The 144179-nt window shown below is 42.7% G+C and overlaps 1 protein-coding gene, 1 non-coding gene and 1 pseudogene across 6 annotated transcripts; 2 read left to right on the forward strand and 1 right to left on the reverse strand.

The window, feature by feature from the left end:
- Positions 1-12693: 12693 nt before the first annotated feature.
- Positions 12694-111288, reverse strand: CDK20 (cyclin dependent kinase 20). 5 transcript variants are annotated; one of them, XM_045193722.3, is made up of 8 exons: positions 109833-111256; positions 109258-109371; positions 107295-107483; positions 106949-107070; positions 106699-106761; positions 105525-105648; positions 104925-105080; positions 12694-12780 (listed from the first exon to the last, which is right to left on the reverse strand). In XM_045193722.3, the coding sequence occupies exons 1-8, from the start codon at positions 109905-109907 to the stop codon at positions 12772-12774; spliced, it is 852 nt and encodes a 283-aa protein (XP_045049657.1). In that variant the 5' UTR covers positions 109908-111256; the 3' UTR covers positions 12694-12771. The 5 variants fall into 5 exon arrangements, with proteins under 5 accessions (XP_045049657.1, XP_071077771.1, XP_024414110.1 ...); XM_071221670.1 differs by lacking the exon at positions 12694-12780 and adding an exon at positions 98062-98743 and having other exon boundaries at positions 109833-111288; XM_024558342.4 differs by lacking the exon at positions 12694-12780 and adding an exon at positions 98857-103761 and having other exon boundaries at positions 109833-111245.
- On the forward strand, positions 69460-69675 carry LOC112302922 (small nucleolar RNA U3). The gene has a single exon (XR_002974595.1). It is a non-coding gene; the product is annotated as a small nucleolar RNA U3 (small nucleolar RNA).
- On the forward strand, positions 86706-93320 carry LOC112302761 (F-box/WD repeat-containing protein 12-like; annotated as a pseudogene).
- Positions 111289-144179: the final 32891 nt, after the last annotated feature.

The following is a 144179-nucleotide window of genomic DNA, read 5'->3' on the forward strand; positions in this document are numbered from 1 at the left end:
AGAGCAGAAATTATTGCTTTCTGATCTGGGTGCCATGTGGGATAAGCAGCTAAAAGTCCTGTAGCTGTGTCCACACAGGTAACAGTATACTTATATTCCTCTGAACTAAGTAGGGGTCCAATAACATCCACCTGCCACTGGGTCAGTGGTACCCATCTCCACACCACCTGTCCAATAGTTCCCACAGGCCTTTGGGGATTCTCTCGCAAACAGATAATACAGTTCTTGCAAGTTTCTTATACCTGTGCTAAGGTGACAGGTAACCCCTAGTTTTGATAGTAGACCACATGGTCTTCTGTCCAGTATGTAAGAGGTGATGGTATAGCCACTGAACTACTTCCCTTACTGATGGGCTAGTAGGTACTGTTTCTAGCCACTGCACTTTGGCTAGTGTATTAGCCTCATCATTCCAAGGGAGGCTAGGGGTATATGCCTGGTCACATGATACACAGCGATTTGTTTCTGGTGGCCTACTTCCCAGAGATCTTGCCACGGCGCTTGTCCCCACAATGGTCTATACATAACTATCTATTTATGTGCATGCCATGTATAAATCCATAATGTTAGCCCCTAGTACACTGCCCAACTATGTGCAAATAGTCATGGGTGGTGCCTCATTAGCAGCCAAGAGCCTCATGGCATGCAGTTATGCCCATGGGACTACTCTGACCCATGCCAGTGTCATACCAGTCTGTGTCTGACTCTGGTTGGAGTAATACAGCCATCCATGTGGCAGGCTGGCCCCTGCTGGACCCATCAGTCTACCATGCATCTGAGGGAATAGGTGCCTACCCTTTGTGGAAGGGGCTAGCTTCCATTTCTTCTATAGGGACAGGAGCAGTAGATTTCTCATCAACATAAGAAACAGGATCTAGCACTTCCTATAACTTAGCCCACAAGGGGCTAGTGGACAGAATACTCCTTTGTTGCAGATAAGCTCCCCACTTAGCCAATGTGGGCGTCTGAGATGTCCCACTATGAGGCTTGGCCATCCAGTCCTGGACACACCCTGCAATGGGATATGTGGTCCTGTCACAGGGGCAGTTCCTGTTATAGCTTCTGTGGCCAACAGGGCAGCATATACTGCAGCCAATTGCTTTTCAATCAAGGAGTACCACACCTGTGCTCCCTTCCATAGTTGGGACCAGAAACCCAAGGGTTCATGTAGCCATTCCGATCACTGTCTCAAACCCCATCCAAAGCCTTCCTGTGTCACATGCACATCTAGCTCACAGGGTCCAGCAGCATCCAGAGCATGCAAGGCCTGGACATGCTTGATGATGCACTTTACTCCTTGCAGTGCTTGTTCCGAGGGTGAGGTCCAGTCCCAGTTTGCTCTTTTTTTTCAACAAAGAATACAAGGGACAAATGATTTGAGCCAGATGAGGCATAAATTCTTTCCAATACCCTAACAGGCCCCAAAATGTCTGGAGCTGTTTCATGGTGGTAGGGGTCAGATGCGCCTGAATTTTATGTCACTGCATCAGGGATGACTTTTGTCTTACCCCTGAGGGATGACCAGACAACCCCCAGGGATTTTACAGACAATATTCCAGCCCTTGTAGCTTCACTTTGTTGACTGCCCAGCCACATGACTTCAGGTGAGGTAGCATTTGTGTCACTGCTTTTTCTAACTCTGCAAGAGAATCACTGGTTAGCAAAATGTCATCAATGTAGTAGAACAGGCACACTTTTGGAGGCTGTGGACAATTAGCCAGGTCTTTTGCCACAATCCATGACAGATAGTCAGCCTGTGCAAGTATCCTTGAGGGTGCACTCTAAAGGTCCACTGTTGGCCTTCCCATGTGAAGGAAAACTGATCTTGACTCTCTGGAGCAATGTCAATGGAGAAAAAGGCATTTGTTAAATTGGCTACAAAGTGGTAAGTTCCCAGCTCATTAGTAAACTGGTCCATTAAGTCCATCATATAAGGGACCACTGCATGTATGGGCAGAATGACCTTATGAGCTCTCAGTAATCAACTGGCATTTTCTATGTACCATCTGGCTTTTTCACTGGCCACACAAGACAGTTGAAAGGACTGTGGCCAGCCTTAATTATCCCTACCTTCTCTAACTCTCTTATAGTTGCTGCAATTTCCTTATGTTTTCTGGGAAACCGGTATTGTTTCACCACCTTACCTATCGTGGGTGTGGCAATTGCACAGGGGGGTAGTCAGCATGTCCCCACAGAATGGCTTTTACAACTTACACCCACAGGTGAAACTCTCCTGTGGTCATGTGTAGCCACAGACCCTGGAGTACATTAATACCCAGGATATACTCAGGAATGAGAGATACATAAACAGGGTACTTATGGGGAGAGGCAAACAACTGATACCCAAAGAGAGCTGTACAGCTTTTATCCTCACACTCTGTCCCTCATAACCATCAACAGAGACCTCAGGCCCCAGAAACTTCTCAGGGCTTCTATATAAGAAGGTACATTTGGCTCCCGTATCTACAAGAGCTAAAACCCACTGGACATTTGCAGGGGACCAATTAATAGACAATTCAACATGGGGCTTCCGGTCCCCGTCTGCCCCTGTAGATAGGTTCCTTGGCCTCCCTCCTAGTCAAAAGTCCAAAGGATATTTCCTCCCTCATCTGTGTCAGGATATTTCCTTACACAGCCAGGTGGTCTTCCAGCCAGACTGGACGGGCTTCTCAGGGTAACCCCCTGGATTTCCCCATCAGTTTCTTCTTCTTCTGGGACCGCAGGAAGCGTTGGTTGGCTCACAGCTGCTTCCAGAGCTCTAATAGATACAGGTTTGGCTTTCTGTCAATCTTAGTGAGATGACTCCAGCCCCTACAAGATCTGACCACATCTGTGTTCTGATCATCCACACGGGGGCACTGTTTGACCAAGGAACAGAGGAACTCTGATAGACTTCAGGAACAGCTTTTTGCTGGCAGTGAGACTCTGCCTCTGCCAGACTGCCCACCGTTGTCGTGAAGCCATTTATGAGATAGTGGACGTACAGCACTAAAATGGCCATTAACGACCCAAAGGAGGCTGGGGAGCATGCTGGAGTATGAGATCCCACATTCCAGGTGTAAGACATTCATTATCAGGGCCCCATGTATTGGGATTGAAGATAGCCTGGCACATGCCGAACTCCCTCAGAATTTGCACTAAGTCTGTAAAGGACTGACACTTGCTCACCATTTCTGGCACATCACTTGCATTTGCCCAGACAGTATGAATAGCCGTCATTACCCACTCCATCAAAGAATGTGAGCTCTGCCCCTCACCATGCCTCAGGCTATTCTGCAGCTGGTGTAGGGAGGGGTGTGTCAAGATGGATGCTAACTTTTCCATCTCATTGTCAGTTCACATGAGGCTATCCACCCCTAAATCCCACAGGTGCAAAAGCCACACTCCTAAAGGCTCTCCAGGTTATGGGTGAAACTGGTTTGTGAGACCAGTCAGCCTGGGTATAGGGTTTATAGGTGGTATATTCTACCATCTGAACCAGACTCGCAGGGTTCCCCCTGGGTGACATAGGTTGTTGGGATTTGATTTTCTGTAACACTGCAGGGCAGGCCTTCTGGGAGTATGGTTCCACATAGACATCATCTTCCTCACACTCTGACTTGACCTCTGCAGCCAGGGAGGGAGATTGGTGTGGCTTCACCACTCGCAGCTCTACTTCCAGGGCACGGATTCTGGCTCCCAGGGCTTCTTCTCTTCCTTGGAGCTCATGTACTTTTGCTGTGTCACGAAGCACCATCTCAGTCTCAGCTTGCAAAGCTGAAGGAAACACCCAGCCCATGGCCCCCACAGCCGCACGGGCACTGGGTCGCTCCAGAGTCTCTCCAACCTCCTGCAGTGCTTCCTCTATTGCAGGGGTGTCAAACTCATTTTCACTGGGGGCCACATCAGCCTCGCAGTTGCCTTCAAAGAGATGGATGTAATTTTAGGGCTGTATAAATATAACTACTCCTTAACAGTTAAGTGAGAGCTCAGCGCTGCCGCAGGGTAGAAAATAGGTGCCGGTGGGATAAAACAAGGTAGAGGGCTGGATTTGGCCCACAGGCCTTGTGTTTGCCACCTGTGCTCTATTGTGTCAGGTGGGCCACTCCCTGGATGGAGCCCACAATGCCAGGAGGCTGGCGACCCACTACCACATCCTGGTATCATGCCACCCATCCTGGCTCTCCTCTAGGGATCCCGGAGGCTCCTCCTTTTCCACACCGTGTGAATACTGCCATCATTGTCAATTGTCTTGCAACCTGTCAAGGCCTGGCAGGTTCACTCTGGATTCTGGCAGGTGGACAAAAATGCATGGAGCTGTGGGGATGCTTGACAAGCCTTTATTAAAAGGCTTGTCACCATTACTGTCTTTTTCACCCCCTTGTTCCAGCCTCACTACCTCCAACTCCCTCCACTTTCAATCATCCCACTGAGACTAGAGGATGATTCTCTTGCAATGAGACACAGAGAAAGGCAGCCTGTTCTCTGAGGCCAAGAGAAACCCTAGAAAAGCTGAGAATTGCTCAGCCCTGTTGTCTCATTGCTTTGGTAGGCCCCTCACCCAGTCTGGCCTTGGGAGTAAAAGTGATGAGAGGGGTCCATGAGAATTACAGAGCTGTGTGCTCCCAGGAGCAGTCAGAAGGAGTCCCTGTCAAGCTAGAAAAAGGGCCTAAATTGTCACCTGTGGATTCATAGTACCTGTGACCTCCCATATCCTTTTTTCTCTCAGGTCCTCTCTCCAAGGAGCAGTGCAGACCCAAGTATGGGGACAACAGTTTCCAGAACATTTTCAAACAAAACCATTTTTATTCATGATTGACAGTCAATGCTCCAGAGGGGCTGCTCCTTCAAACCCCTACTGAGACCCACCCCATGCTAATGGTCTCGCCCTACCTCCCTGTCTCCCATCCTCCCATGTCAGTAGAACAGCTAGGATCAGCCCTGGTATAAGGAGGAGCCCTTGGCTCTTCTAGAGGATAGCCAGGTCACATCTTCTGGCCCCACCTATGGGGTTGGCAGCAGAAGGAATACCCCATTGCTCCCTACTGGCTGCAGTGGCACTTCCTCCAACTCCCTGGGACAGACTGGTCACTTTCTCTTTTGAGGCTGTGAGGAGCAAACTGGCCCCAGAGCCAAGGCTGGCTTCCCAGAGACTTTGAGGTCGGCTCTGGAGAGAGGGAGTCTTCTCAGCATGGGCTAGGCCCCTACCCAGAGCTGCTTCCCAGACTTGGAGCCTGCCGGGGCAGCTTGGCTGAGGACTAATCTCTGAAAGAACAGTTCTCCAGGGTCCCTGACCTACAGGGCAGGCACGGTACGAGGCAGGGACGGGATTCAGAGAGAGCCCAGAGGGCAGCAGGCTTTCAGGAGAGGCCCAGAGGAAGGCCAGGCTGGGGAGGTCCTCCTCATTCACTCTGGACCTGTCCACTGGCCTGTGAGTCTCCCTAATAGGAATGGTCTCTCTGGGAATGGAGGCATCCTGGGTCCCAGGCCACAGTGAGTGCTCCCATGACCCTGGGGAGGAGAGGTCAGGCATCAGGCCTGGAGTGGTGGGTACTCCTGATGTCCCAGAGAGACAGCAAAGGCTTTGGGCCTGGACAGGTGGGCATCTGCTCAACTGTGCTTTTGATATTCCTTGAAGTCAGTCTCTGGTGGGGAGGCTTTGTCACTGATCCCCAGCTGGGGGCTATGGACACGGCTCTAGACATCTTAGCTGGCAGCAGACTCAGAAGGACTTGAGTCCAATAGGAGTACAAGGTGACTCGGGAGGCCTGCACACCCTCCTCATCCTTCAAGGCCAGGAGTCACTTCTCCACTTCCAGCTGTGAGGAAGAGCGGGACAGTGACTGGCTCTGTATATGTGAATAAAAGGAGGGGGGAGCATGGGTGATGGGACAATGCCATTGGGTGGAAGAACACAGGGGGTGACACTGTCACTCAAATCAAAACATACATGTGGGTCTCTTGCCATCCTCCTGTGCCATATTTCTAGCTTTGTGTCCTTCCTTCCCCTTCTGGGCTCCCATCCTCTCCTTCCTGTCACCGTCTTCTTCCTATAGTCCTCCCCATCTTGTCGTCCTGCTCCACACCCAGACCATAGCTGGCCCCTTGGCATGCCATGCACACAGGCAGGAGTGGGCTGGCCAGAGTCATGTTCACCCTTATTCTGGGTTGCTCCCCACCCTAGTTTATTTGGGTGTTTCCTCACATGGATCACCTGGGGTTCCCCAGCCCTGATCCTTGGAGTCCCTCCCTCCCTGAGTCACCTAGGATTGGTCCCTCCTCTAACTCACCTGGGGTCCATCCCTCTCATGGCTCACCTGGGGTCTCCGTCCCATCTTCCTAACTTTCCTCCCTCCCCTGGCTCACCTGTGCAGGAGGCAGTCATTCCTCCAGCTCCAGCATCTCCTCAGCTCAGGCCAAGAGATCCAGTTGTTTCTGAGAAAATCAATTGGGTCATGAATTGGGGTGGGGGTGGTGAATGACCCCTACCACCTGAAACAGAAGGAAAAGACTGTGAGCACCCTTGATAGGGAGTAACCTGTGAGTCAGCAGGACCTGGAGGAAAAGTGGAAAAGCAAAGACCCACCCCGCTCTCTTGCACAAGGTGGGTGTTTTACACTGTCATGGTCATCAGCTACATATGCACACAGAGCAACACATAAACACATAAACACAAGGGCACACACACACTTGCGTGCACACAAGCACACACCTAGCTCAGGAACAAAGAATAGACCTTAATCCCATCAGCCTGGACAGAACCCAGGTCTGGGTACTACAGTGCCACCCTCTGGAATCCTGTAGACCCTGGAGCTACGAGCCAGCCCGCCTTGGTGACGAAGTCTTCCTGGGAGCAAAGCTCCTCAATGTAGCTCAGGAGATCCCAGTCTGGGTAGGTCTCATCCTCTTCCTGCTATAACTTTCTGTCCTCTTCTTGTTCTCCCCTTGGCTGCCCTTGGCAGAATGCACCATGGGCCAGTATCAGCAGTTCATCCATGATGTCCATGTACTCTTTCATGGCCTCAGGGGGATCTCATTGGGTGCCTCAGTCTCCAGGTCCACTGGTGTCTGTGAGCCTGCTGGACCCTGGGTATGTCCTTCCTGGAAATGGGCACTTGGGCAGAGATGAAAGAGGGGAAAGTGTAGGGAGCTAAAACTTCTACATCCCAAGCATGCAGTGGTGAGGGCAGTGTTTAGGGGTCATTAAAATGGATGTGGCCAGGTCAGGACACCCTGAAGCCCTGTGACTGTGTGAGGGGAGAGAGGAGGGGAGAATCCAAGAGTCATGTTTGAGGACATGTGGAGCCACTGATTCTCCAAGCCCCTCCCTTTTATTCCAGCCTGCTTCTGAGCAGACTTTATGTTGGGTCTTTTGATGGGGAGGTGGGATAGGGGTTATGAAAGTTGACCAGGTTCAGACCCCATAGTGACAAAGAGCACCTGAGTCCCTGGCTCTCAAGTCTGTTCTGGTTGAAAGACCAAAGCCCCTTTGAAGGAAAAGGACCAATGTGGGGACAGTGGCCTGCCCTAGGCCCCTGTTGCCTTTAGCTAAGGGCTCATTTGGGGCCCCCAAGAATCAGGTCTTGGTGGGGCTAGAAGAGGCATGCCCTGCATCCCCTTAATTAACAGCAACTTCTGAATATGCATCTCCTCCTCTGCCTCAAACACCATGAACTTGGAGGGTGAGGGAAGCACAGGCTGTGTTGAGAAGGAGGCCTCCCAGAGCCCAGCAAAGGCAGCAGCTGATGGAGGGATGGGGAACAAGGGCCTTACTGCTGTCAGGGGCCCAGGCCACTGAGGAGGCAGGAGGCTGGCTGGTGGAGCACATTCCCTGCACAGCCCCTCTGGCTGGAGTCTGACCCCACTTATTGGGCACATTCATCCCACCCTGTCCTGAGTCTTCATGTGAAGCTAAGGATGGACCGAGGTCAGAGGAGGGTGGAGCTCTGGGGGGAGATAGGACAGAAGAATCCATGCTCTGAAGGTGAGGGAGAGGCTTCCAGAGGGGAGAAGGACCTCTGGCCTCCAGGGTCCATGTGCTGACCAACAACATCCTCTCTGATGAGCAGTGGCACAGCTGGACCCTGCCCTGCAGTCAGCACACACCCCCACAGGAGTGAAGACCCAGAGCCCTGACTCACTTTTCTGCCATCTCATAATAGCTCATGTGGTCATAGTTGCTTTTGTGCTGCCATTCCTGCATGGCCTACCCTCTTCCCTCCTCCAACCTCGTGGTGGGCTTCAGGTGGAATAGGGACTGGAGCACTGGGCTGTAATACTTCAGGATCAGTCATGGTCTACAGCTTGGCCTCCACCCACCTGACCCACCCAGCTTTGTGCAGCACATATTCCCGCCACTCACCCAACATAACTGAATGCCGGCCAGTGAGGCAGGAGGCATCTGTGTGTGCAAAGACAAGCCTTCCCAAGCTACCATTGTTACTGCCACACATTCACACCAGCCCATGAACCTGGACTTGTTGCTGACCATCCACTCACACTCCATAGCTGGGACACCACCCTCAGACCTTCCTTCCAGTACCCAGGATAGGCCAGCCTGCACATCCAGCCCATGTTCCTCCATTATCTGAAAGCTCCAGGTGAGCCCCCTGTGCCCCTGCCCAGAGCACTCATATGAGAAAGCAGGAAAGAGCTTTGGCATCAGGACTTGAAAAGGTGCCTCCAGGCCAGGGCCTTGAAGTGTTGCCAATGTCAGAAGTTCTTGTGCACACTGTTGGGGCTACAGGGGTCATCAGCAAGGCGTTGGACTGGTCGATGGCCACACTAACCTTGCAGAAAGCCCCACATGTCCGTGGCCCAGGGTTCACTTGGAGGACTATAGGGGCCAGCTGGGCAGCTGATTGTAGAGCTTGAGAAGAAAGGTCAGGACACCAATGTCCTTGGCTGGCCTGGGTGCCCCCCAAAGCTGACATGGGCATAATCATCTCCACTGCTGAGGCTTCCAAGCATAGGGGTGCAGGACACACAAAACCTCCAGAGAGGGTGCCTGTAGCACTCCTGTTGAAAGGGTCCTGAGTCGGCAAAATGGTATGAGTCTGGGGGGGCCTGTGGTTGCCATGCTTCTGACCTGACTTGGCCCATGGTATTGCAAGCCCCAGTCCCAACGGAGCCATGACCAACATTTCCTGACACCAGATATGTCCTAGGCGAAGCTGGCAGCATCAGGAGGTGGCCAGGAGGGAATTATGGGATCATGAGGGGCAGTAGGTGCTGCTCCCAAGGTGGCTGGTGTGCACAGCCAGTTATGGACAAGGGAGAGTGCAATGCTGTAAAAAGAGTCATGGAGGCACCAGGATTCATAGTCACATCCACTCTTAGCAACTCAGATGCTGTTGAGACAAAGGAAAGGGGTGAATGGAGTAGGAGAATCAACAAATAGGACTGGGCCACTCTGGGTCCTCTTTAGCTAGTGGGGTATCAGAGCTGTGAGTCTCAACAGGTGAGGGCCATTTGGATGGGGCTAACTATAGAGTTTGCAAATATCCTCAAGTTACTGTCATGCTCTGACCTCCAGTTGAGAATTACTGCACTGAAGAACTTACTCCCCCTTCAACAAGGCTCCCTGACCACTGTCTGCCACGAAGAAACAGCCCCAACCAGCGCTGACTCAGAGAGCCTCCCTAAGGATGCCCTGGCACCTGACTCTGCCAGCCTCTGAGGCTGTCCCCAAAAACATAGTACTGGGTAGAAATCTGCTCTGTGGGAAACAACCCTAGGCAGACATACTAGTGGTATCCACCTTCTTCAAGGTAAGTTCTAGACACCCTAAGGGTTTTGCAAACAGGCCCCATCTCCTCTTCACTCTTTTCATAAATATAAATCACTGTCTTTCTTTCCTTGACTTGCACAACAATACAAAAACACTTGAGTAATATTTGTCCACAAGAAGGTACCAGGAACCCTGATATTACCCCTTCACACAACAGCCCAGCATGTACATCCTTGTCAGAATCGACAATAGCAAACAGTTAACATGAGCCAGGTTCTGCTAGTCTGGCCCCAGCACTCAGACTAATGACCACCCTCAGGACCTCTGTTCCCAGGAGAGGGGTCTGTGAAGTAGGCATTGTGTCCCTCAGATTTTCAGAAAGTTCCATTGCTGCTGTCATGTTAGATGATTGTGGGACTGCAATATGGTCCTTCCCCTTCCAACTCCCAACAATGGAAAGCGAAGACACAGTAGGAACCAGGCATGAGCCAGGTGTCAGTGCGAGAACGTTGTCTGGAACACATCCCTGTTCAGAGGAATTCGTGCAGACCCTAGTAGAACAAGCTACACACCACGTGCCTCTAATTACTCAGAACAGGTGTGCTTGGATGTTTATTAATGATACAGAAGATCATCTATCTTCCCACTTCTGTGCTACTCTCCTTGCCCCCTTTAAAATGGAAACCACCTTCACAGGTGTTCCTCAGGAAAACCAACCATGTTCTGTGGAATGAAACTCCAACCAGCAGAATCCTCCCATCCACTGTGGATGGTAAATAAGTTGTCCCGGACACAATCTTGCTGTTCTGGTGGAAAAGGGGGTGGCAATTCCCTCTAGTGGAAAATGCCCTGAACCCTTCTCCCAAATGGCTTTTATTGGGAATGGTATGTGTAGGTGTATACATCATACATGGGTAGCTCATCAATCAATGTCAAAAGGCCATAGTAATACAAAACAGGTATTATCTATAGATAACAATTGAAGGAACACAGATTTGTCATAGGTCAGGATCTGTTAGTCATGCTGATGCCAGAGGGTCTTTGAGACATATTTCATGAGATAAGGAGTTTACTCCTTAAGCCTTGAACTTAAACATCTGGTTTATATCACCAGGGCTATACAAAAAAAAGCAGAGCAAACTTCAAAGGATACAATGTACATTTCAGGCCTGATTCCCACAGGAACCCTCAGTTTTAGAGTCGGGTCATGTCTACCACCTGCATTACCTGGTTTTCCAGGGAGACTTACTAGCCCCTTTCAGGGCTTGCTTTCATGGGGCTATGGCTCTTGGAAACAGAGAGGTCCCCAACAATGCTCCATGTCATTATGGAATGACATGGACTATGAGCAAACCCCTCATCTCAAAGTCAAAAGGCAGGTCAGGGTACACCCTGAGTTACATGACTAGAAAACACAGTCTGAAGAACAGAGTTGCCACAGAGAGGGAACAATGCAGGACAAGTCAGGGAACCAAGCCCCATCTTTGTGGAAGTTACTTGGCTGCTCTGCCTGTGTGGAATCCAAGACAATAAGCAGTTCCCTGGATTGAGGAGAAGGAACTCTGGGTGGAAGGAGTGAAGAAGCTCTGGGCTGCGATGGTTTGAGTACCTTCCAGACTAGCCCTCAGGGAGAACATTACATTGTGGACTTGGCTACAGACAGCCCCACTGAACAATTTTCTGGCTAAGACCACCTCTTCTCACTGCCCCTGTCAGTTCCAATCCCTAAAGATATTGTGGAGCAAGCTGCAGGTGCTTGAAGAACAGGACTAGGCTTTCCTGTGACCCTCTGTGTGTCACCACCATGACACAACCCACTACTACTCCCTACACACACATGTCAAAGTGGCTTGTCTCCCCTCTAGAAAGAATCCATGTACCTGCTGCTGTCTTTTCTCCATACCCAGGCATTTCCTCTGATTCATCTTGATCTACCTCTTAGGAGCCAGTGCTGTCACAGGTTTCCATTGGCTCCTGCCTCCCTGGGGCACAAGTCCTTGGAGGTCCAGTGATTTCTTCTTCCTCTACTTGAGTCTAAATGATGTTTTCTCAGTGGAAGTGTCAGATTTTGATCCCAAATTTTGAAGGACAGCTCAGTCTCTAACACCCCCCCCCACCCCGATCTATAGGCTTACTCTTGCTGAAATCATCCCTGCAGGCTCAGGCACTGACCACTGCTGTGTAGTAGCCTCAACACAATGAGAAAATTCAAGTCCAGGACCCAAAGAGTGATCTGCTCCAACATATGCTCAGCATGCAAATGAAGGAGGGAAGAGTTTGAATTTAAACTATGGAATGTAGGACTCCAGACAATTCTGAAGTGGGGGAGGGACAGAGGGCAGGTGGGCCTGGGTGGGTGAGGGTGGGGAGAAAATCCATGGAGAGCTCTGGCAGGTACACAAAAGCCAATTCAAATTTTAGGGGCATTTTGTGGGGGCCTCTTTAGGCAATTTGTACATCAGGTTGTTTTAAATTCACAGCACAAAGGCTTTGCTTGATGTGTGCTTTATTTCAGTTCTGGATTGATCAACCTAGTTTTGGGTACCTCAACCAGCTTCCTATCTAGCTTTTGGCTTACTTCAACACAGGCTACACTTTTTGAACAAAATTCAGAACATATAGCCTGAAAAAAATAATGGCTACTTTTGGCCACACAGAACCCAGTGTTTTAAATTAGGATTGACTCAGCAGATCCAGCATGTCTGGTTACTGAGTGCACATCAGTCTTTAGAGTTCCTGAGGCCCCAAGTGCCATCCAGTGTTGGAACCTCTGCAGACTGCAGCTGGCCCAGCCTTACTGATGATTCTCTTTGCTCCAGTCCATCAGGGCAACGCCCTGTAGCCTACAAGGCCAAGACAAAAAAAAAATTACTATTTTTTTTCTTAGAGCATTATGTTGTTCAATGTTTAAGTTTTTACCTTTTGAATGACTTTGATGTAACATTTTAAAGAAGTATGTCTGCAGAGTTCACAGTCAAATTGTGCAATATGGAATAATGCAGTGATGAGTCTCTCTCCTGTCTCTTTCCTCTACTGCAAATGACCAGAAGGAGGATTGGATAATTTCAGTTTCTCTGGAAAGTATAACAAAGTCAAGTCAGTAAATTGATTTTGCTACTACATATATGTTTTATTGTCAAATGAAATTCTGCAATAGAATGCAAAAAATGAGGGGGGAGGGTAAAATTGTTCCCATGTTACTTGCTATGTCAATGGAAACTAGCCCAGACTGTCAAGTCTTGATCAATGTTATAACAACCACCTTGCAATAGAAACACCTGTGAATCAGCATTTATTGGAAAATCTCCCAATAAAAATAAATACACTAAGAAAAATATTCTAGCACAGTAAATGTGTTTGGAAAGCTCTAGGAATGCAGTCAGGTCAAAGTATCTTTTAGATTGTTTCAAAGGTCTAAATTTCTTTTCCAGAATTGTTTAATGGGACATCCAGACTTGTTAGGAGAAAGGACCTACTATTTTTATTTTTTTATTTTTTAATTATATCTTATTGATTATGCTATTAAAGTTTTCCCAGTTTTTCCCTTTTGCCTCCCTCCACCCAGCACTCTCCATTCCCTCAGGCAATCCCCTCACCATTGTTCATGTCCATGGGTCATGCCTATAAGTTCATTGGCTGCTCCATTTCCTGTACTGTAATTTGCATCCCCATGGCTATTCTGTAACTACCTATTTGTACTTTTTAATCCCCATTCCTCTATACAACCCTCCCATTTGGCAACCATCAAAATGCTCTCTTTATTCATCATTCTGCCTCTGTTCTTCTTGTTTCCTTAGTTTGTTCTTTTTAGACTCAATTGTTGATAGATTTGTATTTTTTGCCATTTTATTGTTCATAGTTTTGATCTTCTTTTCCTTAAGCAAGTCCCTTTAGCATTTCATATAATACTGGTTTGGTAACAATGAACTCCTTTAGTTTTTTCTTGTCTGGGAAGCTCTTTTTCTGCCCTTTGATTCTAAATGATCTCTTTGCTGGGTAGAGCAATCATGGCTGTAGGTACCTGCTTCTTATGACTTTAAATATTCCTTGCCAAACCCTTCTAGCCTGAAAACTTTCTTTTGGGAAGTCAGCTGACAGTCTTATGGGAACACCCCTGTAAGTAACTAACTGCTTTTCTCTTGCTGCTTTAAGATTCTCTCTTTATCTTTAACCTTTGGCATTTTGATTATGATGTGTCTTGGAGTGGGCCTTTTTGCATCCATATTGTTTGGGACTCTGTGCTTCCTGGGCTACCATGTCTTTTCCTTCACAATTTAGGAAAGTTTCTTTCATTATTTTTTCAAATAGATTTCCAATTTCTTGCTCTTTCTCTTCTCCTTCTAGCATCTCTATGATGCAAATGTTGAAACACTTAAAGTTGTCCCAGAAGCTGCTTTCATATATTTTGGATTCTTGTTTCTTCTTGTTGTTCTTTTTTTAAATTTTTTTTAATTTTTTATTTTTTAAATATATTTATTGATTATGCTATTACAGTTGTCCCATTCCCCCCCTCCACTCCATCCTGCCCACCCCCTCCCTCCCACATTCCCCCCCTATAGTTCATGTCCATGGGTCATACTTATAACTTCTTTGGCTTCTACATTTCCTACACTATTCTTACCCTCCCCCTGTCTATTTTCCACCTATCATCTATGCTACTTATTCTCTGTACCTCTCCCCTCCTCTCCCCCTCCCACTACCCTATTGACAACCCTCCATGTGATCTCCATCTCTATGGTTCTGTTCCTGTTCTAGTTGTTTGCCTAGTTTGCTCTCGTTTTTGTTTTAGGTGTGGTCATTAATAACTGTGAGTTTGCTGTCATTTTTACTATTCCTATTTTTGATCTTCTTTTTCTTAGGTAACTCCCTTTAACATTTCATATAATAAGGGCTTGGTGATGATGAACTTCTTTAACTTGACCTTATCTGAGAAGCACTTTATCTGCCCTTCCATTCTAAATTATAGCTTTGCTGGATACAGTAATCTTGGATGTAGGTCCTTGCATTTAATCTTGGGTAATGTAATTATGATGTGCCTTGGTGTGTTCCTCCTTGGGTCCAGCTTCTTTGGGACTCTCTGAGCTTCCTGGACTTCCTGGAAGTCTATTTCCTTTGCCAGATTAGGGAAGTTCTCCTTCATTATTTGTTCAAATAAGTTTTCAAGTTTTTGTTCTTCCTCTTCTCCTTCTGGCACCCCTATAATTCGGAACCAAGATGGCGGTGTAGGTGAACACACTGCGCCTCCTCGCACAACCAGAACTGACAGAGAATCGAACAGCAAGGGCATCTGACACCAAGGAAATAAAAAATAAACATTCATCCAGACCGGTAGGAAGGGTGGAGACAGGCACCGGGGTGGAGAGGATTCGCGTGGCTGTGGCGGGACCGAGACTGGCGGAGTGTGGGATGAATGGCACAGGCAGTCCGAGCACTAGCAGGCCCTGTGGCCCCACATTCCTGCACAGATAAACGGAGAGGGCCGGACTCAGAGTGGTGGAGAGCGGGGCAGGCAGAGCAGTGGGTAGCACCCCACGGCCCCATATTCGTGCATAGATAAACCGGATGAATGGCGGGAAGTGAAGCAGACCACGCAACCTAGGGCTCCAGCTCAGGGAAATAAAGCCTCAAACCTCTGATTGAAAAAGCCCGTGGGAGCCCTCCCCCACGTACAGCGTCACAGCACAGCAACCAGCGCAACCCCGCCCCAGTGAACACCTAAGGCTCCGACCCTTACAGTAAGAGACGCACCAAGACAAAAAAAAAAAAATGGCCCAAATGACAGAACACTTCAAAGCTCCAGAAAAAATACAACTAAGCGAGGAAGAGATAGCCAACCTATCGGATGCACAGTTCAAAGCACTGGTTATCAATATGCTCACAGACTTGGTTGAATCTATTCGAAAAACAGATGAAAAAATGAAGCCTATGCTAAGAGAAACAAAGGAAAATGTACAGGGAACCAATAGTGATGCGAAGGAAACTGGGACTCAAATCAACGGTGCGGACCAGAAGGAAGAAACAAACGTCCAACCAGAAAAGAATGAAGAAACAAGAACTTGGAAAAATAAGGAGAGGCTTAGGAACCTCCAAGACGCCTTGAAACGTTCCAACATCTGAATTATAGGGGTGCCAGAAGGAGAAGAGGAAGAACAAAAAATTGAAAACTTATTTGAACAAATAATGAAGGAGAACTTCCCTAATCTGGCAAAGGAAATAGACTTCCAGGAAGTCCAGGAAGCTCAGAGAGTCCCAAAGAAGCTGGACCCAAGGAGGAACACACCAAGGCACATCATAATTACATTACCCAAGATTAAACGCAAGGACCTACATCCAAGATTACTGTATCCAGCAAAGCTATCATTTAGAATGGAAGGGAAGATAAAGTGCTTCTCAGATAAGGTCAAGTTAAAGGAGTTCATCATCACCAAGCCCTTATTATATGAAATGTTAAAGGGAGTTACCTAAGAAAAAGAAGATCAAAAATAGCAACAGCAATGACAGCAAACTCACAGTTATTAACGGCCACACATAAAACAAAAACGAGAGCAAACTAGGCAAACAACTAGAACATGAGGGTTGTCATTAAGGGAGTGGGAGGGGGAGAGGGGGGGAAAGGCACAGAGAATAAGTAGCATAGATGATAGGTGGAAAATAGACAGGGGGAGGGTAAAAATAGTGTAGGAAATGTAGAAGCCAAAGAACTTATAAGTATGACCTATGGACATGAATTATAGGGGGGGAATGTGGGAGGGAGGGGTGTGGGCAGGTTGGAGTGGATTGGGGGGGGGAAATGGGACAACTGTAATAGCATAATCAATAAATATATTTAAAAAAAAAGAAAAAAAAAGAAAACGCCCGTGGGGGTTGGGGCGGCAGCAGGAGAGACTCCCAGCCTCACGGGAGAGGTCGTTGAAGAGACCCACAGGGGCCTAGAGTGTGCACAGGCCCACCCACTCGGGAGCAGCACCGGAGGGGCCCAGTTTGATTGTGGATATCCGAGTGAAAGATTGAAATCCGGAGGAGAGTGAAGCGGGCGCCATTGCTCCCTCTCAGCCCCTCCCCCACGTACAGTGTCACAGCACAGTGACCAGCGTTACCCCGCTGTTGGGGGGCTTTAACGCAGCCCCCCCCGCCCCGTTCTGCCAGGGATGAAGAAAAAGACTACCAAGACATGATCTGCTTGGGGAGGAAAGGTGGCCGTTTCTCTCAAGGGGAGAAGGGCCCAGACCCTTTCTCTCCAGGGGCTTTTATTAGGTTCATTCGCTTAGGAATACGGATAAAGCTCATCAATCATTATCAGCCAGTAAGGATTAAACAATACAAGATTTACAGAGAACTCTGAGGGCTTATTCTGAGTTACAGCCAATTAGTTAGAGGGCCATAAAACTTTAGGCGCCAGACTCATCTCTGGTGTGGACCCTTATCTCTTAAACTGAGGGTACAAATTAAGTAGGTTTCACAGGAATGTATGTATTTTTCTTAGGCCTGATTCCCCAGGGAATCCGCCCCTCCCAGCACAGGACTGCACTGCCCTCTGTTATTGCTTCAGGCTTAAATCAGGCAAGGGAAGTAAGGCAGCCAAGAGATTAGGAGACTTCTTGCAGACAGAATGAGGACTCAGGCTATTTCAAAGCCGAGGGGCGAGGGTCCATCACCCCCTTTTTCCACAGCCCCCCGAGTCCTTCCCTGCGGGCCTCTTCCGTGACCAGAGCCTGTCTTAGGTTGATCCTCCCTTGAGGAATCTTACCCGTCATTGGCTAACTGGCCAAGCTCAGGGACAAGCAGGGTGAAGTGGGCAGAGGTGGTACACCTGCCAGGGAGACAAGCTTTGTCTCCTTAGTGGCTTATGGTCCCAACTCTGACTCAGCCTTAACCATGAGGGGTTACAGCCTCTGAAACCAGGCAGGGCGGTTCCCAACACCCCGCCCCAGTGAACACCTAAGGCTCCGCCCCTTAAAGTAACAGACGCACCAAGACAAAAAAAAAAAAAGGCCCAAATGACAGAACACTTCAAAGCTCCAGAAAAAATACAACTAAGCGAGGAAGAGATAGCCAACCTATCGGATGCACAGATCAAAGCACTGGTTATCAATATGCTCACAGAATTGGTTGAATCTGTTTGAAAACCAGATGAAAAAATGAAGCCTATGCTAAGAGAAACAAAGGAAAATGTACAGGGAACCAATAGTGAGGCGAAGGAAACTGGGACTCAAATCAACGGTGTGGACCAGAAGGAAGAAAGAAACATGCAACCAGAAAAGAATGAAGAAATAAGAACTCGGAAAAATGAGGAGAGGCTTAGGAACCTCCAGGACATCTTGAAACATTCCAACATCTTCTTGTTGTTCTGATTGGCTTTTTTTCTTCCTTGTGTTCAAAATCATTGATTTTATACTTGGCTTCATCCACTCTGCTATTGTTTCCCTGTAAATTGTTCTTTATTTCCGTAAAGTGTATCCTTATTGCATCCTTAGTTTTTGACTGGATCTTTTCTATGCTGTTGAGGTCCTCACTAAGTTCCCTGAGTATCTGTATAACCAGTGTTTTGAACTGGGCATCTGATAGATTGCTTATCCCCATTTCATTTAGCTCTTCTTCTGGAGTTTTGACCTGTTCTTTCATTTGGGCCACATTTCTTTGTCTCTCATTTTGGCAGCCTCCCTGTGTTTGTTTCTATTAGGTAGAACTGCTTTGATTCCATGTCTTGGAAGTATAGCCTAATACAGTATGTGTCCTGTAAGGTCCAGTGGCACAGCCTCCCCTCTCACCCAAGCTGGGTACTCAAGTTGTGCCCTTCATGTTGGCTGAGTACACCCTCTTCTTCTAGTTGATGCCTGGTGGTTGTTGGCAGGTCAATGGGAGGGATTTACCCAGACCACTCAGCTGAAGTGTAGGGAACTCTTCCAAGAGTGGGAAATGTGGCTCAGCCCCCATGTGGAAAAGCAAGTGGGGAGCAAGGTTGGCGGGCAGGACCCACGTCCATGGATAGGTTCTCCAGTGGGAAATCAGGCCTGCATTGTATCTAGGCTGCTACGAGACTTGCTCTTGCTAAAACTCCCTCATCCTGAATTGAGGCAGCAAATGTTTACTGAGTATCTTTAACTTCCTCAAGTCTGTGCTAAACCACCTGAGTATAGAGTGTGACCAGTTTCCCCCTCCAGCTGTAACATCCTTCTCTTTGAAGTAATTAGCAGTGTTCTGTCCTTTGTTGTCCTTAAAAGGTAATCACCTGTGGTGAACCTGTGCATAGTAAATGAGGACTATTCTCTATGTAATGTGCCCAGAAAAACAATAAAAGCCTGTCCAGGTGGGGGTCGGCTCTCTCTCTTGGACTCTCTCTAGCCCTCTCGCCCTCTCTCACTTAGAGAGTGGTCATGCCATCCCTTTTTCTCCACAGGATTTCTGTAGTTCGTGTGTATTTGTATATTGCAGCCACAACACCACATCCTGTGGGCTGGGATCCGTGTCACTGAAGGACTGGCTGTGTCCACTGACCAACAACTCTCCATGGAGGATCAGCTGTGCAGGGGCATTGTGGCTGTCCTCCAACATGGTCTATAGCTGTCCACTGCATGTACAGGCCCTGAGTTTCCTGGGTGCTACAGGTCAATGTGAGCTCCCACCTGTGTTTTTCCCAGGGCCACCCTGTCTGAGCTATAAAACAATCTGAGATGGCTGCTACTTGTGCTGGGTTTTGAGATTCCCAGGTGAGGCAAAGCCAAGCTGTGAATCTCGGCTAGCCGCTGCTAGTGCTGGGCCTGGGGCCACATAGCAAGAGGTACAGGGCATAGGAGCTTACTGAGGTGGCTGTTGCCGGTTTGATAGGCTTTAGGAAGTTGTGAAGCATGAGCCAAAGTCAGCCAATCATATGGAAAGGTCACAGTTAACAGTGGCTATGCCTGAAAGTTGGGTTGGACAGAGTCTCAGGGGATCTCCAGGGTGGGGCAAAAAATGTTAGCAAGGTTGATGGAGTCTCAGATATGGCACCCACCTGCCAACTCTGTTGCTTTGTGGGGCAAGGGCTCAGAAAAGGGACCTTGGCCTCTGCCCGCCTTTCTGTCTGGGATAAAGGTATCCCAGAGCTCCTGCCTTGATGCCAGACAGTTCAGTTCCTCCCTGTATGCCACTGGTACCTTTCAAGCTGCTACACCAGTGCTGGAGCTCAGAGTGAATCCGAGTAAGTTCATGTGTAGGTTCTTTAAGAGGAAATGCTTGGGACTCCAGAAATTTCTTCCACTGACTCAATCCCCACTGATTTTTGCAGCCAGAAGTTATGTGGATTTATCTTGCTGGCACTGGAACCCTGGCCTGGGAGGCCTGGTATGAGGCTATGACTCCACTCCTGAGATAGCCCTCCCTAATTTTTCCCCACCACACACAGATGTGGGACTAGCCCATTCAGCATCTTTGCCCACCCCTCCTACCAGACTGGATGAATGTGGTTTCTTTAATTCCATAGTTGCCAGACTTCCATTCAACCTGATTTCTGAGTTATAGTTATTCTATAATTTAGTTGTCATTTTGATGTGGTTTTGCAAAGAGGCAATCTACATTTACTTACCTCACCACCTTGACTGGAAGTCAGGGCCCACTATTTTTAGAAACCACAGAAATGTGTTCCAAAAGGCTAAAGGCACTTGCCCCAGTTTGAGTATATGTGCTTTAGGAAGACCTCCCAAAAGTCTTTTACGAGGGTGTAGCTAAGTGCATGGATTGAATGTTTGTAATTTTAAAACCGTAAGTGCTCCTTTCACAGGGTGCTGTTTTGAAGTAGGGAGGGTCATTGTGTGGCAACCCTCCAACGCCAGGCAGGTAGGTTCATGGTATTTACACAGATGGAGTAATATTCATGGAGCAGTTGGGATGTCTGACATGCCTTTATTCATGGGTGAGCGAGCCACACACGCTGCAAGTTATGTGTACATCTGCATGTCTCTGCATAGCACATGTCATGGTCCTTGCTCCTCAGTGTTGCACCCATTGTGGCACCTGCCCCCTTGTGTGTCTCTCATCATCACCCCCAGCAGGGAGTCCCTACCTGTTTAAGTACTAGAGGGGAACAAAGCTGAAAAACAGCCAGAACATTACATAACATAACGTAATTCTGCACATATGAGCCCACTTCATATGGGGAACCGTTCCACGTGTGGGAAATGTGGCCCAGCCCCCACTCGGAAAAGCCAGTGGGGAGCAAGGTTGGCAGGCAGGACCCACGCCCACAGATAGGTTCCCCCATGGGAAATCAGGCCTGCATTGTACCTAGACTGCTATGAGACTTGCTTTTGCTAAAACACCCTCACCCTGAATTGAGACAGCAAATGTTTACTGAGTATCTTTAACTTCCTAAAATCTGAGCTAGACCTCCCAAGTATGGAGCATAACCGGTTTCAACCACTTTCCCCCTTGAGCTGTAACATCCTTCTCTTTGAAGTAATTAGCAGTATTCTGTCCTGTCCTTTGTTGTCTGTAAAGGGTAATCACCTGTGGTGAACCTGTGCCTAGTAAATGAGGACCATCCTCCATGTAATGTGCCCAGAAAAGCAATAAAAGCCTGTCCAGGCAGGGGTCAGCCTCTCTGGGGCTCTCTCTAGCCCTCTTACCCTCTCTCTGACTTAGAGAGCGGCCATGGCATCCCCTTTTCTGCACAGGATTTCTGTAGTCAGTGTGTATTTGTCTATTGCCACCACAACACAGGATCCTGCTGGCCAGGATCCGCATCAACTTCATGTTATGGGAACAGTTTATTGGACCCAGTCTCAAGGCTATGAGAACACTGGTTCTCAGGCCCCTCCAAGGCTATGGGAACACTGTTTCCCTTAGTTACCCAGACACCTGGGTGAGGAAGCAAGACTGCCTCCACTTACCCTATGTCATGGAGGTTCCTGAGGAGGACTTGCTTGAGAAGCTTCACAGGGAGACCCCACCCTCCATTTATTTCCTTTCCTGCAGGAACAGCCTGGGCCCATTCTCTGGGTGCCTCTTTGCAGGATGCATGAACACAATTGCCAAGGCAATTGTCCCGCAATGGCTCCCAGCATCCATGCCACAGTTTTTCTCTAATAGGCATGCATGTGCTAACTAGGAGGAGGGTCCACAAAGGCCACCCTGGCTGGGCACAGAGCATAGTATGGTGGCCTCCAGAGTCTTATGTAAACAAGGAAGTAAGTGACGTGCAGACTCTTCACCCAAGTGTCACCCTTATTCACTGTTCACACTGGGTTTTTTGTGCCCTGGCTCTGTGTTCATGGCCCCATGCACCTCAATTTTGGTGATGTTTACACTGGGAACCTGCTGCATGGGCAGTTCAGTGATTGATGGGTCTCATAATGGGCATATGCTGTACAACTCTGAGGGTCATTCTGTGTCTCCTGTAATTCTGAATAATACAAGTTCTAGGACACAGTGTGCAGATGATATTTTGTTTGTACTTTAAACCTGTATGGTTTTATGAACCAATGTACCTTCTCCCAGTAAATTCAATTTAAAAAAAGAACTGAGAATTCAAGATGGAGGCATAGGTAGACACACTGCGCCTCCTTGCACAACCAAAAGAAGGACAACAATTTAAACATAAAAATCAACCAGAACTGACAGAAAATCGAACCACATGGAAGTCTGACAACCAAGGAGATAAAGAAGAAACATTCGTCCAGACCGGTAGGAGGGGCAGAGACAGGCAGGCAGACCCGGAGACTGGAGGACTGTGGAACGAATGGGGCTGGCAGTGCCACTGCTAGCAGACCCCGCGGCCCCACATTCGCACATAGATAAACCAGGAGGGATGGCAGGGGCGCGAAACAGACCATGCAACCCAGGGCTCCAGCTCGGGGAAATAAAGCCTAAAACCTCTGATTGAAAACACCCGTGAGGGTTGAGGTGGCAGCAGGAGAAACTCCCAGCCTCACAGGAGAGGTTGTTGGAGAGGCCCATGGGGGCCTAGAGCATGCACAAACCCACCCACTCGGGAATCAGCACTAGAGGGGCCCAGTTTCATTGTGGGTAGCGGAGGGAGTGACTGAAATCCAGCAGAGTGGAGCAGGCGCCATTGCTCCCTCTCGGCCCCTCCCCCACGTACAGCATCACAGCACAGCAACCAGTGTTACCCCACCCCGGTGAACACCTAAGGCTCCACCCATTTACATAACAGGCATGATGAGACCCCCCCAAAAAATGGCCCAAATGAAAGAACAGATCAAAGCCCCAGAAATAATTCAACTAAGCAGCGAACAGATAGCCAACCTATCAGACGCACAGTACAAAACACTGGTAATTAGGATGCTCACAGAATTGGTTGAATTTGGTCACAAATTACATGAAAAAATGAAGGCTATGCTGAGAGAAACAAAGGAAAATGTACAGGGAACCAATAGTGATGCGAAGGAAACTGGGACTCAAATCAATGGTGTGGACCAGAAGGAAGGAAGAAACATCCAACCAGAAAAGAATGAAGAAACAAGAATTCGGAAAAATGAGGAGAGGCTTAGGAACCTCCAGGACATCGAAACGTTCCAACATCCGAATCATAGGGGTGCCAGAAGGAGAAGAGGAAGAACAAAAAATTGAGAACTTATTTGAACAAATAATGAAGGAGAACTTCCCTAATCTGGCAAAGGAAATAGACTTCCAGGAAGTCCAGGAAGCTCAGAGAGTCCCAAAGAAGCTGGACCCAAGGAGGAACACACCAAGGCACATCATAATTACATTACCCAAGATTAAGCAGAAGGAGAGAATCTTAGAAGCAGCAAGACATAAGGACACAGTTACCTACAAAGGATTTCCCATAAGACTGTCAGCTGATTTCTCAAAAGAGACTTTGCAGGCAAGAAGGGGCTGGAAAGAAGTATTCCAAGTCATGAAAGGCAAGGGCCTACATCCAAGATTACTGTATCCGGCAAAGCTATCATTTAGAATGGAAGGGAAGATAAAGTGCTTCTCAGATGAGGTCAAGTTGAAGGAGTTCATCATCACCTAGCCCTTATTATGGGAAATGTTAAAGGGACTTATCTAAGAAAAAAAGATAATAAATATGAACAGTAAAAATGACAGCAAACTCACAGTTATTAACAACCACACCTAAAACCAAAACAAAAGCAAACTAAGCAAACAACTAGAACAGGAACAGAACCACAGAAATGGAGATCACATGGAGGGTCATCAACAGGGGAGTGGGAGGGGGAGAGGGGGGGAAAGGTACAGAGAATAAGTAGCATAAATGGTAGGTAGAAAATAGACAGGGGGAGGGTAAGAATAGTATAGGAAATGTAGAAGCCAAAGAACTTATAAGTATGACCCATGGACATGAACTATAGGGGGGAATGTGGGAGGGAGGGGGTGGGCAGGATGGAGTGGAATGAAGGGGAGGAAATGGGACAACTGTAATAACATAATCAATAAATATATTTAAAAAATAAAAAATAAAAAAAGAAGAACTGGCAACTCTTTCTCTAAGATTCATCTGCCTTTGATATTTTCAGCAAATAATAAAAGTGGATGTTTTGCCAATGATTTTTTAAAGAAGCTAATTTTGTAATAGATATTTTCAGAGAAGTTAGGATGGCACCATAGAAGATCGACTTCTCTCATCCTCCCCTCATCCCTGCCAAAAATAAAAGAGCAAGGGGGCAGTTCTTCCAAATTTGCACATGTTCTCTGCTTCAGCAAGAAGTAGCTCAAGTCATTGAAAATGAGTTGAAATGAGCAAAGCTTGCATATACATCCTCATAGGTTCACTAATATCTTCCTTTTTAACATGAAAAATATCAACCAGAAATTATATTCGAACTTTACTGTTTTTGTTAGTGAGTTGAGTGACTTTGCTGAATCTGATAGAATCTGAAGTCAAGTCACTATGGAATTACAATCACATGTTGGTTACTGATGCAGGATTTCAGCAAAAATGAACAAAGCATCATCCCCAGTTACTTTAGAGTGACTTGATTTAAGTTTTTAAACCTTTGCCAACGTACCAGTGCAGGTACATTTTGGGCTGAAGGTGATTTATATTTGTATTATGGATACTGTGTGGGTGTATTTTTAGTGTGTTCTTGGTTAGGTTTTACTGTGCATATTTAAGGATGTTAAGAAGTTTTGTGCTTGTTTTTGGAGATGGAGAAGTTGTGGATGGTTGTGTGTATCTGGAAATGTGATGTTGCAATATGTGTTTGTGGATCTCTTTGCATTATAGGACTTCATGGGAAGTGGGTGGTTTTATGCATGTCATTATTTAAGAATCTGTTGCAAATGTGTTTACATGATCCTAGTTTGATATTTAATTTTGTATTTATAGAGTTTGGAATCTGATTAGTATATTTGTATATGTGGGTTAGTGATGTCTATGTAGATATTTAGGGTAAGTGGAAGTCACCAGTGTGTTTTTATGAGTGGCTGGGGTTGTGTTTATTTAGACTGAGATGTAATTCAGATATACTGAAGATGTTAAGGTTATGTATTTGTAATTTAGGACTTTAAGAATGTGTATGTGTTTTCTAAATGTTGGAAATTTGTGTGTCTAATGGTGGGTTTGGAAGATTTCATTGCATGTGCATATTGGCAATATTGGAAAAAGTGCTCGTGTGTATTATTTTTGATGTGGGGTCATGTTTCTACATATTTCAAAATGTTGAGGGGTCCTTTGTATGTGTTCAGGATGTGCTATATGATTACATGTGTTTTTTGGTGATTTTCAGGAAGTGGATGTATTTGAGTGTTCAAGAGAAGGTCTCACGACTATTTTATTGCATTAGTGGTATGTCATATATGTACAGATGATTGGTGTTGTGCAGTTTACGTGAATCTGTACTCCAGAAGATGTTAGGGTTATTTCAGTGTGGGATTATGTATTTGCAGCTAGTGTGAGGCTGTATGTGTATTTGCAGGTACAGGGTAGTATGTTTCCATATTTATAGTGACCTGAGTTATTGTGGGTATATTTGGGGCTTGTGGTGAGAAACATGTATATTGAGTTTATGTGTGTGCATATTTAAGAAGTATAGCAGATTGGACATCTATTTTCTAGGATATGTGTTTACATTTTTTCATTAGAGTGTTGGTACGTATCTGGGACTATTTTTGTACTAGTGTAGTAATGGGGTTATATGTTTATACCAGGCAGTGGGAGAGTTATATTTGTATGTACTGGAGGTATGTGATATGGTTCTGTATTTAGAGAGTGGTAGTTTAACATGCATCATTTTGGATTTGGAAGAGCTTTATGTGTATTTTTATATATGATGTGCTGGAGATGTTTCCTTATGTCTTAGGAGTGCATACTACTTGTGTACAACCATTAGTGCATGGGTGAATTACTTAAGTTTATTCATAGGGGCTGATGAACTTGGAGGGATTATGCATGTGTTTTCAATGTTGGTGGGGTAGTCTATGTATTTGTTAAATTGGGTTGTTTATGGCTGCATGTATATTTAGGCTATTGGGTTTATGGAGTATGTATTCTTAGAGGTGCAAGAGGCTGAGTGCATGTATTTGGAAACAGATCAGGTGTGTGGCCTGAGTGTTCAGGAATTGTAGAGTTATGTGTATATTAGGGATTATGTGTGGGGATTTTGGGGGATAGGCCTAATCTGTAGGGTATTCATTGTGAACATATATGTAGTGTGTTTGTTCTCATATGTTGGCATTCAAGCATGTAATTTGTGTGCATATATTGTTGTAGGTGTGACATGAGTATTTTGGATGAGCAGATTTTGTCTGGAAATATCTGTGTAGTATGGTGTGGTTTGTATGTGTATTCAGGTTGCAAGTAGCTGCTGTGTATATGTTTAGTGTATATGAAAGATTGTATGTTTTGAGATATGTTCTGGAGATATGCAGTATGGTTTTGTTTGTATATTTAGCATGAGAGTTGAAGGTGTTACTTGGGATGCAATTTGACTGTGTGCTCATATGAGAGGGGATGGGAGGTGCCAAGAGCTGTCAGTGCCTCCTTATGCACAATTTGCTGTGTGGTAAAATCAGGCAGACTGCTGTTTTGTTTTGATTTTTTCACATTTATTGGGAGATAATTGACATACAACATTGTGTATGTTTAAGCTCCGCTTTGTTACAATTTGATATATGTATATATTGCAAAATGATTACCAAAGAAAGGTTCATTAATACTTTCATTCCCTCATATATTTACACTTTTGTGTTTGTGGTTGGAGCATTTAAGATCTATTATTCTTTCAGCAGCTTTCAAGTATATAGTCCGGTATAGTTAACTTTAATCACAATGTTGTACATTAGATCCTCAGAACTTAAATTCATCTTATAACTGGAAGTTTGTACTGTTGATCAACATCTCCCCATTTCCCCTGGCCCCTGGTAGCCACCATTCTACTGTTTCTATGAGTTCAGCTTTTTAAACATTCCCTATAGAAGTGATATTGTATCATAAAATAATTTCTCTTTTTTTTTCTGAGTTCATTTAATGTAATGCTCTGAAGGTCCATTTTGTTGTGATGGAAAGCAGAATTCCCTTCCTCCTCAAGCCTAAATTTTTATATATGTATATATAGATATAAAATCTCATATCTTTTTTATCCATTCATCTGTTGGTGGCCACTAATGTTTCCATATCTATTGTGAATAATGCTGCAGTGAATATGGGAGTGCAGATATCTCTTCAAGATAGTGATTTCATTTCCTTTGAACGTATACCCAGAAGTGGGATTGCTGGGTCATATGTTAGTTCTCTTTTATATTTTTAAGCATACCATTTTCCATAATGGCTGTACCAATTTACATTTCCACCAACAGTGTATAAGGGGATCCCTTTTCTCAACTTAATTTTTTTTATGATAACCATTCTAACAGGAGTGAGGTTATATCTAATTGTGGTTTTGACGTGCATTTCACTGATGATTAGTGCTGTCGAGTATCTTTTCATATGCCTGTCAGCCACTTGTGCATGTCTATGGAAAACTGTGTATTTAGGCCCTCTGCCCATTTTTATTGGATTATTATGAAGGAGGGTTGCTATTAGGTTGTATGAATTTCTTATATATTTTGGATATTAATCCCTAATTAGATTGCTTACAAATATTTTCTCCCACTCTATAGGTTGCCTTTTGCTTTTCATTTTGTGGATTGTTTCTTTGCTGTACAATTTTCTTGTTTGACATAGTCCAACTTTGTAATATTTTCTTTATTACTTGTGCTGTTGGTGTCACATAAAAAAAACATTGCCAAGACCAATGTCAAGGAGCTGTTACCTTATGGTTTCTTCTCTGATCTCTGTTATTTCCTTCTCTTGGCTCACTTGGGGCATAGTTTCTTTGTCTTTCAACTTCTGGTTGCTGTCTGCATTCCTTGACTTTTGATGCTCACTCCATTCCTTGTCTGTGTCTTCACATGGTCTCTCTTCTTCTATGTCTGTGTTTTATCTTCTTAGAAAAAGATTTGTCATTAGATGTAGAACCCACCTGACTAATCCAGGATGATATCAAATCAATATTTTTGACTTAATTACACACACAAAAAGCTTCTAAACAATGTCACATTCACATGTTCCAGGGAATAAGATGTGGACATATCTTTTGAAGAGCCATCATTCAATTTATTTCACTCAACGTAAGGTGTCCTTTCAAGTAGCAGGGAAGAATTTGGGCTGCTTTTGCCACCCCATACATTGTGAACTTCCCTACAAGTGTCTACATTTTATTTTTAAACTCACCAAGTACCCAAATGGGTTTCTTTAATGCCAAAACATACAGGCAGGATACAAATTGAGCCCCAGGTTGCAGCTTTGCTTCATGTTAGCTTCATGTAGTGCCTTTTTTCTTTTTTTATTTTATGTAACAAAATTTACCACCTTGATTACTGGATAAAGAACATAAGGCATACACACACACACACATACACACATACATAATGAACTACTACTTAGCCATAAAAAATGAAACACTGTCATTTGTGAAAAATAGGATGAATTTTGAGAGTATCATGCTAATTGAAATAAGAAAGATAAAAGACAAAGATCATAGAGGAAGTCAATTATAGGGCAATGGAGGGAGACTAGACTTGAGGTGGTGAGCATACAATGGAGTATACAAAAGTATTATAAAGTTGGACACCTGAAATTTGTATAATGTTATTAACTAATGTTACTGAATATTTTTTTTTACTTTTCCTTATATTTAATTTGAAAAAATATATACTTTACACTTACAGGTTTTAGTTATGATGATAATTGTCAGGTTCCATAAAGTTTCAAGTACAAGCAAGGAAGGAAATACCTTAAAAAGGGCGGGAAATATTTTTCTAATCCAAAACAACTTTATTGGCTGAGTTTCAGAGAATTTTGTTTTAACTCTAGCTCACAAATGCTTTTACACTGTTAATATGAAGCAATGCAGACAGCTATTTTTATTAATTGGAATTTTTCATTATACTCATACCTTCTTTACTAGGTAAGCAAGGAGCATATAGTTGTTGTTTTTTTTTAATTACGTTATTGTTCAATTACAATTGTCTGCATTTTCCCCCCACCCCTCTATCCCACCCCAGCCAAACCCACCTCCAGCCAAACCCCACCTCCCTCCCCTGCTTCCACCCTCCCCCTTGATTTTGTCTATGTATCATTTATAGTAGGTCCTGTAAACCCTTCTCCCCACTATAACCTCCCCACTCCCCCCTGGCTGTTGTTAGATTGTTCTTAAATTCAATGCCTCTAGTTATATTTTATTTGCTTTTTTCTTTTGTTGATTATGTTCCAATTAAAGGTCAGATCATATGGTATTTGTCCTTCACTGCCTGGCTTATTTCACTTAGCATAATGCTCTCCAGTTCCAACCATGCTGTAGCAAAGGGTATAAGCTCCTTCTTCCTCTCTGCTGCATAGAATTCCATTGTGTAAATGTACCATAGTTTTTGGATCAACTCGTTTGCTGATGGGCACTTAGGTTGCTTCCAGTACTTGGCTATTGTAAATTGTGCTGCTATGAACATTGGGGTGCATAGGTTCTTTGGGACTAGTGTTTCAGGGCTTTTAGGGTGTAATACCAGCAGTGGAATTGCTGGGTCAAAGGGCAGTTCCATTTTGAGTTTTCTGAGGAAATTCCATACTGTTTTCCACAGTGGCCTCACCAGTCAGCATTCCCACCAAAGGTGCACTAGGGTTCCCTTTTCTCTGCATCCTCTCCAACATTTGTTTGTGGATTTGTTTATGTTGGCCACCTGACCAGTACGAGATGGTACCTTACTGTGGTTTTAATTTGCATCTCTCAGGTGGCTAGTGATGCTGAGTATCTTTTCATATATCTCTGGGCCCTCTGTATGTCTTCCTTGGAGAAGTGTCTGTTCAAGTCCTTTGCCCATTTTTTAATTGGGTTGTTTGTCTTCCTGGCGTGCAGTCATGTGAGTTCTTTATATATTTTGAAGATCAGGCCCTTGTCTGATGTATCATAGGCAAATATGTTTTCCCATACTGTTGGTTCTCTTTTCATTTTAATGCTGTTTTCTCTAGGCATACAGAAGCTTTTTATTTTGATGAGGTCCCATTTGTTTATTCTTTCCTTTTTGTCCTTTGCTTTAGGGGACATGTCTGTACGATGCTGCTGCGTGGAACGTCTGAGATTTTCCTGCCAATGTTTTCCTCGAGGACTTTTATGGTGTAATGACTTATATTTAAGTCTTTTATCCACCTAGAATTTATTTTTGTGTATGGCGTAAGTTGGTGATCGAGTTTCATTTTTTTGCACGTAGCTGTCCAGATATCCCAACACCATCTGTTGAAGAGGCTGGTTTTGCTCCATTTTATGTTCCTGCCTCCTTTGTCAAATATTAATTGACCGTAAAGACTTGAGTTTATTTCTGGGCACTCTATTCTGTTCCATTGGTCTATGTGCCTGTTTTTATGCCAGTACCAGGCTGTTTTGATGACAGTGGCCTTGTAATACAGTTTGATATCAGGTATTGTGATCCCTCCTGCTTTGTTCTTCTTTATCAAAATTGCTGCAGCTATTCAGGGTTGTTTATGATTCAGTATAACTTTCTGAACTGTTTGTTCTATATCTGTGAAATATGTCATTGGTACTTTAATAGAGATTGCATTGAATCTGTAAAGCACTTCGGGTAGTATGGACATTTTGATGATGTTAATTATCCAATACATTAGGATGGTACATGCTTCCATTTCTTTGTGTCTTCCTGATTTTCTTTCTTCAGTGTTGTGTAGTTTTCTGAATACAGTTTTCTTACCTCCTTCCTTAGGTTTATTCCTATGTACTTCATTTTTCTTCTTGCAATATCAAATGGGATTTCTTTCCTGATTTCTGTTTCTGATGTTTCATTGTTGGTGTACAAAAATGCCTTTGATTTCTTAGTATTGACTTTGTATCCCACTGTTTTGCAAAATTCATTTATTAGGTCGAGTAGTTTTTTGGTGGAGTCTATAGGATTTTCCATGTACACTATCATGTCATCTGCAAACAGTGACAGTTTCATTTCCTCCTTTCCAATTTGGATGCCTTTTATTTGTTTCTCTTGTCTGGTTGCTGTGGCTACACTTCCAATACTATGTTGAATGGGAGTGCTGAGAGAGGGCATCCTTATCTTGTTCCTGATCTTAGTAAGAAAGTTCTAAGATTTGTCCATTGAGTATGATGTTGGCTGTTGGTCTCTCATATATGGCCTTTATTATGTTGAGGAATGCTCCCTCTATTCCCACTTTGCTGAGTGTTTTTATCAGAAATGGGTGCTGTATCTTATCAAATGCTTTTTCCACATCTATTGATATGATCAAGTGGTTTTTCTCTTTGCTTTTGTTTACGTGATGTATTATGTTTATTGATTTACGAATATTGTACCATCCTTGCATCCCTGGGATGAATCCCACTTGGTAATGGTGGATGATCTTTTTAATGTATTGCTGGATGCGGTTTGCCAATATTTTGTTGAGAATTTTAGCGTCTATGTTCATCAGCGATATTGGCCTGAAGTTTCCTTTCTTCGTTGCGTCTTTATCTGGTTTTGGGATTAGGATGATGCTGGCTTCATAAAAAGAGTTTGGGAGTCTTCCATCAGTTTGGATTTTTTCGAATAGTCTGTGAAGGATAGGGGTTAGCTCTTCCTTAAATGCTTTGTAGAATTCCCCTGTGAAATCATCTGGTCCAGGGCTTTTGTGTGTTGGGAGCTTTTTGATGACTGCTACTACAATTTCGTCTGCTGTTATTGGTCTGTTCAGGTTTTCTGCTTCTTCTTCGTTCAGTTTTGGAAGATTATATTTTTCTAGAAATGTGTCCATTTCACCCAGGTTTTCAAATTTCTTGGCATATGGTGGTTTGTAGTAATTTCTTACAATCCTCTGTATTTCTGTGGTATAAGTTGTGATCTCTCCTCTTTCATTTCTAATTGTGTTTATTTGGGTCCTCTCTCTTGATGAGCCTTTTTTTCTTTTTTTCTTGATGAGCCTACTTTTTTTCTTGATGAGCCTACTTAAAGGCTTGTTGATTTTGTTTATCTTTTCAAAGAACCAGCTCCTGGATTCATTGATCCTTAGAATTGTGCTTTTAGTCTCTATGTCATTTAACTCTGCTCTGATCTTGGTTATGTCCTTCCTTCTGTTTGCTCTGGGCTGTCTTTGTTGTTGTTCCTCCTGTTCTTCTAGGCGTAGGGTTAGGTTGTTTGTTTTGAATGTTTCTATCTTTTTAAGGTAGGCCTTTATTGCTATGAACTTCCTTCTCAGCACTGCCTTTGTTGTGTCCCATAGGTTTTGGGTTGTTGTGAGTTCATTTTCATTTGTTTCCAGAAAGTTTTTGATTTCCTCCCTAATCTCATTCTTGACCCATTCATTGTTTAATAGCATGCTGTTCAGTCTGCATGCTTTTGAGTGTTTGGGTTTTTAACTTTGGGGTTGGATTTTAGTTTCAGTCCCTTGTGGTCAGAGAAAATACTTGATATGATTTCAATTTTCTTGAACTTGTTGAGGCTTGGTTTGTGTCCTATCATGTGGTCTATCTTTGAAAAAGTTCCATGGACACTTGAAAAGAATGTGTAATTTGCTTCTTTGCTTTGAAAAGCTCTCTATATATCAGTTAAGTCCATTTCCTCCAGGGTATTGTTAAGTGACACAATATCCTTGTTGATATTTTGTTTGGAAGATCTGTCCATTTTTGACAGTGGGGTGTTAAAGTCCCCTACTATGATTGTGTTGCTGTCAATATCTTTCTTGATGTCCTCCAAGATTTTCTTTATGTATTTGGGGGCTCCTATGTTGGGTGCATATATATTTACAATGTTTATGTCTTCTTGGTGGATACTTCCTTTGAGTATTATGAAGTGACCTTCTGGGTCTCTGTTTATGGCCCTTCTTTGGAAGTCTATTTTGTCTGATATGAGTATTGCTACCCCTGCTTTTTTTCCCTGTCCATTTGCTTGGAAAATTTGTTTCAAGCCCTTCACTTTCAGTCTCTGTAAGTCTTTTGTCCTGAGATGGGTCTCTTGTAGGCAGCATATGTGTGGGTCATGTTTTCTTATCCATTCAGCTATTCTATGTCTTTTGATTGGAGCATTTAATCCATTTACGTTTAAGGTTATTATCAATAGGTAGTTATTCATTGCCATTTTTTCCTACCTGTGTTCCTCTCTGTTTCTCTTTTCCTTCCTTTCCTTAAAGCAGTCCCTTTAGCATCTCTTGCAGAGCTGGTTTGGTGGAAGTGTATTCTTTTAGACTTCTTTTGTCTGGGAAACTCTTTATTTGGCCTTCTATCTTGATTGAGAGCCTTGCTGGGTAAAGGAGTCTTGGCTGCAGGCCTCTGTTTCTCATTACTTGGAATATTTTTTGCCATTGTCTTCTGGCTTGGGGCATTTCCATTGAGAAGTCAGTTGCTAACCTTGTTGGGGCTCCCTTGTATGTTACTTCCTTTTTCTCCCTTGCTGCCTTTAAGATCCTCTCTTTGTCTTGGAAATTTGCCATTGTAATTATGATATGTCTTGCAGTGGGCCTCTTTGGGTTCCTCTTGCTTGGGACTCTCTGTGTTTCCTGGATTTGGGTGACTCTTTCTCTCCTCAGATTAGGGAAATTTTCCATCATTACTTTTTCAAACAGGTTTTCTATCCCTTGCTCTTCTTCTTCTCCTTCTGGTATTCCTATTATACGGATATCGTTACATTTCATATTGTCCTGCACTTCCCTTAATCCCTCTTCATTCTTTCTGAGCCTCTTTTCCTTTTCTTGCTCTTTCTGGGTGTTTTTTTCTACTTTGTCCTCCAGCTCGCTGATCCGATACTCTGCTTCATCAAGCCTGCTTTTCATTCCTTCTACTGTGTTCTTCAATTCAGAAATTGTATTCTTCATTTCCTCTTGGCCCCTGTTGATAGTTTCTATTTCCTTTTTCATGTTAATATAATTTGCTGTGAGTCCATTGTAGTTTCCCTGTAGTTTCTGGTAGTTGTCTGTGAGCTCAGTGAGCTTCCTGATAACCATTTCTTTGAACTCAGTATCTGATAGTTGAGTTGCCTCTTTTTCAGTTAGCATTGTTTCTGAGGCTTCCTCCTTTCCTTTCATTTGGGAATTGTTTCTTTGTCTTCCCATTGTTTGTGAGACTCTTCTTGTTGGACTCTGCTTCTTAAATTGCTCTATTCTGACTCCCTGGGTTTATGGTATGAACTTCTATGGTAGAATGCCAATGGGATTCAGTGGTGCTGTCTCCTTAATCTCCTGTGGTCACTGGTCTTCAGCTGACGTTTATGGGTGTACAAGGTCTAACTATGGTCTTTTCTGCACTCCAGGTTTTATTGTCTCACGTGTGGGAAAAATAGAAAAGGCGCGGAGAAGGGAGGCAGGGATAAAGGGAATAGAAAAGGAAAGGAAGGAAGAAAGGAGGAATAAAGAAAGATCGGAGGCAAGATACGAAGGAATTTTAACAAAAATTAAAACAAAAGAATAAATAAAAGAAGGCAGGAAGAAGGAATAAAAAGGTAAAGGATGGAAGGAAGAAGGAATAAAAAAAGAAAGAATGACAGAAAGGAAGAAGGAATTCAGGGGGAAAGGAGGAAAGAAAAAAAAAGTCTTCTGCTGGCTTTAAACTGGTCAGGTTAGTTCTGCTGGTCTTCCTGTCTGTGGAACGGGAGGGGGTGATTGGAAGGATTGGTTTCACTTTTCTCCCTTCCTGAGCCACAGTCTTCGCTGTTGTTCATCCTCCAGTCCAGTTCCTCAGGGTCCTTCTGCTCCCTACTAGGCCTTTAGTTCACCCGTTGTGCTGTCCTTGAGTTGCACCAATTAGGGGAACTCACACTCCCAGTTCTTGCTCTTTTCTGTCTTAGATGCTAGGGGCTCTCGGTGCTAGTCTGGGGTAGTTCAGCCCCCTACTCGGTCGAGTCTTTCCGGGGAATGCAGTCTCCCCTACCCCTGTAGATCCCCTCTACTGGGTTTTCTACCTTAGTTCTAGAGAGCCAGTAGGCACTGCAGGACTCTGTGTGCAGGGGCGAGGTAGGAGTTGTTCAGAACCGGTGCTTTTAGGTGTCGTCCCTCGCGGGCAGCCAGGCCGTTGATCAGCTGATCTGCTGCTTTGGGTCTGAGTCGCTCGTGGCCGGCTGGTTAGCGCTCTGGGCCTGAGTTGCTTGGGGCCGGCTGGTCCCCCACTTTGGGACTGAGTTGCACAACCCGCCAGTCTGCCGTCTTGGGCCTGTGCGTGGGGCAGCTAGCCTCTGCTCCCGGTGCGCACCCACCTGAGGTTTCAGGTGTATGAGCCCCACCGGGGTTTCAGGTATTGGCCCACAGTCCGCTTATCTGGGTATGCGCAACTGGGCTTCAGGTGAGCGCCGGGTCTGCTTATCCCGCGTTCACAGTCGAGTGGCTGAGGGGGGAGGGGCACCAGAGGCCAGGCTGCTGCAGAGAGTTCTCTAAATAGCAGTTGAGTGCCTCTATTTTCTTTTTCTTTTTGAGAAATTCTTCCTATTCAAGCCCCCCTGTCCAAACAGCATCTGGCTGCTCACACAGCCCAGCCTGGCTCTCTCCCAAGAATCCTACAGCAGACCCTGCACCCAGGCCAGTCCTTCAGCCCCCCTGGTCCCAGGGCATGTCCCAGGGACCTTATTGTCCTTAAGCCCTCTTCTTACCATGAGATCTTTCAATATCCTCTATATTTGGTCTCTGATCTTCATATATGCTGGAATACCATTGGCTGTTCGTTCTGCTCCTCAGATCAGCTAGGTGTTTCACTGGTGTTGAGGGGAAGTGGAATCCGCTGCCACCTATCTCTCTGCCATCTTCCCGACAAATATCTTTTCTTACTTTTTCCATTGAATTTTTATTCTTTATTTTTCCTTATTCCTTGTTATATTTTCATTTTTTTCTTCTCTTATTCTTTTTTCTTTTTCTTTTGTTATTCTTTTCTTCATCTTTATGTTGTTGCTGTTGTTTGGGGGCTTTTGTTTTGTTTTTTACCACTTGCACAGCAGCAGCTTGTCATGGATAGGGCTGAGCCTCACAGTCAGCCAGACTACAGGTCACTCATAACCATAAGAAGGCCGACAGTAATCAAGGCCTGATTATAACAAGAGGGCCCACATAATGCATGGAAGGGACATTCTTAGAGCACCCAGCTCAGGAGATCAAGGAAATGGTACCACTGGATCCCACAGGATAACTACCATGTAACGTAGCTTGTTCCTCCCACATAGACAGGGAGTCATAGCAGGTCTAATACATAGAAACAAACACAAAGAGACAGCCCAAATGTGGAGATAAAGAAACAAGACCCAAATGAAAGAATGGGAGGAATATCCAGAAAAAGAGCTAAATGAAATGAAGGCAAGCAATTTATCAGATATAGAGTTCAAAGTAATGTTTATAAGGATTCTCAACAGCATGAAAGAGGACATAACCATGAAAAAGTACCAGTAGGAAAAGAATAGCATACCTGAAATGAAGAACACAATGAAGGAATAAAAAGTAGGTTGGATGAAGCACAGGATCAAATCTTGGAAGACAAGGTAGAAAGAAACACCTAATTAGAGCAGCTAAAGGGAAAAAAAAGAATTTTAAAGAATGAGGATAGTGTAGGGGAAGTGTGGGATAACTTAAAATGTAACATCCTTCTGAGGAGTACCATAAGGAAAAAGATAGCAAGGAACTGGTAACCTATTTGAAGAAATTACTGAAAACTTGCTAATCTGTTGAAGGAAAATATGCATAAAAGTCCAGGAATCACAGTGAGTCCCAATCAAGGTGAACCCAAAGTGGCCCCACCAAGACACATCATAATAAATATGGCAGAGGTGAAATTAAAGAATCTGAAAAGCAGCAAGAGAAAAGCAGTTAATTACCTAAAAGAGACCTCCCATAAGACTGTCAGCTGATTTCTCAACAGGAACATTTCAGTCCAGAATGGATTGTCATGAAATATTGAAAGTTACGAAAAGCAAGGACCTACAAACAAGACTGTTTTACTCATTAAGGCTATCATTTAAAATTGAAGGAGAAGGCAATCTTGATCGGAGAACCAAGATGGAGGCATAGGTAGACACACTGCGCCTCCTCGCACAACCAGAACTGACAGAAAATCGAACAGCAAGGAAGTCCGACACCAAGTAGATAAAAAAGAACCATTCATCCAGTCCGGTAGGAGGGGTGGAGACGGGCAGCCGGGTTGGAGAGAACTCCCCTTGGGGGACCGAGACCGGCGGAGTGTGGGACACATGGGGCAGGCAGTCTGACCACTAGCAGACCCTGCGGCCCTACATTCACGCACAGATAAACCGAGAGGACCGGACTCAGAGTGGCAGAGAATGGGGCAGGCAGAGCGGCGGGTAGCACCCCGCAGCCCCACATTCGCTCATAGATAAACCTGGATGAATGGCAGGGAGCGAAGTAGATCTTGTAACCCAGGGCTCCAGCTCGGGGAAATAAAGCCTAAAACCTCTGACTGAAAACACCCGTGGGGGTTGGAGTGGCAGTGGGAGAAACTCCCAGCCTCACAGGAGAGATTCTTGGAGAGACCCACAGGGGCCTAGAGCATGCACAAGCCCACCCACTCGGGAATCAGCACCAGAGGGGCCCAATTTGATTGTGGGTAGTGAAGGCAGTGACTGAAATACGGCAGAGAGTGGAGCAGGCGCCATTGCTCCCCCTTGGCCCCTCCCCCACGTACAGAGTCACAGCACAGCAACCAGCAATGCCCCGCCCCGGGGAACACCTAAGGCTCTGCCACTTAAAGTAACAGATGTGCCAATACAAAAAAAATGGCGCAAATGAAAGAACAGATCAAAGCCCCAGAAATAATTCAACTAAGCAGCGAACAGATAGCCAACCTATCAGATGCACAGTTCAAAATGCTTGTGATAAGGGTGCTCACAGAATTGGTTGAATTTGGTCACAAATTACATGAAAAAATGAAAGCTATGCTAAGAGAGACAAAGGAAAATGTACAGGGAACCAATAGTGATGCGAAGGAAACTGGGACTCAAATCAACGGTGTGGACCAGAAGGAAGAAAGAAACATCCAACCAGAAAAGAATGAAGAAACAAGAATTCGGAAAAATGAGGAGAGGCTTAGGAACCTCCAGGACATCTTGAAACGTTCCAACATCCGAATCATAGGGGTGCCAGAAGGAGAAGAGAGAGACCAAGAAATTGAAAACTTATTTGAACAAATAATGAAGGAGAAATTCCCTAGTCTGGCAAAGGAAATAGACTTCCAGGAAGTCCAGGAAGCTCAGAGACTACCAAAGAAGCTGGACCCAAGGAGAAACACACCAAGGCACATCATAATTACATTACCTAAGATTACACAGAAGGAGAGAATCTTAGAAGCAGCAAGAGAAAAGGAGACAGTTACCTTCAAAGGAGTTCCCATAAGTCTGTCAGCTGATTTTTCAAAAGAGACCTTATAGGCAAGCAGGGACTGGCAAGAAGTATTCCAAGTCATGAAAGGCAAGGACCTACATCCAAGATTACTGTATCCGGCAAAGCTATCATTTAGAATGGGAAGGCAGATAAAGTGCTTCTCAGATAAGGTCAAGTTAAAGGAGTTCATCATCACCAAGACCTCATTATAGGAAATGTTAAAGGGACTTATCTAAGAAAAAGAAGATAAAAAATATGAACAGTAAAAATGACAGCAAACTCACAGTTATTAACAACCACACCTAAAACAAAAACAAAAGCAAACTAAGCAAACAACTAGAACAGGAAGAGAACCACAGAAATGGAGATCACATGGAGGGTTATCAATAGGGGATTGGGAGGGGGAGAGAGGGGGTAAGGTACAGAGAATAAGTAGCATAAATGATAGGTGGAAAATAGACAGGGGGAGGGTAAGAATAGTGTAGGAAATGTAGAAGCCAAAGATCTTATAAGTATGACCCATGGACATGAACTATAGGGGGGGAATGTGGGAGGGAGGGGGTGGGCAGGATGGAGTGGAGTGAGGGGGGGAAATGGGACAACTGTAATAGCATAATCAATAAATATATTAAAAAATAATAAAAATAAAATAAAATAAAATTGAAGGAGAAATAAAGAGCTTCCCAGACAAGAAAAAAATTAAAGGAGTTGGTTACCACCAAACCAGCATTGCAAAAACTGTTTTTCTTTTTTAATATAGAATCTGTATTTTTTTTACATTGCCATTTAATCCTCATTTATTCCCCTTGCCCAAGCAATCACCAGCCTGTTGTCCATATCCATGAGTCCTTCTTTTTTACTCAATCACCTCCACCTCTTAACTACCCTCTCACTAGTTGTCATCTGTTCTCCATCTATGAGTCTGTCTCTGTTTTGCTTTTTAGTTCAGTTTGTTCATTGGATTCCACAAAGCAGTGAAATAATATGGTGTTTGTCATTCTCTGGCTTGCTTATTTAAATTAGCATAATGTTCTCCAGGTCCATCCATACTCTTGCAAAGGGTAAAATTTTCTTCCTTTTTACAGTTAAATAGAATTGCATTGTATAAATATCCTCTAGTTGTTTTATCCACTCACCTATTCATGGATACTTGGTCTGGTTCTGTATCTTGGCTATTATAAATAATGCTGCAATGAACTTAGGAGTGCTTATTTCTTTTGAATTAGTATTTTGGGTTCCTTCAGGTGTACTCCCATCAGTGGGATTTCTGGGTCAAAGGCAGACCCGTTTTTAATTTTTCAAGGTATCTCTAATACTGCTTTCCACAGTGGCCATCCTAGTCTGCATTCCCACCAACAGTGCAAAGGCTCCCCTTTCTCCACATCCTCACCAAGACTTTTTTTTAATTTAATGATGACATCCATTCTGACAGGTGTGAGATGGTATCTCATTGTGGTTTTTATTTGCATTTCTCTGATGATTAGTAGTAACATTGAACATCTTTTCATATGTCTATTGGTCATCTGTATGTCCTCTTTGGAGAAGTGTCTATTCAGATCCTTTGCCTGCTTTTTAATTGGGTTGTTTGTTTTTTGGTGTCGATTTTTGTTAAATACTTTATAAATTTTGGATACTAACTCCTTATCATATGTATTGGTGAATACATTCTCCCATTCTGTGGGTTCTCTTTTTATTTTGTTTATGATTGTCTTCTCTGTGCCAAAACTTTTAATTTGATGAAGTCCCATTTATTTATTTTTACTTTGTTTCCCTTGCCTAGGGGGATATATCAGATAAAACGTTTCTATGAGCAATGTCCAAGATTTTGCTGCTTAAGTTTTCTTCTAGGATTTTTATGGTTTCGGGTCTAACATTTAAGTCTTTGATCCATTTTGAATTTATTCTTGTGTGTGTTATAAGATGGTGTTCTAGTTTCATTTTTCTGCACGTACCTGTCTAATTTTCCCTACACCATTTATTGAATAAACTGTCTTTAGCCCTTAGTATGTGCTTGCTTCCTCTGTTGAATATTAATGGACTATAAAGATGTGGGTTTATTTTTGGGCTCGCTATTCTGTTCCATTGTTCTATGTGTCTGTTTTTATGCCAGTACCATGCTGTTTTGCTTACTATGGACTTGTAGTAGAGTTTGATATTAGGTAGTGTGATTTCTCCAAATTTGTTCTTCTTTCTCAGGATTGCTGTTGCTATATGGGGCCTTCTGTGGTTCCACATAAATTTTTGAAATATTGCTTCATTGGAATCTTTTTTTAAATTTTATTTATTTTATTTTTAGACAAAGGGGAAGGGAGGGAGAAAGAGAGGAAGAGAAACATTAATGTGTCATTGCCTCTCACACACCCCCTACTGGGGACTTGGCCTGCAACCCAGGCACGTGCCCTGAGTGGGAATTGAACCCACAACCGTTTGGTTCACAGGCTGGCGCTCAATACACTGAGCCACACCAGCCAGGGCCAGTTCATTGGAATCTTGATAGGAATTGCATTGAATCTATAGATTGGTTTGGGTGGTATGGACATTTTAATGATGTTAAATCATCCTATCCATGAACATGGATATTCTACTTTTTTATATCTTCTTCAATTTCTTTCTTCAGTGTCTTATAATTTGCCAAGCACAGGCCTTTTGCACACTTGGTTAGGTTTAGTACTAGGTATTTTATTCTTTTTGAGGGATTATAAATGGGATTGTTTTCTTAATTTTCATTTCTGTTAGTTTGGTATTGGCATATAAAATTGCAACTGATTTCTGGATATTAATTTTGTATCCTACTACATTGCTAAATTTGTTTATCATTTCTAGTAGTTTCTTGGCTGAATCTTCAGAGTTCTCTATGTACTATATCATGTTATTTGCAAATAAAGATAGCTTTACTTCTTCCTTTCCAATCTGGATGCCTTTTATTTCTTCTCCTTGTCTGATTGCTGTGGCTATGACTTCCAGTACTATGTTGAATAAGAGAGGTGAATGCAGTCATCCCTGTCTTGTTCCCAATCTTAAGGGGACCACTTGTAGATTGTCCATTGAGTATGATGCTGGCAGTGACCTTATCTTATATGGTCTTTATTGTGTGGAGGTATGTTCCCTCTATTCCCACTTTGCTGAGAGGTTTTTTTTTTTTTATCATAAATAGGTGTTGGATTTTATCAAAAGCTTTTTCTCCATCTAATGATACAATCATGTGGTTTTTATCCTTCATTTTGTTTATGTGGTGAATCACATTTGTTGATTTGAGAATATACCATTCCTTGCATTCCTGGAATAAATCTCACTTGATCATTGTGTACTAATAGTTTATATTTTATTGTATTTTTTTCCATAACTATTTATTCCCCTTATACCCTCTTCTACCTCCACCTACACACTCCCCTCTGCAATCAACACACTGTTTGTTGTCCATGTCCGTGAGTCCTTTTACTTTTTTGTTTGATCCCCCCAATCCAAAACCCCCTTCCCCAGAGTTGTCAATATGCTCTCTATGAGTCTCTTTTTTTGTTTGCTTCTTAGTTCAGTTTGTTCATTAGATTCCACATATGAGTGAAATCATATGGACTTTGGCTTTCTCTTACTCATTTATTTCATTTAGCATAAAGTTCTCCAGATCCAGTCATGCTGTTGCAAAGATTTAAATTCTCTTTTTTATGGCCAAGTAATATTCCATTGTGTAAATGTACCATAGTTGTTTTATCCAGTCATCTACTGATGGACACTTGCCAATTGTAAATTATGTTGCAGTGAACATAGGGGTGCTTACATTCTTTCAAATTAGTGTTTCGGGGGGGGGGGTGTTGAGTGAATTCCTAGAATTGAAATTACTGGGTCATAAGGCAGTTCCATTTTTAATCTTTTGACGTTAACTCCATAATGCTTTCCACAGTGGCTGTATCCATTTGCATTAATTTTTCTGATATTTCTCCTCAACAAGGGAAACTAAAAAAAAAAAATAAACAAACAGGGCCACATCAAACTAAAAAGTTTTTACAGCAAAGGAAGCTATCAACAAATTTTTTAAAAATACCCTACTGAATGGGAGAGCATATTTGCTAATACATCCGATAAGGGGTTAATATCCAAAATTTATAAAGAACTTATAAAACTCAACACCAAAAAGGCAAACAATCCCATTAAAAATTGGGAAAGGACCTGATACATACTTCCCCAAATAGGACATACAGATGATCAATAGACATATGAAAATATACTCCACATCACTAATCATTAGAGAACTGAAAATTAAAACTACAATAGATATCATGTCAAACCTGTCAGAATGACTATCATCAGTAAATCAACAAACAACAAGTGCTAGACAAGAGGTGGACAATGGGGAACTCTTTCACAAGAAATGTTAAAGGACCTGCTTGAAGAAGGAGGAGGATAGAAGAGAAGGAGGGGGAGGAGTAGGAGGAGGAGGAGAAAGGGAGTAAACATACTTATCAAAAATCACTTTAAATGTAAATGGCCTAAGTGCTCCAATCAAAAGACTTAGGGTAGCTAAATGAATAAGAATTCAAGACCCATATAATATGCTGTCTACAAGAGATCCATCTCAGGAAGCAAGATACACACACACTAAAAGTAAAGGGACAGAGAAAGATATTTCATTAAAATGGAAAGAAAAAAAGCTGGGGTAGCAATACTCATATCTGACAAAATAGACTTTAAAACTAAGGCTATAGTAAGAGACAAAGAAGGACACTACTTAATGATAAAAGGAGTGATCCAACAAGAAGATATAACTCTGGTAAACATTTATGTGTCCACTGTAGGAGCACCTAAATATGTAAAGCAAATCTCGATGTCATAAAAAAAGAGATTGATGATAATACAGTCATAGGTATGGATTTTAACAACCCATTGACTTAATGGATATCTCTTCCAGACAGAACATCAACAATGAAATGGTGACAAATAACACACTAGATAAGATGGATTTGATCTCCTCAGAGTATTTCATCCTAGAGGAGCAGAATATACATTCTTTTCAAGTGCACATGGAACATTTTCTATGCTAGGGCACAAAACAAGTCTCAATAAATTTAAGAAAACTGAAATCATATCAAGCACCTTCTCTGACCATATGATATGAAATTAGAAATCAACCACAAGAAAGAAATTGAAAAATACACAGTCATGGATACTAAATATTATATTACTAAACAATAAATAGGTTAATGAGATTAGGGAAGAAATCAAAGGTTACCTTGAAACATATGAAAGTGAGAACACAACAACCCAAAATGTATGGGATACAGTGAAAACAGTCCTAAGAGGAAAATTCATAGCATTACAGACTTACCCGAGGAAACAATAAAAAAAAAAAACTCAGATAGACAATCTAACTTTACACTTAAAGGTACTGGTAAAAACAAACAAAGCCCAAAGTGAGTAGAAGGTAGGAAATGATAAAGATTAGAGCAGAAATAAATGAAATAGTCAGGAAAACAATACAAAAGATCGATTAAACAAAGATCTGGTTCTCGGAAAAGATAAACAAGATTGACAAACTTTTATCCTGACTCATCAAGAATAAAAGAAAGAGGACCCAAATAATTACAACCAGGAATGAAAGAGGATAAGTAACAGCTGACACCAAAGAAATAGAAGGAATTATAAGAAAACATTACAAAATACTATATGACAAAAATTGGACAATCTAAAAGAAATGGATAAATTCCTATAGAAAAATAATTTTCCAAAACTGAATCAAGAGTCATAGAGAACAAATAGGCTTCCGGCCAAGATGGAGGTGCAGGTAGACACACCTTGCTTCCTCACACAACCAAAAGAAGGACAACAACAATTGAAAAACAAAAAAAAACAGAACTGACAGAAAATCAAACTGAATGGAAGTCTGACAACCAAGGAAATAAAGAAGAAACATTCATCCAGACCGGTAGGAGGGGTGGAGACAGGTAGCCAGGTGGAGAGGACTCGAGGGAAGGCGACAGCTGGAGGACCCACCAAGGTGGCAGATTGTGGAGTGGGGTGGGGTGGGCAAAGCTGCGGCTGGCCAGCGAGGCAGCAGCTGGTGTACCAGGTGACAGACCATGCAACCAAGAGTTCCAGCGTGGGCAAATAAAGCCTCAAACCACTGATTGAAAACAGCTGTGGGGGTTGAAGCGGCAGTGGGAGAAACTCCTAGCCTCACAGGAGAGTAGGTTGCAGAGACCTGCAGGGGCCTAGAATGTACACAAACACACCCACTCGGGAAGCAGCGCCAGGAGGGCCCAGCTTGATTGTGGGTAGCGGAGGGAGTGACTGAAAACCGACAGAGAGTGGAGGAAACGCAGTTGCTCCCTATTGGACCCCTCCTCTACATACAGTGTCACAGTGCAATGACCAGAATTACCCTGCCCTGATGAACACGTAAGAGTCCGCCCCTTTATGTAACAGGCACACCAAGCCAAAAAAAAAAAAAAAAAAAAAGGCCAAAGTGAAAGAACAGATCAAAGCCCCAGAAAAAAATACAACTAAGCCACGAAGAGATAGCCAGCCTATCTCTTTACAAAATGTCTCTTACAAAATGTCAGATGCACAGTTCAAAACACTGGTAATCAGGAAGCTCACAGAATTGGTTGAATGTGGTCACAAATTAGATGAAAAAATGAAGGCTATGCTGAGAGAAACAAAGGAAAATGTACAGTGAACCAATAGTGATGGGAAGGAAACTGGAACTCAAATCAATGGCGTGGACCAGAAGGAAGAAAGAAACATTCCACCAGAACAGAATGAAGAAACAAGAATTCCAAAAAATGAGAAGAGGCTTAGGAACCTCCAGGACTTCTTTAAACGTTCCAACATCTGAATCATAGAGGTGCCAGAAGGAGAAGAGAGAGACCAAGAAATTGAAAACTTATTTGAACTAATAATGAAGGAGAACTTCCCCAATATGGCAGAGAAAATAGACTTTCAGGAAGTTGAGCAAGCTCAGAGAGTCCCAAAGAAGTTAGAGCCAAGAAGCAAACACCAAGGCACATCATAATTACATTAGCCAAGATGAAACAGAAGGAGAGAATCTTAAAAGCAGCAAGAGAAAAGGAGACAGTTATTTACAAAGGAGTTCCCATTAGACTATCAGCTGATTTCTCAAAAGAAACCTTACAGGCAAGAAGGGGCTGGAAAGAAGTATTCAAAGTCATGAAAGGCAAGGACCTACATCCAAGATTACTCTATCCAGCAAAGCTATCATTTAGAATGGAAGGGCAGATAAAGTGCTTCTCAGATAAGATCAAGTTAAAATTTATCATCACCCAGTCCTTATTATATGAGATGTTAAAGGGAGGGACTTATCTAAGAAAAAAAAGATAAAAAATATGAATAGTAAAAATGACAGCAAATTCACAGTTATTATCAACCACACCTAAAATAAAAACAAAAGCAAACTAAGCAAACAACTAGAACAGGAACAGAACCACAGAAATGGAGATCACATGGAGTGTTATCAACAGGGGAGTGGGAGGGAGAGAGAGGGGGGAAAGTTACAGAGAGTAAGTAGCATAAATGGTAGGTAGAAAATAGACAGGAGGTGGTTAAGAATAGTATAGGAAATGTAGAAGCCAAAGAACTTAAATGTATGACCCACAGACATGAACTATGGGGGGGGGGAATGTAGGAGGGAAGGGGTGGCCAGGATGGAGTGGAGTGAAGGGGGGAAAATGGGACAACTGTAATAGCATAATCAATAAAATATATATATTTTAAAAAGAGTCAGAGAATCTGAATACACAGATTACAAGTAGTGAAATTGAAGTAGTATTCAAAGACTCCCAACAAATTTGGTCCTGGGCCAAAATGCTTCAGAGGTGAATTTTACCAAACATTCAAAGAAGATGTAACACTTATCTTTTTTAAACTATTCTAAAAAAATGAAAAGAAGGGAAAACTCTGAAGTTCATTTTACGAGGCCAGCATTATCTTAATTCCAAAACCACAGAAAGACACCATAAAGAAAGAAAATTATAGGCCAATAGCTCTGATTAATATAGATGTTAAAATTCTCAACAAAATATTAGCAAAAATGATCCAGCAATACATTAAGAGGATTATATGCCATGATCAAATGGGATTCATTCCAGAGATTCATTCCAAGTTTTGTACATTATCAACAAATCAATAAACAGGATACACCACATAAACAAAATGAAGGATAAAAACCACGTGATCATATCAACAGATGCAGAAAAAGCATTTGATAAAATACGGCACCCATTTATGATAAAAAAAAAAACTCTAAGCAAAGTGGGAATAGAGGGAACATACCCCCATGCATGACAAACCCACTGGCAACATTATATTCAGTGAGCAAAAACTATAAGCATTTCCCTTAAGATTGTGAACAAGACAGGGATGACTGCTTTCACCAGTCTTATACAACATAGTACTGGAAATCCTAGCCACAACAATCGGACAAGAAGAAAAAATAAAAGGCATCCAAATTGCAAAGCAGGAAGTAAAACTGTCATTATTTGCAGATGACATGATATTGTACATAGAAACCCTAAAGACTCAACCAAAAAGCTACTAATGAATGAATTCAGCAAATTAGCAGATAAAAAATTAATATCCAGAAATTGATAGCATTTCTATACACCAACAATGAGCTATCAGAAAAAGAAATCATGGAAACAATCACATTTAATATTCCAAAAGAAATAAAGGTACCTAGAAATAAATTTAACCAAGGAGGTGAAAAACCTGTACTCAGAATACTATAAAATATTGAAGAAAGAAATTGAGGAAGATACAAAGAAGTGGAAGCATATACTGTGTTCATGGATTGGAAGAATTAACATCAAAATGTGCACACTTCCCAAAGCAATCTATTGATTGAGCACAATCCCTTTTTAAAAACATCAATGACATATTTTATAGATCTAGAAAAAAGATTCCAAACATTTATATGAAACCAAAAAAGACCCAGAATAGCCACAGAAATCTTGAGAAAGAAAAACAAAGTTGTAGGTATTACTATGCCGGATGTCAAACTAATATAAGGCTATTGTGATAAAAAAAAAACAAAACAAACAAACAAAAAAACCCAGCCTGGTACTGGCATAAGAAGAGACATATAGATCACTGGAACAGAATGGAGAGCCCAGAAATGAAACAATATGAACAACAATGAAAAATAAATAAATAATAAGTGGTGAGAAAATTGGAAAGGTGCATGCAGAAAACTGAAAGTAGACCACCAACTAATACCATACACAAGAGTAAACTCAAACTGAATAAAATACTTAAATGTACATCATGAAACTATAAAAATCTTAGAGGAAAACATGATCAGTAAAATCTCAGACATCTCTTGGAGCAATATTTTTGTCATTATGTCTCTTACACAATGGAAATAAGGGGAAAAAATAAACAAATGGGACTACATCAAACTAAAAAGCTTCTACACAGCAAAAGAAACTATCAACAAAATGTAAACGGAAATCACCATGTGGGAGAACATATCTGCCAATGATACATCTGATAGAGGGCTTAGTCTTCAAAATATGTAAATAATTTATAGAACCCAACACCGGAAGCCAAGCAATCCAGTTAAAAATGGACAAAGGATCTGAATAGACACTTCCCCAAAGAGGACATGCAGATTGCAAGAGACATATGAAAAAAATGCTCAATGCCACTAATCATCAGAGAAATGTAAATTAAAATTATAATGAGATATCACCTCTCACCCTCCAGAATGGCTACCATCAAAAAATCAACCTTTAACTGGAACATAATCAACAAAAGAAAAAAGCAAACAAAATATAACCAGAGACATTGAAATTAAGAACATTGTAACAATAGCCACAGGGGAGTGGGGAGGGGATAGTGGGGAGAGGGGTCTATACGAGCTACTATAAAGGACACAAGGACAAAATCAAGGGGGAGGGTAGAGGTGGAGGAGGGAGGTGGGACTGGCTGGAGTGGGGTGGAGGGAAGGGGAGAAAATGCAGACAATTGTAACTGAATAAAAATAAATAAATACATTTAAAGAAATCACTAACAACAATGTTAGCGAGGATGTGGAGAAAAGGGTACCCTAGTGAACTGTTGATATGAGAATGCATACTGGTGCAGCCACTGTGGAAAACATTATGGGGTTTCCTCAAATAATTAAAAATAGAACTGCCTTTTGAGTCAGTGATCCTACTTTTGGGAATATATCCTTAGGACCCTAAAGCACTGATTCAAAAGAACATATACATTCCTATGTTCATAGCAGCATTATTTACAATTGCCAAAGTATGGAAGAAGCCCAAGTGTCCATCAGTAGATGAGTGGATAAAACAACTATGAAACATTTACACAATGGAATACTGCTAGGCCATAAAAATGAAAATTTTACCCTTTGCGACAGTATAGATGCACCTAGAGAACACTATACTAAGTGAAATAAGCCAGTCAGTGAAAAACCAAATCTAGACTATCTTACTTATATGTGGAATCTAATGAACAAAATATACTGACAAATAAAATAGAATCAGAAGCATGGACCCATGCAACAGAATGGTAGCTGTCAGAGGGGAGGTGGGAGGTTTGGTTGTATCAAAGAAGGTAAAGGGATTAGCCAAAGAACATGTATGTATACCTGCTGACATAGACAACAGTGTAGTGATGGCTGGAAGGAAGGGGGAACTAGGGCTAGGAAGAGTGGGGCAAGGTTGGGGAAAATTGAAGCAGCTGCAGTAGCGTCAACAATAAAATAAAGAAAAATAAAACTGTTATAGACCATTCCAAAATTTTATGGCCAAGAATGAATGGGACTCAAACCATGTTTTAAAGAGTCTAAGTTCCAAATCTGTAAGGCATATTTGGAGACAGAGTTTCTTTTATCCTCTTTTTTAAAATTGTTGTTCAAGTACAATTGTCTCCATTTTCACCTCACCTCACCACAGCCACCCACCCACCCTATCCCCACCTCCCACCCTCGAACCTACCCCATTTGGCTTTGTCCATGTGTCCTTTATACATGTTCCTTGATAGACCTTCCCCTATTTCCCCCCATTATCCCTCTCCCCTCTGCCCTCTGGTTACTGTCAGTTTGTTCTTTATTTCAATGTTTCTGGTTATATTTTGCTTGCTTGTTTGTTTTGTTGATTAGGTTCCACTTATTGGTGAGATCAGAGGGTATTTGTCTGTCACCTCCTGGCTTATTTCACTTAGCATAGTGCTCTCCAGTTCCATCCATGCTTCTTTCTTTCTGCTGCATAGTATTCCATTGTGTAAATGTACCATAGTTTTTTGATCCACTCATTTAAGGGCGGGCATTTAGGTTGCTTCCAGCACTTGGATATTGTAAATTGTGCTGCTATGAACTTTGGGATGCATAGGTTCTTTTGAATTGGTGTTTCAGGGTTCTTAGAGTATAATCCCAGCAGTGGGACTGCTGGGTCAACATAAAGGAAAGAATAAACAAATGGGACCTCAACAAAATAAAAAGCTTCTGCATGGCTAAAAAGAACAGCAGTAAAGTGAAAAGGGAACAACCATAAGGGAAAATATATTTGCCAATGATTCCTCAGACAAGGATTTGATCTCCAAAATATATAAAGAACTCACACTACTCCACTTCAGGAAGACAAACAACCCAATTAAAAAATGGGCAAAGGACTTGAACAGACACTTCTCCAAGGAGGACATACAGAGGTCCCAGAGACATACAAAAGGATGCTCAGCATCACTAGCCATCAGAGAGACACAAATTAAAACCACAATGAGATATAACTTCACACCAGTCAGAGTGGCCAACATAAACAAATCAACAAACAAGTACTGGAGAGGTTGTGGAGAAAAATGAACCCTAGTACACTGTTGCTGGGAATGTAAACTGGTGCAGACACTGTGGAAAACAGTATGGAATTTCCTCAGCAAACTAAAAATGGAACTGCCTGGAGACAGAGTTTCTAGTGGGCCATTCTTCACAAGAATTTATACTGATTCATAGAACCATGAATTCATACTAATTTATAGAGTGGCAGATTCATACTGCTTTATAGAACCATGAATTCAAACTGGTTCATAGAACTATGGATTTATATTAATAGAACTACAAATTCACAATGATGTTTAGAATCATGAGTTCATCTGATTCAGAGAACCATAACTTTATACTGACATTTCCAATTCCAATCCAGCACCAAAGAGGACATTATAGCTTTCCTCATTTCTTTATTTATAGTTTTTTTTTTCCTCCAACAGGCAGAACCTGTCTCTCATTATCCACAATATATTTACTTCTTGTTCAATCCTAGAATACACATTAAAAAGTAGGGGTTTCCACCAATACTTTTGATTTTATTTTTGAGCAAATGAAAAAATACCATATTTCTAAATGTAGAAATTATTAAAAAGTATACTCAAAGAAGTATCTTTATTTTTATACCTTCTACCATATTTCATGTTCCCACCCTTTCCTGTTGTCCCTTTCCATCTCTCATCTCTTTTGATTTTTCTTTCTTTCCTGAAGAGTTTTTGGCACACATGACTAGATGCATGTGCATTTCTGTTTCTTGTCCTTTCTTGAATGAAAAACAGATACTTCATGAAGAAGTTCTTTAAGTCCAATCCAATACGTAGAGAAATGACAAAATCTCAATTCTTTAGAAACTCCAAGTGAATACATAAAAGATGAAGAACAGCATCTGAATTATTGAATCTACTTTCTATGTTCTCTATTCATAAACAATCTGGTCCTGATTATGAATACCTAAAGCACTTAACATTGAACTTATGTGTAAGCACAAAATGGCAACAGGCACTGTGATTGCCATTCTGATCTATCAAACTACTCAACTGTTTCTGATCTAAGAATGTACACAAGCTTAAAAACTAATCAGTTGATATGAGAGTTTGGACTAAATGAACTTCTGATGCCTGTCAGCTCCAAGATTCTGTGAGTCTCTGTTGCCATGGTGACATGGTTCTGATATTCCAAACACAGGAGAATCTGAGGCATTCTACTGAGGCATTTACAGGCAGCCTCAGACTCATGTCTTGAATCTCCTCTACCAAAGTTTGAACATGGGTGGAATGGGCTACACAATGAAGAAAGGCACCATGAAAACAGGAGACCCTGCATATCTGCGGAAGGCCCTTGTGAACAATCTGGGAGAGGAGAAGAGGACCAGGCTCCACATTCAAAAACTCCAGAAGGCACTAAATATCCGGTTTAGGGAGATTGATAAAGAAAAAGCAGCCCTGAGGAATTTTTTGGGAAAGCTTCACAAGACAAGTGGCTATTTTCCTCGACAGCCACTCTGGTGAGCAAAGCTCCTGAACATGAAAAGTTCATGAAAAAGGCTCAATACAAAACACATCTGCATCTCCTTCTGATATTTCTATGTAATCAGTATAAAAATCACTGGGACAGGTCAAACAAGAAAAAAGACTATACAATTAAAGATAAAAATGGAATGTATACAGGAGAATCAAAAGAAAAAATAAGGCACTATTTTTTTCCAGATGATCCCTTATCTTTACAACTTGAAGTAGTAATATGCAGTACATACACTGTTTCCATTCAAACTTCCCTTGAGAAAAGAAAAAAAGCTTTGCTATTGCACAGACATTTCTGATATTGATCATGAAATATATACATTTGTCTTAATCCTGCTTTTGTCTCATTGATATCATTTTCAATTATTTTTATAGTTTTAGTAGCATAGATAAAAATTGAGGCAAAAATTAGGATAAAAATAATAGTATGAAAGCATAGAATCTTGATTCTCAAAGGGAACTTGATTCAAATCCAGATTTTGTCATTCTGTATTACCTATGTGATCCTGGACCTATAAACTTTTATTTAAGATGGAGATAATAACACCTATATTAAAATATTGCTTTAAGAATTAAATAAGATAATTGCAGACACCCCCAAAATGATAGTAGCTAGTATTATAATGTATTTTGTTTTAATTATTATTTTTATTATTATGTAATAGAGCTCTTCTACCAACACTTTTGGTCTCTAGGCAAGTCTAGGCCTTGGTTTTTACTAAGCTATATGAGAAGTGGATTGGATTATCTCCAAGGCCCCTTCTAGCTTTAAGTTCTTTGATACTAAAACTTCATAGTTCTACTTTAAAATATGTCAGGACAGAAGAAAGATCCAACAATCAGGATTCATATCAAGGTGAGTTTAGGGGCTTGGGTATTTATTTCTATTTAGCTGTGACTGATCTGCCTATTTCATGTTTAATGATACATGTTACTCAAGTATGATATATTATTAGCAGCCTCTCCTGATATGTTTGCTGGGTGACCACAGAGCAAATTCAGCCTGTTTCTTGAAAGACCTTGGGATTAAGAGGCATGTCTTTATAACTAACTTAGGCTCTACACCCAAACAGGCATGTAATCTGTCAGATATTGCTGTTTGACACAACAGGCAAGTTAGTTAACATTTATATACCTTCATGTGTATCTTAATTTGCTTACATTTTTCAACAGTACAATAAGAATAATGGTACTAATTTCAGAAGACTGTTGTGATGTCTTCCTGTGGTAATCACATATAAATCTGTTAGCACATGCTGTTGCTATGGTTATTATTTTGGGGAATAGGCAACAACTGGAGTTTCTGAGCTAAGAAATGTCTTTAAGGTCAACACTCTTTGAGCTCAGATATGATGAGATGTTTAGCTAGATCTCAACCACCTGTAACAGAAGTAGAGATATGAGAAATAGAGAAATAAAGTATACAGATAAAGAGATATAATGAGGTAAGTTTGAGGATTTCAAGGCTAATCAAGGAAAAGACATGACCACAAGACAGCAGTAGCACACATGAGCTTTAGCTGGGTGGCACTTTGATGGGTTGCATGAGAGGGGAAGTCTCTCATAGCAGCAGACCTTCCAGAGACAGTGGCGTGGGACCATCACCCAGAGGGAAACAGGGAAAAGGAACTCCTGGAGGATAGGGGAATCAGAGAGGTGGCCCATGTGTCCAGGTGATGTTGCTCAGCAGCAAGATGGGGACTGTATTTGTTTGCTTGGGCTGCTATAACAAAGTACTACTAACTGGGCAACATGAACAATAAAGATTTATTCTCCCAGTTCTGGAGGCTGAAAGTCTGAAATCAAGGCATTGGCAGAGCTGGTTTCTCCTGAGGTCTCTCTCCTTGGCTTGCAGATGGCTGTCTTCTCCCCATGTAATCACATGATCTTCCCTCTGTGTGTGTCTGTGTCCTACTATCTTCTTATAAAGACACCAATCAGATTACATTAGGACCCACTCTAACAACCTCATTTTATCTTAATTACCTCTTTAAATAACTAATCTCCAAATACAGTCACATTCTGAGGTGCTGGGGATTGGGACTGCAACATATGAATTTTGGGAGTACATGACTCAGCCCATTATAGGGAGTTTCTGAATCAAAGACCTCTAATGAGCAGCAACAGCTCAAAGTCTTGTCTATGGCTAGCAGATGTTGCATGCAATTTCACAGGGTACGTGAAAGAGTCAGGTTTTAAATGACTAAAAATGTTCTTATTTGGGCTATATTTAAAGCAAGAAGATATGTAAAAATTTAAACTTAGTACCAACAGGCTTTGAACTAGAGGTCTCAGACTGATGTGAAGAAGGACACAGCATCATGGTTAGTACACTGGGGACTACAAAATACAGAGGCATCTTTGGCTTGCTTATACCCAGATCTATCCCAGGCTCCACATTGTTTTATAATCTCAGTTGTGTCTTGCTTCGTAATTCCTGAGTTTGGGGCCAGTGATAAAGCATTCTAAAGACACCAAACCCTACAGGGACACAAAGTAGAATTTAAAGTCCATTTTCAGCCAATTGGCCCACTTCCTGGGGGAAAGAATAGATCAGAAAAGGAGAAGATTTTGACTTGTTCAATCTGTTTAGTCAGTAGACATTGACATTATGGTTCCTTTGGTAACATGACTCTGGCTATCTGTAAGACTCGGTTTTACTGAGCCACATGCAATAATGTGTGAACAAGTGCATAAAACTGTCACCTTCCCCATTTCACAGCTAATAAATAACCTAGGGCTGTGCAGTTATCTAACACCATGGTGCCTAAAGTATATTGAGATTCACCCCAGTTCCAGCTCCTGGGCCATTTGTTTAATTGCTGTAGATAATTCCTTGGGTACAGTTATCTGTGTTTCTTTTTGTTGTTTTGAGGTGTCCCACACCTAGGCTGTTCCTACTCTCCCCAGAATAAGTGGTCCTAGAGGGGTTAGTACCAGCAGAAGATCTCATTTGTGGCATTGGAGAGCTGAAGCTAGCATGGTTTGTGGAAACAAGTAGGTTGAGTTAGAGGGTCCACTGTTAAGAAAAAGTCTACTAGAATTTTGAGCCAAATCCAGGTGCTGGAAATATGTTTCAGGGTTGGATGAGGGGAAAGCTTGTGATAGGAGAGGCAATTTTATTCTCTTTCAGGTCCACCAGGCTCCCTCTGTTGCCAGTATACTTTGTTCCTGGGAAAGGTAAGTTTGTGTGGCTTTGGTGAAGTTCCAAGTGGTTGGAATATAATGTTATAGTCAAACAGGCTTAGATGTTCATCTCACACTCAGTAACTGGGTCAGCTACATGGGTTATGCACTCAGCACACCATTGCCCACACACTTGTGTGACTAGCTTCACATAAATTCAATGGATTGTCAATTGCTCTTGTTGGATGTCAGTGGTGAAGGGAATAGGCCCATCTTGATGAGTGAGATTTATGGGAGAGTGTGGCCAGGAGAGAGGTTTAATGCTATGTGTACTAAAATCAGGTGATTGGAGTCAAGCCCAACATGGGGTTAGATCTGTATGGGTAGGTATTTCTTTGACTAAGGCTACATGCGGGTTCAGCTTGGTGGGCAATTGTATTTTCATTCTTAGTGATTGGGTTTCCCTCCCATTGTCAACAATAAGTAGTATTGGGTGTTCCCATGGGCATGGGATAAATTTCACAAGTATTCTAGTGGTTTGGGAAAAAGAAAGGTAATTTAGCAACACACCAAATTAGATCCTGAACTACAAGGCACTCACATACAGGATCCTCACACATGGCCAAGTTATTTCAAAAACAGACATCTGTTGGGAACCGCCCTGCCTGGTTTCAGAGGCTGTAACCCCCCATGGTTAAGGCTGAGTCAGAGTTGGGACCATAAGCCATGAAAGAGACAAAGCTTATCTCCCTGGCAGAAGTGCCACCTCTGCCCACTTCACCCTGCTTGGCCCTGAGCTTGGCCAGTTAGCCAATGACGGGTAAGAATCCTCAAGGGAGGATCAACCTAAGACAGGCTCTGATCACCAGGGATAAGCTCACAGGGAAGGACTCGGGGGGCTGTGGCAAAAGGGGGTGATGGACCCTCGCCCCTCGGCTTTGAAATAGCCTGAGTCCTCATTCTGTCTGTGAGAAGTCTCCTAATCTCTTGGCTGCTTTACTTCCCTGTCTGACTTGAGCCTAAAGTGATAACAGAGGGCGGTGCAGTCCTGTGCTGGGAGGGGCGGATTCCCTGGGGAATCATGCCTAAGGGAAATACTACATTCCTGTGAAGCCTACTTAATCTGTACCCTCAGCTTAAAAGATAAGGGTCCAGACTTGAGATGAGTCTGGTGCTTAAAGTTTTATGGCCCTCTAGCTGATTGGCTGTAGCTCAGACTAAGCCCTGGAAGTTCTCTGTAAATCCTATATTGTTTAATCCTTGCTGGCTGACAATGACTGATGAGCTTTATCTGCGTTCCTATGAGAATGAACCTAATAAAAGCCCATGGAGAAAAAGGATCAAGGCCCTTCTCCCTTGAGAGATTGGCCACCTTTCCTCCCCAAGCATATCATGTCTTGGTAGTCTTTTTCTTCATCCGTGGCGGAACCGGGGGGCTGCGTTAAAGCTTCCCGACAGACATCAATTGTAAATACTTTGTGTTTGACCCATTTCTGTCCTTGTTTATTACAATGATGCTGCTTCACTGTGGGACCATCTGCTCCGTTGTCTCCATACTAGGGGAAACTTTTCTAGGGGAAACATTTATACAGTTTTCAAAGCCTCAGGGATGGACCTTTGGGAGGTAGTGACTACACCAACAAATTTCCTCCCAAGTTAGCTTCTCTACTGGTCTTTTCATTATTGTTTCTATCTTCTGTGAGATATGTAGATTTTTTTTGAAATGAGGTATAATTGACATAACATTGTATTAGTTTTCGGTGCACAACATAATGATTTGAAACATGAATATACAGTTGACCCTTGAACAACAGGAGTTTGAACTACATGGTTGCATTTATATGTGGATTTTTAAAATCCCTAGTTTCTTAGAGATGCCAAGCCCAGGTAATAGTACGCTGTATACATTGCCTTTCTTGTATATATTGATTAGCATCCAGAGAGGAGGTCCATGGTAATGTGCCTTTGGCCACTTTGTTAACACACTCTCTGCCTCATACTAGAGAGGGAGAGAGATCATTGTAATAAATGGAAAGAGAGGCCAAGAGTTGTAAGAGCATACATTGTTGGCAAGAGTGATAGTTATCTTAGGGATTAGTAGGAGATGTGATTTAATCTCTGTAACCCTAAAAGGTTTGTTGGTATTGTCTTTGAATTAGAGTTTTTCACTTGACTACATCAGTAATGAGCATCCTGGTTCTAATACTGAGTATAAACTCACTGTCTCTGGATACTTCTTATATGAGACTTCATAGGCAGCACCCTATTGCTCTATTTATTTAATGGCACTATTTAACAATAGTGGATTTCATCTGATTTGAAGTAAAAGTTGGCCTACAGGGCTTAGAAGGAACATGTGACTCACAAGTGGTATGGTAAGAGTCTGGCTCACCCAGAAAGGGTGTTGCCAGCACTAGCAGAGATAGGAGTACTAGCTTCAGTGCTGATTGTCCAACCCAAAGAGCCAGTTATGTGGTTCCTGTCATCTCCAGTCTGACCTATGTTGTGCATCTTTCTGTGGTGTGGACATGGAGTGGGTGTGAGTAGAAACTTATTAGGTAAGGAAGTGGCACAGCAGCAGAGTAGGGGTTAAAGTCAGAGATAGCCCACAGTTAGGAGTTGGAGAGCTAATTGTCTCCTGAGCATCACCCAAATGCTGTTACCCAGTATGAGGGTGATTAGTTACACCTCCTGGATATCAGGAGTAGGTCCATGTTGGTTCCACAAAGTATGTGGGTGGCCTTTCCAGATGGTGGTAGATGGTTTGCATGGCTCACACTGACAATGAGCCAACTCAAGCAGAGGATGACCCCAGATCTGGTCTTCCACATCAGGTTCTTGTTAGGATCGAATGGGAAGTGATCAGGCTCTGGATTTTCTATAAAGTAAAATGAAATGGTCGAAGTACTGAGTGATGTTTATTTGTTGTTAGTTGCAAAGTCAGGGCTACCATGTCCACAAACAGTGGTTATTCTGTTGTGTCTAGTGTGGGTGTATACAACAAGCAGAGGTTGCAATATCTCTGTTGGTAGTCCCCTCAGTTGTTGTAAATTTAAATATGGTGTAGTTATGCCATAGGAAGGATGAGTTTAATGTAATCAGGGAGTGTGGATTTAATGTGATGTGATCAGAAAAATGGGAGCACTTTGATCACTTTGGGGACCATTTTTCTCCAGATTCTTTCAACAGACCTGTTTTAAATGCCCATTCCTATGATACCTGCCAATGTTATTTTGTATTTAATTTGTGATAAATTGAAAGCCTTGATCTTACTCTCAAGGGCTGTAAAAGCTGTTTTGTTTGCCCTTCAATGACAGTAGAGGTTGCCTCTCATGGGAAAGTCAATAGAAGGCCTGTGCATGTAACTGCCATTGTTAAGGCAAATTCAGTGACTCCTGCTGCTGCTAAGAGAGGCACAATGAAGTCAACTCACAGAATCTAATGTGGCCTTTCTTTGCAAATTTCTTCTCCCATACAGTAGGCCCAATATCTAGATTTCTGGCATGTGGTATAGTCCTTAATGGCTGTGTGCAAATGCTTTTCTTCTGGGTCAGCTCCTCTATTAACAATTTATTTTTGTCACTTCATTATGCACAAATGCCCTGACTTCTCATGTGCCCAATGTTGGAAATAACAAAGCCTTGGGACTTGTCCTCCTTCAGAAGGCTTACCTGTTTAGGTGGATTGGTTAGTTTTTCAGCTTTGGTGTTGTATATTATCTATTACATGGCTTGTCTTGTAGGAGCCAATGTATGTGGTGGACCCAGATGGATAGGATGGGAGCCAGTCTGGTTTGTTTTTCCCCATATCTCTTTATTCCACATGTTTCAGCCTTATATTTTCCAGCCCTGATTTTGCCAAAACCCCAATCAAGAAGTTAGCCCATTAGTCACCAACCAGGGACATATCTGTGAAAATAGTAACCTTAGGAAAATGTTTGCCAAGGGCATGGTCTATTGCTTGGAATAATGTATGTATGGAAATTAGAACATTTGAATAGGGGTAATAGGCTGAGACTGTTCATTGCCTGGCTCTCTTATACCCCCTGGTTACTTCACTGGTAAAGAAAGACCATTGGTTTTCTTGTTTTGAAAGTGGTAACCATCCTTCCCCCAACCCCCAATGGGCAAAGAGCAGAGGCATTTCTGGAAGTCTTGGCAAGTTAAATAGGGTGGCAGGGTTAAGTGGCTATTTCCTCATGGAGTGTGACACTCCAGTAGGGCTGAGTTTAACTCAAAGCTGTCGTTTCTGTTTTAACAAGGAGACCTCTGTTGCTGATCCAATTCTATAGGGAGCTTTACCATTACCCAGGTCATAATAGGAATCTTAATTCATAGGGTAATTAGCTTAGTGCCAGTAAGGATTTCAGTTTTGATAACTAAAAAAAGAAAAGTTACAGGTGAGTGATACAAAGGAGTCAGCAAATACTAGAGGAAGGAATGTGCTAGATTCCAAACATCCCACCAAATGTTGGTTGGATCCCTTTACTGATGTGGGAAGAAGTTGGAGTGATAAGAGGTTGTCTTTTACCAGATTGGGAATAGTTCACCCTTCTGAACTCCAAATGTACCCCAACATTTTAACTGATTGGAAGGGGCCTTGTATTGTAGGGGGCAATTGTCCATCTCCTCTAAGTGAGGTGTTCACTCATGGCTGTAGTGGCCTATGAAAGAGTGTTAGTCCAATGAGGAGAATGTTATCCATATAATGCAAAAGCTGAGTTTCTGGTGGAATTTTGGGGTAGTCCTCCAGGTCCTGGCTGAAAATCCTTTCTGTGATTACAAGGCCATTTAAGTACTTGATAGGCAATCAGGTAAAGGTGTACTGTTGACCCTTAAAGGTGAAGGCAAATTGTGGCTGACTCCTACAAAATCTTTACTGAATAGATGATGTTAGCCAAGTCTGTAGCTCCAAACCATTTACCTATGTTGTTATGAATGTCATCATTAAGGTAATATCTGGTAGCGGTGCTTTAATAAAGAGAACAGCCTAGTTTAACTTTTTATGTCTGTAATTAGCTTTCACTAGTAGTAGTTGCTTTAAGTACAGGCCACACGAGGAAATTAAACAGTGAGATGGTAAAATCAATACCCCTTCTTATCTAAATCATCTATGACAGGCCCTAATTCTTTAGTGCTTCACATTTACTGATAGGAAAAGGTTAATTTGTTCCCACCATGCTGTACTGACCGATAGCATAAAAGCCTTAGGTTTGTTCCCTGAGATTACCTTCTCACTGAGGAGGTGCATTCAACCATGGGAAAAGTCTCAGGGAAACACCAAGGACAAAAGTATCTTTTAGCAAAACTGGGCCAATTTAAATAGTTAAGTTGGTAATTACCCATTATCAGTACCCCCCAAGCCTGCCACCTCCTCGAGGGGTTCATTTAAAGGAAGAGTACTTTTTTGGATTAGGGAGATTTGTACATCCATATCTAACAGAGCCAGCCAGCATTGTTTATTTTTGGATCCCAAACCACAGTTAATGTTAAGAAGTGGCTGTTTGCAGGAATGGTCCTGTTCCTATGATGGCCAGACTGTTATTATAGTGGGTACCTGCCACTGGTGGACATCAGGGGCAGACGCAGAAGGTGAAGATGACCTTGAAAGCAACTCCTGCTGTGGACTGTAACCTAAACCTACTAAGTATTGTAATGCTTCATTGATTTCCCAGAGGTCATCCAACCTGACCCCCATCCCTTAGGTTCCACTATAACTTCTCTTGTTCATCCTGGGGTTTGCATTTATGCAGGGGCATGGTTGTATGTGTTTGTTTGGCCTGGAAAAAGGGGCTTGAAAGGCTAACTTTATTTTTTTTTTAAGATTTTATTTATTTATTCTTATACAGAAGAAGGAAGGGAGAAAGAGAGGGAGAGAAACATCAATGTGTGGTTGCCTCTAGCGTATCCCCTCCTGGGGACCTGGCCTGCAACCCAGGCATGTGCCCTGACTGGGAATCAAATTGGTGACCCTTTGGTTCACAAGCCAGCACTCAATCCACTGAGCCACACCAGCTGCGGCATAACTTTATTTGATCTTAGTCAGAGCTCAGCCAGTGTGAAAAGTCTTTTCCTTGAGGGTGTTTGTCAGAAACAATTACAGGAAATGGTTTAAATTTATAACTAATAGTTGAGGCAAACAATAGACTGACCCAATGGTATAAAAAGGAAAACTGGGGAATGAGATGTTCATGCAGGCTTTGAAAAGCTCCTAGAAATCCTGATGCCCACTAGTAGCTAAGAATTTAAAAAGCAAAAAACAAACAAACAAAAAACCCCAACACAAAAACACCTCTCCCAGTTTTTACAGATTGATTCTGTATTCGGATATCTCTTTGTTGGTTAGTCAGGTAATTTACAATTCTGCCTTCACCTTCACTTCCTGTTTGCCTTGAGCCTAGTGATCAGCCAGAGATGAAAGCTTAGGATCTTCTAGGTTTTTCTGTGTCATGGCCAGGTTATATACACGTCTTTCTAAATTACCCAATATACACAGGCACTTCTGAAACCCCGTTTCCCAAAGAAACTCCCTAGCTTTTCTTCCCAGGCTTTTGATATGTTTATTATTTGCCTCAACTGTAATCTTTTGCCCTAAGTTGTAGTAGTTTGTTCATTTTTCTTACAATATTTTTGAGGAATAGCCAATTCTCTGGCCTGAGAGAATTCCCAATTAGGTGAAACAGACAAGTAATTTTTGTTTAGCTCAAAATATATTAATTTTCCTTACTATTTTTTAGCCAAGTTTTTGTTGGATATAGAATACTTAGTTGACAGATTTTTTTCTCTTTCTCAGCACTTTGATTATGTCTTCCCACTGCTGTCTGGCCTCCATGGCTTCTGAGGAGAAATCAGCTATTAAACTTGAGGATCCTCAGGCTATGTTCTTTTTTCTTCATTATTTTTTCATTGAGTTTCTCAGACTGGATAATTTTAATTGACTTATCTTCAAATTTGCTGATTCTTCTGTGTGCTCAAGTTTACTATTGAACTTCCATATTGAATTTTTTCTTCCAGTTATATCTTTCAAATCTACAGCTAATATTTTGTGTTTTTTTCATAATTTCCTTTACTTTATTAATACTCTGTTTGTTGGGACATCATTCTCCTGGTTTCCTTAAGTTCTTTTTCTATGTTTCATGTTATAAGAGGACTGTTTAAGTAATAAATGAGTGCTCCAATCCAGAATCAATCTATGAAGTCTGGGGAAGTATTCTTTCCTTCCTCCCTCCCTCCATCCTTCCCTCCCTTCCTTTCCTGCTTTCTCATTTATTCATTCATTTGTGGATTCAAAGAAATATATTTTTAAAAATAGGGAACCATGAATTAAAGGAACAGAGACTTCTGAGACCACACCTAACAAAGAATAGAGACTTTACAAAAAGAGTTTATGAAAGTCACTAAACAAACTACTACATCCCACAGAAAGTAACAAAAATAATCCCTAAAAAAGTGGAAGATCTGATTTCCAGAGCAACCACATTATAGTATTTGAAATGTCTAGTTTTCAAGAAGAAATTACCAAGCATAAAAGGAACAAAAAAGTATGGTCCATTCACAGAAGAAATTAAGAGAAACTGTCTATGAGAAAGCTAGACAATGCCTTTATTTTTTAATAATTTATTTTTCTATTTTTCAATGACAGTTGATGAACAATATTATATTAGTTTCAGTTGTACAACCCAGTAATTAGACATTTATACAACTTACAAAGTGATCACCCCAATAAATCTAGTACCCATCTGACAGCATACATAGTTATTACATATTATTGACTATATTCCCTATGATGTAATTTATATCCCCATGACTGTTCTGTAACACCAATTTGTACTTCTTAATCACTTCACCTTTTTTACCCATCCCCCTAAACCACCTCCTCTCTGGCAAACCTCAAAATGTTCTATCTATGAACTTATTTCTGTTCTGCTTGCTTGTTTGTTTGTTTTTTACTTTTTTAGATTCCACACATAAGAGAAATCATATGGCATTTGTCTGTCTCTGTCTGAGTTATTTCTCTTAGTACATACCCTTTAGGTCCACCCATGTTGTTGCAGATGGCAAGATTTCATTCTCTTATGGCTGAGTCATATTCCATTGTCTATATGCATCATTTCTTCTTTATCCATTTGTCTATTGATGGACATTTAGGTTGCTTCCATATCTTAGCTACTGTAAATAATGCTGCAATGAACATATGGACATATATGTCTTTTTGATTTAGTGGTTTGGGTTTCTTTGGAAAAATACCCAAATGTGGAATTGCTGGGTCCTTCTTTGTTTTTTTATTATAGCTTTTGTTTTAAAGTCTATTTTGTCTGGTATAAGTATTGCTATTCCAGGTTTTCTTTGTTTCCATTTTCATGAAATATCTTCTTTCATCTCTTTATTTTCAGTCTGTCTGTGTCTTTCAACCTGAGGGTTTCTTATAGACAGGATATGTAAGGGTCTTGTTTTGTTATCCATTAAGCCACCCTGTGTCTTTTTGATTGGAGCATTTAATTCATTTGCATTTAAAGTAATTATTGATAGATATGTGTTCATGGCAATCTTATTATTTATATTTTTATCTTTTTTCCCTTCTTATCATTAAAGGAGTCTCTGTAACATTTCTCATAATACTCGTTTGATGGTGATGAACTCCATAACCTTTTTCTTGTCTCGAAGCTCTTTATCTGCCCTTCAATTCTAAATGATATCTTTACTGGGTAGAGTAATCTTGGTTGTAGGTCCTTGCTTTTCATCACTTTGAATATTTGGTGCCAATCCCTTCTGGCCTGCAAAGTTCTGTTAAGAAATAAGTTGACAGTTTTATGGGAGCTTTGCTGTAGGTAGCTAACTGCTTTTCTCTTCGTGAATTTCAGGTCCTCTCTTTCTCTTTAACCTTTGGCATTTTAATTATGATGCATCTTAGTATGGGACTCTTTGGGCTCATCTTATTTGGGACTCTTCTGCCCTTCCTGGATTTGTATTTATATTTCCTTCACCAGATCAGGGAAATTTTTCATCATTATTTTTTTCAAACAGGTTTTCAATTCCTTGCTCTCTTTCTCTTCCTTTTGGTGAATATTGGTTGACATGAAATTGTGAGGCTTCTTAAGCTATCCTAATTTTGGGGGATTCTTTTTTTATTTTTGCTGTTCTGATTGGATGTTTTCTGCTTTCCTATCTTTCAAACCATGATGTGATCCTCTGCTTCATCTATTCTACTGTTGATTCCCTGTAATGTACTCACCATTTCAGTTATTGTTTTCTTTATTTATGACTGGTTCTCTTTTATAGTTTGTATCTCCATTTTGTTTCCTCTTTGTTGAATTTATCACTAAATTCATCTACTTTTCCCCTAAGTTCATCCAGCATCCTTATAACCAGTGTTTTGAACTCTGCATCTAGTAGATTTCTTGTCTCCATTTTGTTTAGCTCTTTTTTCTGGAGTTTTATTTTCTTCTTTTATTTGGGACATGTTTCTTTGTCTCCTCATTTGGCTGCCTCCTTTTGATTGTTCGTTTCTATATATTACATAGAGTTGCTATTTCTCCTAGGCTTGGTAGAGTGACCTTATGTAGTAGGTGTCCTGTAGGGCTCAGTGGTGCATTCTCCCCAGTAATCCAAGCTGGATACTCTAGGGGTGCCCCCATATTGGCTGGGTGCACCCTCCGTTTGTAGTTGAGCCTTGATTTCTACCGGCACATCAATGGGATGGATTTAACCCTAGGCTAATCAATTGTGAGCACTGACTGTAGTCATAGTGGAGGGTGTACTGGCAAGAGCCAATCCCATGGGGCAGGATTCGTGTCTGTGTGCTCTGGTGCTCAATGAGCCTACTCCCTTGAGTGTACCACTCATGGATGTGGTTTGGTGGTGCTGTGGGATGGTCTGAAGCTGTCCACTGGTTGCTCTGGCTCTGGGGCCTCCTGGGAGATGTAGGCCAAGGTAAACTTCTACTTGTGCCCTACCCATGGCCACCTGGCATGAGTTACAAAGCGATCTGAAGATGACTGCTACTTGTGCTGGGCTTGGAGGTGCCTGGGACAGGCCAAGTTGCAAACCAAGACTGGCTGCCACTAGTGCTGGGCCTGGAGCCACTTAGGAAGATGTATGGGGCATGCCAAGGCCAGATGCAGCTTATTTGTGGTTTGTGAACCTTTGAAGAATTTTAGGAAAGTACACAGTACATTAAGAGCATTTGTTTGGAAAAGCCACTGGAAATGGCTTGAGTGGGCCTGAAAGTTGTGTGAGATGGGGTCTCAGGGAATCACCAGGGCTGGATAAACATTGTCAGACAGGAAGATAGACACTCAGATATGGCACTCACCTGCAGGCTCTGTAGGGAGACGGCTCAAGAAAATGCCTTAGCCAGCACTTCTATGTGGGAGAAAACTGCCCCTCCAGCCCTCGCTGAACAATTCAGTTCTTCTCTGAATGTTCCTGTTGCCTTATGAGCTGCTGCCTCAGTGCTGGAGCTCAGAGTGAGTGAGCCCAGAGTAAGTCTGGGCATAGGCCCTTTAAGAGGAATGCTTGGGAAGACCCAAGATGACGGAGGAGTAAGAGGAAGCTACACTAACCTCCTCTCAGGACCAAACAGGAATTACAACTAAATTATAGAAAAATCATCCTGAATAACCAACTGAACACTATCAGGAGAGAAGTCGTATACCCAAAGCCTTATAGAAGAACCACATCCCCACACAAGACGGGTAGGAAGTACAGAGGTGCAAGAGGGCTGACTGGGCTCCCACAGGTGGCAGTTGAAGCTCCAGAAGAACACTTTAGTGGCTGGAGGGGTTCCCCCTGTGAAAGGGGGGTCTAAAGGGGGGTCTCCAAGCTGGGCTCCCCAGCCTAGAGCACCAGAACTGGAAAAGGAACCCAAATAACATTGGCTGTGAAAAGCAGTGGGGTTTCTATCCACCAGGGAGAGATAGCTAGAGATGCAGAAAGCCTCTCAAAGGGCCAAATGCACAAAATTTTGTTTGCATCCACTTACCCTCAACTCTGTGAGAAGGAGAGCAGAGTAGACTAGAGACACATGAGGAGAGGTTGGGGTTGGTGACTCTGGAGAGCTTAAGGGTCAGCTGCCAAAATCCCTGTGCCAAGTCATTCCCCAAACTACAGAAGCCATGTTTCTTGTCAGAGCACTCCCCTCTATCCAGCATTATCCTGAGGGGAAGCAATAGCCCCACCCACAGGTATCCCTCTTCTCCCACCCTGTGGAGCTTAAGCTGGGCTGCTGAGGAGTACAACTGGAGGCTATTTCAGTGACAAAGCTTAACAGAAAGCTTGCAGGCCAAGGCAGATCTCTGGAAACTCTGAGACTTTAGCTGACCCTCCCCCAGAACTTGTGCTGGTAAAAGCCAGCTTTGATGTACAATCTGATCCTTTCTGCATGCACCTAGGTCCAGCAGAGGGAGCCATAAGCTGTAGAATGCTGATAACTCCAAACAGGTTGCCCAAAGCCAGTCACAGGCAGCATATGACATAGTCTGCACTAGAGTCCTTGCAGATCTACTGAATACTTAGAAACAAACACTTCTGGAAATTTGTCCGAAGAAACTGAAACAGTAATTCAAAAGAACATATGCACCCCTATTTTCATTGCAGTATTATTTACAATCACCAAGTTATGGAAGCCAACCCAAGTGTCATCAGTAGATGAATGGATAAAACAATTATGTGACATTTACACAATGAAATACTTTTGGTATGCACAGGTTCTTTTGGATTGGTGTTTCAGGGTTCTTAGGGTATAAACCCAGCAGCAGAATTGCTGGGTCAAAGGGCAGTTCCATTTTTAGTTTTCTGAGGAAATTCCATACTGTTTTCCACAGTGGCCTCACCAGTCTGCATTCCCACCAACAGTGCACTAGGGTTCCCTTTTCTCCGCATCCTCTCCAACATTTGTTTGTGGATTTGTTTATGTTGGCCACTCTGACTGGTGTGAGATGGTACCTCATTGTGGTTTTGATTTGCATCTCTCTGATGGCTAGTGATGCTGAGCATCTTTTCATATGTCTCTGGGCCCTCTGTATGTCTTCCTTGGAGAAGTGTCTGTTCAAGTCCTTTGCCCATTTTTTAATTGGGTTGTTTGTCTTTCTGGAGTGGAGTCAGTGCCCATCAGCAAAGGAGTGGATCCAAAAACTATGGTATATTTACACAATGGAATTCTACACAGCAGAGAGAAAGAAGGAGTTTATACCCTTTGCAACAGCATGGATGAAACTGGAGAGCATTATGCTAAGTGAAATAAGCCAGGCGGTGAGGGACAAATACTATATGATCTCACCTTTAACTGGAACATAATCAATAGAAGAAAAAAGCAAACAAAATATAACCAGGGACATTGAAGTTAAGAACAATCTAACAATAGCCGGGTCGGGGCGGGGGGGCAGTGGGAAGAGGGGATTACAGGAACTACTATAAAGGACACATGGACAAGACCAGGGGGGAGGGTGGAGGTGGGGGAGGGAGGTGGGTTCAGTTGGGGTGGGGTGGAGGGATGGGGAGAAAAGGCGTGCAACTGTAATTGAATAACAATAAAAATTAAAACAAAACAAAACAAAACAAAAAGAAATACTTTTGGGCCATGAAAAAACGAGGAAAAAAATTTTATATTTTGTGACAGCATGGATGGATCTGGAGAACATTAGGCTAAGTCAAATCAGCTAGTCAGGGAAGGACAAATCATATATACGCCTTCCCAATAACTACACAATTTATTTTTATTTACCTGTTGTTCAGGGTCAGCTCTCCAATAAAAATGTTAAAACAGTGTAAGTAAAGGTGGCTTGTTTTGCTCCTAATTATAAAGGGAAATATTTCAATATTGTACAAGTAAGAATGCTTTGTGGTAGCTTTTATACAGACACATTTCTCAAAATAGTAGGTCTCCTTTATTCATTGTTTGCTAAGATTTTTTATCAACATAAATGAATACTGAATTCTAGTAAATCTTTTATTTTATTTTATTGTGGCTATATTACAGTTGTCGCAATTTTCCCCAGTTGCTCTCCACTGTCCTACCCACCACCTGCTTCCTCAGTCAATCCCTACTCTACCTATGTCCATGGGTCACTTATACATGTTCCTTGACTAGACCTTTCCCTGTTTATGTCCCTCCTCCCTCCCCTTGGGTCACTGTCAGTCTGTTCCCTGTTTCCGTGCCTGTGGTTCTATTTTGCTTGTTTGTTTGTTGATTAGGTTCCTGTTATAGGTGAGATCACATGGTATTTGTCTTTTGCCGCCTGGTTTATTTCACTAAGCATAATACTCTCCAGTTCCATCCATGCTGTCACAAAAGGTATGAGTTACTTCTTTCTTTCTGCTGCAGTACAAAATTTTCTCAAAATACTAAAAATGGAATTGCCTTTTGATCCAAAGATTCCACTGCTGGGATTGTACCCTAAGAATCCTGAAACACCAATTCAAAAAATCCTATCCACCCCTATGTTCACAGTAGCATTATTTATAATAGCCAAGCACCAGAAACAGCCCAAGTGCCCACCTGTAAATGAGTGGATCAAAAAACTGTGGTACATTTATACAATGGAATACTACGTACCTCTTACCTGAGAGAAAGAAGGAGCTCCTACCTTTGGCAACAGCATGGATGGACCTGGAGAATATTATGCTAAGTGAAGTAAGCCAGACAGTAAAAGACAAACACCATATGATCTGACCTATAAGAGGAACCTAATGAATAAAACACACAAAAGAGCAAAATAGAACCACGGGCATGGAAACAAGGAACAAACTGACAGTGACCAGAGGGGAGAGGTGAAGGGGATAAGGGCAGAAAGAAGGTGAAGGGTCTAGTCAAAGAACATGTATGAATGACCCATAGACATGTACAACAGGGTGGGGATTGACTGCGGAGATAGGGGATGGAGCAGTTGAGAGCAAGGGGGAAAAATGGGACAACTGTAACAGAACAACAATAAAATGGTCAATAAAAATATATTTAAAAAACAGGAAAAAAAGCTGAACTGAGAATTATTGAACTGGATGTCTTCCACCTCAATGGAAAGTTAAGGTCTCACAACCAGTTCCCACCTCTAAATTTATAAATACAGAGCACATTGATTGACAGGAAGGTCAGTTCCCCTAGAGCAGACATTTCAACCTTTTTCATCTCATGACACACATAAACTAATTACTAAAATTCTATGGTGCACCAAAAAATCTATTTTTTGCAGACCTGACAAAAAATAGGTATAATTTTGATGCATTCACATCAGATGGCAATTGTTGTGTTGGCTGTCATATTTTTATTTGACAGTCTAAGGAAAAAGAGGTCAGTGCCCCTGACTAAATAGCCAGGTATTTCATGTTTTAAATTCTTGCAGCACACTGACTGAACATCGCTGACCTAGAGTAGTTCCTATGACTCCATCACAAATATATGCAGTAAATATTCCTCTAATCTCTCTCAAAAGAACCTATGTCCATTTTCCAGGGTACCTATGCATTGGGAAAGTTGAGGGAATGTCAGAACATTTCTTCTCAGGTGAAAGACAAAGTGTTGCACCGCCAATATCTCACCACTTAAAAAAGATTTGATGAAGACTATTCTTTCAGGAATCATTTCTATAGTTTGTTACTAGAGAAGTTTCTCGGAATGTGTAGAGCATCTGAAACCACAAGGAGGAGATGGAATGTTTTCTCCTGAGTGTGAAGTTGTCTCTTGGTGTTGCTTTGGTAACTGCCATTTGCCATTGATGATCATTCTTCTTTCTCTTCTGAGGAAGTAAGTAGAAGAGGACACCTGTCTGAGTGGTTAAAAAAAAAAAGGTTTTGGGGACTTCTGGACAAGATAGAGGCATAGATAGACACACTGGCCTCCTCACACAACCAAAAGAAGGACAACAACAATTTAAAGACAAAAAACAACCAGAACTGACAAAAAATCAAACTGTATGGAAGTCCAACAACCAAGGAGATAAAGAAGAAACATTCATCCAGACCAGTAGGAAGGGCGGAAATGGGCAGCTGGGGTGAGAGGACTCGCAGCAAGGCAGCGACTGGAGGACCAGGCAAGGCAGTGGCTGCTGGAGCAGGTAATCCAAAATTCGCCTGCAGATAAACTGGGAGGAACAACTGTGGAGTGAGACAGACCACACAACCCAGGGCTCCAGCCAGGGGAAATAAATCCTCAAACCTCTCATTGAAAACACTGGTGGGGGTTGAGGCAGCAGTGGGAGAAACTCCTAGCCTCATAGGAGAGTTCATTGGAGAGACCCACAGGGTCCTACAATGTACACAAATCCACCCACCTGGGAATCAGCAACAAAAGGGCCCAATTTGCTTATGGGTGATGGGAGAAGTGACTGACAACTGTCAGAGAGCAGAGAAAGCACCATTGTTCTCTCTCAGACCCCTCCTGCACATACAGCGTCACAACGCAGCAAGGTGGGTTGTCCCACCATGGTGAACACCTAAGGCTCTGCCCCTTGCTATGTAACAGGCGTGCTGAGATTAAAAAAAAAAAAAGGCCCAAATGAAAGAACAGATCAAAGCTCCAGAAAAAATACAACTAAGCATAAGCAACGAAGAGATAGCCAACCTATTGGATGCACAGTTCAAAACACTGGTTATCAAGACGCTCACAGAATTGGTTGAATTTGGTCACAAATTACATGAAAACATGAAGGCTATGCTAAGTGAAATAAAGGAAAATATACAGGGAACCAACAGTGATGGGAAGGAAAGTGGGACTCAAATCTATGGTTTGGACCAGAAGAAAGAAATAAACAGTCAACCAGAAAAGAATGAAGAAACAAGAATTCAAAAAAATGAGGAGAGGCTTAGGAACCTCCAGGACATCTTGAAACGTTCCAACATCCAAATTATAGGGGTATCAGAAGGAGAAGAGGAAGAGCAAGAAATTGAAATCTTAATTGAACAAATAATGAAGGAGAACTTCCCTAATCTGGCAAAGGAAATAGACTTTCAGGAGGTACAGGAAGCTCAGAGAGTCCCAAACAAGCTGGACCCAAGGAGGAACACACCAAGGCACATCATAATCACATTACCCAAGATTACACAGAAGGAGAGAATCTTAAAAGCAGCAAGAGAAAAGGTGACAGTTACCTACAAAGGAGTTCCCATAAGACTGTCAGCTGATCTCAAAGCAAACCTTGCAGGCAAGAAGGGGCTGGAAAGAACTATTCCAAGTCCTTTGCAAATTTTTTTTAATTGGGTTGTTTGTCTTCCTGGAGTGGAGTCATGTGACCTCTTTATATTTTTTGGAGATCAGGCCCTTGTCTGAGGTATCATTGGCAAATATGTTTTCCCAGACTGTTGATTCTGTTATCATTTTAATGCTGTTTTCTTTAGCCATGCAGAAGCTTTTTATTTTGATGAGGTCCCATTTGTTTATTCTTTCCTTTATGTCCTTTGCTTTAGGGTATGTGTCTGTGAGGATGTTTCTGCGCGGAATGTCTGAGATTTTCCTGCCAATGTTTTCCTCAAGGACTTCTATGGTGTTACGACTTATATTTAAGTCTTTTATCCATCTTGAATTTATTTTAGTGCATAGTGTAAGTTGCTGATTGAGTTTTGTTTTTTTGCACATAGGTGTCCAGATCTACCAACACCATTTGTTGAAGAGGCTATTTTTGCTCCATTTTAAGCTCCTGCCTGCACAGACACTTCTCCAAAAAAGACACACAGAGGGCCCAGAGACATATGAAAAGATGCTCAGCATCACTAGCCATCAGAGAGATGCAAATTAAAGCCACAATGAGGTACCATCTCACACCAGTCAGAATGGCCAACATAAACAAATCCACAAACAAATGTTGGAGAGGATGTGGAGAAAAGGGAACCCTAGTACATTGTTTGTGGGAATGCAGACTAGTGCAGCCACTGTGGAAAACAGTATGAAATTTCCTCAGAAAACTAAAAGTGGAATTGTCCTTTGACCCAGCAATTCCACTGCTGGGATTATACCCTAAGAGCCCTGAAACACCAAGAGAACCTATGCACCCCAATGTTCATAGCAGCACAATTTACATTAGCCAAGTACTGAAAGCAACCTAAGTGCCCATCAGCAAATGAGTGGATCCAAAAACTATGGTACATTTACACAATGGAATTCTATGCAGCAGAGAGAAAGAAGGAGTTTACACCCTTTGCAACAGCATGGATGGAACTGGAGAGCATTATGCTAAGTGAAATAAGCCAGGCAGTGAGGGACAAATACCATATGATCTCACCTTTAACTGGAACATAATCAACAGAAGAAAAAAGCAAACAAAATATAACCAGAGACACTGAAGTTAAGAACAATCTAACAATAGCCAGAGGGGAGGGGGGAAGGGATATTGCGGAGAAGGGTTTTCAGGAACTACTATAAACGAAACATGGACAAAACCAAGGGGGAGGGTGGAATCTGGGGAGGGAGGTGGGTTTGGCTGGGGTTGGGTAGAGGGGTGGAGAGAAAATTCAGACAATTGTAATTGAACTATAAAATAATTAATTAATTTTTAATAAAGTATTCCAAGTCATGAAATACAAGGACCTATATCCAAGATTATTCATTCCAGCAAAGCTTTCATTTAGAATGGAAGAGCAGATAAAGTGCTTCCCAGATAAGATCAAGTTAAAGGAGTTCATCATAACCAAGCCCTGTTGTTAAATGTTAAATTGGGGATGTTAAAGGGATTTATCTGAGAAAAACAAGATAAAAATTGTGAACAGTGAAATGACAACAAATTCAGTTATTAACAACCACACCTAAAACAAAACAAAAACAAACTAAGCAAACAACCAGAACAGGTACAGAATCACAGAAATGGAGATCACATGGAGGGTTATATCAGGGGAGTGGGAGGGGGAGAGAAGGGGAAAAGGTACAGGGAATAAGAAGCATAAATGGTAGGTAGAAAATAGACAGGGGGTGGTTAAGAAATGTAGAACCCAAAAAACCTATATGTATGACCATAAACATGAACTAAAGTGGGGGGGGGGGATGTGGGTAGAAGGGGGTGTGCAGGGCGGAAGGGATAAAAGGGGGGAATGGGACAACTGTAATAGCATAATCAATAAAATATATTAAAAATAAAAATTTTGATGGGTCTCTTTGAAATTTAAGTTTGGAGGAGACAAATACCAAACTTAAAAACACTGCTCTGATTCATTTATTGGATAACTTTGGGTTCTCAGAGACTACAGGTCCTAGGTCCTGGACACAGCAGTGGAGACAATTCTTTCAGGAGTCACAGCAATCTTCCTTTTATTTTAGGTGTGGTTGTTAATATCCGTGAGTTTACTGTCATTTTTTCTGTTCATATTTTTTATCTTTTTTTTTCTTAAATAAGTCCCTTTAACATTTCCTATAATAAGGGCTAGGTGATAATGAACTCCTTTAACTTGACCTTATCTGAGAAGCACTTTATCTGCCCTTCCATTCTAAATGATAGCTTTGCTGAATAGAGTAATCTTGGATGTAGGTCCTTGCCTTTCATGACTTGGAATATTTCTTTCCAGCCCCTTCTTGCCTGCAAAGTCTCTTTTGAGAAATCAGCTGACAGTCTTATGGGAACTCCTTTGTAGGTAACTGTGTCCTTATGTCTTGCTGCTTCTAAGATTCTCTCCTTCTGTGTAATCTTGGGTAATGTAATTATGATGTGCCTTGGTGTGTTCCTCCTTGGGTCCAGCTTGTTTGGGACTCTCTGAGCTTCCTGTACCTCCTGGAAGTCTATTTCCTTTGCCAGACTAGGGAATTTCTCCTTCATTATTTGTTCAAGTAAGATTTCAATTTTTTGTTCTTCCTCTTCTCCTTCTGGTACCCCTATAATTTGGATTTTGGAACGTTTCAAGATGTCCTGGAGGTTCCTAAGCCTCTCCTCATTTTTTTGAATTCTTGTTTCATCATTCTTTTCTGGTTGGATGTTTCTTTCTTCCTTCTGGTCCACACCATTGATTTGAGTCTCAGTTTCCTTCACATCACTATTGGTTCCCTGTACATTTTCCTTTGTTTCTCTTAGCATAGGCTTCATTTTTTCATCTGGTTTTCGCACAGATTCAACCAATTCTGTGAGCGTCTTGATAACCAGTGTTTTGAACTGTGCATCTGATAGGTTGGCTATCTCTTCCTTGCTTAGTTGAATTATTTCTGGAGCTTTGGAGTGTTCTGTCATTTGGCCCATTTTTTCTTTTCTTTTTTTTTTTTTTTTTGGTGTTGGCACATCTGTTACTTAAAGGGGTGGAGGCTTAGGTGTTCCCTGGGGCAGGGTAACACTGGTCGCTGTTCTGTGACGCTGTACGTGGGGGAGGGGCCGGAGGGAGCAATGGCTCCCGCTCCACTCTCCACAGGATCTCAGTCTTTCATTCCGCTACCCACAATCAAACTGGGCCCCTCTGGTGGTGATTCCCGAGTGGGTGGGCTTGTGCACACTCTAGGCCCCTGTGGGTCTCTCCAACGACCTCTCCTGTGAGGCTGGGAGTCTCTCCTGCTATCGCCCCAACCCCCACGGGCGTTTTCAATCAGAGGTTTGAGGCTTTATTTCCCCGCGCTGGAGCCCTGTGTTGCGCGGTCTGCCTAGCTCCCCGCTGTTCATCCCGGTTTATCTGTGCACGAATGTGGGGCCCCGGGGTGCTACCCACCGCTCTGCCTGCCCCATTCTCCGCCATCCTGAGTCCGGCCCTCTTGGTTTATCTGCGCAAATGTGGGGCCACAGGGTCTGCTAGTGGTCAGACTGCCTGCCCCGTTCATCCCACACTCCGCAAGTCTCAGTCCCGCCATGGCAACGCGAGTCCTCTCTGCCCCTCCTACTGGTCTGGATGAATGTTTATTTTTTAATTCCTTTGTGTCAGACTTCCTTGCCGTTCGATTTCCTGTCAGTTCTGGTTGTGCGAGGAGGTGCAGTGTGTCTACCTACGCCGCCATCTTGGTTCTCCCCCCTGCTTTTTTTACCTGTCTGTTTACTTGGAAAATTTGTTTCCAGCCCTTCACTTTCAGTCTGTGTAGGTCTTTTGTCCTGAGATGGGTCTCTTGTAGGCAGCATATGTGTGGGTCATGTTTTCTTATGCATTCAGCTATTCTATGTCTTTTGATTGGAGCATTTAATCCATTTACATTTAAGGTTCTTATTGATAGGTACTTATTCATTGCCATTTTTTTGTACTATGTTCCTTTCTCTCTCTCTTTTCCTTCCTTTCCTTAAAGCAGTCCCTTTAGCATCTCTTGCTGAGATGGTTTGGTGGAGGTATATTCTTTTAGACTTCTTTTGTCTGGGAAACTCCTTATTTGGCCTTCTATCTTGATTGAGAGCCTTGCTGGGTAAAGTAGCCTTGGTTGCAGGCCTCTGGTTCTCATTATTACTTGGAATGTTTTTTGCCATTCTCTTCTGGCTTGGAGCATTTCCATTGAGAAGTCAGTTGCTAGCCTTATCTGGACTCCCTTGTATGTTACTTCCTGTCTCTCCCTTGCTGCCTTTAAGATTCTCTCTTTGTCTTGGAATTTTGCCATTTTAATTATGATGTGTCTTGCAGTGGGCCTCTTTGGGTTCCTCTTGCTTGGGACTCTCTCTGTTTCCTGGATTTGCATCACTTTTTTTCTCATTTAATTAGGGATGTTTTCCATCATTAGTTTTTCAAACAGGTTTTCTATCCCTTGGTCTTGCTCTCTTCCTTTTGGTATCTCTATTATATGGATATTACCTTTCATGTTGTCTGCATTTCCCTTAACCCCTCTCCATTCTTTCTGAATCTTTTTTCCATTTCTTGCTCATTCTGGGTGTTTTTTTCTACCTTGTCATCTAGTTCGCTGTTCCAATCCTCTGCTTCATCTAGCCTGCTTTTGATTCCTTCTACTGTGTTCTTCATAAATTGTATTCTTCATTTCCTCTTGGCTTTTGTTGATTGTTTCTATTTCCTTTTTCACGCTGATAGAGTTTGCAGTACGTTCCTCATAGTTTCCCTGTAATTTTTGGTAATTCTCAGTGAGCTCATTGAGCTTCCTCATAACCAATTCTGTGAAGTCAATATCTGATAGTTGACTTGCCTCTTTTTCATTTAGCATTGTTTCTGAGACTTCCTCCTTTCCTTTTATTTCAGGTTGTTTCTTTGTCTTCCCATTGTTTGTGAGAGTCTTCCTGTCAGCCTCTGCTTCTTAAATTGCTCTCTTCTGACCCCCTGTGTTTGTCTTGTAAACTTCTGTGGTAGGATACCTGTGAGATTCAGTGGTACAGTCTCCTTCATCTCCCAATCTTACTGATCTTGGGCTGTGGTTTATGTTGGCTCTCTCTATGTCTTTGGTTTTGGTTCTTGTTGGGTCTTCTTTGGTGGGTCTTTCCCACCAGCTGGTTAACTGTGGGTCAGTCTGTCCCCCACCTCTTGTTTTCTGTTGTGCAGGTGTGGGCAGATTGTGTTGGAGCTGGTTCTTCTATGTGTACAAGGTTTTGAGGCTTTTCTCTTGCTCTTGTTCAGTTGTTTGTTCTGAGTAATTTCTTCACTATTTAGTTCTACTTCCAGATAGGTCCTTGGTTGAGTGTCCTTGGTTGAGTTAGTGTGACTTCCACTCCCTCCTTCACCTTCTTCTGTTCTTAGCTGTTGATGTTTCCTTTGTTGGTGGGTTTCCTCTTCCAGGAGGTATCCTGGTTTTCACAGCTTCTACCTACTCTTTTTTATGATAGGTTGTAGGGGGAAGGCAAAATGGTTTAACACAGCAGGAGTGTATTCTATGATATTTCAAGTAGCAGCCCTTAGAGAAGAGATAGGAGATCCTTTGAATTTATAGTGTTAACTGTGATAATTCACCCACCTAGGCCACTCTTTAGAAAGGGTGGAAAGAAGATAAGACTCATTGTGGGGGCAGGGGAGTAGGGGGAAGGATGGTGAGTTGGATCTAGAAAGCTGTGAGCTTGTGGGAAGTCAGGTTATGAGGTAAAGTGAGAGTAAAGGGTAGAAAATAGGTGTAACATGTGAGAGAATAGAGTTAACCACACCAGTAATAAAGTTCAGGAAACAGTGAAGTGGGCTGAGGTCTGGGAGGGGTTCTGTGTGGTATTTACAGATGTATGGAACAGCTATTATTTACAATAGTAATGGAGTAACAATCATATGACAGAATCTATGTGATCTGGATAACTAGAATAGGGAGTATAGTTCTAGAGTAGTGTGCTAATGACACACAAGTGAAGTGAAAGACAGTTAATTAACAATACACTGTAAAAGAGAGAACAAGGGGAAACAATGCAAATTAACCAGTCAAGGGAAGAAGACTAAACAGAAAGAAGAGAGATACAAAAATACTAATAAAATGAGTGATGTAAGAATAATGAAATTATAATACAAATATACAATAACTTACAAGTTCTCTGGAGTAGCAAAGTGAAATTTGCTTCACTGTCTCAGCTGTTGGTATGCCCCCTTTTTGGGTCCAACTTTGGTATTTTCATAGTTCCAGATTTTATTGTCTCACTCGTGGGGATTTTTAAAAAAATAAAAAGATGGAGGGAAGAAGGGATATAAAGGGAGAGAAGGAAGGGGTAGAACAAGAAAGAAGGAGAGAGAGGAAGAAGGTTTTAAAAGAAAGAAAAAATGATAAAAAATAATAATAAAGAGATACTTAAAAAGCAAACAAACAAACAAGCCTGCTGGCTTCAAACTGGCAAAGCCAGTTTTGCTAGTCTTTTTGGCTGCAGCCAACTCAGGGGGCCTAGCCCAGCTCTTCTCTGTCCCAAGCAGCACTGGGGCTGCCTCTGGCCCAGCTCTCCAGAGGCCCCTGGACCCACAGGTTCAGGCACTCACCCTCCTCCAGGCTATGGGTGTATGTGTGGGGGGCCTTCTGTTATTCGCACTCTCTCCAGTGCCTGTGGTCTCAGGTCCCTCTGAGTTGCGCACACTCTCCAGTTGATGCCTATTGTCTCAGGCTGCCCCCCCCCCAGGTGTGCTCTCTCCACCCTCTCCCCTCCCCACCCCACCCCGTGCTTCCGATTTGGGCTTGATATCCCCCACAGCCCTGCAGGAGCACCGGGTGGCCTGGTGGAGAGGAGAATGGAGCTGTTGCTGCAGGAGAATTCCCCAAAGTGCCCCTGAAGGTCTTTTCTTTTTGAGAAAATCCTCTTGCTCAATCCTGCCACTCCATACAAAGAAGGGCTTGTCCTCTCACATAGCCCACATCTCCAGCTAGACCTGGGGCTGTCTGGGTCAGGGAATGACAAGGACCAACTCTCAACTCTCCTCAACTGGCGCTCACAGTCTGCGTGGGTTTACCCCTTTGTCTTTATTACCCTCCCTGCGACTTCAAGCAACCAGGTCTCTCTCGGTGCTGCTCAAGCCTTGTTTAGCAGGGGAGGGAGCCGTTAACTCGGCTCTGTCCCAGGAGTCCTGCAGCAGGCCCAGCCAGCACAGGCCTGGGGCTACAGTCGCCCTGGTGCCTGCTGCTCCTGGGTAACTTTTTGTCCTGAAGCAATCCCCTTACTGTATGTTTTTTCCGTGTCCTCTATACTTTTTGGTCTCCTAGCTTCATAAACTCTGGGGTACTGTTGCTTGTTCACTTTGTTCCTGAGTAGAATGGGTAGGTGTTTCACCCATGTGCAGGGGAAGTGAACTCCGCTCCCACCTATCTTGCCACCATCTTTTCCTCACATCTTTGGAATCTTGATAGGAATTACCTTGAAAATACAGATTGCTTTGAGTAGTATGGACATTTTAATGATGTTAATTTTTCCTACCCATGAACATTGTATGTGCTTCCACTTTTTTATATCTTTTTCAATTTCTTTCTTCAGTGTCTTATAATTTTACAAGCACAGGTTTTTTACTTCCTTGGTTAGGTTTATTCTTAGGTATTTTATTCTTTTTGTAGTAATTATAAATGGAATTATTTTCTTAATTTTCCTTTCTGTTAGTTTGTTATTGGAATGTAGAATTACAACTATTTCTAGATATTAATTTTGTATCCTGCTACTTTGCTGAATTCATTTATCAGTTCTAGTAGTTTCTTGGCTGAATCTTTGGGGTTCTCTATGTACAGCATCATGTTATCTAGAAATAAAGACAATTTTACTTATTCCGTTCCAATATGGATGCCTTTTATTTCTTCTTCTTCTCCAATTGCTGTGGCTAGGACTTTCAGTATTATATTGAATAGGAGAGGTGAAAGCAGATATCCCTGTCTTGTTCCCAGTCTTAAGGGGATGCTTGTAGTTTTTGCCCATTGAGTATGATGCTGGCATTGGGTTTATCATATGAGAACTTTATTATGTTCAGGTATGTTCCGTCTAATCCCACTTTGTTGAGAGCTTTTACTCTCAACAAAGAGTTAAGAGTAAAATGTTGAGAGTAACAAAGAGTTGAGGTGCTGAATTTTATCAAATGACACTATTGATACAACCATGTTGTTTTTATCCTTCGTTTTGTTTATGTGGTGAATCACACTTAATGATTTGCGAATGTTGTACCAATCTTGCATTCCCCAAATAAATCCCACTTGATCATGGTATATGATCTTTTGGATATATTGCTGTATTTGTTTTGCTAACACTTTTTTGAGGATTTTAGTGTCTATGTTCATCAAGGATATTGGCCCATACTTTTCTTTCTTTGTAGTGTATTTATCTGGTTTTGGAATTAAGGTGATGCTGGTCTTGTAAAACGAGTTTGGGAGTCTTCCTTACTCTTGAATTTTATAAAATAGTTTGATAGGAGAGATGTCAATTCTTCTTAGAATATTTGGTAAAATTGACATGTGAAGCCATGTGGTCCAGGGCTCTTTTTTTGTTGGAAGTTTCCTAATTAAAAAAAACAACAACAACAAAAAACCCTGCTTCAATTTCACTAGGTATAATCTGTCTATTCAGATTCTCTGATTCTTTTAGATGTAGTTTTGGGAGATTGTATGCTTCTAGAAATCTATCCATTTCATCCAGGCTGTCCAGTTTGTTGGCATATAGTTGTCCATAATATTTTCTTACAATCCTTGAATTTCCTTGGTTTCAGTTGTTATTTCTCCTCTTCCATTTCTGATTTTATTTTTCAGACCTTTCTCTCTTTTTTTTTTTTGTAGGCTAACTTTTAAAATATATTTTATTCATTATGCTATTACAGTTGTCCCATTCCCCCTCTTTATTCCCTTCCATCCTGCACATCCCCTCCCACCCATATTCTCCCCTTTAGTTCATGTCCATGGGTTATACATATAAGTTCTTTGGCTTCTACATTTCCTATACTATTCTTACCCTCCCCCTGTCTATTTTCTACCTACCATTTATGCTACTTATTCTCTGTACCTTTCCCCCCTCTCTCCCCATCCCACTCCCTTATTGATAACCCTCCATGTGATCTCCATTTCTGTGGTTCTGTTCCTGTTCTAGTTGTTTGCTTAGTTTGCTTTTGTTTATGTTTTAGGTGTGGTGGGGTTAATAACTGTGAGTTTGCTGTCATTTTTACTGTTCATATTTTTCATCTTCTTTTTCTCTGATAAATCCCTTTAACATTTCCTATCATAAGGGCTAGGTGATGATGAACTCCTTTAACTTGACCTTATCTGAGAAGCACTTTATCTGCCCTTCCATTCTAAATGATAGCTTTGCCGGATACAGTAATCTTGGATGTAGGTCCTTGCCTTTCATGACTTGGAATACTTCTTTCCAGCCCCTTCTTTCCTGCAAGGTTTGCTTTGAGAAATCAGCTGACAGTCTTATGGGAACTCCTTTGTAGGTAACTGTCACCTTTTCTCTTGCTGCTTTTAAGATTCTATCCTTCTCTTTAATCTTGTGTAATGTAATTATGATGTGCCTTGTTGTGTTCCTCCTTGAGTCTAACTTGTTTGGGACTCTCTGAGCTTCCTGGACTTCCTGGAAGTCTATTTCCTTTGCCAGATTGGGGAAATTCTCCATTATTTGTTCAAATAAGTTTTTAATTTCTTGCTCTTCCTCTTCTCCTTCTGGTACCCCTATAGTTTGGATGTTGGAACCTTTAAAGATGTCCTGGAGGTTCTTAAGCCTCTCCTCATTTTTTTGAATTCTTGTTTCTTCATTCTTTTCTGGCTGAATGTTTATTTCTTCCTTCTGGTCCACACCATTGATTCGAGTCCCAGTTTTCTTCCCATACTGTTGGTTCCCTATACATTTTCCTTTGTTTCTCTCAGCACAGCCTTCATTTTTTCATCTAATTTGTGACCACATTCAACCAATTCTGTGAGCATCCTGATTACCAGTGTTTTAAACTGTGCATCTGATAGGTTGGCTTTTTCTTTGTTGCTTAGTTGTATTTCTTCTGGAGCTTAGATCTGTTCTTTCATTTGGGCCTTTTTTTTTTTTTTTTGTCACTGTGTGCCTGTTATGTAGTAAGGGGCGGAGCGTGGTAACCCACGTAGCTGCGTTTGACGCCATATGTGGGGGAGCGGTCTGAGAGGGAACAATGGCTCTTGCTCCACTCTTTGTCAGTTTTCAGTCTCTCCCTCCACTACCCACAATCAAATTGGGCCCTTCTGGTGCTGTTTCCTGGGTGGGTGGGCTTGTGCACGTTCTAGGACCTCGTGGGTCTCTCCAACGAACTCTCCTGTGAGGTTGGGAGTTTCTTCCACTGCTGCCTCAATCTCCAGGGTGTTTTCAATCAGAGATTTGAGGCTTTTTTTCCCCTCACTGGAGCCCTGGGTTGCGTGGTCTGTCTTCCTCCCCAGTTGTTCCTCCTGGTCTATCCGCATGAGAATGTGGGACTGCCAGCTCCATCAGCTGCCACCTTTCTGGGTCCACCAGCTGCCACTTTGCCCGCCCTGGTCCTCCAACCACTGCTTTGTCTCGAGTCCTCTCAACCCGGCTGCCCATCTCCACCCTTCCTACCTGTCTGGATGAATGTTTCTTTTTTAACTCCTTGGTTGTTAGACTTCCATACAGTTCAATTTTCTGTCAGTTCTGGTTGTTTTTTGTTTTTAAATTGTTGTCCTTCTTTTGGTTGTGCGAGGAGGCACAGTGTATCTACCTACACCTCCATCTTGGCTGGAAGTATCCTTTCTCTTTTTTTCTTGATGACTCTGGTTAAAGGTTTGTCAATCTTATTTACTTTTTCAAAGAACAAGTTCTTGGATTCATTCATTTTTTGTATCATATTTTTAGAGTCTATTTAATTTATTTCTGCTCTAATCTTTATTATTTCCTTCCTTCTACTTGCTTTGGGATTTGTTTGTTGTGTTTTTTCCAAGTTCCTTTCAGTGTAAAGTTAGATTGTTTATTTCAACTTTTTCTTGTTTTTTGAGATAGGCCTCTAATGCTATGTACTTCCCTCTTAGAATTGCTTTTCCAGTGTGCCACAGATTTTGGATTGTTGAGTCCTAATTTTCATTTTTCAAGGTATCTTTTGATTTCTTCCTTTATATCATTGTTGATCCATTCATTGTTTGATAACATGTTATTTAGCTTCCACCTCATTGTGTGTTTTTTCAGTGTTCTTGTAGTTGATTTCTAGTTTCATAGCATTCTGGTCAGAGAAGATGCTTAATATGATTTCAGTCTTCTTAAATTTATTGAGACTTATTTTGTGTCCTGTCATGTGGTCTATCCCAGAAAACGTTCCATGCGTACTTGAAAAGTATTTATATTCTGCTACTTTGGCTGAAATGCTCTTGAGATATCAATTAAATCCATTTGATATAATGTGTTGTTTAAGGCTGCTGTCTCCTTGTTGATTTTCTATCTGGAAGATCTATCCATTGAAGTCAACTGGGTGTTAAAATCCCCAACTATGACTGTATTTCTGTCGATATCTCCCTTTATGTCTATCAAGATTTACTTCACACATTGGGTTGTTCATATGTTGGTTGTTTAAATGTCTACTAGGGTTATATCCTGTTGTTGGACTCTTTCCTTTATTATTATGTAGTGTCCTTCTTTGTCTCTTATTATAACCTTGGTTTTAAAGTCTATTTTGTTAGATATAAGTACAGCTATCTCTGCTGTTTTTCCCTTTCCATTTGCATGAAATATCTTTTCCATCTCTTTACTTTTAGTCTGTGTGTATCTTTCAATCTGCGGTGGGTGTCTTGGAGGAAGCCATTTTATATATTCTTGTTTTCTTACCCATTCAGCTAAACTATGTCTGTTGGTTGGAGCATTTAACCCACTGATATTTAAGGTGATTATTAATGGATATGTATGTAGTGCCATTTCATTGTTAGACTATTTTCCTTTGATGTTTTTTTTCTCTTTTTAAATTTTTTTAAATTTTGTGCAAGTACAGTTGTCTCCATTTGCACCTCACCATACCCCCGGTGCTACCCATCGCTGCCTCCCACACTCGAGCCTACCCCCCTTTGGCTTTGTTCATGTATCTTTTATACATGTTCCTTGATGGCCCTTCCCGTGTTTTCCCCCATTATCCCTCTCCCACCTCCCCTCTGGTTACTGTCAGTTTGTTATTTATTTCTATGTCTCTGGTTATATTTTGCTTGCTTATTTGTTTTGTTGATGAGGTTCTGCTTATAGGTGAGATCATATGGTATTTGGCTTTCACTGCCTGGCTTATTTCAGTCAGAATAATGCTCTCAGGTTCCATCCTTGCTGTCGTGAAGGGTAGGAGCTCCTTCTTTCTTTTTGCTGCATAGTATTCCATTGTGTAAATGTACCATAGTGTTTTATACACTCATTTACTGGTGGGCACTTAGTTTGTTTCCCACACTTGGCTATTGTAAATTGTGCTTTCTCTTTTTCTTTTTCTTGTTCTTCTTAAAGCAAGCTCCTTAATATTTGTTAAAGTACTGGTTTGTTGTTAAAAAAAACTCCTTTAGCTTTTACTTGTCTCAGAACCTCCTTATTTTTCCTTCGATTTAAAATGATAGCCTTGTTGGGTAAGGTAGCCTTGGTTGTAGGTCCTTTCTTTTAACCACCTTGAATATTTTATGCCACTCCCCACTAGCCTGAAATGTTTCTGTTGAGTAATCAGATGCCAATCTAATTGGTGTTCCCTTGTAGGTAATTACCTGCTCTACTCTTGCAGCTTTTAGGATTCTCACCTTGTCTTTAATCCTTATAATTTTAATTACATCCTATCTTGTTGTGGGTCTCTTTGGGTCCAACTTGTTTTGGACTCTCTGAGCTCTCTGGATTTGTGTGTCATCTTACTTCACCAGATTAGGGAAGGTTTTGGTCATTATATCTTCAAATAGGTTCTCAATCCCATGCTTGCTCTCTTCTCCTTCTGGTATTCCCATGATGTGGATATCTTGTGCTTCATGTTGTCCAAAATGTTTCTAAGCTCTTCTCATCTTTAAAAATTCTTTTTTTCTTTTTGCTGCTCTGCCTGGATGTTTTTGTTTGTTTGTTTGTTTTTGTTTTTGTTTTTACCTTGTCTTCCAAATAACTGATTTGACCCTCTGCTTCATCCAACCTTCTGTTTATTCCTTCCAGTGTATTATTTACTTCAGACATTGCATTCTTTTTTCCTGACTGGTCATTTTTTATGGTTTGTATGTCTTTTTTCATACTGCTGAGTATCCGTATAATCATTATCCTAAATTCTCTAGCAGATAAATTGCTTGCCTCCATTTCATCAAGTTCTTCTTCTGGAGCATTGTGTTGTTATTTCACTTGGGGTCTGTTTCTTTGTCTTCCCATTTTGGCTGCCTCTTTGTATTTGTTTCTATGTATTAGGTAGATCTGCAAAGACTCTGGTGTAGGCCTTTTTCAGACTCTGCTTGTGACTGGCCCTCGTCAACCTGTTTGCAGCTATCAGCGATCTGCAGCATGTGGCTCCCTCAGCAGGGCCTGTTTTTGTGCAGAAAGAACCACGCTGTGCACCAAGGCCAGCTTTTATCAGCACTGGCCCTGGAGAGGGCCTGCTGTCATCTCATAGAGCTCCCAGAGATCTACTTTAGTTGTTAAACTTGATCAGTAATATAGCCTCAAGCTATAATCAGCAGTTTAAGCTCCATAGGTTGAGGCGGGTTATTCCTGTGGGTGGGGCTATTGCTTCCCCTCAGGCAGTTGCCACTTGGTGGGAGTGCTCTGCCTGAGAATGATGACTTCTGCAGTATGGGGGAATGACTCAGTACAGGGATCCTGGTGGCTGTTCCTGTAGTTCTCCCCAGAGCCAACAATCCCAGACTCTCCCAAGCACCTCTAGTCTACTCTGCCCTTCCTCTGCTGGATCCCAGGGTAAGTGCCTGCAAATGAAATTTTGCACATTGGCCCTTTAAGAGGCTGTCTGAGTCCCTAGCCATCTTTCCCTGGCAGACAGAAACTCTGCTGCTTTTCACAGCTGGATGTTATCTGGGTGCCTTTCTGGCTCTGGTGCTATATTTGGGGGAGTTGTCTTGGGGTTTAGACCCTAACTTCTCAGGTGGAACCCCCCAGCTCCTGACATATCCTTCCAGGACTTCAGCTGCCTCTTATGAGAGCTCAGCCAGCCCCCTCAGGTCACCTCTGCACTCCTTACCAGTCTTGTGGTGATGTGGTTCCTTCTCTCTGTCCTCGATAATAAGGCTTCTCTCCATCTAGAGTTCAGTTGATTATTCATGATGATTTCTCTACAATTTAGTTTTAATTCCAGATTGATCCTGGGAGGAGGTTAGCGTACCTTCCACTTACTCCATCATCTTGGATCTTCTCATTTGATGCTCATGGCAGCTGAGTAGACTGCTCAGTATTATTATCATCTTATTTTTTTATAAGTGTAGACTGAGCCTGGGAGGGTGAGGTGTCTCTGAGTCTGTTGTCCTTTGCAAATTCAGTGTGGAATTGAGGCCCCTGTCTGTTACTGGTCAGCATTTTTCTGTCCCATTCTGTTGGCTGCTGCTTTCTATTCTTAAATAGAAAAGGAAGTTTAACTGCTCCTCTGTTCACTTCATGACATTAACCAGTGGTAAATATTTTGTGTCCTCTGAAGCTCACCATCAGTCCATCAACAGTGCTGAATTCCATACTAATGATGGCATGTTAGCTGAGCAGCAGAAATCAACTGTTGATTTGTTGGCCTGGGGCCAGGGGGAAGAAAGAAGCTAATGGGAATATTGAGATATCATAAGTGGAAAGGGATAGAGGCCATGATAAAGAGGTGACATATGTAGAAAAAGGGTCATAATAACCTCAATTGGGAAGAAAACTTGTGTGTTAGCTCTGGCAGACTCAGGAACTATGGTTGGTGGATTGGTTCTCAGATGCCTTGTCTTAATGTATCATGGGCCCTCTGGCACCTGGGCTCTTGACCTCTCCAATCCAGTTCTCAGAATCCTGGGAAGAGACCACAGAACTGAGCCAGCTCAGGCCATTGGTTTTTCTCTGGGCATGAGCCTGAGCCTGGGCCAGGGCTCACCTATGGTGGTGCTGCTGGGTTCGTCATAGGGAAGAGGTGTTCTGATCAGGGCAGGTACAGGTATGCAACATAAACCATTCATATCCATAAGCCCAAATTAGCTCCTGTATGAAAATGGACTACCCAGCTCTGAGCGAGATGCTCTATTATGTGAAAGCCATGTGTGGCCAGGTCCTGAGCTGCATGGATAGTGATGGATCCTGCCTCCCTGCCCATCCTTCTCAGTTGAGCTGTAAGTCACCACTGGAAGTGCCTCAGAGATACTGAGCCAGTGTGTATGCAGAATCCCACTCTAGGTCCTTCTGGTGATGCCACCCAGCCAGCCATGCTCAGTCACTGCTGTCTTCTTCTAGGACACCCTGTCTCTACTGTGAAACGTCACTTCCATGGTGTTCCCTGCCATGCTGTTGGTCCTCTGAGGGTGGGGATGGGGCCATTTTTACCTGCATGTCCCCAGTGTGTTCTGGGTGAGGGCTGAATAAAAAGAATGTGTGTTTATAAAATAAATGGGTCCTATATTAATTCTTATATTAATTTTATTGTTGCACAGGACATGGAGATCTGGCCAGGCCCTCTACAGCCTGCCGCTCCGGTGAATTTGACTTACCCTTAGCTGCAGCTGGTTGTCACTGTGGACAAATGGGGACTAATTAAAGTGTGGAAAGCACAGAAAAAGGTGCTAGGCAGCCTTTTTCTGTTTACCTACACACTTGTCTGGAGGCCTGTGACCATCCAGAGGATCCCTTCCTGCTGGTGAGTGACCTGGCTCAGAGGAGCTTCTGTGGGTGCTTCTGTCTCCCAGCCAAGGGCACAAAAAAAAATGAGTTCAGGGACATGGAGGGTTGGAGCATTGGGTGGATTATCAAGTGTTGCAACCTAACAGTAAGGCTGGGCTGAAAGTAAACAGTCCTTGCACCTGCTGCAGCTCAATACTCCTGTCACCTGGTAGGAGTAAATGAAAATCCTTCCTGAAAAAGGATAATGTTACCCTAGGACTCACATTCTAATGAAAAAACTGAACTAACAAGCAAAATACAGACAGACTCATAGATAGAGAGCAGGCCTACAGCTCTGGGTGGAGGGTTTAGTGGGTGGAGGGATCAAGCAAAGAGGAAAAAGGACTTATGGACATGGAAAACAGTGTGGTGATTGAGGGGGCAGGGGGATAAAGAGGATAAAAGGTAATGGAAAAATACAGTTAAATAATAATAATAATAAAAAGAATTTAAAACTTTCTGTTTTCAAATGCAGCATTCAACACACCCTTCAAGCTAACAAGGCACATGAGGGGATAAGAATAATACCAGCTAAAACTGGGAGGATAAACAGTAGATGATGTTAAAAGAGCCACAGAGGCTTCAGACAGTACAGTTATGAGACACAGACATTAAGACATCAATGGTTGCTATGATCAGGGGCACAAATTTCAGCAAACTTAAAGCTGCAAAAAAATGACATAGACACAGAAAACAGTTTGGTGACTACAAGAGGAAAAAGAGGGTAGGAGGAGGTAGAAGAAGGTAAAAAGGGGACAGAAGGAGACTTGACCTTGGGTTATGAACACACAATAAAACATACAAATGATGCATTATATAATTGTACATTTGAAACTTATATAATTTTATTAACCAGTATCACCAAAATAAATTCAATAAAAATTTTTAAGGAGCTATAAAAAACGATATACTGGATTTAGAAATGAACCAATTAGAAATTCTAGAACAGGACTTCTGGCCAAGATGGAGGTGTAGGTAGACAAACTGTGGCTCCTTGCACAACCAAAAGAAGTACAAAAACAAATTTAAAAACAAAAAACAACCAGAGCTGACAAAAAATCAAACTGTATGGAAGTCTGACAACCAAGAAGTTAAAGAAGAAACATTCATCCATACAGGTAGCAGGGGTGGAGACAGGTAGCCAGGTGGAGAGGACTCCTGGCAAAGCAGTGACTGGAGGACAGGGGCAGGCAGGGTGGTGGCTGGTAGACCAGGTGAGTTGGTGGCTTGCGGACTGGGAAGTCCCACATTTGCATGCAGATAAACTGGGAGGAACAACTGGGGAGCAAGACAGACCATGAAACTGCAGGGTTCCTGCACAGGGAAATAAAGCCTCAAAGCCTCTGACTGAAAACACCTGTGGAGGTTGAGGTGGTGGGAGAAACTCCCAGCCTCACAGGAGTTTGTTGAAGAGAGACACAAGGTCCTAGAACTTACACAAGTTCACCCACCCAGGAATCAACACAAGAAGGGCCCAATTTGATCATGGGAAGTAGGGGGAGTAACTGAAAGCCAGCAGAGAGTGGAGCAAGTGGCACTGTTCCCTCACAGACCCCTCCCCCACATATAGCTTCACAACGCAGCCACATGGGTTGCACTGCCCTGGCAAATACCTAAGGCTCTGCTCCTTACTATGTTACAGGCACATCAAGACAAAAAAAAAAAAAAAAAAAAGGCCCAAATGAAAGAACATATCAAAGCTCCAGAAAAAATACAACTAATCAATGAAGAGATAGCCAGCCTATCAGATTCACAGTTCAAAACACTGGTAATCAGGATGCTCCAGGAACTCGCTGGGTACTTAAACAACATAAAAAAGACCCAGGTAGCAATGAAGGTTGCATTACGTGAAATAAAGAAAAATATACAGGGAACCAACACTGATGGGAAGGAAACCAGGACTCAAACCAGTGGTTTGGAGCAGAAGGAAGAAAGAAACATTCAACCAGAACAGAATGAAGAAACAAGAATTTTAAAAAATGAGGAGAGGCTTAGGAACCTCTAGGACTTCTTTAAACGTTCCAACATCCTAATCATAGGGGTGCCAGAAGGAGAAGAGGAAGACCAAGAACCTGAAAACTTATTTGAACAAATAATGAAGTAGAACTTCCCTAGTCTGGCAAAGGAAATAGACTTCCAGGAAGTCCAGGAAGCTCAGAGAGTTTCAAACAAATTGGACCCAAGGAGGAACACACCAAGGCACATCATAATTACATTACACAAGATTAAAGAGAAGGATAGAATCTTAAAAGCAGCAAGAGAAAAAGAGTTACCTACAAAAGAGTTCCCATTAGACTGTCAGCTGATTTCTCAAAAGAAACCTTGCAGGCAAGAAGGGGCTGGAAAGTATTCCAAATCATGAAAGTCAAGGACCTACATCCAAGATTACTCTATCCAGCAAAGCTATCAATTAGCATGGGAGGGCAGAGAAAGTGCTTCCCAGATAAGGTCAAGTTCAAGGAGTTCATCATCATCAAGCCCTTATTATATGAAATATTAAAAGGACTTATCTAAGAAAAAGAAGAATCTCAAAACTATGAACAGTAAAATGACAACAAACTCACAACTACCAACAACTGAGCCTAAAAAAACTCCCAAAAAACTAAGCAAACAATTAGAACAGGAACAGAATCACAGAAATGGAGATCACGTGGAGTGTTATCAGTGGGGGAGTAGAGGGAGAGAATATGGAAAAAGGTACAGGGAATAAGAAGCATAAATCATAGGTAAAAATAGACAGGGAGGGGTTAAGAATAGTATGGGAAATGGAGAAGCCAAAGAATTTATATGTATGACCCATGGATTTGAACTAAGGTGGGGGAATGCTCGTGGGAGGGGCAGTGCAGGGCAGAGGGGAATAAAGGGGTGGGGGGAATGGGACAAATGTAACAGCATAATCAATAAAATATATTTTTAAAAAGTTAGAATATAAAAGAGAATTAGTGAACTGAAAGATGAAAGAAATTATTTAGAATAGAACAGGGATATTAAGAGTGGTATGCAGGAGAGATGGTAAGAGACCTGGAACAGTGCTTCTGAGACATTAGTGGGACACCAATCACCTGTGGCTCTTGTATAACGGCAGATTCTGATTTGGTGGATCTCTGGGGATGCCTGAGATGCTGACTTTTAAACTAGCTTCTTGGGAAAATTGATGCTGCCAGTCCACAGACCACCCTTTGAGTAGAAGGGCCATAAAGAATCTATGAAAAATCTACTATTTGATATCCCAGGAATAGGTGAGGCACCACTTTTTAGACCACTTTTCTGTAGCCTTAATGCTGAAGGATGTCCTGGCTGGGCACCAAATCCCTGCTCACACTTCCCTTGAATTTTGTGAAAACATTATTTCACTGTTTATTTTCTGTTGAAAAGTCTACTGTACCCTGACTTTCCTTGTTAGACACTTGGATTTTTAAATCAAAGGCCTTAAAGATATTTTGAAATATTGGAAGTCTAGTAGTTTTATTTTGACATGTATGCAGTGATCATCCTGGGCCAGCTTTTCTGAGAACACATGAACCCTTTCATTATATAGATTCAGGCTTTCTTTTATTTCTAGAAAGTTTCACTGTAGATGAATTTTAAATATTAATCTGTTAATTAATTTTACATCTGTAGAAACTTCATTCATGTTTATTAGATCTCCTTTGCCTATCTTCTTGGATACTTTCTGATTCTTTTTAGCCTTTCATTCCACTTTTGTTCTTTTGTCTGTTTTCTTTCTCCTCTTTTAGTGCTTTTATTTGTTCAGCAGAATATTTTCTCTCTTAGGTTTATAGCTATCTTCATTTTTGAGATAACTTTTTAATCAGTATCATTCCTGAATTAATTTAACTCTTATTTCATATCTTGTTTTTTTGTCCATTTCCATTCTGAGTGTTGAATTTCTGATTCAGGATATCCCTTATATTCTTATTTTATGATATTTAACTCAGGTCAAAATGGCTACAGATCTCTGATTCCTGGTTGTCCTTTGGTGGGATAGTTTTACCAGCTAAAATGTGTTGCTTCTCACTTTTTGTTTTCATGACCTCGTTCGAATGTTGCCATTTTCTATGTGTTCTGAACTGTTTGTGTTTTTTGACAGTCAGAACACATGCTTTTACATAAGTTCAGCAGAAAGTCCAGGCTGTGTTCCATGTGCAAATATGTGGAAAAATCATCTTTTAAAACTGTAGGTAAAGGACAAGCTATTCAAGAAATGGAGCACCTGCCCATTAGGAGAGAGAAACTAAGCTGCTCCCACATCACTCCAGTTCTAGAAGCACATATTTAGAATAATTAAAAACTAAATGTAAAAGGCAGTAATAAAATTATCTGAGGAATATGTAAGTAGTTTTAAAAATCAATCTGGGATGTGCACAGCCTTGCTAGACAAGGCAAAACCTGGAACTGAATAAATACACAGATTTGATTTACCTAAAAATTAAAACCATCTGAACTATAGAGTATTATAAAATTGAGGCACATGAAAAATCAGGAGAAATCACTGTATCTTATTTAACAAAGCATTAATATCAGATTATTTGAAGCACAGAAATGTGGTAGAAAAATAGGTAAAGATATGAATAGTCAATTCATAAGAAAAGTACAAATAACCAATAATAGTAAAGGTATGAAACCCAGCTAGTAATCAAAGAGTGACATTACAATGAAGATTTTTACTCACTGGATGAGCAGACATTTCTTAAAACTGGTATTATAAATTAGATGAAACATTGGTATTTTTATACATGACAAATAAGAATATCAATTGATACCACTTAAAAAGGCTTGGTTTTTTCCTGTTAGAAGTTATAAATCTGATATTCTTTGACCTAATAATTCCAGTTCTATGGATCTCTCAGGAGGAAACACTGGACTTCCTGTACAAAGATTGTTCATGGTAATGAAATTTTTAAACAACCTAAATTTCCATCATAATGAGAGGAAGTAAGAAGTCATAGAAAAATGTCCTCTGATGTGGAAAGATTTCCAAACAGTATTTGGAAGCAGAAAAGGCAGTCTTCAGAATAGCATTTGAAAATGATGAATAGCAAGGGTACTGGTGGCCACACTCCTGCCTTCTGTGTGGAGGGAGAAGGTTTTCTCTGAAGACTTAATGTATTGTTTGAGTAAATTCATTTTTGACTTAAAAATGAGTGGAAGTTTTGTCCCAGCGAGGAAGGAGTTATGCAGTGGCCACCTGCTCCTTGGGCGAGGACAGGAGGACACAGGTGGTCAGTGTTTGCATTGCAGGTGACCTCTGTGGATGGAGCACTCTACACAATGATGGTGGCCCAGCTGCAGCTGCTGTTCAGGGTGAGTGTGCTCCTGAAGCAACTTGCCAGTCTGTTCTGCTCTCCTGACTGCCAGTGGGTGTTTGCATTAACCCAGAACTCAGACCTGGACCCCAAGGTCAGTGCTTAGCTGTGTCCCTTGCTCCAAGGTCTAGGCTTTGTGTGCACAGGTAGTGGGTTCTGGGTCTTGTCTTGCCAAATGCATCTGGGAGGGTGGCTCCTCATTCAGGACCATGTTTTTGGCCACTCAGGGTCACCAGCTGGGCATTGGTGGTGCTAGCCTCTCCCCAGAGCCTCTGCTCTTTCCAGGCTGCTGTGTTGCCCACAGGCCAAAAGGGGTTAGTTGCCTGGCTAGCAGGGCAACATCCCGGTGGAATGTCATAACACATTTGGTGGCTTGAGAACAGAGTTTCAGTGAGACTGAGGAGGAGAGAGTTTCCAGGTCAGGCATGAAGAGATGCTGACAGTATGAGACAGCATCATTACTGAGACAAGGTACAGCAGAAATAGCACATGGGCTGTGTGCATCCCTCACGGCCAGCCTCTGTGACTGGATACTGCTACAAGTGCTACCAGAGCCACCAGGAGGGGCTTTCAGAATGCTCCAGGGTTGGAGGAGTCCCTCTGTCATCGGTGATGAGACCATGCAGTGGTGTTCCCCAGGTGTTCCACATGCACTCCTTGCTGTGCCCATTGGAAGATGAGCCTCCTGTCTCTACCTCTCTCTAATCTGGATGACTTCAAGAGTCTGCTGGAACTCTGATGATACAGCCAGACCAGTGGAGATGCACAGAAATGACAGTGGCGTGCAGTTGGTTGTCACCATATACAAGCTAGGGGCTAAGAAGTCCAGGGATGGAATAAACATTCTGGGAAGGATCCCACATCAGGACCTGCAGGTCTGCATGTTACCACCACTGCATATGATGCCTGAAGCACAGATTCCTCCTGTGTTTACTTTGGGGCACCTTTTCTTTCCCTGCAGTGTATATAGTGACTGAACAAATGCGTAGCACTGAGTTTCAGACATTAACTCCTATCAACTTACAGTCTCACCTCTCCTATCTTCCTGCTTCCATTCATCCCTACTTCTCTTTCCACAACTGTATCAAAGGCACTGTTCTCAGCTCTGAGAGCACACAAAAATGAATAAAAGCCACAACTATCTTTTCATCAATGAGTTTCTAGTCCAGTAGGGAAATAAGACCCTCAGCCCTCTCCTTTCCTGTCTTTTATTTTTTTAATCTTTAAATTTTTTATTGATTTACTTATTTTTACAGAGGTAGTTTCTTTTTTTATTGTTGTGCAACTACAGTTGTCCCCATTTCCTCCCCATTACTCTCTCCTGCCCTACCCACACCCCACCTCCCATATTTGATCCTCCCCTCTCATTGTCTTTGTTCATGAGTCCTTTATACAAATTCCTTGAAGAGGAATTTGATGACCCTTCCCCTTCTTTGTCTCATTATTCTCCCCCCTCCTCCCCTCTGGTTACTGTCAGTTTGTTCTCTATTTCCATGTCTCTGGTTATATTTTGTTCAATTGTTTGTTTTGTTGTTTAGGTTCCACTTATAGGTGAGATTATATGGTATTTATCTTTCACTGCCTGGCATATTTCACTTAGCATAATGCTCTCCAGTTCCATCCATGTTGTTGAGAAGGGTAGTATTCCCTTGTGTACATGTAGCACAGGTTTTTGCTCCACTCATTTACTGCTGGGCACTTAGGCTGTGAACCCTTCCCTGTCTTTTAAACCCCGTATCACTCTTGATAGGCCTTCCCTATGGTCCTTAGCATTTTTTTCTTTAGTATTATGTTCACTTATGGTTTTCTTTTTTATTGCTATTCTATTACAGTTGTCCCAATTTTCCCCCTTTGCCCTACTCTACCCACCCCATCCCCTACTCCTATGGGCAATCCCCACACTGTTGTCCATGCCTAAAGGTCATTCATGCATGTTTTTGACGAGTCCCTTCCCCTTCTTCCCACCATTATTCTCCTCCCTCCACCTCTCTGGCTGCTATCATCATTTGACCATTAATTTTACTCTGAGCCTCCTGGCAGCTGAGGAAAAAGGGGAAACAATATGTGTAATATAATCCCTTGTCTGATAAAAGAAAGCCCATGGATTTTTCAAGAGAGGTAATTTTTTCTTCCTGGTGCTAAACTCCATTAGGAAGTGATCAAATTGATTTTTTTTTTAAACAAGGAATGCTACACAGTGTAAAATATTGTATCTTCAATAATAGCTTTTGTTAGATGCCATAAAAGTCATAGTTCTCACGTGACCATTTCTTACATCACCCTATCATAATAGGGAAGGGTAGAAGGAAGATTATTTATTCTCTTCATTCCCTAGATAGTACTGCTTACCAGATACTGTCACTTCCACATGCATAGTGTCCCCTGTAAGTAAGGCAGATTTAAGGAGTAAATACATGGGTCAGGATTGAAAGCTGGTATAACTGAAGCCATTACTCTTTTCAGTATATCCATCATCTTAGATCAGGCATGTCTGTTCCATACTCTAGCTACTATCAAGAGATGACAACATGTGTGTTTTTATTTCAAAAAGTACAACAGATTACAAATTTCGTCCTGCCAGATACCATGATACCTCCTCACCTCACAAAGGGCCAAGACTCCTAAGTGATCCTGCTGGTCCTTCGTAATACACAGTCTGTGGCTGGCAGCCTTCCAGGACTACCAGATAGTCATCATGTCCATGCAGGTGGTGAGTGTGGTACCCACCTTGGGAGCCCACATCCCTGCCTCACATAGCTTTTCATTTCAAGGACCAGAGCTGAGTCATCACCTCTTCCTTTGACCTATCCTTGTGAGTCCACATGTGAAATAAGGATAATAAGGTTCCTGTCCTTCAAGAGCTGTTATCACTTGTTCAGTAGCAGGGTGGAGTGGGAGAGGAGTGCTGTTCCACTGATGGGCCAAGTAATTGCATTTGATTCCTTTACTTTGCCTGTAAGACAGCCTCTTCTGGCCTACCACCAGTACCTTTTTAAGGATACCATTGGAAAGGATGTGCCTGGGACTTGGGATCTTAGCCCAGTCAGCTCCTCACTATTGGGGGACACAAGGAAAGTCACTGGTCAGAAGCTCTTTCTTCCTCTTGAAAAAAAAGATGCTATGTATCATCTACATGATCTCCTTTAAATGTGCAAAACTAACACCCACAGTTTACATCACACACATTGCCCAGATAAAATGGAGGTGCAAAGATGTGGATATTTTGTCCGAAGTCCCACAGGGGTGCCCAGCGATGCCTGGGGTGGGCCCATAAACAGCTTTGTAGCCCAGTTCTCAGCCTCCATTTATAACCCACACAATCCTGAATTCATTTACCAAACCCTGGTAGTGGTAGGAGTCAGTTGAGGCAAGATTGTAAAAGTCCAAAAGAATGCAATTTTTCATTGTTTTAAAATTAATGTTTTGGAATTGCTCGTGTTCTTCCTTGCCAGAGTAAGTTCTACCAAAGAGAACAGGGTTTACGGATTTTACATTCCATCTGGCTTACTTATGGTGAGATCACTTACCTCATAGTTCTCAGTTACTTGCCATGAGGTTTAGAGTAAATTCAACCTTCTGTGACAAACATCTTACAATCTTCAATGAAGAAATACAATGGAACAAGCCAAATATTTCAAAAATTACAGATTTATATAACAAAATTAACTAGTTTCTGAATTTTAAATCAGTAATTGTTTGAAGATAATTATTAAAGCAATGTCCTAATACAGAAAAATCTTAGTTCTTTTTAGTAAATAAACTCAACTTTCTTGTAAGATTAAGAATTAGTAGAGACTCAAACCACAATGACATACCATGTCACACTGGTCAGAATGGCCACCATAAACAAATCAAAAAACAAGTGCTGGTGAAGTTGTGGAGAAAAGGGAAACCTAGTAAACTGTTGGTGGGAATGCAGACAGGTGCAGCCACTGTGGAAAACAGTGTGGAATTTCCTCAAAAAACTAAAAATGGAGCTGCCTTTTCACCCAGCAATTCCACCACTGGGATTATACCTTAAGAATCCTGAAGCACCAGTTCAAAAGAACCTATGCACCCCATTGTTTGTAACAGCATTATTTATAATAGTCAAGTGCTGGAAGCAACCTAAGTGCCCATCAGTAAATGAGTCGGTCAAAAAACTATGGTTCATTTACATCATGGAATACTATATAGCAGAAAGAAAGAAGGAGCTCCTACCCTTCACTACAGCATGGATAGAACTGGAAAGCATTACGCTAAGTGAAATAAGCCAGGCAGTGAAAGACAAATACCATATGATTTCACCTTTAACTGGAACCAACTCAACAGAACAAACAAGCAAGCAAAATACAACCAGATACATAGAAATAAAGAACAAACTGACAGTAACCAGAGGGGAGGCGGGAGGGGATAACAGGAGAAAGAAGGGGAAGGGTTGTTCAGGAACATGTATAAAGGACCCATGGACAAAGACAACAGGGTGGAGGGCAGGATTGAATGTGGGAGGTAGGGTGTGGGTAGGGCAGGGAAAAATAATGGGGGGAGGGAATGGGGACAACTGTAACTGAACGACAATAAAAATATAAAGTAAAATTTGTCACTTTAAAGAAAGAAAGAAAGAAAGAGAGAAAAAGGAAGGAAGGAAGGAAGAAAGAAAGTTCCTTTGAATACATACACACACACAGGATTTAAAACACTTTAAAATAGGTGGATTAAGTAGAAATAAAATTTCAGAGAGTTCCGAAGATGGCGGTGAGATAGGTGGGAGCGGAGTCCACTTCCCTTCAGCACCAATGAAATGCCTAGCTGATCTGAGGAACAGCGAATAGCCAATGGTATTCCAGCATATATGAAGATCAGGGAACAAAGATTGTAGAGGACATTGAAAGATCAGATGGTAAGAAAAGTGCTTAAGGACAATAAAGTCCTTGGGAATTTACTCTAGAGATTTGTGGGGCCCAGTTCCACTGAGGGTCCTGTCCCAGAAATGTGGCTTTCCAGGCCGTGGCAGACAAAATGACCATCATCTGAGCCCAGCCTGCTATTTCCATAGACCTTGCTCACCTACATCAAAGTTTCTCAGCCTTTAAAAAGTCTTTTTGGGCCCTGGCCAGGTAGGTCAGGTGGTTGGAGAGTTGTCCCAAGGTTGCGGGCTTGATCCCCAGTCAGGGCACATACAAGAATCAACCAATGAAAACATATATAAGTGAAACAACAAATCGATGTTTCTCTCTCTCTTCCCTTCTCCCTTGTGGGGAACCGTTCCAAGCGTGGGAAATGTGGCTCAGCCCCCACTTGGAAAACCAGTGGGGAGCGAAGTAGGCGGGCAGGACCCACGTCCATGGATAAGTTCTCCAGTGGGAAATCAGGCCTGCATTGTACTTAGACTGCTATGAGACTTGCTCTTGCTAAAAACTCCCTCACCCTGAATTGAGGAAGCAAATGTTTACTGAGTATCTTTATCTTCCCAGAATCTGGGCTAGACCCTCCAGGTATGGGACAAAGCCTTTTCGACCATTTCTCCTTTTACATTGCAAATATCCCCCTTTGATGTACTCAGTGACTTCCTCTCCTGTGTCTGCAAAGATAACCACCCCAAACAAACCTATGAATAATCAATGAGGACCATCTTTGATGTAGGAGGCCTAGAAAAACAATAAAGCCTGTCCAGGCGGGGGTGAAGGGGTCTCTCTGTAACTTGGAGAGTGGCCACGTAGGCCCTTTTCCCCCACCGGATTTCTATAGTCCGTGTGTGTGTTTGAATACTGAAACCTCAACAGCAGATCTTGCGGGACGAGATCTGCGAAACTCCCTCCTCTCTAAAATCAATCAAACAAAATTTTAAAGTCTTTTTAGCTGTTAGGAATGTAATGTTTATATTTTGCAAAATTAAACCAGCCAAGAAAATTTATCCATTTCCCATCTCTATAGTTCCCAGTTCAAAACACAACTGAGATCTTATTTCCCACATATAGAATTATAACATGTAATATAACCTGCAAAATAGATCCTACCCACCTTTTAGGATCTCTCTGTTAGATCCTCACCTTTAACTATACACCCTGAGGCAGGGATTATTGAACTTATCTTACTTAAGGGGAAACCAGGACCTATAAAAAGGTATAAGGCATATCTCTTTCAAACTCTGCATCTGGGCTATCCCCTTGCTGCTGTGAAAGCAGCCCAGGGATCCAATTCCATCCAAGTGTGGGACTACACTGGGTGACCTTGGAGAATGCACTTGCTTAGATAGTTTTCCTAGTGTTAAAAATAGAGATGAAAACCCAGTATTTTACTTGACACATTTAAAATTGTAATTACAGAACTCAGGTAATGATCTGTTAAATCTTTTTGTTAAAAATAACATAATAGCTCTGGCTGGTGTACTCAGTAGGTTGAGCGCCAGCCTGTGAGCTGGGTTCGCTGGTTTGATTTCCGATCTCCGCGCATGCCTGGGTTGCTGACCGGTCCCGGATTGGAGGCAGCGGATCAGTGTTTCTCTTGCACATGGGTGTTTCTCTCCCTGTCTTTGAAAATAAATGGATAAATCTTTTAAAAAATAAGTATGTTTAAAAAATAATAATTGTTAGGTCGGAGTCGCTCAAGAAACCAGACAGACACAGCAAGCTAAGGAGCAGGGTTTATTAGTGGCAAATAAGAGGAAAAGTGGAGCCAACCAAGGGAGGTTGCGGAGCCAACCAAGGGAGGTTAGGACTCGTTAGGTTGTTCTTAGGGCAAGGTTTTTAAGCACAAAAACCTGCAAAGGGTAACTGGTTGGGGTGTCAGAGTCTGATTAGCTAGAGCTGATTTCTGCTGACCATTGTTCTTGATACAACTTGTCAGGCTCAAGTTAAAGCTGCATCTTGTTATGCCAGATAGGTTGATCCCAGACCCCAATCTTAGCCGGGCATCTGTTTGTTCTGGGCAGGGTCAGCAGGCATTTTCCTAGGCTACAGTTTCCCACAGTACAGTTTTCCCGCCTGGTGATTTTCCATTCCTCCTAGGCCTACCTAGGTCTGTCAATAATAAATTATTTTAAAAGATATTCTTTTACTCAACAAATTCTGACAGTACACTCACTGTATGTCAAGCCATAGAGCGGGGGCTAGAGACACACTGATGTAAAAGACAAAATCCCTGTTCTTAGGAATAAGTAACAAGGAAAAGCAGTCACTAAACAAATACGCCTTACAAACAAGTTATAGTTGTGCTGAGTCCCACAAAAGAAGAGCTGAGTGCACGTGTAAAAAGCCATGAAGCCGGGATGAGACTAACACATTCAATAGGAACTAAGCACAGCCAGGATGGTGCTGGCTGCTGCAAAGAACAGGAGGTCACCACCTAAGGGAAGAGCTAGGGGCCTGGCTTTCCAGGCCAACCCACCAAGGTAAAAACAGAAATAAGAGGAGAAAGAAAACTGATCCTTAAACTAATCTTAGGAGTGAACTCTCATGTGTGAATATTGTTGCAAGGGGGACTGGCGGGCGCTCTGGACGCCAAGGGGACAGGGTTTTCAGAGCTACCCTACCACAGGCCGCTGAAGTCACCACTTTGAAGGCCACAAGTGCCCTCTGCCGGTCACGGATTCAAGCCCGCCCAGATAGAAAACCCCATTCCAGATAGGACGGCAAACTTTGGATACTCAGCGACCACGTCCTCAGCCCTGCCTCCAGCTGGTGCGTGTTACCGAGCAGGGTGGTACAGAGCAGGTCTCGGGCTTCCAGGAAGAAGACAGGCGGTCCCTCAGCATACGCAGTTCCAGCTCAGCCACGCCTTTTCCGTGCTTTCACCTCGCTTTTACCCCGCTGGAAAAACCCGCCCAGCTTGTCGTGCTTCCGCCTGGTTAAGCCAATCCCCGCCCATTCGGCCGCATCTTCGACCCCATCCTATAACCCACTAGCCCCGCTTGTCTCAGGCCTTGGATTTTCCTTTGTCCTCACCCTGCTACGTAGCCTTTGCCCTTACCCTTATCCTGACACTCCCCAACGCCTTCGCCCATTCCTTTCTACTGGCGTTCGCACTCGCCCGACTGTCACCTTTGCACTATATTCACAGTGGACCTGAACCTGTATACCTCCACAGCCCTTGCCCCAGTGCTGGCCCTGCCCCTTGGCCTCACCCTTGCCTATGTGCCCCATCTTCCATCTAGACCTCAACCTTCCCCTTTAAACCTGGTCTTTGACTTGGACCTCTCACCGGGTTTATACATGGCCTTCCTTAACCTTTAACCTGGACCTGCCATTTGTCTTTATCCTGACCTAAATCTTCCTTAACCTTGGCCCGATCATCAACTTGGTCCTTACTAGCATGTCTTCCACCCCTACCCTTGTTCCTACCTTCACCTAACCCTGATCCTGACATTCACCCTCACCCTCCCTTTTACACTGGTGGCACTTGCCCAAGTCTTGGCCCTAACTAACCTGATGCCTTCCTCACCATGACCCCTAACCTGGTCTTCACCCTAACCTTGGGCCCTGAACCTGAACCTCACTCTGGACTTGGTCCTGGCCCTGGCCACTTTCAGATCATGATCAAGCTCAAGGCCAGAGTGTTACAGTTAGGATAAAAGTAAGGTCAGGGACAGAGTGATAAGGGTCAGAATCATTGTGAGTGTGAAAATTCTAGTTCAGGATAAAATCCTGTTTCAGGTTAAGGGTCTGGATGAGAGGTCAGTGTCATAGTGCCAAAATCGGGTTCAAGGTAAAAATCAGTGTAAGGGAAATTGTAGAACCAGGGTTACGTTCAAGATCAAGATCACTGTGAGTCAATCAAGGTCAGGATCAGGGTCAGGTTAAGGATCCATTAGAGAATCAGTGAGGTAAGATTGTCAGGTTGACAATGAATGTCTAATTCTGGGGCAAGGTCAGGGTGTGGTTGATGTTCAGGGTTGGGATCAGTGTAATGTTCGTGTCAGTTCAGGGTGTGCATGATGTTCACTTTCAAGGTCAAGTAAATCAAGCTAGAGTTCCTTTTCTATTGCTGCTGGAAATAGTTAACACCTCCCACCTTACACTGACTGGTATGGCTCAGTTGATTGGGTGTCATACAGCAAAGCAAAAGGTCACGGGTTCAATTCCCAGTCAGGGAATATGCCTAGACTGTGGGTTGGGTCCCCAGTTAGGGGCATGCAAGTGGCAATGGAATGATGTTTCTCACACTGATTTTTCTTTCTCCTTCCTTTCCTCCCTTTCTAAAAATAATCTAAAAAAAAAAAAACCAAACACCCCCCTCTACTTCTTTCTCTCATACATATACCCACTGGGATATCCAGGATACTCTTTCTATCTCAAGGTCTGTACCCTTAATCACATCTGCAAACTCCCTTTCACTATGTATGGCAACATATTCATAGAACGTGGACATGTTTGGGGGTGGGTATTATTACACTCACCAGAGAGGGTAGTTATAGTCAAGGTCAGGTTCAAGGTCAAGGGTGGGTCAAGATGTGGGCAATGAGTAAGGTTCAGGTTCAGAATGAGGGTCACCATAATGATGGTCAATGTCAGTTTAAGCTTGACTTCAGGATCCAGGTTCAAGATCATGATGAGATTAGGGTGAGTGAATGACAACAGCCAAGTGAGTCTAGGTTCTGCATGGTCAGATAGGATAAGGATCAAGGTCAGGGTGAAACTGAGGTACAGATCAAGGTCAGTTTCAGGGTGGTGGTAAGGTTGAGTGCAGACTAATTTCAACTTGGGTTGTGGTATGGTTCAAGGTCAAGCTCTAATCCAGGGTCCGGGTGGGTCAGTATGATAGACCTTGTTAAGGTGAGGGTTCAGTCTAGAGGTAGAGTTAAGATGAGGGTCAGAATCAGAACGAGGGTGGAGTCTCATTCATGACAGCATTCTGAGAATGACCAGTGTGACAAATTGTCATTATGAAGGGTAAGTGAAAGTCAGGATAAGTATGACAGCCATGTTAACAGTCAGCATAAGGATCATGGACTTGATGAAGATCAAAGTATGAATGTCAACTAAAGGGTCAGTGTTAAGGTGAAGGTGATGGCCAAGTTCATGGACAAGGTTAAATTCTAGGTTAAGTGGTAAGAGTTTGAGGGTCAGGGTTAATGATCAAGGGTATGGGTATAAGCTCCCATTTATGTGCAAGTGAGAGCCATCAGAAATTGAGCTTAGAGTCCATAGATATGTCTAGAGAACCGGTGGAGGCCAGATTCCAAAAACATCTTTAAAGATCTATGAGACAGCCCTGGCTGGTGTGGTTCAGTGGACTGAGTGCTGGCCTGTGAACCAAAGGGTCACCAGTTTGATTACCACTCAGGACATATGCCTGGGTTGTAGGCCTGGTACCCAGTTGGGGGCTCTCAAGAGGCAACCACACATTGATGTTTCTCTTTCTCTCTCCCTGTCCCTTCCTCTAGTCTGTCTTTATCTATCCTTGAACCAACATCACTGTCTCATTATAACAGCCTTATGACAAGTCTTAGTATCTGAAAGGTAAGTCCTTTCATCATTTTTCTTCTCTTCTGTTTCTGCCTCCTCTTCTCAACCCTTTCATTTCCACGTATTTTACAACTGTCCTATCAAACTATTAAATAAGAAAAACAAGAGCTAGATGGAATTGTATTGGTATTGGCATTTACTGAATTAACAAATAAATTTCAGGAATGTGTCTCTTTATTTATTTGATATCTCTTAGTAAGAAGATGGCACATCTGGTCCTAGCTCACCCTTCTCCAAATGGTGATGTCTGTAAACCAGATTAAGGTATTTGGTTCACAACCCGAGCCATCCCTGGCCTTGACTTCTGCCACCTCACGTCCAAGTGGGAGCTCCGTCATAGAAGGCCCCTAGGAAGCCCCTACGACTAGAGTAGACATGAATGGGACCACTTTCCCAGTGACCACAGAGAAGTGAGGACCAGGAGATAATGCCACCTCCGCCATTTCCCTTGAAAGGAATGGAGGAGGAACAGAACCCAGGCATAACTATGTGGGGTTTTTTAATCATAAATCTGAAAACTGAACTAGTGTTTAGTATCTCAGCACAAAAGCAAACCAAACCGGAATTCAGGACATCTTACTCTGTGTTCCATAGATGGCTCTCCCAGGACCATCCCTGATCACAAAGGCAGAGCCTGGAGAAGCAGCACCATGGTGGGCATGGTAGAGGGCTCACTGTCTCCTTTTGATGGGTAAGTCAACAGCACACAGAGGCCGAGAGCACAGCCACAGGTCTCCTTCTCTGCTGGGGCTAGACATCCTCTTCGCCTGGCTGGGGCAGGACCAGCTATGGAATGAGCTCAGTGTGGTCGTAGTGTGGCCATGGGAGGTGGAGGCAGGCTGGAGCATGGCCCTGGAACACAGGCCAGTGGGGCCTGGCCCCGCATCTCAACCCTCTGGGATGAAGGGCCGAATCAGTTCTGGGTTCAACAGCAACTCCTCAAGGGGGCAGTCCATGTGGAAGTTGTGGACGTTGGGAGGCCCCAGGTGGGCCTTGGGGGCCAGTCCCCCTGGGCGCTGGGGAATTGGCAGCTCCGAAGGGTGGGCAGGCAGGGGAGCTGTGAAGAAGTATTGGTGCAGGAGGGCCTGGGGGTAGCAAGAAACCAATCACTTTCCCATCCCAGCCTTAGCTCACTTCTCTGAGGGGGAACCAATCGCTGCCCTGCAGAGGCACATTCCTCCATCTGCTCATCCACTCAGCACACTTATATCTCTGAGTGCTGACTGAGCACTGCTGAGAGGCTGGGGGTGCAGCAGTGCACAGAACATTCCATGTAGCAGGGGGTGGAGAACAATAAACAAGATGAAGAAGAATCAGTGCATCTGCCGACTAGTGCTGGAAAGGCAGCAGGCCTGAGGTGGTGAAAGGAGGCCCCCTGGGAGGTGGCACTTGAGCAGAGACAAGAGAGGTGAGTGAATGAGGCACAGGGAACAGAAGTGCATTGACCCCAGAACATGGAGGGAGCCCTGTCACAGGAGGGGGGGGTGACTGATGGGGAGAGGAATAGGCAGGGTCACAGAGGTGACAGCTCTCTGCTAGGTGGGAGGAGACACTGAATAGGCAGGAAAAGCAGACTCTGGGAAGCAATGGGAGGGGGAAGGAAGTGTTGGGTTAGACTGGGGTCAGCAGCAGGAGGCTGAGAAGTGGTAAGCTGGTCTCAGTATGCTTTGAGGGCACCGAGGACATGGGCACTCACCAGGTGCATTAACGTATGCTGCTAGTGCCAAGGGTGGGGGAGAGTGGTGCCCCTGACACAGACCTTGAAGACATTGACCCATGGTCCTCTCCACTTTCCCTATATCCTTGCCACAGCCCATCCTCCTAGGTCCTCTTCCCAGGCCTCTGTTTGTCATCTCTTGGGGAAACACCTTTTGTGCCTAAACCAGTCCTCCTCCAGGAAGCCTCTCACTCCCACAACCTGGATGTCCTGTCTCACCTCAGGGTAGAGCCCCCATGGGGACAGGGCCATGACTGCTTTTCCACTCTGGGCCAGGGCCCAGGGCAGTGCCTCGCATATGCTGATGCTGAGTAAATATTTGCTGAAGGAATGAAGGGATGAAGGAGCACTAGTAACTGGGGATGTGCACTTCTGTGAGGTGCCCTTCTAATGGGCCACCCTTCCAGCCAGCAACCGCTCTGGAGTCTGCACAGTGGCTCAGAAACCCCCATCATATGTTCTAAGGGACCTTGACCTCCTGGGTCATGTGAGCATGAGTGAAAAGGATCAGGACAACGGGGGTCACCCTACCTGGGAGGCTGTGATGCGCTGGTATGGAGGATAGAGGAGGAACTGTCCCAGAAGGTCCAAGGCCTGGGGAGAGGCATCTGGCAGCACCTCCCCCAAGGGTACAGGTGCCTGCTCCTTGAAGGAGATCTTGTTGTAGTCAGGCAGCTCCGTGATTTCCTGAGGAGAAAAGGGTACCTCAGGGCTAGCACTGCCAGCAAGCTCCCCATCATTAGTCCTCGCTGCCTGTCACCTACCTGCTCAGATATACTGGATGCTGCCTCATCCATGTGCTCCGCTCTCACCCTATCACTCATGTCTTCACACACTCACTCAGTCTGTCAGTCCTTCATGCCTCCACCCTCTTAGACACCTGCTCCACCCCCAGCTTAATGAGAACTGCAGTGTGCTAGGGGCAGGCAGGAAGGGGCAGTGGACAGGACCTGGCCCTCCTGCCTTCAGCACAGCAGAGAGGGAGGAGCCCCCAAGCTGGGCCAGGACAGTGGTCTGGGATTTCAGGGGGGCATGGGACCACAATAAAGTACAGGAGAGGGGAGTCACCAACTTTTGGGGGAAATGGAACACCCCTCCCCCCACCCCTCCCCATCGAGGGCCCCTGCAAACCGGCCAGACTTGAGGGCTAGGGGTGCCCAAGATGCGAAGTACACAGCAGAGCTGTTCGATGTCGTTCTCCCCCGGGAAAAGTGGGGACCCATTCAACAGCTCCCCCAGGATGCAGCCTACGGCCCTGCAGATAGAGAAGGCAAACAGCTCACAGACTCATACCACAGACATAGATCTCCCCACAGTAGCTCCATCACCTCACACAAAGGACATGGATCTCCCCACACCAATTCCATCGCCTCATATCATAAACACAGGTCCACTCATACCAGCTCCCTCACTTCCCACCATGGACAGACCTCCTCACACCAGCGCCTACCCCTCACATGGGGGTCAATGCACCCACAAAGTAGCCTAGCAGGGGAGTACAATCTGCATCCTAGGATGGCTATAAATGTGGCCCAACACAAAATCATAAATTTACTTAAAACATTATGAGATTTTTTTGTGATTACGTGTTGCAATGTATTTAATGCATGTCCCAAGACAACTCCTTCCAGTGTAGCCCACAGGTGCCAAAAGGCTGGACACCCCTGGGCCCTAAAGGGTTCATAGCCAGGAATACAGATTCCCCCCCCCCCCCCAAACAATCAAAGACCTCAAGCCTAGAACAAAGCATATCCCCCTTTCCTAGCATGTTTCAGGTCTCAGGTCTGGAACATACAACAACCACTCAACAGTTGAGACTTCTCAGAACTTCACACTCTGGGACACACAGCTACCTCCTCACATTCTGAGGCAGACCTCCAAAACAGTCCCCAAATCTCAAATTCCTATGTATGTTCAAACCATCCTACCCCAAATAAGGGCCCAGAGCCCTCATATCCAAGCATCCAGGCCTCTGGATAGCTCAGGGATGTTGCATCCTGGGTTATAATCCCCTGAACAGTAGCTAAATGCTCCATACCTCAGACCACCTCCCCTACCCCAACCCAGAAGCTTCCCACTGGGACAACCACTCTGATCACACCCATCCCCAACCCAGTTCAAAAATGTCCTGGAGAACACTGATCCCAAACTCCTCAGGGATACCCTAACTGGGGAAGATACCCACGGCAACCTAGAGCTCAAGGCAGAAAAACACCCCTGAACAACTTAGAGATCCCAATGCCCAGGAGGAAAAGGTGGCTCCATGACCCACATTCCCCCCATGACCAGCCCACAGGAGTCTCACCACAGGTCGACCCCCTGGTCATACTGGCGTGCACCATACAGGAGCTCGGGGGCTCGATACCACCTGTGAAAGGAAAGCAGGTGGTCACAGCTAAGTAATCAATCTGATAGGAGGCTGCCCCAGAAGGTCACCCTGCCCCCATATCAGCCTCATGAGCAATGTCTGGAAAGGTCCAGAATTATCTTTTCCACAGCAGAGGGGTTGGGGCCCGTCCATTGCTAGGTCCTGCCTGGGAAGCAGCCCTCCCTACCTGGTGGCCACCTGGTGTGTGTAGAGGCGGCTGCCATCAGGGGAGAAGACCCGGGCCAAGCCAAAGTCCGCTATCTTCAGCTGGCCTGAGGAGCTGATGAGCAGGTTGGCCGGTTTCAGGTCCTGAGAGCACCAATGGAAGCATCAGCTCCTCCAGTGTCCCCAAAGGACCTTAGGGGCTCAGCCCAGACCCCCACCCCGGCAAGATCTCATGCCTGGCAGCTTACTTTAGGCCCCACCCTCTTCATTCCCCCCCATGGCCACATCTGGCCATGTCTTCTTCAAGGGCTGGCCCACTCCCAGCCCAGCTGGTCCTAGGTCCTACTCCAGCCCATGCTAGGACTGACCCGATGCACGATGTTGTTGGCATGACAGAAGGAGACACCTTTAAGCAGCATCTGCAGGTAGCTCTTGACCTGTGCCTGGGCAAGTGGCCTCTGGGTGTGGCGTACCACCTCAGCCAGATCTGACAGCATGAACTCAAAGGCCAGCACAAAGCCTGCCCCATGTGGGAATACGGCCTTCAGCTGCACCACCTGCAAGCAGGGCATCCTGTCAGCCCCCAGGCTCATATGGCCCAGACTTTCTCTGGGATCCCCATCCCTTGCCCGGGAAGAAGACAAGACAGAGGAGGTGACATGAGATCTGAGCCTGGAACCAAGGAGCAAATGATTGAACAAACCCACAGGGTATGTCCAGGTTCTAATGAGAACAGAAGACAAAGGATGGGGTGGGGGTGGTTATGGAGGAAGCTGGGGAGGAGCTCTGGGCAGGAGGACAGCAAACACAAAACCCAGGGCAAAAACAGTAAGGAGGCTGGAGGGAGGGTCATGTGCATGTGGGGTCATTTAGGGAAAGGCTGTCTGCTCTGTTCTGCACTCCCAGAGCCTAGACAGTGTTTGTCACTGTCATGGAAGAGACACTTAAATTGTACTGAATGAATGAAAAGGGAGGCTAGAGGTGGGCAGAAGCAAAAGGTAACAATGCTGTCAGTGGGAAAACAAGACACTGGGAATGAACAACTTCATCTACATTTCTTGACTATGGGACAGGGGTAGCAGTGGGGAGGCTGCTGTAGTTGCTCCGGTGAAAGGTGACAGTGGCCTGGGCCAGGGTAAAATCTGGAATGATTTGAAGACAGAACCTCAGGCCTGCAGATTCACAGGATGCAGTACCTCGTCAGCCTCCCTATGGGCCTCCACCTCTGCCACACACAAGCTGTCAGCAAGCCCTTTTACTTTCCTTAAAAAACAAGAATGGCCTTAATTGTTTTTCTGATTTTGAGGCTTATATGCAATCATTTTACAAATTGAAATGCACACATATATTCAGGTAATACACAAAATTTAAAAAAAATAAACAAACAAAAGAAAAATCCTACCACCTAGTCAACCTTAGAATGTATTCCCCCAGACTTTATAACAGATATGACATAGACACATGTTCACATATATGTTCACACATGTTCATACAAAACCAGGATGAAAAAAAACAGCTTTATAGCAGGCCTTTTTCACACAATATGTCATGGATATCTCCAGAGATTAAGGAACAAAATCAGAGAATCACCACCCAAGGTCGACCCATCTTTGTCACTCTCCACTCCTGACATGGACAAGAGAGAGCCATGAATAGGATAAGGCTGGGGTATAAGGTGTCCCTCTTTATGTGCCCACAGCTCCTCCCAGTTCTGTTACAGCACAAATCATTATACCAGCTGGCCCTATAGATTCTGTCAAACTCCCCTACATCAATTAAGTTCTCAAGAGCCAGATGAGGACCAGTTTTTCTCCATGTTGCCCAGTGCCCAGCACAGGGTAGGGCCTACAGGAGATCCCATGGTGAAAACATCCAGAGTCCTCCATCAGACCTGGGCCAAAGCCTCTACAGACAAGCTAAGCATCTGTTGGATGGTGGCCAAGCCTCTGCCCCTCACATGAGGGAAATCCTGACACCTCCCTTGCAGAGCAGCAGAGGAAACTCAGAAGCACAATGCAGGTAAAGCAGTAACCCAACCTACAGAACATAACAGGGGCTTAAGAGGTGGCAGTTATCCTTACCATTAGAAATCACTAAATGTTTTGACAAAAAGGCATAAGTTAGTCAACGAATGAGTACAAGGAAGAAATAAGTGGGTGGACAACAGAGTGAATGAGTGAGGAATGAAATAATTGGGTGAATAAGGAGACAAGAAAGGGAGTGAGGGGCTGGGAAGCATATGAGCCAGCAAAGTGGGTGTGGGCACCCAGATTGGGAGTGAGTGGAGGAGGGCAGGCCAAGGTGCCTCCTCAGAACCCCAGTCTCACTCACATACTGATTGTCCCCGATCTCCTGCAGAGCCTTGATCTCCCGCAAGGCCTGGTTAGGGATGCCATCCTCCAGCCGCCGCAGGGCCACCTTCTTGAGGGCAACAATCTCTCCAGTCTGTGCGGGAGAGAAGGCAGACACTGCTACCCCATCCTCTGCTGGGAAAGGTGAGCGAGGGAACCCAAAAAGTGCCCTCCGGGTGCGACGCAGAGGCCTGAGGCTCTCGTGAAGATGGAAAGCTCCCTCAATGCATCCTGGAGGGAAATCATGGCCAGTCTGGGACTCAGTAGTCGCAGGACTGGGCAAACAGCCCAGAAACATTCACTGCATGCTCCTAGTGGACACTCGTGGAATGACCACTGTAGCATCACTGGCAGTGGGCAGCTGGCCACAACCTGGACGTCCCTATCCCAACCCTTAAAGAGATTAAAGTGAAGAGCACACACCAAGAAGAGGAAAGAGGCCGAGAGGCCGACGCAAGGGTCCCAGCCCGGGTCCGAACACCAGGCACATCTCACAGAAAGAAATGAATGAAACCCAATAAGGAAGGCTCCCGCAGCCCCCGCGGTCAGGCTCACCTCCACATGCTTGGCCTTGAAGACAATGCCGTGTGCGCCCTCCCCGATCCGGCCCAGGATGCAGTACTGGTCCATCGCCTGCTGCGCCTCCTGCGCCCAGACACGGCTGCTTAGCAACTGGGTGGCCTCCAAGCGTCAGGGGCTGGCAGCCAAGTGCAGCTGGGGACAGCAAGCAGGCCTTGTGTGTACCCCTAGGCTTCCGTCACCAGGCCGCAGGACGCTTTATTTGGCGGAAGTCAGTCTAGAGCAGACAACGCCTGCCTCCGCAGCCGGGAGCAACTACTACAACTGCCCCTTCTCCGCCCCGCCCCGCGTCACGCGTCACGTCGGGGACGTGCTGGGGCATGCTGGGAAGGCGGGGCCCCGGGGCTAGGAAGGTGATTACCATGGAAACCAATGATGATGTGGGGAGAGGGCGGAGGGGTGGGGGTTGGAGCTGTGGAGGGACTGTTCTTGAGCTCAAACTCCGACTCAGGAAAGTGGATGTCTATCTCAGGCTGGGTGCTCAGTTGGTTAGAGCATTGTCCTAATAGCTAAGATTGCAGGTTCTATCCCGTCTGGGCACTAGAAGAATCAACCAATGAATGCATAAATACCAGGGGAACAACAAATGATCTTGCTGTCTCCTCACTCTGAAAAAAAAAAAATCAGTAAAGAAAGAAAGTCTATCTGATGGCTTCTCATGAGGAAACATTTGGAGGAATTTGCAGCTTGAATGACTTTTTAAAGTTAAGTTTAATTTGTTTATACTCACCAGAGGACATGCTTATTGATTCAGGGGGGTGGGGGAGAGAGAAAAACATTCATCTGTTGAGGGAATCTAAGTGAGACCTTTCCATTTAGGAGACGACCCTCCAACTGAGCTCACCCGCCAGGGTACAAATTGAGTGGTTTTAATAAATTCATACCATCAAAGGATATTGACAAAAAACAAAAGTAGTTATTAAACTTCTAAGAAGATTCTCAATCTCTCACACATGATAAATGCACAATTTCTCATCTATCAGATGGCCAAATATTCCAGCTCTAACAGCCTATTGGCCAGGCTAGGGGGAAACAGGAGCTTTCATATATTGCTAGTGGGAGTGTAACCCTCTTAGCCTCAGAAGCCCACTTATAGAAATCCCCCCACAGATATATAGCAACATGTGAAATGACATGCAAAATTATTAAATGAAGCATTGTTTGAATAGCAAAGTATTGGAAACACCACAAATGTTCATCATCAAATAAAATATTAAGCCCTGACCTGTGTGACTCAGTTGGTTAGAGCATCCTCCCATAAACCAAAGGTTGCTAGTCAAGGCACATGACTGCTTTGTGGGTTTGCTCCCCAGTCAGGGCATGTACAAGAGGCAACCCATCAATGCTTCTCTCCCCCTCTTTCTCCCTCCTTTCCCCTCTCTTTAAAAATAAATAAAATCTTTAAAAAAATGAATGAGCAAACTTTTTAAGTAAAGTAATGGAAGGACTTCAAAAACATTAAGTTATAAAGGCAAGATGCAAAACAGCATACAGAGTGTCAATAGCTATGTAAGAGAAATGGAAAAAATAATATAAATAAAGGATTATAAAAAATAAATGATATACCCTGGCTGGTGTGGATCAGTGGATTGAGCACCAGCCTGCAAACCAAAGGGTCTCAGGTTCAATTCCTAGTCAGGGTACATGCCTGGGTTTCGGGCCAGGTCCCCAGTAGAGGGCACTCAAGAGGCAACCACACATTGATGTTTTTCTCCCTCTTTTTCCTTCCCTTCCCCTCTCTGTGAAAATAAATAAATAAAATCTTAAAAAAATAAAATAAAATACAACTGATTGTTAATCTTTCAGTACCCCATCACAGCTGCTCAGTATTTTCTCAATACTGAAATTGAGAAAATTTCAGTATTGGCTTCTCACCACTCTTAGCATCCATCAAGCAATACACCAATAAACTGTGAGTGTTTATGCTGTGGCATCCTCACAACAGGGCCAATGACCAAGGCTCCAACCATAAAAGGCTTCAGTTGCTTTTGTTACATTCGTATGTAGAAGCTTAGAGTGGGGATAAAGAAAAACTATCTGCAGTGGGACTGTCAAACTACTTATCGCCATCTGGGGGCCATGAAAATTGGCAAATCTCCTCCTCTTCAGGTGGGCATATGACTAGAATGTACCTCAGAGGGCTTCTCCAGAGATCATCATGCTGCTGCCAGTCCATAATAAGTTCTTAAGTCTTTGATAAACATTCATCATTTTGAAGTCATTACAAGCACAGAGAGCTTTACCAGCAGTGATGTGAGAATTATACATGAAGATAGCTAGATTCAGAGGAGTTAAATAATAACATATATAAGGATTCAACATGCAGCATAATAACTGCTGGAGCATGGATTTGACTCTTAAATCTTGTAAATCTTTTAATACCAAATCTCATTTGTAGTTCTTTGTGCTACAAAATATCTCCATCTAGTACTGTGTTTTTCCTTAAACAGCACTAGCTCATGCCATGTGCCATGTGGTCATTTTTAATGAGTTAAGGAAGGAAGAGATTCTCTCTTTAGTCCAGAATTGATATGGCTAGAAACACTGGGAGGGCCACAGGATATCATCAATAATCCCTTGTTTGGTCGATTAGGTTCCACTTATAGGTGAGATCATACGGTATTTCTCTTTCACCGCCTGACATTTCACTTAGCATAATGCTCTCCAGCTGCATCCATGCTGCCGTGAAGGGTAGGAGCTCCAGTTTTCTTTCTGCTGCATAGCATTCCATTGTGTAAATGTACCACAGTTTTTTGATCCACTCATTTCAACAAACAAACAAGCAAGCAAAATACAACCAGAGACACTGAAATAAAGAACAAACTGACAGTAACTAGAGAAAAGCAGGGAGAGGAATAGTAGGGAGGGGCATCAAGGAAAATGTATAAAGGACACATGGATGAAGCCAAAGGGGGTAAGGTTTGAGGGTGGAAGGCGGGGAAGAGGTAAGAATAAGGTAGCTAATGTTCGTGAGCACTTAAGATGTGCCAGAACCTATGGGAAGCACGTTACATGTTAACCCAATGAGGCTGCAAAAATTATTATTGTTGTTCACATAAAAATAAGGTTTAGAGAATTTTTCTAAATCTTCCAATTTCAGGGAGCTAAAAAGGGAGGAGCTAGAATCACCACAAAATCCACCTGATCCCATTACCACACTCCATCCCTTGAAAGGAAAGGGAGAGAAGTGGGGGGAAGGGCGAAGGAGAGGGGGAGAGGGAACGGGTTTGGGGTTGGTAAGGGGAAAGAGAGGAAAAAAGGGTGGAGTTGAATTCATTTTAGTCAACTTCAGGAAGCATGGCCTTGAAATTCCTACATATACCCTTGGTGAAGATATGCTTGGATACAATGTTTTTGCATATCTGTCCATCAACTTTGAATCTTAGTCTCTGTCTCTCACACATTCTTTCTCTCTCTCTCCTATGTCTGTCTATTGCTCTGTCATGATTTTGGGAAATTTGCCATGATTCTTGAAATACTAATCTCAAATAATCAACAAATATTTACTGATTCACAACTGTTAGAAATTCTGTCATTTTTAATGGAAATAACTTATTAATTTATGAATAACTTATTTTATTTTTTTCATATTATTTGTAACCAATTATTCACTTATCATTGTTTATGTTTTTTCTACATGGAACGCCAATCTTCCTGACGAGATTTAATGTACAATAGATCCTCTATCACATAGTAAGTTATACTGATGCATGTTTTAATTGTAATATTATCTTTGAGTTAATTAATTGCTCTTGGTTTGTGTCATAACAAAATATTAAAAATTTATACACCAAATGCTCACCTTCTTGGAGGAAAAAAGGAAACACTTGGAAGGACTTTGTAAAACATTGTATTTTTCCTGTGTTAGGCGGTGGATCTCCCAATATTTTGAGATCTGAGAGGAAAGCTTGGTCTCCTGATGCTAATACTTTAAGTGGCATCATAATTTTTGCTTTTCTTTGCCCCAAATTTCCTCAGCTTCATCACTAGTAGAAGGAGAGAGAACAGACAGAAAACTTCTATCAGCTATAAAATTTATTCCCAATCAACTAGCCATTCTAAGTAATATATTTGTAGAGAATCCTTACCCTGATCACCCTACCAAAAAAAGAACTGGCTGATGTTCTAATAGTGATGATGGTGAAATGTATATGGGTTTCATGCTCCCTTAGAAAGGTCCCTGACACTTATAGTTGCAGTAGCCATGCATCACTAAGCGTCTATTCAGGAGATGGAAACTATACAGTTGTGGGGAACCGTTCCAAGCGTGGGAAATGTGGCTCAGCCCCCACATGGAAAACCAGTGGGGAGCGAGGTTGGTGGGCAGGACCCACGTCCATGGATAAGTTCTCCAGGGGGAAATCAGGCCTGCATTGTACCCAGACTGCTATGAGACTTGCTCTTGCTAAAAACTCCCTCACCCTGAATTGAGGAAGCAAATGTTTACTGAGTATCTTTATCTTCCCAGAATCTGGGCTAGACCCTCCAGGTATGGGACAAAGCCTTTTGTCCCAAACAAACCTATGAATAATAAATGAGGACCATCTTTGACATAGGAGGCCTAGAAAAACAATAAAGCCTGTCCAGGTGGGGGTGAAGAGGTCTCTCTGTAACTTGGAGAGTGGCCACGTAGGCCCTTTTCCCCCACCGGATTTCTATAGTACGTGTGTATGTGTTTGAATACTGAAACCTCAACAGCAGATCTTGCGGGAGGAGATCTGCATCAACTGGCACCCAGGAACAGGGACCCAGGGCTCCTAGCCGCAGTTGTGGTCAATACACCAACTTCGTGGGATTTGCGCGCAATAGCCCAGGTAAGGGCAGACGGCACCAAGCGCTTTTCGGTTATGCCGTAGGGTGTATTGGATTCAGGGGAAAAGGGGTTTCTTTCCAAGGTCGCCCTCTCTTGCGACCGCTTTACAACTACACTTTCTTCAGTAAGCAGTAGCCCTGCTCTTTCCCCCAACTAGGTCTAGGCGTGGGAGAAAGAGCAAAGACTTTTTCTTTAATCAGCTTTAAAAACAGCAACTAGTTACAGGGATATTTTAAACAAGCCGCCTCTTGCGGTCCTTCTGATTCTTGCCTTTTCAATCCGTCCACCTGCATAGGGAAAAGCGGATAGGAAATGAGTGTTTCGGTTTCGGCCGGACTCCGAAGATCGCTTTCCAGAAGAATTTAGTGTTAGTCACAGGTTTTGTATGAGAGCCTTTGGCATTCGCCAAGCTCTGAAGACAAAAGGCACTTCCTCCCCTCAGCCTGAGAAATCAGGTGTTCCCACGTGAGTTGGAACCTTGCGAGGGTGTCTGGGATCAATTCCCGAGACGTGCAGGGGCCTTACAGGGACCTCCAACATCACCTAATCTAACTTCTGGTTCATCCGGGAAACCCCTTCCTCGTGGTTCTAAACGCTTGGGGAGGACCCGAGACCCACAAGCAGGGTTAGGGCACTCGGAAAGTCTGGTGCCCCTCTCCCTGACGGTCTTTCACCAACCGCACATTTCGACCCACACTCTATCCCTTAACAGTTAACTAGTTAGGGTTAACTAACTAATAGGGTTAACCAGCATAAGTGACATAATCTGAAAGGACAAGAATTGAAAGTTAAAAGCCTTTTTAATAGCAAGAATGGGCTCTGGTTTATCTAAAGAGCAGGGGGTATACCTGCCAGTGTTACAGCAGCTTCTCCAGGGAGCGGGTTATAAGGTAAAGGAGCAGCATCTCATTCAGCTTTTACGAACTATAAAGGAATATTACCCTGCTTTTCCTGACAAAGGAACCTTAGATATGGAGGTTTGGGAAGAAGCAGGCGATAAGTTAAAATCTTTACAGGACAATGGTGTTTCTATTGGATCCCAAGACCTGGTAACTTGGGGCCTAGTCAAGACTGCCCTCATGCCCATGTGGGCTGAGGAACAGGAGCTAGTTACAGAGGAGGACAAGGAGTCTAGCTCAGAGGAGGAAGTTACGTACAATGTAGTAGAAGAATCAGCTATGAAAGTTCTGCCTACAGCCCCACCGGCGGAGTAAAAAGCAAGACTGAAACTGGTTTTATAAACGCCGCGTTTGCGGCGGGAGGAATTTCAGAAAAGATTTTTTAAATTGTTAAGGAATTTCTTTAAAAGTGGGAACAGGCTCTCTAAGGAACAAGAGCAATGTTTTAAGCTAATTCAGCAGCTTTTTAAGGCTGCTGCATGCCTCCCTAGTAAGGGATCTTTAAATTTATTTAGGAACAAGTTGGGCAGCAGTGGAAATAACAGGTGGTAAGATTCTAAGGCTAGTGTCTCACTCCCTCCTTTAGAGGATTTAATTTGAAAACACTGGTTTGCTTGAATTTTATCTTTGTTCTTGAATAGCTCAATCTCCCACATGGTCCAGTGGTTAGGATTTCTGGCCTTCACCCAGGTGCCCGGCTAGCTTGGTCGGTATAGCATGGGACTCTTAATCCCAGAGTCGTGGGGTTTGAGCCCCACGTTTTACTCTTTCAAAATAAAAATAAAAAAGGGGCAATTTTTCTGCCACCACTTGGAGCCCTCCAAGGAGGGTGAGAATCAGAGAATCAGACCTCTAGGATTAAACAGGAAAAGTGATAGGAAAAAGTTAAGGGACTGTTTCTTTATCATCCCCCTAGCAGAAAGGAACTGCAAGAGATTTGCCTTCTCAGTCCCAGCACTTAACAGTTGTCAACCATTAGAGAGGTTTCAGTGGAAAGCCCTACCAGCCGCTAACATTTTGTTCTTCAGCCTGTTTAGCCAGTACGGACTCAGTTTCCTCAAAGTGTAATTTATCATTGCATGGATGACACCGTAATTGCTACAGCCTCTCAAGAAGAGCTAAAGCAAGTTTACCTCTATGTCACCTCAGCCTCAGCGGGAGTAGTCGTAGCCCCCGGAAAGCATTATAGGCCTTGGCGCCAGCGCGCGCATGCTCCCAGCGCTTCGCGGACAGGTTTTTTCTGCCAAGGACGGGCGGGGGTGGAGGAGACAATGGTCCCCTTAGCCTCCTTTCCCCACCTCGCCCAGTGCCGACGTGATCAGGAACTGCTAGGGCGCCTTGGGGCTGCGGTTCCATGCAGCACCCAGCCTCCTCCGGCGCCTAGCAGCTGAGGCACAGTTTGCACGTCCCCAATGGGAAGGCCCAGTTACTCTATTAACTTGGGGAAGAGCGTATGCTTGTTTTTTCTCTCCAGAAAGACCTTTGGAGCTGCATTGAAGAGGGTGAAGCCATATCAGAAAGGCTTCCCTGCCAGCGACCCACTTCCACCGCATTGGACTCTTCTGATCCAGGATTCTCCAAGCTGTGCATCACCCACCCTGAAGTGCAGTTCCATCCAGTACTCCTAAAGTGATATTCAACATCACCTAGAAGGACTTTTTCTACCAATTTAAAAGGACAAATGGATAAATTGCAGCTAGAATTGTATCAGCAGCTGCAGGACATTCAATGCTTGACTAAGCAAGAGGCTTTCCAAACCCTCCATGACAATCTTGACTGGCTAAACCCAAAAAATTGGTTTGATGGACTTAATCTGAGAATGTGGGTCTTTGGAGCCACTGGTTGCTTACTGATTATAATAACACTCTGTGTACTGCGCTGCATTTACAAGCTATTTTCCCAGGGTCATGTGAGAGACCAGCAAGTAGCAAGCTTTGTGGGATCTATAGCGGTCCTAACTAAAAACAAGGGGGGAAATGTGGGGAACTGTTCCAAGCGTGGGAAATGTGGCTCAGCCCCCACTTGGAAAACCAGTGGGGAGCGAGGTTGGTGGGCAGGACCCACGTCCATGGATAGGTTCTCCAGTGGGAAATCAGGCCTGCATTGTACTTAGACTGCTATGAGACTTGCTCTTGCTAAAAACTCCCTCACCCTGAATTGAGGAAGCAAATGTTTACTGAGTATCTTTATCTTCCCAGAATCTGGGCTAGACCCTCCAGGTATGGGACAAAGCCTTTTCGACCATTTCTCCTTTTACATTGCAAATATCCCCCTTTGATGTACTCAGTGACTTCCTCTCCTGTGTCTGCAAAGATAACCACCCCAAACAAACCTATGAATAATAAACGAGGACCATCTTTGACATAGGAGGCCTAGAAAAACAATAAAGCCTGTCCAGGCGGGGGTGAAGGGGTCTCTCTCTAACCTGGAGAGTGGCCACGTAGCCCCTTTTCCCCCACCGGATTTCTATAGTCCGTGTGTATGTGTGTTTGAATACTGAAACCTCAACAGCAGATCTTGCGGGACTAGATCTGCATCATACAGTAATTTGAATAGGAAAAGTTCACTATAAAGAATTATTAACTATAATGGGGGATAAGAGTATTCAGAGATTGGCTAGGAAGTAGAGAAAACTCAAAAGAATGTAAGAATAGCAGATATAAGGAGCAGTCACTACCCTAGGGCTGAGATGGAGTGCCCAGGTGAAGATCCCCAGGGTCCCCCCAGTCCATGGTCCATTGAATGGCTGCCAGAATTCTTCCTTTTGGAATTTGCCATAAATCCCCTGCCTAACTATTAGAGGAGGCTGTTTATGAGAAGTATCTACCAGAGGGACTTTGCTACAAAACCACTGAAGGATGATACTGGAGGAAACTGCAGGCCACAGGATCCCTCTGGGTGCAGTGCACTGTGGGAGCCAGGTGCTGGAGAAGCCACTGCGCCAAATGAGCTGGACATTGAAGCTGCCTATGCTGCAGGGGCTGGAAGCTGCAGGAGCTGTGTTTGCTGGGGGAGGTAAGCCCTGAAGAGGTGTCAGCACTCCTAGGGCCTGGCAAGCAAGCACTGGGACCAGAAGGAAAAACCCCTCCTCTTTCAATGTCTCTCTAGCGCCCTCTACTGACAAATATTACTGCTATTATGCCAGCAGCCAAAGGAAAAACAAAGGGCCAGGTCCATTACCCATAGTGGGCAATGAGGTGACTTTAGAGCCAAGAGGCAACAAACTGATAACTAGTAGGTGTCATGTGGCTAAAGAAAAGGATGAAGTGGTTTGATTCCAAAGAAGACATAGTAAAAATCAGCAATCTTATCACCCACAGTGAAGTCTTATTCTTGTATGTTTGATCCTTTATAATGATTAGAAGTATGTATTTTATGTATATGCATAACACACTATATGAGATGTAATATAAGAGTTGGAAATTTTAAACAATTAGGATATTATTTACATATGGATACAGGATGTCATTTATATAATATTATTCAATAATATAACTCATTTTCTTTTCTAAATGATAGAAAATGAATTTCACAGCTATGAATTGATTTGCCTAGAGTCCTGCAGGTGGCTGGGAAATGGTAGTGATTAAAAGCCAGGTTTCCAGATTTTTTTCTTCTGACCTGATCATCATCCATCCACTTAGATGTAAGGGTGATGGCAGCCAGGGGCAGGGACTGACTAGAAAGAATTCAAGTATGAAGGTGATAGGATTGATTTGCACTTGATTGAGGGCCTTTCCCTGCCATAGGAATAGTTTGAGTCAGATTGAAGAGTCAAGGTGTGGGAGTGCAGGGTCCCAAGGTGGGCTGGGAGGTGAGGAGCACAAGTTCCAGAATAGGTGAGGAAGAAATGGAAGGAAACTGAGAAACTTGGGATGGGGCCAGGTCACTATGGCTGTGGCTTAGATGGAAGGAATGTGATTGCAGGGGAGGCAAAACCACCTCTACCCATCTGGGTTTTCAGGTAGGACCCTTTAACAAAGAGATTAAAAAGAGAAAAATAGTTTATTAACTCATGCAGCAACCATCACATGGAAGAAAAGAGGGAAAGGAATGCAAAGTGGTGGCTTAGAACTGTAGCTTACATAGCATCATCAACAAAAAACAAACTTTCAGAGAAATGACAGAACAAGAGAAGTTTTAGGCTTTCAAATGTGGCAAACTGGGGAAGGCAAATATATGGCACCAGAACTAAGGGAGAAGGCTTATTTGTAGATTCCTCTGGTGCCATATTTGGGAGACTAGTCTGTCTCTAATAAAAGGAGAATTTATTTACTGCCTTTGCCTGTGTTCATATCAGCATTATTCATGATAGCCAGAAGCTGGAAGCAATCCAAGTGTCCATCAACAGATGAATGAATAAATAAAATGTGGTGTACAAACAGTGGAATATCATTCAGCCTTAGGAAAAAAAGAATTTTTGGAAGGAGACTGGACTTGGGGTAGTGAACACACAATATAATTTACAGATAATGTATTATAGAATTACACACATGAAACCTATATAATTTTATTAACCAATGTCACCCCAATAAATTCAATAAAATTTTTTAATAAAATAAAATGAAAAAAATAAATTTGTAAAAGAAAAAAAAGAATAAGGGAATTTTGACTCATGCTACAAAACAAATTAACCTCGAAGACATTATGATCAGTGAAGGTCAAGAGTTTTGCTAAACTACTCTGTGGTATTGCTGCCTCAGCATCCATTTTGAGTGGCCAAGCAAAGTGAAGGGGACTTTAGTTGACACTGGGCCCTCCCTGGAGCCATGGTTAACAAGCCTGCAGAATCACAAATATGGTTAAGTTACTGACATTGTAACAGGGTACAGCCAAGAGGGGGGCCCAAATAGGGATTTGTAATGGGGTCCAGAACTCAAGGTATCCAGGAAATATTAGAAAAATATATATATAGGATGTCCTCACCCCCATAAGTCTGGACTGGGGGAGTGGGACACATGGAGCAGGTTCATTCAGAGCTGTTTTGTATGGCAACACCTGTGCAGCTAACCTCCGGCATGGTCATTTAACATATCTATAACCTTTAACTGGTTTCATGGATATGTTATATAGCTGTGGCTATGCTTTGAGCCAGGGGGATGGGAGTGACTTCCACCCAAGACATAACTGGGAGACAACTCCCCCTGGTTACAGCGCCTGCGAGAGAGCTTGGAGATGATTGGCTCCCTGCCATGGGGCCACACCTACCCAGACTTACTATGGCAGCCCAGTAAAGCTGGAAGAATAAGGAATGCTGGCAGGTGTAACTGATTTTAGGAGGAGTCGGAAATGGGGCTGCAGAGGAAGACTGGCACTGGCATTTAAACCCAGATGTAGCAGCCATGCCAGGAGAGGACTATGCAACTTTGGCAGAGTAGGTTGGTACCCCCGTGGTTTGGGTGAGAGTCAGAACCACATGGCTTTAGGGTGCTCCTTTTTGCCACGTGGCTTAGGAAGCAGGAGAAACTTTGCCAGGAAGAAGAGGGGTAAAAGGAGGGCCCCTCCCGCTGGTGGGCCATGAGAAGGTGCCACATGGCTCTGGATGAACTGGAGATTGCTGTGGTGACAAAATGGATGGTGCCGGCTGCCTGAACCATGGACTTCTGCTTCTTTTCCTGAGATAACGGTACCCTGGGCTGGGAAAAGGGAGAAGGAAGGACTGTGTGCATTTGTGGGTATTCTAAAGAACTTTAGTATTTTAATGAAGACATTAAGTCATTATTCTATGTCTGTATAACTTTTAAATAAATAATTCTTTTCCTTTTCACTAATCTCTGGAGTTGAGAGACGTCTTTCCTCTGGTGACAGGCAAAGTGAACCTAATAAATGGGGGGGACCCCCGGAGAAAAAATAGTATATCATTCACACACACACACACCCAGGTATGTTCTGTAACAACATGACTTCCCTAAAGTCACTAAGAGCAAGTCTCCTTCCTAGGGCCTTCCTTGTGTATACCCCTTAGGTAAGATACTGTGGAGCTTACCAAAACTGTGTTCTCTTTGGTTTGAATTGGCCAATCTGGCTCCAGGCTGGGAACTACAGAGCACTCTACCCATGGACCCTAATGAGGGCATGTGCCCCAGGTACCCCCTCTCTCTCTGCCTGCACCCTGCCTTTGACCTTCCCATGTGGCTGCTCTCTTCCTTCAGGAACTGTAAGTAGTAAACTTCTCTATAGTGTAGCAATACCTTTGTGGCCTTTTGTTGAACTGTGGCTCACCATTCCACACACTGGGACTCCACTTAAACAAAGATTAATTTAACAAATTCACAACAGTGAAATAAGCTAGTCACAAAAGATCAAATACTGTAGAATTCCGCTGATATGGTGTCCCTAGAGTAGACAAATCCATAAAAACAGAAAGTAGAATGGCGGGTGACAGTGTCTGGAAGAAGGGAGACTGGCAATTAGTGTTTAATGGGTATAGAGTCTCAGTTTTGCAAGATGTAAAATTCTGGAGATGGAGAGTGGTGATGGCTGCACAATAATGTGAATGTACTTTATGCTGCTGAACTGTACACTTAAAAATGGTTCAAATGATTTTTGAGATTTGCCATGAGATTTACCAATAACATGGTAAATCTCATGTTGTATTTTGCTACAATAAAATTCTTTGGCATGATAGTTGTGCCAGTCCCCAGTCATGAATAGAAGGCCACAATTTTACCCAGCCCTTGGATTTGTGGACAGCAAATGTCTGTTCCCATTATGGCTTGACTTTCCCTCTTTAATCTAGTTTTTTGATAAACAGAAATTCTTAACTTTAATGAAATCAAGTGTATTATTGTTCCCTTTATGGTGAATGATTTTTTATGTTTGTATAGGAGTTCTTTGCCTATCCCATGGTTTCTAAAAAGGCAACAGGAAAAGTTGGCAGCCCTAGGATGGAAGTGACTGTCAACAAACAACCAGGTGGTATTAAGGTTTGGCTGCGTCAGGGCTACTTGTTCTGCTCTGAAAACATTCCCATCCTCTAACAACTTAAGCTCTGAGGATTCTAATGTCATAATTTTGTGACCAAATAGCTAGACCCTTCTGCAACTTGGCCTCTGACCCCACGCAAGTGATTATGCTGGTTTCCAATTTAAACACTGACTCTGTCTACCTGACAAACTGTACTCCCTACATTGTCCATTTCACTACAGAACCAGGTTATTTTGCAGAATCTAAAGGAGACTGAGCCCTTGACCTATGCATTGTGACCCCCATTCCTTATGTTTTACAACTCCAAACATTGGCCATATCCCATGACCATGACTCAACTAGAACTAACCATTGTTCTAGTGACCATTGTTCAACCATTTTTCATTGTTTATTGTTCATTCACTGATCTCACAACCACTGGGCAAAATGCCCACTGAAAGTCAAGTTGCCCCCACCAATCAGAAAATGAATGATGTAGGTTTATAGTATTGTTTCTCTAGCAAGCTATTTCTTTGATCATCAGCTACTGGCAACTCTCACCTTTAAAACCCTTGTCTTTTCTCCACATCCTCTCCATTTGTTTGTTAATTTGTTTATGTTGGCCACTCTGGCTGGTGTGAGATGGTACCTCATTGTGGTTTTAATTTGCATCTCTCTGATGGCTAGTGATGCTGAGCATCTTTTCATATGTCTCTGGGCCCTCTGTATGTCTTCCTTGGAGAAGTGTCTGTTCAAGTCCTTTGCCCATTTTTTAATTGGGTTGTTTGTTGGTGGGAATGCAGACTGGTGCGGCCACCGTGGAAAACAGTATGGAATTTCCTCAGAAAACTAAAAATGGAACTGCCCTTTGACCCAGCAATTCCACTGCTGGGATTATACCCTAAGAACCCTGAAACACCAATCCAAAAGAACCTGTGCACCCCAATGTTCATAGCAGCACAATTTACAATAGCCAAGTACTGGAAGCAACCTAAGTGCCCATCAGCAAATGATTAAAAAACTATGGTACATTTACACAATGGAATTCTACGCAGCAGAGAGAAAGAAGGAGCTTATACCCTTTGCAACAGCATGGATGGAACTGGAGAGCATTATGCTAAGTGAAATAAGCCAGGAGATGAGGGACAAATACCATATGGTATCACCTTTAACAGGAACATAATCAACAAAAGAAAAAAGCAAACAAAATATAACCAGAGACATTGTAGTTAAGAACAGTCTAACAATAGCCAGGGGGGAGTGGGGAGAGGATAGTGGGGAGAGGGGCTTACCAGAACTACTATAAAGGACACATGGACAAAATCAAGGGGGAGGGTGGAGGCGGGGGAGGGAGGTGGGTTTGTCTGGGGTGGGGTGGAGGGGTGGGGAGAAAATGCAGACAACTGTAATTGAATAACAATAAAATTTTTTTTTAAAATCCCTTGTCTTTCTTATCCCAACTCAGAGTGTGTCTTCGGTTCATGTCAAAGGCTATATGCTCTGATTTGCAAACAATATCAGAATAAAACTCTTTTAGTTTCTCAGAAGAGTCCTGTGGAACTTTTATTTACAGTTCTTTCCAAGCTGAAATCCTTTCTCTGACAGGTTTGAACACAGGAAAGTTCCTTCCTGACTGCCGAGTGCTTGGTAGATGGGACTGCCAATCTGTCTTGGGGAATCTTCCCTAGAGGAAGCTTCCCCTGCAGACTTCTTGGTCAGCCAGTTTGTGTGTAATCATCCTACTCAGATGTGGCCAGCACCCTATTTCCCACAGCTTGCTGCTGAATCTTGCCAATAAAAATAAGTTCCTGCAAGGACATTCACTGTAGCTGCAAAATATTGGAAAGAAACATACATGACTATTAGTGGAGGCAGGGTGAGCTAAAACAGTAAATCCATACAACTGAATTTCTGCAGCCATTATGCTGCATCTGAGCTGATAGAAAGTGATGTCCAAGAGAAGGTAACACATTTTGCAGTCTAATAGATTTAGCATTTATATGATTTTGTAAAATAAATCTTATGTGTAGAAATACAAGAAAATTTGGAAGAACAATCTAAATGGTTACCCCTGAGTTTGCAATTGAAGGGACAGGTATTGTGGGGCTGTGGTAAAGGGGATGTTTCACTCTAACTTCATATCATTTTTAAAACTGTGTGGGATTATTGTTGGTTTTGACTTCATTTGTATGTATATTTCCCTCTGTAATTTTCATAATGAAAACAATAAAACAAAGTTATAATGGGAAGGAAAGATTTACTTCAGTCATTCATGTCCTTTCCTCCAGACCCCAGGTTTCTAAGGACATAAACAAAATGTTACATGTGTGCCAGAGCCAGATGACTGGAAATCATGACTCAGCATGTCCCTTGTCCAGAATGGTGCAAAGAAGCAGCCTGCACCCAGACTCTGAAGTTCCGGTTAAAACATTGGATCTGCCATTAATGGTGTGGTTCCCTTGAGGGAAGTGATTTCTCAATCTCCTCCGAGCCCTGTGGTAATTTTCTGATTCACAGGTTTATCGTTATAGGGAAAGAAATCTGGAGAAAAGGTACATAAAACCTTTGGAGGAGGTACAACCTGTATGGCTGGAGTCATTAAATACTTGGATGATGCTCAAACAAGGCCAGCACCATGTATTTACATTTCAAAGGCTTTCAGAAAGGATCTATTGTAGCCCCTTTCTTTCACTGTGCAGAAACTAAGTTCCAGAAAGCAACGTGTCCTACCAAAGCCACACACTTTATCCTTAGGCAAGTTCCCAGATAAGGCTGGGGTGAGAGCTGGCCTCTCTCACTAAGGAAATAGTTTACAATCTCCAAAATGCATCTCCCTTCAGGGAACTCTATCTATGCACCTGGGAAACTGTCAACTCTCCAGGTGTTCTGTGTCCTGGTGGCCTTTTCCTGAGAGGTGGGGAGTGGGCAGAGGATGAAGGTCAAAAGTTGTCAACCATTTCCAAGGGTAATTTGGGAAAAAAATGAAAGGAGGACTTAAATATTTTTCTATAAATGCAGAAGCCTTTGTGTCACTCTACATGTTGCCATGGAGACAAAGAGCACTATCCCAGGGCTTGAACTTTTATACCCCAGCTCTGCCACATGGCTTTAGTCTACCATTGGGGCTCCTATCTGAAGCTGTGCTGCCTGGTAGAAATACAATGCAAGCCACATACATAATTTTCAATTTTAAAGTAATCACATTAAAAAGGTAAAAAGAAACAAGTAATAGTATTTTAATATTGTGTTTTTATCCAATGTCAAAAATGTTATTTTGATGATAGATATGAAAATCACTGAGCTATTTCACATTAAGTTTTTACTTCTGAGTCTTCTTCAAAAGGCAGCATGCATCTTGTGTTCACAGCACATCTCAGTTTAGACTTGCCACATTCATGTGATCAGTGCATCCATATTGAATATAAACACTCTCACAGACCCTTTCAGAAAACAGGGCAGCAGTTCATGGCTAAGACTGGCTTGAAACCCAGGGCTGCATCTTCTGAAGGGTCTGGGCCTGACCTCTGCTCTTGAAAACATGGGGGATAAGGGTGGTGGTGAAGACCAAATAACACAAGATAGGTCTAGGGACAAGATTTGGCCCAGAGCAAATATCCAAATAGGCAAGGCCTTGAGCTCTGGACTTAGCCTTCCATGACCTTTCCTATCAGCCATCTGGTCTCTGCTTTGATCCATACTTTCCTACAACAGCGCTTGAGTTTCTCCCATTCTAAAAAGTTTCCCTTAAAACTCATGTCCACCCTTGTGTAGAGCTCCTTCTGTTCCCCTGTGAACTTCCACAGGGGTCATACTTGTTTTCCTCATTTCTGTACCTCCCTTCAATGCTTAACTCCCACCCATCCCCTGCAAGCACAGGAGGTCTTTTCAAACATGAGTTTAGTCCTAAATGTGACTCTGGGAGGTAAGAAGCAAAGGGAGAGATTTCAAATCTGAAAAAGGTGGTGGTGGTGGTCCTTGTGGTGATGTTGTTACCTAAAAATAAAAGGCCAAAAGTGAGAGGCAACAATCATTTATTTAGATCAAAAGAATACCTATTCAGGAAGCACTGATTCAGGTAAAAGCTCAAATAAAGTTCTGATTAGAAGACAAAGGCAAAGGGTATTTATGAGAAAGGGAAGGAGAATAATTACATCAATAGAAGGAAGGCATTTCTGTAAGTGCAGATAAGCTAATACAGTGATGCTAACTTTAAAGAATGTCTTTAATTTTCAGTCTGGTAGTCATTAGTCCAATAGTCATAATATCTGCTTTCTTGTTGTCCTTGCAAATGGCTTTTTGAAACATGATATTAATTTAGGACCAGTCCAAATATTTTTGTCCTGTTTTAACATTCTAAAGACCTGAGGTTCTTTAAACTGAAGTCATGCAAGACAGTTCTGGGATGGCAGCTCCAGCTCCCCTTTCAAGTGTCTCATTGGGTCATTGTGCTATTGTCTGGGGTCTTAGTGGGGTGGTTGTGGGTTCCTGTGGGGATTTAGGGGGCCTGTGGGATTATGTGGGGTAGGGTAGAGCACAGGGGTGATTTGGGGGTTCTATCGGGTCACACGAGGTCACACAGGGTCATTGTGGGGTGGTATAGTGTCATACTGATAGGGGACTTAAGATTTGGAAAATTTTAGTTTAAGGTAAATAGTTGTAAGCCTGGCAAGTAATGTATATGTTAAAGCTTTTGTTTCAGAAACTACAGATAAGGCCCATCCTGACTCCTGGGAAAACAGCCAACCTCCTGGGGCACTGCTAAAGATTACCACCTGGAAACAAGTGGAGGCATCCAGGCCATTGTGTTTCAGGGAGAGGCAAATGACCACCTGCCCCTGAGAACAGCTAAATGCCCAGGACAGGAATGTTGCAGTTTCTTCTACCTGACCCTCCCTGAATTTCAAGATCCCTCACCATACCTTGTTTCTTCCCTGCTATAAAAACTTTGGCCTGGAAAGATAAAGGGAAGATGGTCTGTTATAGTATGAACCCACCATCTTCTCACATCTCCAGCCATCTGAATAAAATGCCCATAAAGATTCAATTGCTGTTGTTGCTTATTGGGTTTGGTAGTGACAGGCAGCCCAAACACTGGTGTCTTTTCCGGTTTCAATATGGGGTGCTGTGAGGTTTCACGTGATCATTACAAAGTGGTTGTGGGGTTGTGCTGGGCCTTGTGGGGTTAAAGTAGTATTAAAAAGATACAACAGAGTCACTTTTGCTAAACTCTATCAAGACTTAGTACCTAACCTGACTGCACTTTCAGCCTCTCCCAGAAGTGGAATTTTAAAACATTCATTGGAATTTCCTGATCAACACTAGTGAGATAATCTGTCTGACAAGACCTCCAGCTTTCCCATAGGGAAAGGTGACCTCACCTGAAATGATTTTATTTTAACATTCTTGTTCCACCCCTTTTTGCCTATAAAGACCTTCCATTTTGTACAGCTCTTCAGAGGACCTTGCCATTTATTAGATTGGATGTTGTCAGATATATGAATTGTTCAATTACAACTTTAAATATATTTGATTGAATTTTTGTTCTTTAACACCTGAACTTAGGGTTAGTTCCAAACTGTGACTCTGGGAGGCAAGAAACAAAGTGAGGTTTCAAGGGTGGAAGAGATGGTACTGATCAGTCATTGGTGGTGGTATGGGTGGTGTGGAGTATGTTAGGTCACTTGGGGTCTTTGTGGGGTCACACAGGGCTGCATAGGGTCCTGTGTGGTCATACAGGCCTGAGTGAGGCCATGAAGGATTGGTGTATGGTTGTGTAGCTTCATGTAGGGTCATTTAGAGGTCATGTGGGTCTTGAGGGGTTATGTTGGGTCATGTAAGGCTGTATGGAGGTGGCTATGGGGTCAGGTGAACTGATGTGGTGATTGTGAGTTCTTATGGAATTGCATGAGGTCATTGTGTTACCAAACAGCAAATGGGGTCCTGCTGCCTACTGCCACCCTCGAGGCAAAATTTCAGAGGCAAAGCTTTGGTGATAAAGGCAAGCAGTCTTTATTCAAAAGCTTCACAATTTTGGAATAACAGCTTTCCACATGCAATAGTTACTTAAGCCTATCAGTTAAGGCTAAACTCTTTCAACACCATGGAGTTCTCCTATCATTTCCCCTGTTAGTTTTTGATTACGTTAATTCTATAGGGTTAGTTTACAAACTAAAACAACAGAAAGCACAAAAGTTACACAATTTTGGAAGAATGGCAGCCTTCTGCCCCACACCTTGTCCTCTCTAGAACACCCAATGAAGAATAATGCTGCCACCCTCTACCAGGCCTGATCCTAGGCTGTGCCCAGAGTTCCTTCCAATCAAAAATACCCACTGGGAAGGCAGGCAGCTGTAGCATGATCATCCAGGCATCCTCATGGAAGAAGAAAGAGCCTGCCCAAGAGTCCTTCTTTTATTTCAAATCTAGGCCATAATTCCATGTACTCTGGAGGCATTCAGCTTCTTAGCCAATCCTACCTCCTCCTATGGCCCCTCCATACTCCTCCCCAGTAATGTGGTCAGATCTCTCTGTTTCAATCCCCCCACCCCCACCCTTAACACTTCTGGAACTTTGTAATCTTACAAAGGCAAATGGGCAAAGCTCTCGTTCTTCCATAGCTACATTCTGCTGGCCATGGGCATAGTCCTATCTATCCTCTGGTCCAGAGATCCCTAACAGAAAGGGCCTGGAGTGGAGGGAGCCATTCACACTTGGGAGAAGGATCTTGGAAAGTCCAGGTCAGTTGGCTATCCCTGGGAAGTGGTGTGTGCTATGTCTAAAGGATAGCTGGGCAAGTTGGCATCCTTGCCGTACTCTGGAGGTGACAAATTTGGCAAAAGAGTTAGCACAATTGGAACCACTAAATGACAAAGGTAGGGACCAATTATACAATGTCTCTGATTAGGAAAATATGGCTTCCTCGGAGGAAGTTGTGCAAAGCATGTCCCACCTTCTCAAGCCCTTTTGCCCATTATACTTAACTCAGGGTGAGGGGTAATATTCTAGGATTCCCCCCTTTAATACTTCTAGGCCCTTATTGTCCAAGCTACTAGGGCAGAAAAGGAAACCAGTTTTACATTGAAGCCCACAGACCACCCCATACTTCACCAACTCAACCACTTAGTCCAGTCAAACCATTGAGTCTAAGGAGGCAACAATGCAGATGGAATTCTCAAGTGAGGCCTATCTTGTGTAAACAACCACCCAGGTAATGAGATCATAAGCATTCACCCTATGAAAACAGAAGTGAGAACACACAGGTTAATTCACACAACAAATCACAAACCAGTCTCTGAGTCCATGAGACTGTTTTTTGAGAAGACATCCAGTTGCAAGGCCTTTGCTGGAATGACATCCAACAATGACAATTTGACAAATCCTTCTTGCCTTTAAATTGAACATCTCTGATGATGTCAAAAACCCAGTTTAAATTCCAAGTGAAAACAAACTTTGAAGACAGCTGTATTGGAGTGTAATGTCTACCAATGAGCATTGTGATTTTCCTTGTTACATAATTTTTCTCCTTAAGATCACCCTCATTGTCCTCAAAGGGACCGCATTAAGTCCAGTTTTAAATTTTGCCTTTTCATTTTCATAAACACAACAAGAGAAACGATCACATAGGGTCCTTAAGTCTACTTTGGTGAACTTCACACAAGGAATCTTTGTATTGAGCCTTAGTCTGCCCTTCAGGGCACAGAGCCAAGCCATACTCCTGCCATCTGGCTTTTCCTGAAGTACCTATGTTCCTCAAGTCCTTAAGGTTCCTGTCATATTTTAAGGTTACTCCTTGTCATCTTTCAGGAAAGCAACCTTCATTCCTTCCCTGGAAAGACTGCCATAAACAACATGACTAGACATGGTACCAGGCCATTTCTACAGTGGGCTTTGATTAGCTTTGAAAGTCAATCTCAGTTCTTCAAGACCTTCTGGTAACAACCAGAGTCCAGGCATGCCTCCTTTGGCATGACAGTCCAGTCAAAGTTTACAAAACTACCATTGGAAACTGGTCTCACTGGTTTTATGCAAAGAAAATGTGTGCTATCTTTAGAATACCAAATTCTAGAGGGATCAGGTAAGGAGAAAAATACAAAGTGTGAAGGAAAATCTTTGTCTTTCCCATATGCACCAAGGTTTCATTTCCATGCCTTATACCTTTCATTATTTACATTCCACCTGATATGAACTTTTAACTCTTCCTGGGGAGGCACAATTTTCTTCCAGAACAGAAACAAAGCAAAATCCAAAGCAAAGACAGAATTCCAAAAGAAGAAGGGGGACTGGAACTAGCCTTAGAAACTTGTCTCATACCCACCAGTCATACTACCCAGCCACACAGATGACCTTTCTCAAGTCCCAAATGTCCCAAAGCCCTGATGGTAGAAGCACTCTTTCACATACCAGTGTGTCCACTGGTCTACTGGCAGAAACATGACCTCTTACCACCAGATCTCATGGCAGAGATATGCTCTCTTTCCTGAAGCCAGATTCCACCGGCACCAAATGACCCTTCCTAGGTCCCAAAAGACAAAGGCATTCTCTCCAATCAGCTTCACAGATGATCTCTCCTGGGTCTCAATGGCCAAAAAGCAGAGACAGAGGATTCCTGATATACCCAAAAAAGTAAAGTTCAAATCACATCCCCATAAGATCAGAAAACAAAGAAACCAAGTAAGCAAAGAATAACCGTATCCAGGAATGTTTCGTTTCCTCCAGGTTTAAAACTTACACCTTTCTATATATCTTTACTCTTTCAGATTAGGCATAACTCACATTCAATTCTTGTTCTTTTCCACACTGAGAATGGCCATAATCAAACTCAGTATCTGGCAGCTAAGAATCCCTAGGTTTACAAGCACATGAATAAAATAAAAGAAACATTGTCACCTTGTGTGGGGGGCACTGTCCTTTTTTGAAGAGGAATTTCAAATGTCTTTCCAGAATGTACGTCCAACTTTCCTTTTCAGCATTAACCACAGCAGCAGGGTCTGCATCCTCCTCAGGTGGTGCCCATTTTATCCTTCGGTGGTGGATCCAGGGCTCGATTTCTGTCAGCTTTAGGGAAGAATGTGTTGTCAACAGGACATCATAGGGACCAGTCCACTCTTCAGCTAGCTGTTTTTCAGGGCCTTGAGTCTTCCAGGTCTTTCATCTGTCTCTGGGTATGGTTAGTACAAATGGCACTAACTGGATTTCAACTTTCTATCTCCCTGAGTAAGGTGATTTAAACTACTTACCCTCTGGTTGGGAAGGAGATGTAAACCACTTAGTCTTAAGTGTCTTTGATTTAGGGAAGATAGAATTTTGCAATTTACTAGGTGGCTGTGAACAGCTTGGCAGTTTAATAATCTACTCAGTTTCCCTATTTCACTTACTGACTTACTGGCTGATTTCTCATTCATACAACTGAAACAATGACATGAATAAATCTCAAAAATATTTTTTCTGACCAGATAAGCCAGATACAAGAGAGTACATACTGTATGATTCCATCTATACAAAATTCTAGAAAATTCAGACCTAATCTATTCTTTCTGTTTTAGTTTTGGTCATTTCCCTCCCCAATGACCCTTCTCCTTGCAATAGGCACATTGATTGGCATTTAGGGGCTCTTTCCCCCTTCCTTTAGGGTCCTGCTTCCTCCTTTGGCCTTTCCAACCTGTTCTTAGAACATCATGGCCTGGTTTACCTTCCTTGCTTCCTGGGTGTTGTAAACTTTAAAGCGTATGTCTACCAGCTGAGAGGGATTCATTCCCAATGCTCCATCTAACTTCTGGATCTTCCTTCTAATATTGAGGGAACTTTGCCCAATAACAGTCATGTTCACCATCTGCACAGCCTCTGGTGCCTGTAGATCAGCATCAGTGTGCTTCCTATAGGCCTGATAGATCCTCTCTAAAATTTCAGAAGGGTCCCCATCTAGTCTTTGTTGAATAGCCAGTATCATATTTAGGCTCTTTTATTTGGACACCCCTTTCTTAACCCCTTCCAGTATGCACCTTCTGTAATGTTCCAGGAAGGCTAGGCCCCCACTATTTGGGTTCCAGTTAGGCTCTGTCGAGGGAATTGCCCCAGCTGGGTTGGGGAGTCCCATCAGGATTCTCTTGGTAGAGACATTGGGCCTCCTCATTAGCCCTATTCATAACCAGCTCTCTCATCTGCAGTTAACAGGGTATTTAGAAAAGCCTGTACCTCTGCCCAGTTTGGATGAAGAATGGCAAAAATGGAGGTGATAAAACCTGCCATTCTCTGAGGCTCATCTCTATATGAGGAGTTGGAATTCTTCCAATTCATTAAGTCTGAAGTGGAGAACAGAATATGGGCACAATAGTAGCCAGTAGGCTGGCCTTGCTGGTTTACTCCACCAATAGGCTATTGCCTCAAAGGAAACTACCTTGTTTTGGATAGGAATGCTCCCTAGCAAAATTGGGTGCCCTGACAAGTTTCTGAGGGGGATGCCCATCTCTTGTCATACAGGGGTGGAGCCGTTGGCTCCGTGGTCTCTATTTCCAGGGCAACTTGTGGAGGGGGTGGTGGCAAGGAAGCTTTTCCTGCCACCAACCCTGAGTCTCCTGGGTTCAAAACATTGATGAGGTTTATCTCTTTATTCTCCTTTTCTTCCAGTGTCTTACTATAAGGAAGAGGTTTTGAGGCTTCCTCCTTCTGTGTACCATCAAGCGATTCTCTATCCCTGGCAAAACCCTATCATACAATGACATATATGCATTGACATAATGGATTTCATTCGACCTGTCTAACTGTTGGCAATGTTGTTTCAACTGCATGATGGTACAATAACTTAGGGAGCCATGTATGGGCCACCTTTCTTCACAATCCAAAACATATGTAGACCAGACAGTATTACAGTTATAAATCAATACCTCCTTGGACACTTGATAATAGCAGTACATGCTCCAGTCTGCCAAAATCCTACCCAGTGAGCTCCCTGTAGCAGCCAGTACAAAACTGCCCTTATTGGCTCAGATGTACAGGCCAAAAGCTATAATCCGAAAAATCCAAGAAATCTGAGAACATAGAAACAACAGCAGTATCCATGAATCCATTATTCCAAAGAGTACCCACAAGCAAACCTTTTGCCAACCAGTCTCACAAACTGTGGTCCTCACCTGGACCTTATGATACAGAGAGATCTGATCAGATCACTGGGGAGAAGTAGGGAGGGGGCCATAGAAGGAGTTTGCTGAAACAATGATAAACAGTCTAGGATGCAATTGGCTGAGAAGCTGAATGCCTCCAGAGCCAACGGAAATAAAAAGCTGGCTGGCTCTCTGGCTCAGAGAGAGCTTTCTGGCTCCGAAGCAAGTTCTCTCTCAGGCTGTTCTTCCTTGAGGATGCCTGGATGATCATGCTGCAGCTGCCTGTCTTCCCAGTGGGTGGTATTTTTGATGGGAAGGAACTCTGGGCACAGCCTAGGATCAGGCCTGGTAGAGGGTGGCAGCATTATTCTTCATTGGGTGTTCTAGAGAGGACAAGGTGTGGGGCAGAAGGCTGCCATTCTTCCAAAATTGTGTAACTTTTGTGCTTTCTGTTGTTTTAGTTTGTAAACTAACCCTATAGAATTAACGTAATCAAAAACTAACAGGGGAAATGATAGGAGAACTCCATGGTGTTGAAAGAGTTTAGCCTTAACTGATAGGCTTAAGTAACTATTGCATGTGGAAAGCTGTTATTCCAAAATTGTGAAGCTTTTGAATAAAGACTGCTTGCCTTTATCACCAAAGCTTTGCCTCTGAAATTTTGCCTCGAGGGTGGCAGTAGGCAGCAGGACCCCATTTGCTGTTTGGTAACACAATGACCTCATGCAATTCCATAAGAACTCACAATCACCACATCAGTTCACCTGACCCCATAGCCACCTCCATACAGCCTTACATGACCCAACATAACCCCTCAAGACCCACATGACCTCTAAATGACCCTACATGAAGCTACACAACCATACACCAATCCTTCATGGCCTCACTCAGGCCTGTATGACCACACAGGACCCTATGCAGCCCTGTGTGACCCCACAAAGACCCCAAGTGACCTAACATACTCCACACCACCCATACCACCACCAATGACTGATCAGTACCATCTCTTCCACCCTTGAAACCTCACTTTGTTTCTTGCCTCCCAGAGTCACAGTTTGGACCTAACCTTAAGTTGGATAACACTCATTTCACGGCCTTTTCCGAGACTGGTTTCCTTTTCACCAAGTAGGTGTGTTTAGGCAACCAATGCCTTGAGTGGAAGTGCAGGAAAATTCCAGGAGACTGGGAAACCCCATAGTCCCACTCTTGGGGTCAACCAGCCACAGGCCAGTAGGAGCCCACTAGAGTCACCATTGCTGTTACTGAACAGCAAGTGGGGTCCTGCTGTCAGCCCTGTTGGTCTTCCAGTTACTGAACTTGTCAGATTTATTACAGAGCCTCTGTTTTATTGACATATGTTTAGATTAAAATATTTATGAAAATTTTATCATACTGAGTTATTTTTCTTACTGACAAATTCTGTAACAAAGATAACATAAATTTGATGGTAAACCTAGGTAGAATAAATTTGTTTATCTGCATTATATTCAACATTGATAACTCTAAATGTAGAAGATAGTTAGACTGATATGAACAGAGTAGGAAACATAGGCCTTCTAAGGCAACCCTCTAGGCAAAATTCCGGAGGAAAAGTTTTGGTGAGAAAAGAAGGAAATCTTTATTCAAAATTTTCACAATTTTGGAATAACAGCTTTTCACATGCATTAGTCACTTAAACCTATCAACTAAGGCTAACTTCTTTAACTCTTTAGTTACAGCTTTAATTACTTAAGCCTATCAAATAAGGCTAAACACTGTAACACCGAATTCTCCTATCATTCCCCTATCATCTTATTTCTATAGGATTAGTTTACAAACTAAAACCACATAAGATACAAAAGTTACACAATTTTGGAAGAATGGCAGGCTTATGCCTCAGAGCTCATCTTCTGTAGAACACCCAAAAAATAACCCTGCCACCCTCTGCCAGGCCACCCCAATCCTAGTCTGTGCTCAGAGTTCCTTCCCATCCAAATACCACCCACTAGGAATGCAAGCAGCTGCAGCATGTTCATCCATGCATCCTTGAGATAGAAGGGAGAGAGTCCAAGAGTCCTTCCTTTATTTCAGATCTTCTAGCCCATACTTCCATGTACTCTGGAAGAATTCAGCTTCTCAGCCAATCCCATCCTAGACTGTTTGTTTACCATTGTCTTGGAAAAACCTCCTTCTACAGCCCCTTCTTTCTCCTACCCAGTGATTTGATCAGATCTCTGTGTATCAATTGTGGGGTGATTGTATGGTTGCATGGGTCACCTGGTATCAAAAGCCCACCCAAAGTCTCTTACCCCACTTATATTTATTTAATTTACTTGTTTTCCACACTTATTTGTTGATTTAAAACCAATGTTATAAGCATTTGTTTGAGCCAAGATGACAACGTGTCAGGAAACAAAATCTCAAATGTTCCAGAAGTGACAATTTTACAGTTTTTTTTTCATATGTTTGGAATTAAGAATGCAACTAAGGCAGATCACAGGATGGTGGGAGAAAGTAAGACTGGAAACCTCTATAATTTGATTACAGCATAATTAACAAGACTATTTGCTACCTTGAGGATGTTTACTGCCTGAGAGGGATATGAAAGGGGATTGATTACTGCTATCATTCCAAAGTTGTGTTAATCTGGATGCACAAGAACAGAATGATGGATAGGGCTTGCTGAAGAACTGGGGCATGACTACTCACCATGACCTTCCCAGTTAGGAACTTATGATCAGATCACCCTGTAGGTCTTCCAGTTCTTGTCAGATTTATTACAGAGCCTCTGTTTTATTCACAAATGTTTAGATTAAAATATTCATGAAAATTTTATCATACTGAGTTAGTTTTCTTACTGACAAATTCTGTAACAAAGATAACATAAATTTGACTGGTAAACCTAAGTAGAATAAATTTGTTTATCTGCATTATATTCAACATTGGTAACTCTAAATGTAGAAGATAGTTAGACTGACATGAACAGAGTAGGAAACATAGGCCAAATATTGAAGGTCATCAGGGCAGAAATCCCTGTGTGCCTAGCAATGGGCAAAACTAGAAAAACAGGGATCTCACCCCAGAGTAATTTTCCTCTCCTAGCCTATTACTGGTCATGTAGTTTTGACCCCCTGATCTTTCCTATTGATAGTCATGTGGTTCAGACCCTCCCCTGAACTCTCCTACCCTGGCATGTTGCTAGTCATGTGGTTGGAGGAGGAATAAGGAGGCCAGAGAATAGCTTCATACAACTCCCATACATAGAGAGTTGCACAACCACTCTCTTAAGCATTTAGCCCCAGGACAATGGGGTTCTGGTCCACATCAAATAATCTTAGGAACAAAGCCTTGGGTCTGTTGACCACAGATGCAAAGTTTTGGCCAAATTAGAGGTAATATCTCAGCCTCGGTTGTGTTTCAGCTTCAGACTCAGAAAAATAGCAAGGCCAGGTGTGGTGGTGCCATTGCTGACATCAGGACCAGCTGCTATGACTAATGACCCCTTGCCCTGGCACTGACCAATTAATGGAGACCATGACCCAGAAAGGACACAACTGGAAAGCTGATAAATATTCTATTGAGAACCTCCTAAGACATACCCCCCACCTCCTGGCTGAGTAGCTAATTTGGTTAGAATGTTGTCCTGATACGCCAAGGTTGCAGGTTTGATCTCTGGTCAGGGCATGTACAAGAAACAACAAATTAATACATAAATAAGTGGGACAACAAATAGATCTCTCTCTCTGTCTCTCTCTTTTCTCTTCTCTCTCTCTCTCTCAAATCAATTAAAAAGAAAACAAACATAAGATGAAAAACCCAGCACAATAATTTTACTCTCTGGAACATGCCTGCACCTTCCCCCTCTCCTTCCCCAGGTGCATTCTTTCTGCCTTTCTTTTTCCTAAGCTCCAGCGGCCCTTCTCCTGCCTCTGTAACTCAATTCCTGAGCCTACACAGCCCAACTGGCTCACCTTTTTTACTTTTGTGACTTTCTAAATAAACTGTCTCTTATAATTTGAGTTCCTTAACTCTGAATCCTTTCTTTGCCAAACTCAAGTAACAAGATTGCTGATCCAAGGTCCAGTAATATTCTGGTGCTGTTTCACCACTAACATAAAGATGTACCTATTTCAATTAAGCTAAAAAACTTTAATTTTTATTTATTAATGATTAATCTTAGATCATGTGAACTAGAAAAGCATTTAGGTGTCTCTATATGTCTGAGTTTTATAATAACCAATTGTTACAACATACATAGACACACACCGAAAGACACAAACAGAGACCTTTTAGTTATTAATATTTGTGGAGAAGTCACTTAAGATTTTTTTATATGCCCAATTTCCAAATATTTTCTTTCTTTCCTTTCTCTCTTTTTCTTCATGGTGAAAAACCTTTACATTTCAAATGATGGCTCTTAGGTTTTAGAGAAGATAGCAGTAGAAAACCTATATCACTAAGGTAAAGAGAAGGTACTCACGTTTTATCCAATATGGAGTTTGGGGGGTATATTTGCAAGATAATTCTGTTTCCAACATTCCAATATCTATAAGCATTTTGAAATAGATAGGGAAGGTTTTGGTAATTGGAAAAATGAGATAATATCCTCAGGGTTTTGCCATCATGCTTCCTGAATTCATTTTTGAGTTTCCTTAGGTTTTACCAACACATGCACAAGCTCATAAAGATCTGACAACCTGAATTCATAAGCCCCAATAATAACTGTAAATTCTTCAAAAAACTTCAGGAGCTCCTTCCTAGGTTTAGAAAATTCTTTAATTGCAGCCCGTAGTTCAGTTTTTGACCAAGAGGTAAAGAATACCTGAAGGGGTTCATCTGCACCTCAGGGAGTTTTGTTTTAAATAGTAACTGTCTAATAGTCTCTTCAGAGTGGAAAAGCAGTTCAGACAGAGAATCAGTAAAATGTGAGTACTCAGGTAAAATAGGAAGGGGACAGGTGGGGCTGTAGGAGTCATGTCCTTAGTTGTCCTATAACCTTTGTCTTAGTATCTTACAATATCTTTAATTTTCCATTAGCCTTTTGTAATGAGTCTTTTAATGAAATTGTTTTTGGAATTGCAAAATCTTTTGTAAGCTTCTGGATGCCAGTTAAAATAGGTTATCATATTCTTTTTGCTTAACTTGGGAACTTGTATTTCTTTCTAAAAAAAATGATTTTAGAAAGGGAGGAAGGGGCGGGGAGAGAGAGGGAGAGAGAGAGAGAGAGAGAGAGAGAGAAAGAGAGGTTGGTTTGTTCTACTTATTTAAGCATTCATTGTATGTGCCCTGACCAAAGTGTAAACCCACAACTTTGGTGTATCAAGATGACACTCTAACCCACTGAGCTACTTGGCCAGGGCTAACCCTTAGAGTACACTTTTAAAATAATTTTGTTTAACTAGAATGCTCCTCACAATGGGAACTGCCAACTCTAGGCTGTCTCCAGCAATATTTGGCCTCCTTTGCAATTATATGCTGTTTCCAAGACTATAGCTCTTAAACATAAAATAGGCAAATATGCCAAAAGGTGTGCTTGGTTCTTTGAATATAAAGGATCCCATTTCTTAATATTCACCTGAGGCTTCCTGCAGGACCCAGTCTAGCTCAAATTAGACACAGTCCAATTCTTTAATCAAACACAGACCAGTTCTTATGCTGGACCTCTTCAACTCTGGCCAGTAACCACTAACAATTCCTGTAGAAACTTGGACTGGGGAAAGGATTCAATGAGTGTGTCTGAAGGAATAGAAATTACACACTAAACCATCAGCTGTTCCTAATGTGGAACCCAGGAACAGAGCTAAGGCTGGGGGTTTCTCTCTGGGTAATTGCAGTTAGAAAGACTATGGGCTTGACTTATGATAGAATTGTCTACCAGCTCAAACTGACCTGCCCTGCACAGAAAAGCCAAATAGATCAGGGGCTCAAATACAAAGAGACAGTGGACCTTAAACTGAGAGGAACTTCCCAATGGACCTAGGAGATGATGAGAAAACAATGAATTCAAAATGGGGTTTGCAGGTGCTGTGCCTGTCTTTCTCATTGTCTTTGCACATCATCAGAAGTTTGCTTTTGTTTCAACATTGCCACCAAATCTGTTTAAACCCCGCCCCCCAAATCAGCAGAGTGAAACTGAAGATGTCATTAGTTTCATCAAGTAATTCATAAATCGAGCAGCATCTCACTGATGGGGTCTTACAAAATGAAATGTTTTTAAGGAAAAAAGAGTAAGCAAGGGAGATGTTAACAAAAGTAAAGAGAGGATCATTTTTAGACGAGGACTTTTTTTGAGGGAAGGGAATGGCAAGCGTTTGTATCATGTAGATTACCTCTTCTTTCTATGGGAGGATGGAGAGGGTCTATACAACAGAACCTCCTTGGTGCTGACTAGAACATTCCAGACTGGTTGATTAAGATTGTGTTGCTAAGAGAGGTTGAAAGGGCAATTAGGTCCAGTATTAAATCTAGGTTTTATATCATGTGCTTTAGCACAAGTGATGCCATTTTGAGCTTGTTGTTTTCTTTTTAACAGGGGGAACAGACAAGGAGGACAGTGCCCATGCATTTCCCAGCTTCCTGGACCATGGAGCAAGAACCAGATCTCCTGGCAATCCATTGAGATGGGATTCTGTATTGGAGACTATCAGGAAGACATTATATTGGCATTTCAAGTTTGTCCTCTCAGTGTCTCTCAATGGTAGTTCCCACTCTATTCCTCAACCCTCTATCTTTTCAAGGCTACTTCTTTTGATATTTAAATCTTTCAGCTCAGCACAGACTTTGATGAAAATAATTACTTTACATTTCTTTGTTTTTATGAGGTAATCACTAGAAGATACCCTAAAACATTTCATTTGGAAATTAATCCAGCCAAAACTAAATAAAACAGAACTCTGTATCCTTTGGAAGGAAACATTTGATGTCATTAATGTGATTATTGATGGTTTCTTTTGCTGTGAAGAAGCTTTTTAGTTTGATGAAGTCCCAAAAAGACAGTATACTGAATGAGAGAATATATTTGCAAACATATATCCAATAAAGGGTTGATATTCAAAATATATAAGGAACCAATACAACTTATTAACAAAAAATAATAACAAACGATCTGATCAAAATGATGGGCAGAGCCCTGGATAGGTAGCTGAGTTGGTTAGAGCATCATCCTGACATGCCAGAGTTGCAGGTTCGATCTCTGGTCAAGGCACATACAACAATTAACCAATGAACGCATAAATAAGTGAAAGAACAAATCAATGTCTGTCTGTCTGTCTGTCTGTCTCTCACCGCCCTTTCTATCTCTTTCTCTAAAATTTATTTAAAAGTTTTTTAAAAATGGGCAGACATCATAGAGATGGTCAATAGACATATAAAAATGTTAGCAGCAGTGTTAGACCTCAGTTCTTGAGTTCAGCAAAGAAAGAATTCAGACCCAAAAACTCTAGCACAAGAAATTTATTTAGCATTTTAGACAGAAAGTCACAGAGGGAAAAGAAGTGAGCCAGCTGAACTGCATGGACTCGGGAAACAAATTACTGAAAGAAAAAAAAGCATCCTTGGAGAAAGAAAGCAAAGATATGCACCTTGGAAAAGAAAGGGTGTAAAGGTGCAGGTGTGCTCTAGATAGAGTGGGCACTATGTCCTTTGTTTTAAGGGTTTTTATGTTTTCTAAGAGTGAGAGTTTTAGGGGAGGTCTCAAGGGAGGATCTCAATAGAATATTCATTCGCTTTCCAGGTGATGAATATCATTAGCACACCATAGTCAGGGTTGAGCCTCATGGTCAACCAGCTTGAGGGTTGATTCCATGCATGCACAATAAATAGCACTCAAGACTCAATTATAACAAGAGGCCCACATAACACACACAAGAGAACTTTAGATCAAGGAGACTGTGCCACTAGGTACCACAGGATGCCTACTATATAATGCTACTCCATGAAGACTGGGAGTCATAGCCTAACTATTTAATACATAGAAACAAACATAAAGGAGAGCCAAAATGAGAAGACAAAGAAACAGGCTCCACATGACAACAAAAATGTCAAGAAAATGAGCTAAATGAAATGGAGGCAAGAAATTTATCAGATACAGAGATCAAAGCAACAGTTATAAGGATGCTCACAGAATGAAAAAGAACATAGAAACCATAAAGGAGGGCCAAACATAAATGAAGATACAATATCTGAAATGAAGAATACACTGAAAAGAATGAACAGTAGGTTGGATACAGCAGAAGATTGAATCAGCAATTTGGAAGACATAGTAGAAAAAAACATCCAATCAGAGCAGCAAAAAGAAAAAAGAATTAAAAATTGAATAGTTTAAGGCAGCAGTCCCGAACCTTTTTGACACCATAGACTGGTTTTGCAGAAGACAATTTTTCCACGGACCAGGGTACGGAGTGGTCTCGGGATCATTCAAGCGTGTTACATTTGAGCTCATCTCTTGGTGTGTGGCCCAGTTCTTAACAGGCCCAGGCTGGTACTGGTCTGCAGGCTGGAGGTTGGGGATCCCTGGTTTAAAGGACCTTTGGGACTACATTAAGAATAACAACACCTACACTATAGGGACACCAAAAGGAGAAAAGAGAGAGCAAGGGATTGAGAACCAGTTCGAGGAAATAACGACCAAAAACATTCCTAACCTAGTGAAGGAAAAACAAAGTCCAGGAAGCACAGAGAGTCTGAAATGAGATGAATCCAAAGAAGCCCACAGTGAGACACATCATAATTAAAATGGCAATGCTTAAAGACAAGGAGAGAATATTAAAGCAGCAAGAGAAATACAGTTACCTACAAGGTAGCTCCCATAAGTCTATCAGCAGATTTTTCAACAGAAACATTTCAGGTCAGAAGAAATTGGCATGAAATATTCAAAGTGATGAAAAGCAAGGACCTATAACCCAAACTAGTTTACCCAGCAAGACTACCATTTAAAATGGAAGGAAAAATAAAGAGCTTCCTAGAAAAGAAAAAGCTAAAGGAGTTTGTTACCACCAAAACACTATAACAAGAAATGTTATAGAGCCTGCTTTAATAGGAATAAGAAGAAAAAAACAACAAACAAGAAAAAACAGAGGAGCAGAGTTAAAAGAATACAATGACAATAAATACGTACCTATCAATAATACTTTAAATGTAAATAGCTTAAATGCTCCAATCAAAACACATAAGGTAGTTGAATAGATAAGAAAGAAACACATATATTATGCTGTCTACAAGAGACCCACATCAAAACAAAAGATAAACACAAATTAAATGTAAAGGTATGGAAAAAGATATTTCATGCAAACGGATATGAAAAGAAAAAGTTGGGGTAGCAATACTTATATCTGACAAAACAGACTTTAAAACAAAGGCTATAGTAAGAGACATAAAAGGAAACTTCACAATGATAAAAGCAGCAATCTAACAAGATTTTAGGTACACCAAAAATAGGAGCACCTAAATATATAAAGCAAATCTTGATAGGAATAAAGGGAGAGATTGACAGTAATACAGTCATTGTAGAAGATTTTAACCCTGTTGACATCCAGGAAGTCCAGGAAGCCCGGAGAGTCCCAAAGAAGTTGGACCCAATGAGGAATACACCAAGGCACATCATCATTAAGTTACCCAAAATTAAAGACAAAGAGACTATCTTAAAAGCAGCAAGAGGAAAGGAAAGAGTGACTTACAAAGGAGTGCCCATAAAGCTATCAGCTGATTTCTCAAAAGAAACTTTACAGGCAAGAAGAGGCTGGAAAGAAATATTCAAAGTCATGAAAGGCAAGGACCTACATCCAAGATTACTCTATCCAGCAAAGCTATCATTTAGAATGGAAGGGCAGATAAAGTGCTTCCCAGATAAGGTCAAGTTAAAGGAGTTCATCATCACCAAGCCATTAATATATGAAATGTTAAAGGGACTTATCTAAGAAAAGGAAGATAAAAAATATGAACAGTAAAATGACAATAAACTCACAACTACCAACAAATGAACCAAAACAAATGAAAGAAAAACAAAGAAAACAAGAGCTAAGCAAACAACTAAAACAGGAACAGAATCAGAGAAATGGATATCACATGGAGGGTTTTCAGTGGGGAGGGGGAAGGGAGGAATAGGCGGGGAAAGGTACAGGGAAGAAGAAGCATAACCAGTAGGCATTAAATAGATGGAGAGAAGTAAAAAATGGTATAGGAAACAGAGAACTCAAAGAACTTATATGTACAACCCATGGACATGAACTAAGGTTGGGGGGGAATGCTGGAGGTTTGAGGGGTACAAGGTGGAAGTGGGATAAAAGGGGAAAAATTGGGAAAACTGTAATAGCGTAATCAATAAAATATACTTAAAAAAACAAACAAAAAGATATCATTTACTATTGCAACAACAACAGCAAAAAGGTACCATGAAATAAATTTAACCAAGGAGGTAAAAGACTTGTATTTGGAGAACTATAGGACACTAAAGAAAGAAATTGAGGAAGATACAAATAAATAGAAGTGTATACCATGTTCATGGATTGGAAGAATCAACATCATTAAAATGTACATACTACCCAAAGCAATTTATAGATTTAACAGAAGTCCTATTATAATACCAATGCCATATTTCATAGTTCTAGGACAAATATTCCAAAAGAGTATATGA

Source organism: Desmodus rotundus, chromosome 1, assembly GCF_022682495.2.
Source record: "Desmodus rotundus isolate HL8 chromosome 1, HLdesRot8A.1, whole genome shotgun sequence".
In the NCBI taxonomy this organism is placed as follows: domain Eukaryota; kingdom Metazoa; phylum Chordata; class Mammalia; order Chiroptera; family Phyllostomidae; genus Desmodus; species Desmodus rotundus.

Excerpts from the sequence above, each read along its gene's own strand:
- CDK20 (XM_024558342.4), bottom strand. The coding sequence starts at position 109,907 with ATGGACCAGTACTGCATCCTGGGCCGGATCGGGGAGGGCGCACACGGC. Across the intron at positions 109,372-109,832 it reads TCAAGGCCAAGCATGTGGAG|ACTGGAGAGATTGTTGCCCT; the intron begins GTGAGCCTGACC and ends TCTCCCGCACAG. Across the intron at positions 105,081-105,524 it reads CTAGCCCTCAAGTCTGGCCG|GAAATCACGGAGCTGCCTGA; the intron begins GTTTGCAGGGGC and ends TTTTCTCCTCAG.